Here is a 144,179-nt window from a genome sequence, read left to right as displayed (position 1 = left end):
AATTGACTGTAAGTGTACAAAAATATTTTTCAGGTGACACAGGTTTTTTAGTTACTTAAATTAAAAAAAAAGAATTACAACTCATCTGTATTAAGTTTAGTGAAATATTTATTTTATGCGAATCTAGTAATATAAGACAATAAAATACTTGATACTTTTTATTTATATTTTTTATTTATTTATGCAGGCCTTTTAGGTGGTAGGTACTACATTACAATATTACCAATAGTATTATACAGTGTGGCAAAGCCAAATGGAATAAATTCATTATTTCGTGAATGAGCGATTTTGGAAAAAGATCTCAAAACAGGTCGATTTTTATTTTTAAATTACGATTTTTTGGCATATATAATACCTACATATATCATACTAATGACGTCATCCATCTGGGCGTGATGACGTAATCGATTATTTTTTTAAATGGGAATAGGGGTCATGTGCTAGCTCATTTGAAAGGTTATTAAATTCTCTATTCAGTAATATCAATATTAACATAATTATGTATACAGTGTGTACAAAAAAAAATTCGAATTAAATTAATTAACACAAAAAGAAGAATGTATGTAATTTATTTAATTCACAATACATTTTACTGCTGTCAGAAAACATAAAAAATGTTTATTTGACAAATAAACACAGCTTTTCGCTTAAATTAAATGTTCACACTACCAAGAGGCAGGTGAGTGGCATCTTGAACATTGAATTTAAGTGAAAAGCTATGTTTATTTGTCAAATGAACATTCTTTCTGTTTACTGACAGTAGCAAAATGTATTTTGAATTAAATAAATTACATATACATTCTCATTTTTGTGTCAATTAATTTAATTAAAAAAAATTGGACCCCCTGTATATTATGTTAATATTTATATTACTGAATAGAGAATTTCATAACCGTTCAAATGAGCTACTATCATATACGAGTATATGCCAAAAAATTGTAATTTAAAAATAAAAACCGACCTGTTTCGGAATTTTTTTCCAAAAGCGCTTATTCACGAAATAATAAATTTATTCCATTTGGCTTGGCCACACTGTATGTACATATGAATATTGATATTTAAAAAAATGTTTTCATAAAATATGCTGCTTTTTCCTACTCCGATTATTTATGGATTAGTCTGGTCGTATTAGACTTTACTTTTTATTGTTATTTGTATTATTTATTATCACTACACTATACGAAATCCGGGTGTTATCAAACAATTCATCCACTATCTTGTCATAATACTTAATACAAATATGCCATCTTATTTGAAATTTATATTAAACTATCGTAATATATCTACCTATATAGTTTCTCAGCGATAAAACTATTTTCCTGGCTTCCTTTAAATCGGGTTATTTTAAAAAGACTGACATTATTCCAGGACGAACACTAAAATCATACATTATCATAGTTTTTTAAACAGAAATTAAGACAAACTGTGAAATAAACATTTTTAATTTCTCCTATTTGTTCATTAATCTAAGAAAAAAAATATCTCACTCTTCTTGTCTCCTAACGTTACTATGACAGAGTATGTAGCTATTATGTGAAAAGCATTTAGTAAATTTCTTATTATTTCTTATATTTGACTATTATAAGTAAAAAAAATTACTACGAATGTTATATTTTACATTCATTATTATGTTTTTGAGCTCGGCTCGGCTCGGCTCGAACTATTCGAGCCGAGCCGGCACGAGCCACGAGCTCAACCTGCAAGCTCGAAGTTCAAGCCGAGCTTCTATCTCGAGCTCGGCTCGAAATTTCGAGCCGAGCACAAGCTTTTCAAAAGCTCGGCTCGGCTCGGCTCGAGTCCATTTTGTAGATATTTAAAAATACTCTAGATTTTACGTTTTTGTAGATTTTTTATTAAAAAAATAAAAAAAAATAATTATATGTAATCTGGTTTTAGAAACATACACTAAAATATCAAATATGAAAATAGAAACGTAATTAAAGATTAAAATAAATCGTATGCTAGTACAATTCAAGTGAATTTAATAACTTTAAATTATTTTACGAAAATCATTTTACCATACTAATGAATGCATAAAGTAGTTACTAAATTAAATAAACAACCAAAATTTTAAATCTACCATAGGGCCGGCATTTCCAACTGCACTTAAGCCAAAGCTTACTTTAAGCCTGAGCTTAAGCTTAGATGCCTGTATTTCCACTTCAATTTGAGGCTTAAGCGTAGGCTTAAACCAAATAATTTTAAGCTAGCGCCGGAGTTGGTTTAAGCCTTTGCTTAAAATTTGTTTTCTGGTTTTTGAGGTTATTTCTATAGATTAATAATTATAGAGTTATTTTGAAAATCAACTTTTACGTAACAACGTTATTATTGGTTTATTAACGATTATTAAAATTCTTACTCCTTTTGGAAGGTGTAGGCACCTGAAAATTATATTTATTTCTACAATATTCATTTTACAAAAGTAAACTTACATTACAATTTGACATTTTAAGGAATATATTCAATAAACAAAATTACACAGACGGATCTATTGCTTATGCAAAATAACAATAAAAAATAAAACCCGAGAAAATATAGAAAATAAACTAACACAAAATTAAGTGAAGTAACTGACATTGATACAGATGACGTGACAAAATTAAAAGTCAACAGTAGTGAATTTTAACTCAGAACAGTTAATTCTGGCATTTTGACGTATTCAGAGGTACCAAACCAATTACTTTACAGTTGAGGATCAGTTTAGTTGAGGAACTGATGGAAATACGGCACCCAGCTTAAGTTTCTGTTAGTAGCTGAAAGTATGCTGTTGAAATACCGGCCCTTAGTAATTTTTCTACCACAGCAACTTTCCTGTACCAAATTAATTGTTAGTTATATTGTATTTACGAGTAAGATCAGTTAAACTTTTAATTTACCCTTTAAATTAATTTACTTATATCTTGAGGACATAATAATTATAAAGTATGCTTTGAAACAAATGAATGTTAAATGTATCAGCCAAATTATAGTTATAAATACAGTTATAAATAGTATTTACTGGTGTCACAAAAGCTGGTACCTAATACTTTTGTAGTTGACATTTTTGTAACAATTTTTTTATACAGTCAAACCCGCTTATTGGAATAGCCTTTGTGCCAAGTAAAAGTATTCCTATAACAGGGATATTCTAATAACCGATCATTGGTTGCTACTATAAATGTTTCTGGACCTCAAATTTCTATTCCTTAAACCGGGATATTCCTTTAAGAGGTATTCTAATAAGCGGGTTCGACTGTATTTTCAATTTTAATTTTTCAACCGAACAATTTTGGTGGATATGACATTTGTTTTGGGCGAAACAATTAGAAATTATTATCAGCTTTTGTGACACGAGTAGGTACATAGATACTATTTAGGTACTTCTTAATATACTTCTATAACGTTTGTTTCAAAGTATACTTTATACGTTCTCAAGTTGTAGGTAAATTAAAAAGTTATTAACTGATCTTACTCGTAAATACAATATAACTAACAATTAATTTGGTACAGGAAAGTTGCTGCGGTAGAACAATTACTAAGGTAGATTTAAAATTTGTTTGTTTATTTAATTTAGTAACTAATTTATGCATTCATTAGTATGGTAAAATATTTTTTGTAAAATAATTTAAATTTATTAAATTCAATTGAATTGTACTAGCATACGATTTATTTTAATCTTTAATTACGTTTTTATTTTCATATTTGATATTTTAGTGTATGTTTCTAAAACCAAATTATAATTATTTTTTTTGCAAAAATTTTTTTAATAAAAAATCCGCAATAACGTCAAATCTATAGTTTTCTTAAAATATCTACAAAACGAAACATGCTAGGTACATACAACCTTATATCAAAAAAAAGGTTGTAATATTTACTACAAAATTCAAAACTAATATACAGGGTGTCCCGTTTAAAAAAATGAGAAAATTTTGTATTTGAAAATAGTGATCACACTGTATATTTTACGGCTAAAAGTAAAAGATATTAAATTATTTAAGAATAACACTATATTATAAAAATTTTCACCTATCACTTAAATTTTTTTATGCTGGGAAACATAATCTACAACCCTATAAATATTACCATTTTTCTCAATAAAAATGTAAATATTTCGAAAATTATTAACTTTAGGCCTATAAGATCTTATACACATTTTTCATATTTTTAAATAATATATTCAAAAATAATTTAATATATAGGGTGTTCCATTAAAAAAAATAAAACTTTGGTTCATACCGTCATTCTCACTCACAATGTATAATCGAAAATAATTTTAGATTATAGACGTCTTTAATACACATTAGTATAAACATTTTTTTGTTTAACTCGTAGTTTAGCCGTAATCAAAGAAAACCAGAGGTTTGGCGCACCCTGTATATTTCGTTTTATTAATTTATTTCGTGACCAAAATGCACATACATATCTTTTCACGAGTCCTATTGGCAATTTCATTTTAATTCATTTACTGGCGGTTCTATTGGCGATTCTTATACGGGACGAGATTTGTCATCATTTTTGTTTTTTCATATTTTATTTTTAAACCGACTCTCTTTGCTACTTGCTGTAGTTGTTGTGACATAAGCTTGGTTTCTCATAAGTCATCTGTTATAAAAACAATGTCATCAGCACATCGAAGATGATTTAGTATCTTTCCTTCGCACTTAATACCCTCTGAGTCCCTCTTTAATCGTTGCCCATGACTGTTATGAATAGTTTTGGCGACAAAGTATATCTCTGCTGCACCCCTTCGCCAATTTTTATCTTCTCAGTCATGTAATGAAGGTTAACAGTTGTTGTCGCATTTTCGTACATATTTCATACGTGTGGTCTATTCTGCATTCTGATAGTGCTTATAAGATAGCGACTGTTTCCACCATGTCAAATGCTTTGTGGAAGTAAACAAAAATAAGAACAAGTGGTTTATTATATTCAATAGACTTTTCGATTTGAGTTTTAAGGCCCTGCAAAGGCTCCTTTGTTCCGTGGCCTGATCGAAATCCTGCTTTTCTTCTAATTGATAGAAATCGAGTTTTATTTTCAATCTGTTTGCCAGTATTCGAGTAAAGAGCTAATGGGTCTATAGTTCTCAAGATCTCGTTTTATGAAGGAGGATTGTAACCTGTAACCTAATTCTTCCATTTATTTCTGTTTACATACATACACAAAATAACATTTTGTACAAGATATTTATGAAGTAATTGGAAAAAATTAAAAAGAACAATTTTTATATTTTATAAATAACCTGTTTTTGTTTTTAGATGTTGTTTGTAAATTATTTAAAAAATATACCAGAGTATGGAAAATGTTTCTAATTCGTGTCCAAACAAGATGTAATCTACTATCAAACCATGAAAATATTCCTTAGAAAAATAATAACCGTTATTCTTGTTTGTAACCTACTAATAAAAAATAAATATGTGATAAGTGTTCTTGTTAAACTTGTCACTTATATTTGCAATTTATCACTAGCTTCTCTGTTGATTTGTAATATTGTTAAAGTGTCATCGGTATTTACAAAAAAAACCAATAAGATAAAAAATATTTATTGAAAGTGAACGTGGATATAATTAGTAATGTGTGTTAAGCAAATTGATATAAAGATATCTAGTGTAAAGTCTAACTTTGTAATTATTCCATTGTCTTATTTTTAAAACAAATAGGAAAATAATTTCAATTTTTATTAAAAAAAAATGGAACTTCAATCTTTACCATAACACACTTAACCGTTAACAATAAGGATACTTAGTAGGCTCACCATAATTATGAAACTCTTAACCGGGATTGGTGGATAGGGTAAAGTAGAAAAAAGAAGAATCAATCGATGACAACACGTTTCATTAATTAAATATCTATATATATTTATTGTTCCGTTCGTACTTTTCACTAGTATAAATTTTTTAAATAAAATGTTTTGTTATTTTTTCATAAAAATCATTGCCCAAAAGTTAACGAAAAACATAATTGGAAACCAAAAAATTTGGATTTATAATAAATGAAGAGAAACAAAGTATATGGTAATGGGAGAGATACAAAAAGAAAAAGAAAATAACATCCAATTACAAATAGATCGAGAACAAACACACTCGTTCAAAAGAGCCAAATAAATTAATTACCTGCGAAAAATAGATGAAAATGGTCATATGGAGCAGGAGATAAATGCAAGAATAGCTAAAGGAAATAAAAGGTATGGATCATTTCGAACATTAATGAAATCCAAATACGTCTCCAGAAAAACAAAAATCAGAATTAACAAGATAATTATCAGACCTACAGTAACATAGGCATGCGAAACATGGGTGCTGAAAAAGTCAAAAACAGACCGTTTAGCAAGCTGACAGAGGAAAATGCAAAGAGCAATATATGGAGGTGTGAAAATAGAAGGTCAGTGGAAAAGAAAAACCAATAACAAATTGGAAGAACTGTATAAAGAGCCAACGATAATGACGACAATCTAAGCACAGAAAACATAATATTTGGAACACATCGAAAGAATGAGGAAGAAAAGAATGCCAAAAATGGTACTCTCACGAATACCAATACAAAAGAGAAGGAAAGGCCAAGAAAAGACCAAGAAAAAAATGGACAATGTGTACGAAGTCCTGCAGAAAAGTAACATTGAGAGATGGAAAGAACTAGCATTGGGCAGAAGGAGATGCAGTGCCGGATTGACCATTAGGCGGACTAGGCGGCCGCAAGTTTCATGGGGCCGGTTCCCGTGAAATTACATTAATTAATATTGAATTATTTTAATAGTGCTGTATGAAAAAATATAAGATGATAGTAATATCAATACTATAGATAAAGATTTCCTAGAAAATTGGCGAGAAATTTTAAAATAGAGAAACAATAAAATTTCTTTCTTCCCAAAGATTTTTTTAGGGGTAGGGATGCAAATTTAAATAGTATAAATACAAAGGAAATTTTTTAAGCTGTTTAGTTTATTTTTCCGAGTTAGACTACTTCTTAGAAAACCACCTTAAAAAATTTGGTAATAACGAAAACGGCAATGTCAGCTACATTTCTCATAAAATGTGATTAATTTGTGTTCTTTTTAGAACAACAGCTGGTAAAATCGTTTTTTGAGAATTAAAAATTTCTCGTTAATTTTCGTAGTTGTTTGTACTCCTGATATTAACCATTCCGATCAGCTATATTATTTAAAGGTTTATCGACTTTATTAATATTAAAAAGCATACCGTGAATTATTTAGGAAATATGGTCTTGGAAAAAATAAATGATCTAAGATTAGACATTAAAAATTGCCTGGGTAAGTCATATGATAACGCGTCAAATATGTCAGGATATCCCCAACGGCATTTTATATTCCATGTTCAATGCAATCTTGCTTGGTTGATTATTTCGGTATGGTTCAAGAAATATTCGTGTTTTTTTCTACCCACCGATGGAACTTGACTTAATGACAAGTTGCTGCAAAATATCGGTTAAAAGATTGTAGATACTAGATGGTCAGCTAGATTTGATGCTGTATTTTAAAGTATTTTAAATAATAACCAAGAAATAGCAGGAACTCGAAGAGAAGCTTCCAATCTAGGTATATAGGAAAATTAATAAATATGGAATAGCTTTTATAAAAATTATGTGGCAGACAATTTTAGAATGTTGTAATGCTTATAGTAAAACCTTAGAAGATACAATTCTAAATTTATCAGATGCAGTTATTTTACTTACATCTTTAGTAAGTTTTATTTATGACGTTCGAAATAATCAGTTTGTAGCCATAGAGAATGCAGCAGATGAACTACTAAAAATTATTGCCAATCCAAATAAAGTTGATAGCAAAAGTGAAAGAAGTAAACAAAGACAATTGTTTTTTTTCGAGACTAACCAACGAAGTCATATTTAGTAGGAACAATAAGTTTAGAATTGAAATTTTTAATGTTGTTTGTGACTCCATTATACAAGATATAAGTCGCAGACTCGAGTCATATGAAATAATTAAAAACCGTTTTTTTCTAAAGATTCCTCAGAGTTCAATACCTCAATATCACAGTAAAAATGTTCTCAATGGCTATGAAGGCGACATTGGTCCCCATAGATTAGAAGAGGAAATATTGCATTCTAATATTATGCGATGATGTAAATAAAACCAATATTTGGGAACAATTTTAGATGGTTTAGGCATTAGAATCTACGTTTCCAAATGTTTTATGCTATTACAGATTTTTGGATCCCTACCAGTATCTAATGCTGAGGAATATATATGAGGGAGTATACGGGAGTATATGAGGAACTCCCGTTTTCGGCTTTGGATAGAATAAAAAATAGACATCGCGCAAAAGGGTAAGAAAAATTAGATGCCTTTTCTTTCCCATTGAAAGTGTGGCTTTGAAACATATTAATTGTGATAATGTAATTGATAAATTTTCAAATGAAAAAGCTTGAAAAAATTTTAGGCATATAGTTTTTGTTTTTGCTATCAATAATTAAATTATTATCGTCGATAATTCCTAGTATGTATTCTATTTATTTTTCGTTTCGTTTCTTATGTATTTAAGAAGTTTAAGAGAAATTATATTACAATAATTGTGTACTAGGTTAATATAGAATTTAGAGGGTTTAAAGTTTTAATTTTAAGATAGGATTTTATGTTAGTTCTGGTTATATTTAAAGTATTGGCAATATTTTACCTTTATTTAATATTTTACATTGTCGGAATTTGTTTTTGTAGTAGCTACTTCCCAAAACAACTAAAATATTTCCAAATTTGTTTTAATTTAAAGGGTCGCTATAAAGGGGCCTACTTCTTATAGCCGCCTAGGGCCCCATGATGCCTTAAACCGTCACTGAGGAGATGGAGGGAAGTGGTGAAGGCGTGTATAAAAAAACTGAAGTGAAATAAAATAAAATTTAGAAGAGTAAAATAAAATGTAATTAGAAGGCCTGTTGAGCCTGTTGAGCTGTTACAATCGTTGCACGTCACATTAAAGTTTAATTTACAGTACAGCAATGATTGTACGGTAGGCATGTTTACACATGCTCCTATACGGCGGCACCAGGGTGCTGAAATCTGTTAGCCTATGATACATACTATTACCATTGATTACGCTACAAACGTTCACTGATTTAGGCACCTATTAAATTATAAGCCATCTATTAAATTAGGGTGCGTAAATTTTTATTGAAATTAATATTTTAATAAATAATGCACATACTTGTTATCATTGTAAGCATTGTATTTATTTTTTAGATAACAACAAAATAACAAATATTATTTTATTGCTTAAAAAACAGGAATAGGAGTGTCGAAACTGCAATAAATCGAACATACTTAAGAATTTATTTTTTGACCCCAACCCTAGAAACAAATAAAACAATAATTATAAAAAAACGCCAATAAATAAGCATTATGTTGATTGTTGATTATGTGTGTTGATGATATTTTTGGATAGGTAGATCGCGAATATCTTTGCATTCTTTTGTTTTTCGATTCCTCTTTGGAGGGTCTTCAATACTGAGTTCTACGTGATTCGCAACGTAGTGCTCTTTGGCTGTTTTTTCTTCTAATAGAAGTTGGCTGTACAGATATTTTCCTCCCACTATACTAAATTTACAATTTACAATGTTTAAACTTTGGAAATCATGATTTGGGATTTACAATGTATATACATTTTAAATTATGATTTGGGAGTGCTCCTAGTAGCATTTAACGTGTCTTGGTTTATTTATTTCTACTGCATCTTGATTATAAATTTAGTATAGGTCAATTTTGTTTTGACAACAATGAACAAAAAAAAAGGAGTTAATAATAGCTCCATCTTTTTATTGAATATTTTTAGCGTTTTTCCATATACAGGGTGTTTCATTAACAATTGTCCTTATCGTAACTGGAGAATCCTTAGCACAAAATACGAAGATTTAACCCAAAACGCTTAAATAAAATATTACTCCTAACCGAGATACAGAGTGTTTTATTACAAATATTCTAAAATGATTTTAGCCCATTGTTCAAGCATCTTTTAATATTTTTTGTTCAAACTTGACACATAGTTTACACATGTTAGGGTACTTTAACTAGTCTTAAAAGATAGTTTTCCGCTGTTACCAGAGGCATGCTGTAGGAATATATACTTCATTTTCGCCCCTTTTTCCCCCTCTCACACTACGCCACTGTCGTACTAATCATTTCAGCATTTTTTTTATTCTTTGTTACTTTTTATATAAATATCATCCTTTTGTCTTATTGCGATAAAGTAAGTAGTTTTCAAGTTAATTGCGTTTAAAGATAATGGATTCCATGAGACTATGTACTTTAAGCTACATTCAATAAGATTATGTCTGTGTTTAAAATATGTACATAATCTTATTAAATCCATTACATTAAAACGCGAATAACTTGAAAACTACTTACTCTATCGCATTAGACAAAGGATAATATTTACGTAAAAAGTAACGAAGAATCAAATAACATGCTGAAATGATTATTACGACAGTGGCGTAGATTGTAAGGGGGAAAGGGGCGAAAAGGAAGTATATATCCCTAAAGCACGCCTCTGGTAACAGCGAAAAACTATCTTTTAAGACTAGTTAAAGTACCCTAGCATGTGTAAACTGTGTGTAGTTTGAACAAAAAATATTAAAAGGTGCTCTAACATTGGGCTAAAATCATTTTAGAACATTTGTAATAAAACACTCTGTATCTCGGTAAGGAAGAATATTTTATTTAAGTGTTTTGGGTTAAATCTTCGTATTTTGTGCTAAGGTTTCTCCAGTTACGATATGGATAATTGTTAATGAAACACCCTGTATTTGCTGGGATTATTTTTAACTATATTAAATATGGTTATGAACGAGTTTGTAATGCTCTCTAATTTCACAATTCCCTCATTACAGTTTTCATCGACAGAAGACGGCTGAATTTCCGTAAAAATCGTTCCTTCTTGAAGAAACAGTTCATCTGTGTGTTTCTGTAATGTGTGCAAAGTACTAGAGAGTTCATATTCTGAAAAAACGAATCGTCAATTTCTTTACCCTCACTTATTTTTGCGAAACAAATAAGATCTTCAAAAGATAGAATAGGGAGTTTTCTAAATAGAATACAAAATGCACCTCCTAGAACGCGGTCTCGCGCAAGTACGATAAAAGTACCGCTAAATTTTCTAGCATTTACCTTGATGTATCTATGGGTGCCTAATTTTACCAGGTTGGGTGCATTGAAATGTTCGTGAAAATGTCTAAATAGTTTAACCCATTTGTCAACATACTCAATTTGCATCGCCGTATATGTGCAAAGCTCGGTATGTCGGTTTTTACTTCTTCATTATGGCTTGAAGTTGTGGCTTGAACTCTCGGGTCAACTATTTACCTTTTTAAATAGTTCATAACTTTCATGGCAGTTTGCATGTTGCTTAAATTTTTAACACACTTTATTTATATGGCTGTTTTTATCTCTGATGCACATACATTTAATTTTCTTGCTCTGCTATTTCTTGAGTGTTGTTTCCTGTTTTTATGGTTATGTATTCATTACTTAGTCAGAGCAAAAGTAAAATCCAGAATATCTAGCCACAAATACAACAAAACAACAATGAACCCACAATGGAACATGGACGAAATGCAGAATACAGAGAAACATAAAAAATATATAGAACAACTTGAACAAACCTTGAACCCTGAAACAGTTTACCATGATATAGAAGAGCTGTGGGAAACGACTGCCGAAATAATAACCAAGACAGCCGACAAGATCTTTGGAAGGAGTAGGTAGAAGAGGGCAAAAACATGGTATGACGAGGAATGTTGGAAACAGCTGGAAAAAAGACAAACAGTAAGGAAGACATGGATACAACTACAAACAGACAAAAGTAAAAAGGAATACGAGGACTGCCGAAAAAAAAAACAAAAAATGATACGCACAAAGAAAAGAAACTATGAACAACAATAATATGAAGCTATGGAGAGAGACCGACCCAAACCAGGTTCCAGAGAATTCTTTAAAGCAATTTCCACTGAGAAAAGTGGACATAGAACCAATTCTCTCCCTACACTGAGAGACAATCAATGCCATATGATAATCGACGATAAAGAACTAACAGAAGAATGGAAAGGGTATTTCAGAGACCTTCTAAACATCATACAGGAAGAACAGCACAAAGAAGAGATCTATATCACAGCGGACATGCGCGTCGAAAATCTCTTTTTTGAAGATACCCAAAAGGCCTTAAATAATCTGAAAAATCACAAAGCGCCGGGTACGGACGAGATACCAGCAGAGTTTCTGAAATATGGTGGAGACGCACTACATCGCCAAATCCACCAGTTAATAACACAAAATATGGTTAGAAGAAAGGATACCAGTAAGATGGAAGGAAAACATCATAGTGCCCATCCACAAAAAAGGGGACAAAACAAAATGCTCGAATTATAGAGGAATTTCACTCCTAAACACGGCATATAAAATCCTCTCAAATGTCATTCTTATGTTATTGACACATGCTCCGTTTATTCTTGGGAATTGCTAGGAATTTATTGGAAGTATTTATTATTATTTTATTCCTAGACTAACCTCTTATGCTGAAAATGTCCTAGGAGAATATCAAGCCGGTTTTAGGGCAAACAGATCCACAATAGATCAACTATTCACGCTGAGACAGCTTCTAGAAAAGGGATGGGAGTATAACAGACCCATCCACAATCTCTTCATAGACTTTCGACAGACATATGATAGCGTAGAAAGAAGCCAAGTATGGAATGCCACGGCGGAGTTCTCAGTACCAAAGAAACTCATTTGGATGACTAAAGTCTGTATGGAGGGTGGAATACCAAAAGTACGTGTAAATAATAAACTGTCTGACAGCTTTGAAATCAACAGTGGACTCAAACAGGGTGATGCGTTATCTCCACTACTTTTTAACTTTATATTAGAGAAATCCATGAGGTCGGCCGAAATAAAAACAGACCTGCTATCGGTTCAAGGTCCCAAGTTATTACTAGCATACGCAGATGACATTGATCTCGTTGGAGACTCCATCCTATCCACAAAAGCCATTTTCAACAAGGTGGAAGGAGCACCAAGCGAAGTAGGGCTGATGATTAATGAAGAGAAGACGAAATATATGTGTATAAATAGAACGACACGAAGAGACAGGATAGGACAAAATGTGGCGGTCAACACCTTCAATTTCGAAACAGTACAACGTTTTAAGTATCTGGGGGCCGCAATCACAGCTGACAACGATGTTACTGAAGAAATAAAAGACAAAATCCAGTGGGCAAATCGCTGTCTATTCGCATTGGATAAGCTTATAAAATAAAAAAATCTTACAAGAAGTTTCAAGATCAAAATCTATAAATCCATCGTCAGACCTGTACTAACATATGGATGCGAAACGTGGACCATGACCAAATTAAACCAAGAGAAGCTCAGACGTTTTGAACGAAAAATAGTTACCTCACCACGATATTAACACAAACCAGTATAGGATCAGAACTAACATTGAATTAAAAGCACTCTACAATGACACCGATATTGTCTAAGAAATTAAATCACAGCGACTAAGATGGACAGGCCACGTGCACAGACTTCATAACGAGAGACTTGTAAGACTGGTATGGGAGGAGATTCCTACTGGCAAAAGATCACTTGGATGTCCCAGAATGCGATGGAGAGATAACATCCAAGCAGATCTCCGAAAAATGAACATTCCATTTGAGCCTAGGTTGATGAAAGACCGAACAAATTGGAAGTGAGTTGTACAGTCAGCCAGGACCCACCCAAGGGTTGTAGCGCTACGCGATGATGATGAGTGTAGCATAACTTTTCTGTTTCCACTAATTCTTAGGTCTCCCCTGACATCAAATGTTTGTTCCTTTGGATTTTACGCGATTTTCACTCTTTTTACACTAAATTTGTCCAGCTCTCTATTCCTTTCCATGTTTTATTTGTGTCTTTTAATATTCGCTTTTCCTAGTTGTATGTAGTTTGAGCTTTCAGTTTATTTTTAGCATCTTTTGATCTGATCCACAGTATGTTCCAAGCATAGCTTTTACTTTTATTACTAATGTTTTCCACCATGTTTTTCACAAAAGAGTATATCTATAAAAAACACAAGGAATGCATTTACGATGCATACCATGAATTAGGTTGCTAAATGATGTAGAAAGCGATATACGAGAGCGAAGATTATAATATTGGAAGATATCGTATGGGGTATTTTAGTGCCATTAGGCTTGGCAGGAGTCGCAATAATTTCCTTCTGTGACCTTCCCTTCTTCAACTTTATACAGGGTAGCGAGAAAGTATGGAACCGCTAGAACGATGTTTATAGATTTTGGTGGGTAAGGATCTTCTAATGCGGCCGATATTATAGTGGTAATTACAGTGTTGTTAAATCTTCCGTTTTTCTGGAAATATAATGAACTTTCTTATTTCAAATAGAACACCCTGTATATTTTTCGCGTTTTGACGTCCTTAAGAAATAGTGATTATTTTTAATGTTATATTCTCTATACCTAAATGCCATAATTTCGGAGTTATGGCTGCATTTATATAAAAAAATTTAAACAAATTATAAAAATCAAAATTTTCTGCCCGGGTAGACATTATTCTAGGTTCTTTGGATCATTGAGAACAAATAAGGTCTTTCGTAATTTTTCTCTAAAGTTAATCGTTTCCGAGTTTTAAACAATTTAAAACTGAAAAAATCGAAAAAAAAAACGATTTTATAGGTTCAAAAACACAAGTAAAAAATATTATTTTTGAAATCACGAAGTGCCTCAATTCAAAATAAAGCCTTATTTTATCAGATACCGATAAGTAATTTGGGCTTATTTTAGTTTAAAACACTGTTTTTTAGTTGTTAAAGCAGTCCGATCGCCCGTCCTCTCTTATGTGCTTCATTAAAAATTAAAAATAGAATGTTTTACAATAAAACGTGCCAAAAATTCTTATAGGGAGCTGATAGAAGAAGGTTTGAACTTGAATGTAGGTACTTCGCAATTTCAAAAGGTAATTTTTTACTTATGTTTTTAAACCTTGAAAATCGTCATTTTTTGAATTTTTTCAGTTTTAAATTGTTTGTAACTCGGAAACCATTAACTTTAGAGAAAAATTACGGAAGACCTTTTTTGTTCCCAATGACGAAAAGAACCTAAAACAATGTCTATCCGGGCCGAAAAAAATTGATTTTTATAATTTGTTTAATTTTTTTTAGTAAATGTAACAATAACTCCGAAATTATGGCATTTAGGTATAGAGAATATAACATGAAAAATAATCAGTATTTCTTAAGGATTTCAAAACGCAAAAAATATACAGGGTATTTCATTAGAAATAAGAGAGTTCATTAGATTTCCAGAACAGCGGAAAATATGACGAAAATGTAATTACCACTATGATATCGGCCGCATTAGAAGACCCTAAAGGTGGGTTTTCACTTGTCAGTTTCGCTGACGCAGTCTAACTGATTCAGTAATACTGAACAAATAATGAACATGAGAACACATTTTCATTTTAAATGATCAGTACATTCATACTTTCAGTTAAAGTGAAAAACAGTTTTCCTTTTTATCATTTTTGACTGATCACGATCCCATAATGAATAGAAACTGAAGCGTGAGAACATAAATTTTCGTGATTTGTTCAGTGTGGCAAGTTTTGAGGACAATTTTGGAGCAAGAATCTCTTGAAATTTGTCTTCGTTCTTAAGTTGTTTGTATATGAATCACAATCTTCCAAAGCTAATTTTTTCAATATAGTTTCACTAGCATCCCATATATTTCTGCGAAATATCCAGGACCTGACCAACCAACTACGACGTTTTCTTTTCTTTTGATTCACTAGAATGTTCTGTAATTCATTTACTAATTGTTGTAAACATACTTCACGAACACCTGGTCTCCATTTTTTTTAACCATTTTCATTAACACGATATAAAATGTTTGGACTAACTGCGTACTGAATGTAGCAAAACATGCAACGAGTTAATCCAAACGTCGCTTTTTATTTTTCATTATTAATGAACCAGTCAGTCTGCGTCAGCGAAACTTTGTGAAAAGTGAGAATCCGCCTTTACCCACCAAAACCTCTAAAAATCGTTTTAGCGGTTTCTGAGAAATTACCGTGATTCCATACTTTCTCGCTACCCTGTATGCATGGTCTAGTATTTAAAGGATGTAGAAACAATGTTAATATTAAATAGTTTATTAATAAAATAATATTAACAAAATTCAAGGTTCATATACAAAGTGATCAACTAACACATAAGCAATTTTCACAAATTTGTACAAAAAAATACAAAACATAACATTAAAATTATTTTTTATTCAATCTCAACTCCCAAAATAATCAGCTAGTATAATAACTTTAGCAAACTCTATAACTACAAAAAAAAGTAAAAATGTAGAAAATGACCAGCCATTTAGTTTTCTCTACTTACAATATGGCTTGATGTTTTAATGTGTATTAGAAATAAAGGAATTTTCTGTCGTCGAAAATTTAGAGGATTTTTAAAATTTTTTTCTGCAACCATATTAAATTTTTTTATGACAGTACATTCTGTCGTTTTTGCATCTGGGCATCAAAGTCGGTACCAAGATATAGTTAATATAGATTATAGTTACCAAGAATAGTTATAGTCTTTGCACTGACTATAATATTTATAATTAATAAAGCAAAATGAAATTGTGGCACACACAAACAAATCTTATTGAAAATAACATTCACAAATTGCAGTAATTAACATGATATTATATAAACAGTGGTAAGCTTAAAGTTCTTTTAGTAGGCTAGGTATACAAAATGGAACATATATTTTGTCGTGACAAATGTAAATTCTGAAAAGGTGTAAGCATTGTCCACATGTATTAGCAGTGGGAACCATTATTCTAAAAGAAAATTACAATGCTTATTATATCATTCTTTTCGTATCATTAAATTGTTCTAAGTAACTCCGCCATTTCCAGTCCCAAGCCAGGATGGCAAAGGAGGAGGGTAAACGGCTAGTGTAAGGTTTTTGCTGATAGAATCTCTGCCAAGTGGATGCTGCCAAAAAATGGCTAGCAATTTCCAAGAATTAACGAAGCATGTGTCAATAACATAAGATACGCGGACGACACGGTAGTATTCGACAATAGTTATGAAGCCCTCCAGGAGTTATTAAATAGAATTGCAGAAGTAAGTCCGATCTTTCACTAAACGTTAAAAACAATGATGATCTCTAAGAAGGAACAGCAATTTGGATGAATCAATTAAAATAGAGAAAGCAAGATCTGCATTTCAAAAATGGCTAAGCTATTCAAACGTCATGATTTATGAATACCCATAAAAATCAAGTTAGTATCATGTTATATATATTTCAGGTTGGGAGGGTGTGACAGATAGGATTATAGTAGCAAGGTTTAAAACAAGATTTCGCAACCTCTCAATAATAAATGTTTATGCTCCCACCAACGACAAAGAACAGGTAGTGAAAGAAGAATTTTACGAGCAACTGCAAGCTGTATATGATAGAATGGAGGCAAATAATAAAAGTGATATCTTAATAGTGATGGGGGATATGAACGCCAAAATAGGTGGAGAAAATGAGGGAAAAGAGTTTGTAATGGGTAGGGAAGGCTTAGGAGAAATAAATGAAAATGGTGAAATGTTTACTGACTTCTGTGCCCAAAACAACTTAATGATTGGCGGAAGTATCTTTCCACACAAGCGCATACACAAGATAACGTGCATTTGTCCAGGAGGTGAAGTACAAAACCAAATAGACCACATTACAATAAATAGACGATGGAGGAAATCACTACTGGATGTAAGATCTATGAGAGGGGCAGATGTAGGGTCCGATCATGTATTAGTGAGAGCGAAATTTACAGTTAAGCTGCGAGCAGCAGGAAAGAGAACGCCGAATAGAGAAAAATACAATGTCCACTGGATCAGAGATGGAAATGACGTACAGAATGAATTCAGAGAGCGAATGCAGAATAATTGGAGAACGGTCGGCGACATAGAGGAAGCCACTCTTGAGGAACTCTGGAACAAGTATAAAGAGACGATAAAGAAAACGGCAGTGGAAACAGTTGGCTACAAGAAAAACAGTAACAAACCCTGGATGACAAAAACAACATGGGACAAGATACAAGAACGTAAACAAATTAAAGTCAAGTTACTAGGAATGAAAAACGACGATGAGAAGCAACGATTAGAACAGAAATACTGGGGAAAAAATAAAGAAGTCAAAAGAAGCGCAAGAAATGACAAAAGATCATACCAAAACGAACTCATTAATGGAGCTGAAAATGCGGCAAGAGAAAACGACCTAAAAAAATTGTATGACATCACAAGAACCTTGACAAGAACAAGCCGAAATGGTACCACTAAAATAAAAGATAGAGATGGTGTCGTACTGAAAACAGAACAACAAATTCTTACTAGATGGATGGAATATTTCAAAGAAATGTATGAAGAACAGAATATAATAAACGAAATAGAAGAGGAACCTAACAGACAACCAATGAACATGAACACCAAAGAATTCACCCATGAAGAGATAAAAGATGCAATTAATCAATTAGAAAGAGGAAAAGCTGCCGGAATAGACAATATCCCTGCTGAGTTAATCAAAGCTGACATCGAAACGTCCACCTCTATACTGTACACACTTTTAATAAAATTTGGAGAACCGAAGAGCTACCCAGAGAATGGATGCAAGGCTTAACTGTAAAAATTCCTAAGAAGGGCGACACATCTAAATGTGAAAATTGGAGGCCGATCACCCTGCTATGCACAACAAGCAAAATAATGACCCGAATCATGCTTGAAAGAATGAAGAAGGAATTTGATAAAGTTATAAGGGAAAACCAAGCTGGATTCCGGGCACGAAGATCCTGCATTGACCACATTTGTACGATGAGAACGATTATAGAGCAATCATTAGAGTGGCAGAATAAGCTATATGTGAACTTTATACACTTCGAGAAAGCGTTTGATCGTGTAGATCGCAAAGCCTTATGGAAATTGCTAGAGAAATACGGAATGCCTCCCAAGTATATTAGAATTATAAAACTGTTCTACGAAGGGTCCACAGCACGCATAGTCCACGAAGGCAAGTTAACAGAACAAATAGATATTGGTACAGGAAGGAGTAAGGCAAGGCTGTGTGCTCTCTCCAACCTTATTCCTGATAGTAATCGACTGGATCATGTCTACGGCTACTAGTAATAAGACTGGAATAAGATGGAATGTTTTTAACCAACTTGAGGACTTGGAATTTGCAGATGACATATGCATTTTAACAGAAAAAAGACAACACATGCAACGCAAAACTGAAAAAGTAGCAGAGGCAGGGAAGAAGGTCGGACTTAACATAAACGTCAGAAAAACTAAGATAATGAAAATAAATACACCAAGAGAAATGGGAATATCACTGGGAGGCACGGGATTAGAAACGGTAGAGAAATTTAACTACTTGGGCAGTATTTTGAACAACAAAGGAGGGACGGTGGAGGACGTAAAACGGAGAATAGGAATAGCTCAAAACGCATTCAATATGCTAAGAAAAATATGGTCTTCACGTCAGATGACAAATAAAACCAAGATAAGATTATTCAACAGCAACGTGAAGACTGTGTTATTATACGGAGCAGAAACTTGGAAAGTGTCAAGAAAATGTATCGGACAGATGCAAGTGTTTATAAATAAATGCCTAAGGAAGATTCCTAACATTTACTGGCCAAACCGCATATCAAACCGAGAATTATGGACAAGAACTAACCAGGTACCTATATCTAAGACAATATGCAAAAGGAAATGGAGTCGGATGGGGCACACACTAAGAAGACCTGATACAGACAGCGAGGCAAGCCCTAGAATACACACCACATGGCAAGAGAAGACCAGGTAGACCCGTAGAAACGTGGAAAAGAAGTGTGGACAAAGAAATTAATGCTATTGGGAAAACCTGGGCAGAAATAAAGATTAGTGCAAAGGATAGGACAGAATGGAGGCAGACAGTTGACGCCCTATGCTCCGCATGGAGTGAAGAGGAATAAGTAAGTAAGTATATATTTCATATACTGTTCTACGGAGTTGAGTCGTGGACTGTCACAGACGGGTACTGCAAGAAAATTGAAGCTGTCAAAATATGGCTTTATCGTCGAATCCTGAAAATATCTTATTATACCGACCACGTCACTAATCAGGACGTTTTATTTAGAATACAAAAAGGAAAAGAGTTGTTAACCACAATAAAAATAGCCAAAATCGAACATCTTGGTCACATCATGAGGAACAGCTTAAGATATGGATTTGTGCAACTAATTTTACAGGGAAAAGTAGAAGAAAAACGTGGACCAGGAAGGCGAAGGATTTCCTGGCTGAATAATCTACGTACATGGTTCAACAAAAGAACCAAAAATCTTTTCACAGAGCAGTGTGAAAAGTAAAGATTGCCATGATGGTCGCCAATATTCGACACGGATAGGCTGTACAAGAAGAAGAATGCTCAAGTATATACTTGTAGATACTATTAGCAAATCCTGCCCACGAAGGGATGGGTTAAGGCAAGTATCCAGCGCCTTAAATCTGGACTATCTTGGTTAAGGTAAGGTAAAGGTAACCATAACAAAAATGTCCCTGGCCCTCCAGTTTAGGGAATTAACATGAAGCTAACTCCCTCATCTCGTACAAACCCACGGTTATGAAATCTCAAAACACAAAATCCGGACTGAATTCAAGACAACAACACAGGTACCGCACTAAGGACAATGACTAAAAGATTAGTAGGTACTTATAATGTAAGAACGCTGTATAGGATAGCGGGACTGAAGTTGCTTTAAGATCAACTCCTAAAACATTGAATAGACATTAAAGCCTTTTAAGATATGATGGACAGGAATCGATATTATGCATAAAATAGAACATGATAAATATCTATTACAGCTGCAACCTGTATTGACACGAGTTCGGAACCGCGTTTCTAGTATCAAGGAAAATATCATGTTATTAAATCATTTCATTTATTCATTTTAAAGCCATAAATGATCGGTTAGGTATGTATCCTCCGCATAAAAGGAACATCTTTCAACGTATGCCTGATCAAAGTGCAGGCGCTAACCAAGCAAAAAGACAAAGATATTAAAGATAAATTCTACGAAAACCTTGAAAGAGCATATGATAACTGTGCAAAACACGATTTTAAAAATAATCATTGGGAACATGAACGCCACGACAGGAAAATAACTATGCTACCAAGATTATATTGGTAAACACAGCCTTCACGATGTTACTAATGAGAATAGGTAAAGACTTATCAGTATGGCAGCTGCCAAAGACATGATTATGGGAAGAACATATTTTAATCATAAGATAATAATATCCATAAAGTAACTTGAATATCATCAAATGGATACACCACAAACCTAATTGACAGAAGGCACTTTATAAACCTAATGGACGTCAGAAGTTACACAGAAAGAAAGAGGACAAATAGAATATGGTAAATAATGAAACAACAAAGATAAATACTTCCAGACACATATAAAAAAATCCTAGAACAAACCTGAACAGTCGACCACTCAATTGGAACAACTGCAAGGGGGCTTTGAAATTAGTAGCTAAAATCACATTGGGAATATCCCGAATCCATGTAAGAAACGACCAAAAACTAACACAGCAAGGAAGAACTAGGACAACAAGAAATAGGTACAAAAATTTAAGGAGAGAGGAGAAACGCATACACCGAAAAAAGGAACGATAATCAGAAAACGACATACGAAAGCCAAATGAGTCAAGGAGAAATAAGAAAATTCAATCACCAAATAAACATTATTAGAAAAAACCTCTACCCTGGAATCAACCTCTGTAATGATAAGGATGGTAACTTGCTTACCAACAAAGAGGATATCCTGTTACGATGGGTAAGATATTTTCCAGAGTTCTGGAAGAGGAACTTACTAACAACAGAACTGGTGTACCTAAATGAAGAATTTTTGAATTCAGTAGGTAGAAGAGAAAATATCTATAAAAAAACTAAAAACAGCGAATCCTCCGGCAGCGATGGCTTATATCTTCATAAAATACTTTGACAAATTCCCGAAAATGCTTAATATAGATTTGTACCATATTTTTGTTAATTTTAAAACGAGATATGGCAGTGTCATAAATCTTTACAACGCCATGGATGAGTTAGGAATTCCAAAAAAACTGATGTGCATGATAAATGTGACAATGGCCAAGACGATGCTATCAGCAGTAATTGCCAACGTCTTTTAAGTCGGCCTGTAATAAAAGATCCTTTATTTTGACATATAAGCATGCGCAGTATTGCGTCTTTTATTTTTGTCCTTTAATAAAATACAAGGCCGCCTGTATTTAAGGAAAAACAGAGGACACCCTTCTTTTATAAAAGTTCCTTTATTTTGACATAACGTGTCACAAATGTGAAGAAAGGTCTAACTTCACTTGTATTTTGAATTTATCTTGTCACTTCTTTGGATTGATAATATTTATGTATTGTGGAGTTGATATTTGATTTTGATTAAACTTTCATCATTAAAGTTGTATGTTGGGTTTTACTTATTAAAAAGTAATATTCTCAGATATAGATTATTGATGTTTTGACCCCAAAGGAATATAAAAAAGAACATTTTATTGAAGCTTGAGTGATTACAAAAAGTTGTAAAAAGCAATATTATGTAAATAATTTTAAAGTGTTACTAATTACAATAATCAGACATAGACATAGAATATCATTAACTCATTTGAACTAATATATTTTACATTTTTGTATAGAAATAAATATTTATTATAGATATAAGAGGTAATTTTGATAAATTTTAATGAAGGTTAGGATTTGTTAAAATTCTAGATTCAAAATAGAGTTTTAATTCAACAGATATAATATAACAACAGGTTGACAAAATAAAACAAAGGTTCAAGTATTTATTTTTGAAAATTTAGTCTTTTATAGATTAGAATCTATAAAGTTTTTAATCACAAGTATTAATACACTTTCATTTTCATCCATCTTCTTCTTTTGGTTCCTATCCGTTTCGAATGTTGGAAATCATATTAGCAATCATAACCTTGCTAGCTGCGATTCGAAACAGTTCCAATGATATTCTCCCTCTACTGGGTCTTCGCTTACCTTTGACTGTACCTTGCAATATGAACTGCAGCAGGGAGTAACGGTGCTGATTTCTCATATGCGTCCCAGATACTGCAGTTTTATGCGTTTAATGGTAAACACAATCTCCAATTCTTTCTTCATTCCTCCTAGAACCTCCTTGTTCGTGATCCATTTCATGCCATCAGTATTTGTTAATTTAAACACTATAATTCTTCTATTATATTTTTGTCTATCGGGAAGTTTATCTGACAGGTTAGATATTAGAGGTCTTTTCATTTCCAGATAACTCATTATTGGGAAGTTTATATAACAGTATCCTTAGTATCTGTCTTTTCAGTTCCGGATAACTAGTTAACGGGAGTTTGTCTCTGTCAGATATCTATTAGTATCTAATCTGTCAGATAAACTTCCTGATAACTAGTTATCCAGAGGTGAACAAAGAGGGCCATAATGGATCGTAATGAACATATTTGAAACGATAAAAGATGAAGCACCAATAGCATGTATATATTTATAATTTATTATTTAAAACCTGCTAATAATCATAAAATACTTAAAATCAGTCACCAATATAATATTTATATTTATTTATACATTTATTAACAAACTGCAGTCCAATAAAAATAAAATTAGTTTAAGCTAGCTTTAAATGTCGAACAATATTTTTAAACAAACACACACAATTTAGTTGCATTAGATTAGCTCCTGGTTGAAAATGTACTGCCACAGCTTCTAATATATCAATATCAACAGCACACTCATTTACCAGTATTTCAACGTTTTCTCTATTATCTACTGCAATATTATGTAAAACTGAACAAGCTGATATTATTCTTTGAACAAAAGGTAACTTGCATCTCATTACATATTTTAAAATGGGAAATCTCTTCAAAATACCAAATGTCCTTTCAATAACAATTCTTGAAGGGATTTGTGATTGATTATAAAACACAACTTCTGTCTGAATATTCTGCAATTGTGTCATTAGGTAGTTGTAGTTGAGGACTAGATATCCACTATTCCCTAATAATATATTCTCCAGAAATTACCCATTTTATATACCCATAATGCAAAAGTATTTAAAAACTCCTAAAATAGTATTTCCAATTGCACTTCCATATTATTAACGATGAGTATTATGGGATATATTATGTTGTTCTCTAAATATCTTTAAATGACAAAATAATTAAATTTAACGTTTTACTCTTTTCAATTATCTTATTTTAATTTTTATGAACAAATGGAATTTTATAGGTTATTTTTATATTTACAAAAATATTTCATGTCATTTGTCAAAATAAAAGATTCTTTAACTGCGTTTGCAATACCACTCTTTTAGACCCGTCCTGTATTTGTCCTTTATTAAAGTATCCTGTAATAAAGGATCCTTTATTTGCTGGTGGCAATAACTCTCTAATAATTAAGAACGACTTTTCAGAACCCAACGTGTAGGGTGTTAAGGCAGGGAGATGCACTGACGTGTCAGATTTTTAATATAGCAAAATATTTGGATTGGTCATTGGTCTGTGAGAGCGGAATATGGAGGCGATTAATTTGAACTGCAGAATATCTACACGTATAGGTTAAGTGAAAAATATATCACCACTATAATTATTGGAAGATCGTAGAATGCTGAAAAGTCAAGGAAATGTTGACTTACAAGAAATAAGCATCATCAATAAAGAAATCTCTAAAGCCATCAGATGGGGTATTAGAAAATACAACAACGAGAAAATTATAAAAACAATAGAAGAAAATAAAACATGAAAGCATTGAGGAGAAAAATGGAAAATGGCAAAAAAGAAATCTTCCAGCTTAAAGACAAAAAATGGAAGCATTGTATCAGATAGACCAGACATATTACATATAGTGGAAAATTATTCCAGAGCTCATCGAATAACCAATACACAAGGTACATAATGTAGGATCGGAGGATATACCAGATATATCACAGGAGGAAATTCAACATGCCCTTAAAAATATGAAAAATAATAGAGCTTCGGGAGAAGATGGTGTAGTCATTGAAACAATTAAACTGATGTCACGACTCCAAACACTTTTTAACTTATGTCTGCATAATGAAAACATTCCAAATAAATGGAAGAATTCGGTTACAATCCTCCTTCACAAAAAAGGATATAAATTAGATCTTGAAAACTATAGGCCAATTAGCTTGCTAAACCACCTATACAAGCTCTTTACTCATATACTGGCGAACAAATTAGAAGCAAAACTCAATTTCTATCAGTCAGAAGAACATGTAGGATTTCGATCGGGACACGGAACAAACTACCATTTGAAATGCCTTAAAACTCTAGTCGAAAAGTCTATCGAGTATAATAGACCCCTTGCTCTTATCTTTGTCGACTTCCACAAAACATTTGACGGAGTGGAAACAATTGCTAACTTAAAAGCACTATCAGAATGCAGGAATATACCACAGGTAAGCAAATATTATTCGAAATATATACGAAAATGCGACAACAACCACTGTTAATCTCCATTGCTTGACTGATGATATAAAAATTGGCAGAGTAGTTTTGCAGGGAGATACCTTGTCCCAAAACTATTTATAACAGTCCATGAATTATTATAAACATCCATTTTCTCTAAACTATGGAAAAACAAAGATGATGACCAATCTCGTCCCCAATGAGCTAATAGAAATCGAGAAATCGCCCATAGAAATCGCCAAGATTAACGCGAAAAAAGCAAATACGCGAGAGTAGCTAGCTGCTAAGAAGAATAAGTTTAGGTTGAACGAAAAATGAGAGACGTATTTAAAACAAATAAACCAATCCATTTAAAAAGGAAAGCTTTGCGTTCTACCAGGCCTCACATACGGAGCAGAAACCTTAACTCTTACAAAAACATCAGCCGAAAAATTGAAAAGAACACAATGAAAGATGGAGAGATCAATGCTTGAAATAAGCTTAAGAAATAGAGTAAGAAAATGGACGACGAACCGGAGTGGAAGATATTATCGAACTTATTACAAGGCAAAAATGGAGATGGGCGGGATATGTTGCAAGAATGAAAGACGACAAGTGGACTAAAAATTGCTTGAATGCACACCATGGGCAGACAATCGTAGCCGAGGAAGACTCCTAACGCAATGAACCGACGACCTCAAAAGAATTGTGACCAATAATTGGATAGCAGAGCAGAAGAGATGGAAATATCTGGAGGAGGCCTATGTTCAACAATGGACAAATTAGGGCTGATTGATGATGATAATGATAATCAAGCGATAACAGCGTAACCGATGGGAGTGAGAAGACGGGGTAGACCAAAACTGAAGTGGATAGACGGTGTTGGAGAAATAAATTCCCAACATTAATATTTAGTAAAACTATATTTTGTTTCAATATTTTATTTAGTGGTTTGCGCCTTGTGTACACTTCACAAAGATGTTTCTATGTTTTTATGTTCTATAATTCAAAGTGTACACAAAGGCGCAATATTCAAAAAAAAAGTTCGTTGCCAAGGTGTTGTTATATAGAATAATAAGATAATAAAAAACGGGAAAGTAGGGCGTGTGTCCGATCCCACACAAAAATTACTTTAATACCAAAAGTTTGTGTTATTGTAATAAAATATTAGTTGTGAAAAGTGTCTTTAGTTATTCCTAGCTTCAGAAGTGTAAAACCAGTGTAAAATTATTTCCTTGGTGTTGCAAAAATCCAACATCAAGTTTGATCCAGTCGAGCCGGAAATAAAAAGAAGCTAGGAATTACTCAATTTCCAGAAGGTAAGAAACACACCTAATAAAAAAAAGAAGAAATTATTGAACAAAAAAGAAATTATTAGAAAAGAAATTACAAAAAAGAAAAATCATTAAAAAATTAATTTTGTAAAACGTCAAGCTCATACAATAGCGCCATCTATGTAAAAGAGGGCGAACGACCGACGTCGAATGGTTATCAAGCGATCGAGAGAAATAATCGATGTTTTATGAAATCGATCATATATGAAGTGACAGAAAACTGACATTGACAGTGAATACAAAATTAAATAAATTGACTGTTTGTGTTTTGGTTTGTAAATAATCGTCAACATTTTTGTTATTTTGATATTTAAAATAGTTTTTTTTACCTTTTAAGTTTTAGGTAGATTCATATAAAAAAAAAAAAAATGCCCGCTAAAAAGGATATTGAAATGCTAAAAACTAAAAAATCTCAAGAAATTCAGTCTATTAAAACTATTACAAGGTTTGTTGAAAAACATTTGGACAAAGAAATTTCTGAATTAATAATTAATCAATTACAAACTAGGAAAGACTTACTAATAGAAAATTTTAATAAACTTCAAGATCTTCATTGTGAAATTTTATGTTGTGAACAGGGGTATGCAGATTCCATTGATAATATTAGAGAGGAATACTTTGAAACATTAGCTAAAATTAATAGTCAACTCTCAAAAACAGTAATACAGAGCGTAAGTACTAATCCACAAGATGTAAATAATTCTTTTTATTCTTCAAATATTCCACGAATAGAAATTCCTTGTTATGACGGCAAAGATTTAACAAGTTATAGACCTTTTATAGATTTATTTCTAGCTGTTTTTGATAGAAATAAGTCACTGCAAAATGTTGAAAAACTTTTTCATTTAAAGAATCATTTGGAAGGAGAGGCAAGAAGCCTAATAAATGATCTACCTCTAACAAATGACTCTTATAATGATGCATTGAGAATGTTAGATAACCGTTATAACAATGAAACAATATTAATAAATTCTCACATTTATTCACTACTTGACATTCCCTCCATTCAAAAAGGAACTTCCACCGCCTTACGTGAGTTCATTAGTAAAGTGAGACAGCAGTTAGGTGCACTAAAAAACTTAAAGCAACCCGTAGAAAGTTGGGATATGATCCTTATTTGCATTTTAACTAAAAAACTAGATCACTATACTAATAGATCATTTCAAATTGATAGGGACAACTCAAAATTGCCAAATTTAAAAGATTTCTTATCTTATATTGAAAATAGGGCTACAGCTTTAGAAACTGTAACCACTCCAGATAAAAAATGTAGCACTAACAAAGAAAAGTATCAAAAAACTCACTTGGCTACAAGTAAAGTCAAATTAGAAACCAGGTGTAGCTTTTGTTCATCCTCAGGCCATAAAATTTATAATTGTTCCAGTTTCAAATCTGTTTCAGTAAATGATAGAGTGTCTTTTATAGACAGTCATAAGGCTTGTCGAATTTGTTTGAATAATCATCCTGGTAGGTGTAAAATGAGTTTCAGGTGTTCAGTTTGTCGAAAAGAACATAATTCTCTTCTGCATGTGGACAGACAAACTCCATTAGACAGCACTGGACAGGGTAACAGTGGTAATGCAGACGATAGGGTGACTACATTTGGTTCAATAAATGAAAACATTAATAATGTTCTGTTACCAACAGTGAAGGTAAAAATTAGAACAAAAAGGGGTGATTATATCACTGCCAGAGGTCTCCTGGATACAGGATCTCAAATATCATTAGTAACAAGTAGATTGGTAAGTAAATTAAACTTAAAAACATTTAATAATAATGTCAATATCTTAGGTATTTCTGAGAATATTACCAATGTGCAAAAGGCTGTAAATTTAAAAATTGAGTCATGTGTGTTTGATTATAGCACAAATATAAAATGTTCTGTGGTTGATAAAATTACTAGTGATATACCACAAACAAATTTCAATGTTTCAAATTTAAATATTCCTAAAAATATTAAATTGTCTGATGATGACTTCAATAAATCTGGCACAATTGATATATTGTTTGGGGCAAATATTTCATTTCATATTTTGCTCTCCGATAAAATACAAATAGACCAGATTATATTACAAAATACTCTATTTGGGTTCATAGTTAGTGGTTCTGCTCCATCACTACAAATTTGTAATTTTTCTGCTTTTCATTTAAGCATGAAAAATAATTTAGAAAATATTGTTTCTCAATTTTGGGAAACCGAGAAGGTTCCAGAAATTTTTCCGGAATATTCGACAGAGCAGGAAGCTTGTGAGATTAATTTTGAAAATTCTTTGCAAGTAATAAATAATAAATACCAAGTTAAATTATCATTAAAACAAAATCTACCTGATTTGGATTTAGGAGATTCATTTTCTGTAGCATTAAAACGCTTTGAAAATCTAGAAAAAAGATTTAAAGTCAATCCTGAGCTGTACTCTCAATACAAAAGTTTTATTGATGAATATTTAGCTCTAAAGCATGCAAAAATAGTAAGTCTTAGTACATATGACTTAAATAGTGGTTCTTTATACTTCATGGCTCACCATCCAGTGATACGTGAAGACAAAAAAACAACAAAATTAAGAGTAGTCTTTGATGGCAGCATGAAATCAAAAAAGAAAAAATGCATCAATGATTATCTCTATAATGGTGCTGTAGTTCAAAATGAGCTCTTCGATATTCTTGTTCTTTTTAGAAAATATAATTACGTCCTTTTGACAGATATTAAACAAATGTATAGAATGGTTTTGGTACATCCAGACCATTGCCAGTTACAAAATATTTTGTGGCGAGAGAAAAATGGCAGTTTACAATGTATTCAACTTCAAACTGTAACATATGGTTTAAGAAGTTCTTCCTTTTTAGCTACCAGATGTTTGGTAGAATTAGCCCGAACTGAAGGTAAACGCTATCCTTTGGCCTCTAAAGCTCTTCTTAATAACACCTACGTTGATGATATTTTGTGTGGGTGTGACACAATCGAAGAAACGATAAAACTAAAAAATGAACTTATCTCGCTGCTCAAATTAAGGTCCTTCGAGTTGCACAAATGGTGCTCAAATAATTTACAAATTTTAAATGATATTCCTAAAAATAAACAAAATTTTGATGAAATTAACATCAGCAAAAACGATTTAACGGTAAAGACTCTGGGATTGACTTATGATACAAAAACAGATAATTTTAAATTTAGTTGTCCAAAAGTTGATATAAATGAATGTGTAACTAAAAGACAGATTCTCAGTTTTGTTTCCAAATTTTATGATCCTTTGGGATTAGTGGGCCCAGTTTTAGTAGCTGCTAAGGTAATTATGCAAAAACTTTGGTTAAGTAAGGTCAAATGGGATGCTATAATTTCCAGTGAGTTACTTGACACTTGGAAAAATTTTGTTGAAAGCTTAATGAGCATGCCCACAGTGACTGTCCAAAGAAATTTAAACTTTACTGGTGCTCTTCATATTGAAATAGTTGGCTTTTGTGACTCCTCCTTGATTGCATATGGAGCTGTTATTTATGCGAGGACTATTTTTGAAAATAAAGTACATGTAAATTTGATTTGTTCCAAATCTAGGATTGTTCCTATAAACAAAAAACTAACTATGCCAAGACTTGAACTGAACAGTGCTTTGTTGCTTTCAAAACTATCTCACAAGGTTTTTGAACTGTTAAAAGATAAAGTCAGTAAGGTATTTTTATATTCAGATTCAAACATTGTCTTAGCTTGGATAAAATCCGAACCTTTGAAATTGAATCCCTATGTTGCCAATAGAATTATTAAAATTCAAGAAATGACATCCGAATTTAAATGGTTGTATATAAACACTAAGGAAAATCCAGCAGATTGTCTTTCTCGTGGACTTGAACCTCATGAAATTAATTCAAACAATCTTTGGTTTAATGGTCCTGAAATTCTTTCAAATATTGAATTCTTGCACTTTGAAATTCCATTTTCTACTCCAGACCATTTGCCTGAATATAAAGTTGTCACTTTAGCTAAGGTCAAACCAGAATCTTTCTTCATAAAATTCTCTAGCTTAACAAAACTTCAAAAAATAGTGGCTTATTGCCTACGATTTGTAAATAATATAAAAAATAAAAATAAAAAGATTACTGGAAGTTTAACAGTTGTAGAACTAGAAAATAGCCTTAAAACCATTATTAAGTATGAACAAAGTTTTCATTTTTCTGAGGAAATAAAATGTCTAACCAACAACACAGCAATTAAGTCTAATTTAAATTCTTTATATCCTTTCTTGGACTCTCAGGGACTGTTAAGAGTTGGTGGTAGACTGGAGAACTCAGATATTTCTTTTAATAAAAAACATCCTTTGATCGTTCCCAAAAACAATCATATCACTGATCTTTTGATTCACAGAGAGCACTTAAGACTTTTACATGCAGGTCCGAAACAAGTTTTAAGTTCATTAAATCAAAATTTTTGGATTATTAGTGCCACTAAAGAAATTAAAAGGATTTTGCACAAATGCGTAACCTGTTTTAAATGTAAGGCCAAGTGCAGTGAACAGTTAATGGGATCTCTTCCTGAACAAAGGGTACGTTCATCGAGGGTCTTTCAGAATGTTGGTATAGACTTCTGTGGTCCCTTCCAAATTAAACAGTCACGGATTAGAAAGTCTATAACGACAAAGGCATATATAGCATTGTTTGTTTGCTTTTCTGTGAAGGCAATTCATATGGAGTTACTCTCTGATCTAACAACAGATACTTTTTTAGCTTCATTAAAAAGATTCATTTCTAGAAGGGGTAAACCATCCAAGATCTTTTGTGACAATGGTGCCACATTCAAGGGAGCAAATAATCAACTTCAAAAACTTCTAAACGACAACATTAAGTTAAACAACTTTTGCCTTGATGATAAAATTGAATTTTGCTTCATCCCAAGTTATTCTCCAGTATTTGGGGGTCTATGGGAGGCCGGGGTGAAGAGTGCTAAATATCATATAAAAAGGGTGATGGGAAATAATATTTTAACATATGAGGAGTTTAATACTTTGATTACTCAAGTTGAAGGAATATTAAATTCAAGGCCTCTTATGGCAATTAATAATGATTCCTCTGACTTAGAATATTTGACCCCAGGTCATTTTCTAATAGGTGCTCCTTTGACAACTTTCCCTGAAACTAATTTAACTGAGATTCCTGAAAATAGATTAAAATTTTGGAGGTTGTGTGTTCAAATGCAGCAGCATTTTTGGCAAAGGTGGTACCAAGATTATCTAACACAACTTCAAAACAGACCTAAATGGAGAAAATCGTTGCCAAATTTACAAGAAGGCATGCTTGTGCTTGTAAAGGAGGACAATGTTTCTTCTTTTGGGTGGCCTATAGCAAGGATTAATAAAGTTATTCCTGGTAAAGACGGAAAGGTAAGAGTGGTGGAAGTAAAAACTAAAAAGGGAACATACTTACGTTCTGTCACAAAAATTGCTGTTCTTCCAATTAACGATGAACAAATTTAAATTATTTATTTTTTTTTTTTTTCAATTTATAATAATAAATAAAATTTAACTTTATAACTATTTCTATTTAAATTTAAAACTTTGTAAAAGTTTTATACTTATATAAGCAATAAATTCTTTAAAAAATGTGTAAAAAAAAGGGGTGGAATATATTGTTTTGGTATCAAAACCAAGGCCCCCCAGCATGTTGGAGAAATAAATTCCCAACATTAATATTTAGTAAAACTATATTTTGTTTCAATATTTTATTTAGTGGTTTGCGCCTTGTGTACACTTCACAAAGATGTTTCTATGTTTTTATGTTCTATAATTCAAAGTGTACACAAAGGCGCAATATTCAAAAAAAAAGTTCGTTGCCAAGGTGTTGTTATATAGAATAATAAGATAATAAAAAACGGGAAAGTAGGGCGTGTGTCCGATCCCACACAAAAATTACTTTAATACCAAAAGTTTGTGTTATTGTAATAAAATATTAGTTGTGAAAAGTGTCTTTAGTTATTCCTAGCTTCAGAAGTGTAAAACCAGTGTAAAATTATTTCCTTGGTGTTGCAAAAATCCAACAGACGGGATAACACAGGATTCTGAAAAGATCGCTGATCCCAACTGGAAAATCCAAGGAAGGGACAGAGCAGAAATATGACAATGTTGCAATTCTTCTAAGTTAAACAATTGGTTCCATTTAAAGAAGCTATTCCCATGAACAGAGCTGCGCCAAGACTTTCATGCGCTCCGGGGCAAGTAACTTTAGGCGCCCCTTTCCTCCTCCCTTTGTAAGTAGTTTTTTGCAACTTATTAAATCGTTATACGGTATTCGCTCCGTGCGTGATTCTGGTGGGGGTACCTTGAAAGGATGGCAGTGTAAGTAGTGGAGAAATATGACAACTATCTTTGTAATGTCATTGTCATTGTTTCTATAGGTAACAACTTTTATCAAATATGGTAAATAAATGTTACCTATTTATCATATGAGGGTAGACTAAATATAAGAAGACAGATGAGTTTGCAAGAAGCATAAATATAGCTCGAAGGCATGGACTATACAAGGGAGAAAGATAACATCCGAACAGAGGAAGAAGCCATCAAAGCAATACAAAAATTGAAAGAAAACAAAGATCCTGGATCAAATGGCATACCTTCTGAACTTTTAAAACAGCGCAAAAATCTGACCTATACTATAATTAGGCTAGTAGAACTGATGAGCCTAGTGTTGGTAGGTCTATCAAAATAAACAGGCTGCGGTGGTTAGACCACTTAGAGGGAGGTAATGGGATGGAGCCGGCGAAAATCAGAGCACGATTTAAGGACCAAGTGGAAGACGGCTTACGAGTATGGAAGCTGATTCTGGAACAGGTCAAGACCCACCATGGGTTGTAGCTTATTTTAGGTCGTGACCCACCATCATATCCTTAACGTCAAATTGTGAGATCCAAAAATGTCAGGTGGAGGTGGTGTCCGTCAGTCATGCACGGAGCGTATACCTACAAACTATTTATTTTTATATTAACCTACGAGTGGTGAGTTTTAAATTTTACAAGATAATAAGATATTACTAATATTTCTGTCTTAACAATTTTTTTTTCGTACGGCGCCGGGGGACACCGCCCCTCTTCACCCTTATAGACGGCGCGGCCCTGCCAATTAATACTAGGATACCCTTATATATGTACATTAAAGGCATTTCAAAATATTCTGATGCTAGTCTCATATTCACATGTCTACTTAGTGATTTATATTAGTTTTTTAAAATAAAAACATCTAACATCTTAATCTAAAATAAAATATTATGTAAAGTGTTATGGTAAATCCATCTTATCTGTTGGATTTCTAATTTCTTGGTAACTCTTACGGTGTTACTCCAGCAATAATACGGACTTTGAACCACTGCTTTATAAGGATTTGAGAAATATCGATAGTGGGTCCACTTGTCTGGTTTACATAACAATAAACATTGTTTTTAGCAATTGCGATAAAATAATCAGCATCCAGAGTGTAAATATTACTGATAAAACTTAAAACTTCCAATAAGTAGAAACGGGAACGAACTATGTCAATAAATTATAACGATTTTCACACTCTTAGTCGACCAGAATCTGGATCAAATCCAAATCTAGATTCGTCGGAGAATAAAACTGTAGCCCAGTCAGTTGCATCCTAGTTTCGATATTCTTGACACCACTCTTAATCTTGCAGCGCGATTGCGTCTAGAGATAGGTGGACATCTCAATGGCCTTTGACTATGGAGATTGACTTAGAAACGATTTCTTACAGTTTCATGGCCTATGGTTACCTGGTGTGCCCGCTTCAAGTCACTAACCAATTCAAGTAGTGTAATTCTTGGTAGTCTTCTAGAGGTTTGCACTAAAAATCGGCCTTAAGCTGCAGTTGTAGCGCTCTCAGATGACGTCAGTCTGCGTCGTAGATGACGTTCAGCTGAACTTCCGGTGTCATAAAAACGCCGCCATGAATTACTCGTAATACTTTGGCTATGCGCTCAGCTAGGTAAATTAGTTTTCCGCATGCCACATTGAAGAAGGCCTACTGCCCTATTTGTTTGATCCAAAGTTAACTGGCGTCGTTCAATGATAGAAACAGTATTTTCAATGCACTAAGTAAACAAGAACTTATAGCATGAACAATATCGAAACTAGCAGAATATTTACTGCAGTATAAAACCTATAGTTTCTTCCTCTCCTGTCAGTCACCTCCAGGCTGCATCACCTCCAGGGTGCAGGGTGTTTAGTCCAGGGCGCATCTGTTTTGAGATGGACGTTGAGAGGTGACTCATATTTTTTTGCAGAAATTGCTTGGAATTAATTTATATAATAATAATTGAGTGATCCTCCCACTCAAAAAGGTCCGGAACATTATTTAAATAATCAAAATGTAAAAAAATGAAGAAAAAATTCGATTTTTTCTTCGTTTTTTGATTATATCTTTAAAAGTATTCACTTACATGAAAAGTTGCATTAACATAAAAATTGCGTATTTAAATCTCCTATAATATATGATTGGTAAAAATTTTTAAAAATTGTCATCCTTGTTGCAAAATAGCAATAATTGCGAAAAAAAACATCAAAAAACAAGTATTCGCATTCTACGTTTTTCAACCATTTATGCTACACTTAGGCCCTTTATATTTTACCAAGAAAACTTTATTATATAGTAAAACAATGCTGTAAATTTCATTAAGATGGGTTCAATAGATTTTGATAAATCAATTTTGCAATCCAGCTTTCGCAAAAAAAATTAATTTTTTAAAAATGTTGCAGGACTGAAACTAAAACAGATAACAAGTTGAATTTTTTTTTACATATATAAGAGTACTGTACCATTCATTTTCAGTTTGTAAAATTAAAATCGATTAACTACCATGGCGTCAGGAATTTTTTTAAATAAACAATAATTTTTGGTGTTACGCGCAGGACATCGGTGTTTGATTCACACAAGTTGATTTCCATCAAAATTTCTTCCAATATTTATCTAATATATTATTTTCTTACTCTATATTTTGTTGTATTTTAATATTTTAATTCCATAAAAATCAAACTAATTTGATTATTGTTTGTGAAATATTGTTTAAAAAATTGCATATGTTTAAATATAATAAACTTTTATTATCTAAGTTAAAACATATGAACAAAGAACGTTTTTGCTAAAAAAGTGTTATTTCAAAGGACAGAGTATGCGTTTTTATTTTGCAATAAACAAATTTATTTATTTATATCGAAATTTACTAAAAATTAAAAAATTCATGAATCATCAAAGGTAATTGGGAAGGCCCAATAAGAGCAAAGGTATCCGATGTCCTGCACGTAGCACCAAAAATTAATGTTTATTTAAAAAATTCCTGACGCCGTGGTAGTCAACCGATTTTAATTTTGCAAATTGAAAATGAAAAGTATAGTACTCTTCTATATGAGAAAAAAATTCAACTTTATTATTAAGCTGTCTGCTTTATTTTCAGTCCTGCAACATTTTGAAAAAATGAATTTTTTTGCAAAACCTGGACTGCAAAATTTATTTTGCAAAATCTTTTTAATCGATTTTAATGACATTTACAGTATTGTTTTATTACATCATAAGTTTTTCTGAGTAAAATATGAATGTCCTAAGTGTAGCATTAATGGTTGAAAAATGTAAAATGCGAATACTTGTTTTTTTTATGGTTTTTTTTCGCAATTATTGCTATTTTGCAACAAGGGTGAAAATTTTTAAAATTCTTAACCAATCCTGTTTTGTAGAAAATTTAATTATGCAACTTTTATGTTAGTGCAAATTTTCTCGGAAATGAATACTTTTAAAGTTATAATCAAAAAACGAAGAAAAAAAAAATCGAATTTTTCCTTAATTTTTTGATATTTTGATTATTTAAACAATGTTCCGGACCTTTTTAAGTGGGAGGATAACTCAAATATTATTATATGAGTTATTTTCAAGCAATTTCTGCAAAAAAATATGAGTCACCTCTAAACATCCAAATGTATTAATATTTTTACAGATGCGCCCTGGTCTATTTGACGAATATTCGTTATCACATCACTCTTGCCTTTTTGTTTTACTCACACAGATTTAATTGAAATTAAACGACCACGTGAATTTATTTTTATTAATTTTATTGTGTTAAAAATATCCCTAGACTTTTTCGATGTGTGTATTTATCACTGCCGCTACAAGTGATTGACTTTATTAGCTGAAAGGCTTACAATTTGTTTTCTCTAACGTATACGATTCAAAGTGGCAGAAGCTGAAAGAGAAAGATAAAATATTCAGGGCGCCGCATATTTCTTTTAAAAGAAACTGAAGATATATGTTTTCATGCGGGTGAATTATTGATAAATAACGAAAAGGGAAAGATTGTATATACTTAAGTAAATGATGATTAAATCGATTATTTATTCTATGGAAAAATCATAAATATGATGGGTTAACCCTAGTCTATTTATATAAAAAGTATATTTTATCTATAGCATTTATATTTATGTATACTTTTTGGATCACACAAAGACTTTTAGAGAGCACACAAAATTTAAAAGAAAAAAATTGAAGAGCTATAATTTTTTTATTTAAAAAATACAGAACATACCTAAGTAAAAAATTATTATAACAAAATTAAATAAATTAACGATAACAATTTTAAGGTTGTCCCAGATATTTATTAGTTTCCTTGCATCTTAAAATTTGTGAAAAATGAAACATCCGAGAGCCATGGCACATCTTCAAGCATTTTACATTCTGCGGACCAGTTAGGGAACCTTAGAAAAGAAAAGTCTATTTTGTTTTTCAATTGTGAAACTCGTTTGAAGACATGTCCAGAATTAATCTATCTTACTTTCATTTAATACAAGCATACCAGAGGTACATTGCATAAAATTAAGGAGCTCTTAAATCACCACATCGAATAGTACACTTCCCCAGGAAATTCACGCACCACCTAAAAATGGGTAATTTTTGATGTCTCGAATTTCCTAAACCTGTTGTCCGATTTAAGTGATTTTTTAATATGTTATAGCCTTATTCTTTAATAATATCGCCGTAATAATATTATTGCTACATAGACAGGTAAATTGTCATTGTACATATACCAGGTGTACCAATCAAACTGTGTTTTTTCTTAAAGTTCACGTGACCTTGTGGAAAATTCAATCATTTATAAAATACTGAAATTAAAACTCAACTATAGCCTCATGTTTTCTTAACATTGTGTTTTTTAAATTCATTCGCTTATGTTGGATAATAAATAGTTAGGTACTTTAACAACTAGCCATTTTTTCGTCAATACAGGGTGTTTTTAAATAAGTATGGTAAACATTAAGGGATAATTATTCTGCATGAAAAAATAATGACAGTTTGTTTTATAAACGTATGTCCGCAAATGCTTCGTTTCCGAGATAGGGGGTGTTGAAATTTTTTTACACACTGACAATTTATTTATTGCTCTAAAACCGGTTAAGATATGCAAATGAAATATGGTGGGTTTTAAGAGGTAGTTATTATAGATATAGATAGTTACGGGTAATATGGCCCTTATGTGTGCCAATGACGAACATAAAAGTCTTAATTGTATGTCAAAAAATGCACAACTACCTCTTAAAATCCACCAAATTTTATTTTCATATCTCAAACGGTTTTAGAGCAATAAATAATTCGTCAGTTTGTAACAAAAATTTCAACACTTCTATCTAGTTAAGTACCTAACTTTTTTATTATTCAACATAAGCGAAGGAATTAACAAACATGATGTTAAGAAAACATTGTAGAAAACATAGGCTTTTAGTGGGTTTTAATTTTAGTGTTTTATAAATGTTAGCGTATTCCACAGGGTGACGCGAATTTTGAGAAAAAATCACAGTTTGATTGGTACAATTTACCTGTCTAGCAACAATATTATTACAGGGATATTGTTAAAGAATAAGGCTACACTATGTTAAAAAAATCACTTAAATCGGAGAAGAGGTTTAGGAAATTCGTGACATTAAAAATGACCAATTTTTACTAGGCGAGGAAATGGAGGAGTAAAAAGTGCAAAACCTACAAATTTTTTGTAATTCATATGGGTACATTTTATTTTAAATAAATTTTTATTTAAAAAAAGTCGAGTTGATCATTAGTTCGGCTGATTCTGTAGAGATAAAAATTGGTGTACCGTTTTTTAAAATATTTTTTCACCAAATTGTAAACTCCTAGATAATCCCATAATTTTTTTTAAATCGGAATTGTTTATTCCAAAACAAACTTTAACGGGTGACAACACATCTCTATTTTAATATTGCAAAATAATTTTTGATAAGATGTAATGTTTATTAAAATGAATCAAAAAAATAATATTATTGAAATTCGGTATCGCAAGTGGGACTGGACGTGGACGAATTAGAGATCACCGTGTTGAATTTATAATATCAAAAATATACTGATGATATATCATGATAAAACACAACACAGTGTATGGTAGTATGATATTTTAATGTTTATTATTAAGTAAAATATATAACTGATGGCCTTTTGAACTTACTGATTTAAAAATTTATTATCAGTAAATGTTCCTGTTTTAAAATTACAGCTTTGGAATATAAAATAATGGGAGCTTGAAAATATTTCCATAATAAAAACATTACATATTATTGAGTGTCCTTCTAAATGGAGTAAATCCGTACTTTGAACTATTTATACATATAAGAAAAGAATATGTATAGGATGTTCACAAAGTATCTTTATAAAAAACTGTAAATACTCAAACACTTTTTATGTCAATTAGATTATAAAAAATATAGGGTATTTATATATAATATGTGAAAAACCCAAATAAATTTTCCCAAAAACGATGCAAACAAGTACCGGGGTTAGGGATGCCAGTTGTTGACAAAATAACAGTTTTTGATTATACCGGTTTTTTACTTATAGTTGTAGTCCAGGCTGTACACTTGCCTCCGCTAGGTAAATTATTCCTTTTAATTTTAACAAAATTCATGGTTATAACAGCAATTCCAATAAGACGCAAATTAGAGCTGGAGGGTCAGATAATAGAGCAAGTGATGGAGTTTAAATATCTAAGCACCACACTATCTAGCTACGGAATGCTAGAAACAACAGAAGTGGAAGATAAACTGAATAAACCAAACAGAGCAGTTGCGCTGGTTGCCTGAATGAAACAGTATGGAGAAATATAAATATCGGAAAAGAAATGAAAGGAAGAATTTACAAAACAGTCATCAGACCAATGATCACAGCCATCAAGACCAAATCGATGGTAAGACACTATGGGATAGAGCTAGAAGTACAGATATACGACGGAGATGCAAGGTGGATAACATTAATAACTGGGCAAGAAACAGAAGAGTAGAGTGGAAGTCTATGATTTTATTTAGTTTGTAATATTTGAACTACGGGACGAAGCTCAAATAATAATTATTGAGATAGCACTTTTCCTCTTGAAAGCCAACTTCTGTATGTAGGAGCAAACTGTCGTGAATACCTTACATTTTGGAACACAAATACTGTAATAGTCTTGAATTCAAAGCTCTTGACTTAATAACATTTACTTCTTTTACATCGTCGTTCAGGACCTGCCTTAATTCATCAGGCATCTTTTTAGCTGGCAAAGCTTCTCTGTGTGTGCTATAGTTAATAAAGACACATTACGGTGCCACTGCTTTAATTATTGTTACAACACCTTCACGTTTTCCTGCTTTTCTGCACGTTTACCATCTGAACATACCCCTATGGACTTCAGCAAACCAAACCATGTTTTATGTTTTATAGGCACCTACTGAACTTGTAACGTAAAATACTATTTCCACCTACCTCTACCGAAAGTATACTTTTCCGGACCCGATTGTAGGGAGCAAAGTTGTACTTTTCCTCCCTAGGGAGGAAAAGTATTTTTTCTCCCTAGGAAGGAAAAGTAAAAGTGACGTCATGGTATTTCATTCATGAAATATAACTTATTGACGCCCTGTACAATATCTATTTTCTAGAATAGAATAGAAATATGCTTTATTGCCATGAAAAATTTTACAATTTTATCGACAAAGCGTATAAATAGTCAAAAAAAAACAAAACAGTAACAATCCAATTTACTAAAATTACATAAATCGTCAATATATTTAAATAATAATAATAATAATGAAGTTAAAACAGAAATAATCAATTGCAAAAATTTAAATAAATTGCAAATGCATAGTGTACCTAATAATTAATAAAAAAGGTTAAAAAGTTAAAAAGTTAAAAAGTTAAGCTGCTGCATATGACACCCAAATATAGATAAAAAAATAATAAAAATACTACTTGTGCAAAGGGTACTGTAATTTCTTAGTTATTGACTAAAAAAATCTTCTACTGAATAATATGGTCTTTCAGACAGGTAGGCTTTTGTCAGTTTACGGAATTTGTGGAAAGATGGTGCCGATTTTAGTTGTAGGGGGAGATGGTTGTACATTTTTTTTGCGGAATATAATATCGATTTCTTTACTAACTCCGAGGACGGGGTCGGCAAATAGACGTCAAACGTATAATTTCTCGTGAAGTAGTCATGATTAGGTCTTGCTGGAAAGACATGTAGATGTTTACGAATTAAGCAAACAGTTTCTAAAATATACAAAGATGGAAGGGTTAAAATTCCGTGATCTTTGAAATAACTTCTGCAATGTGTTGTTCTTCTGAGGCCAAACAGATATCTTATTGATCTTTTTTGTAATTTGAAAATAACATCGAATTGGGCAGCTGTACCAGAACCCCAAAGAGGAAGACCATAACGAAGATGTGACTCGAACAAAGAAAATATGTTATTTTGGAAGATGCTAAATTGAGTTCATTCGAAACAGATCTTATAGCATAGCAAGCTGAAGAGATTTTCTTCTGTAACAAATCGATATGGAGGGACCATTTAAGGTTGCTGTCTAAAAAAATACCAAGAAATTTTACAGAATCAACGGTACTGATCTGGCTGTTATTAAGAGGTAAGGGTTGAAGAGCTCCTTTATAAGACAATGCTACTGTTTTATCTACGTTAAACGAGAGTAAATTTGAGTCAGACCAGGTTTTTATTGTAAGTAGATCAGAAGTTATAGTAGCATGAAGAGTTGCAATATTTGAGTTGCTCCAAGTGATACTGGTATCATCAGCAAAAAGAAAGATTTTTCCATCGATTTTTAAATTAGTGATGTCATTAATAAAGATAAGGAAAAGTAGAGGACCCAATACTGAACCTTGAGGTACCCCACATACAATGTTTTTGAGACTAGAGTCTGTATCATTTGCTCTAACCAGTTTTTTCCTATCAACCAAGTAAGATTAGAACCAATCTAAAGAAATGCCTCGAATTCCGTAGAAATTTAGTTTTTTTATCAAAATGTTGTGATTTACACAATCAAAAGCTTTGGCGTAGTCACAAGAAACGGTGGCAGTGTGAAGATTATTGTTCAGTGCTTGATAAACCTCATATAGTACAGAAAACATGGCATCAGTGGTGCATTTATTATTTAAAAAGCCGAACTGATTTTGTGATAAAATGTTGTTTTCAACTAGAATAGACATAAGTCGGGCTTTTATGAGTCTCTCAATGATTTTGGAGAGTACCGGTAGTAGTGCAATAGGTCTATAATTGCAGGTATTAGATATTTCACCACCCTTATGAAGAGGAATAATGATGGCTGTCTTCAGGCACTCTGGAAATTTACCTTTCTCAAAAGAATCATTAATTAGTGAGATGAGGACTTCTAACACATTTTCTGGAAGATTAGAAAAAATTTTTATCGATAGACCATCAGTACTACAGGAAGATTTGCTTTTGATACTATTGATTGTTTGGATCAGTTCAGATTTATCGACTGGTTTTATAAAGAATGAATTCGAGACCTTTCTTGAATTAGGGAGATAGGAAATGGGATATTGTTGTGGCAAAATAGTTGATGCAATATTTTTACTCACATTAACAAAGTATTCATTTAGAAGAAAGAAAAAGACTATTCATTTAGATTTTCAGGGTCTGGAAGGGAAAATGTTTGAGCAGTGTGGGTTTTATTTCGAAGATCGTTTATTATGGACCAAGTTTCTTTTGCAACACTTTTGGAGCTTCCCAGACGGTTCTGGTAGTAGACTTTTTTAGCTGATTTTATAAGTTTAAGATAGGTTGCCCTGTACTTGGTGATATATTCAGTGATAGAGGCGTTGGTAGTAAATTTCTTGATATAGAGAAGAGAACGCATATTCTTGGAAGATATTCGGATACCTTTAGTAGTCCAGGGTTTGTGATGTTTTGGCTTAATTGCAATTAAAGGAAATGCTTTATTGAAGATACAGATAAGCTTATCTAAGAATTCACTGAAATTATTATCCACGTCCATGGCAGGAAAGCGCCACTCAGAGGTTAAGCATAAATTTTGGAATTTACGAAAGTTCCGGGTGGAAAAAATCCTACCTAAACGTCGGGTTTTCGAGGAGGGTTTGCTGGAGATATTAAACTTCGTATAAACTGCTTCATGGTCAGATAGTCCAGCATTAATAATTGTAGAGTGGACATCAAGGGGTGAGAAATCTGAGACTGTATAATCAATTATGGTAGATGAAGTTTTTGTAATCCTTGTAGGAGAATCAACGTGCATTGTTAGACCATACGATTCAAATATGTTGACCAAGGATATTTGTGTAGCACAAGCAGTAGCATAATCAATGTTAAAGTCCCCGCATAAAATTTTTCTACTTTTATGGGGCAGGTCATCGAAGAAATTTAGCAGGTTCTGAAAAAATAGTTCCACGGAAGAGGCAGGTGATCTATAAATGCAAATAATATAAAGATTAAGATTCTTATTGTAAACTAAGGAAAACTCAAAGGAGGCTTCACTTAACAAAAAGTCATTTACGAAAGTCGATCTATTACGTAAGTATCTATACATTTTAACGTTTATCTATAAAACACCCTGTTTTTTGCAGAATGGTAAAAAACAGTAAATTGTTATTTTGATTTAACAATGTTTACATTAATAATTTGACATATATTGGACAGTTGACAGTTATATTGTACCTACTTGTTAGTTTTAGTTCTAATAAATTTTGTTGGTTAGTTACATAAATAAATTAAATAAAAATGAAAAAATTACTTGTTATTTGAGGAAGATGGAAAAACCATATGTATAACATGGGAGTAAAGTGCCTTTTCCACCCTTGAATAAACTTCATTCTCGGGAGGAAAAGTAGCACTTTCCTCCCTTGTTATACAAATAGCTATTTAATTTTTTTTTGTATTATTTTATGCTGTGCTGATTTTGGCTGTGTTATTATTTACCACCACTGATACATGTACCACAGGTTGAGAACCGCTGCAGCCATTATCACATATTTATGTGTATGAGTAAGTGAGCCAACATAAGAAAAATTAGACAACTGATTGCACTGGCGCTAGCTATCGGAAAATATTTCAAGTTTGTCTAGTAACCATGGTAATATAATGTATGAATATTTCTCATCTAGTTACATGTAGCGTTTATTCGATAGATAGCGCAGGCTATGAAACTAAAAATTAAAAATATTATTGGCTTAAAATGCTCAATCTTTTTTTTCTTTTTTTATAAAAATAACTTAAAAAGAAAGAAACAAGAGAAGAAAGATTCAAAAATAAAAGAGCTAGAGACGAGCAAGTATAAAAAAATCATTACAGAAAAGGATATCCTGTAGAGATGCAAGGCAACTAACAAAAGGTTAAAAGGGAATGTTTTTGTAAAGATAAAAAATGAAATCCATTGACTGATAAATAAAGCATTCTAAGCAAGGGGAAAGAATATTCACATGAGCTACTAAACTATGCGAATGCAGTAGAGGTGGTAGATGTATCGGTAGTCCTCAGCTGTGAGAGAAATTCACGGATCTTTCGAAATGAAACTAAGTAATTTAAAAAAAATAATAAGACACCTGGTATTGATACAATAACAGCTGAATTATTAAAAAACGGAGGACCAGTACTATAGAAACAAATACATGGTTTAATAATCCAAACATGGGATGATGAAATAATCCATCGCTGAACACCTAGAAAAGGAAATAAGCAAGAATGCTCCAACTAGAGGAATTATGTTAATAAACATATCATACAAAGTGTTTTCTTCTCTCCTATATATAAGATACTGGCGCCCTTTGCAGAAAAGATCATTGCTGACTACCAGTGATAACATAAATATTCTGAGGCCATAAGAATGGCAAACGGCAGAAGGAAATGAAATGCAATTGTTGAACAGGCTAAAACCCACAGAGTGTTGTGGTGCTATGAAAAGAAGAAGTATTTTCAATTTACAGTTGCAGATTTAAATTTTGGGCCCCACTACGAGCAGAGCTAGAAGCTCCCTCACCACTGGTTAACAGAAGTTCAATATCATGGGGGAGTATGCTGTGTTTGTTGTATTCCGACTCTCAAATTTTAACTGTAGTTTTTTTTAGACTAGTAACTAAGAGGTAACTGGCACTGCATATTTTTTCCTATATGACAAACTTGTAAATAAATCTTCAGTTTAAACATTTTAACAAAAAGTTACAATTTTTTTAAACAGATTACAAACATGGTGGGAAATAAAAACATACTATGTAGTATGAAGTTTATTATATCAAGATACTTAAGACAAAAATGATCAGTAAACATATATTGACTATCTCATCTCTCTCAACTATCCTTACAGCCTGATCAAATAAAATAAAATCAAAATATATTTGATAGATACAGGTTGTAACACATATTATATCAAAGTTTATATGAAAACCAAAGATATTTTCAAAAAAATATTTGATTTATATAACGGGATAATTGTTTAAATATTGTAAAATGGGCCGTTTTTTCACACAATTTACTTTTTAACTACTGCGGTCATTCATGTTTCTATGAAGGTTTTTATGATTCTTTTTTTCCGTAAAGTTGAAAGAAAAAGTTTGTATGTTCCTTAAACAAATTTTTAATGGTAATTCAATACTATTTTGTTAAATTTTTAATATAAAAAATTTGTTTCAATACTGTTTGGAGGTTTTCTTCTGCGCCAATTTTTATTTATCACAATACATTATCTAGTGAAAAAAAATCTTTTGAACACAAAATTGTTTATACTAAATTAATAAATATTAATTGCAAAAAGGGTCATGCAGATGTTATTATGTTTATATGCTACACTAGATTAAAAAAATATAATATTGAAATTGGTCCATTATTACCGTAAATATTGAATTTTTTTTGGCGCAATTTATTTAAAATCTTGCGTTTAACTTTTGCACGCTTGGCATTACTTCCCCACCACTTTTCGGGCAAAAAGTTTTCATTTAAAGTCGCTACGAAAATTATTATTTTTTAAAATATTTTACAATTTTTAATATATGTATGAATGGCGTTGTTAAGTAATAGGGTTGATAGATGTACTCACGCAGTTTTAAATGTTAATAATGATAAATAAACAAATTATGAAATTTTAAATTTGGAAAAGCTATATTGGCAAAAAATGGTCCTAGAAAAACTTTTTCTTAAATGTGTTAAAAATTGTAAAAAAATATATCCAAACGGCATTTCAAAATTTTTAATCCCCGAGCTGTTATTAAAAAAACCAGTTATAAACAAATTAGAACAATTTTCAAACGCCATTTTGGAGGTGGGCTTAATTGAAATTTGGATTTCTCAATGCATTTGTCGAAAGTATTCATAAAAACAAAAAAATGAGACCTTACAAAAATGTATAGGTATCTGCTCTATCGCAACAACCACGTTTTTGCAATTGAAAAAATAATAAACATCTAATAAACAAATTAAAAATACAAATATCACAAACTACAAGTTATTTTGTACCCTGCTATGGCCATGCAGACCATTCTGCATGCTGACACCGTACACGTCAGATGGTAGGATTTCTTGACCTTACCATGATCAAATATTCGTTATATGTAATGTAATTTTTGTGTGAAAGTTCTTTGTGCTCGTATTTGGCGTTCTTAACTTTTCTGGCTACAAAAACCAACAGCAAAATTGAGCAATGTTTCCAACAGACAGATAAGGTTTTTTCCATCATTAAAAAAACTGCATAAGAAGTAGAAGTATTTTTATATCGTACTTGGGATCCATCTCTTTTATAGTGGCATTTTGAACTTTTTGACAATAGCTCTGAAGATGGCTTTATAAGCCGAAAGCGCTCAGCTAGGAATTATTTATTTTACACACTTAAAAAGTACACTTCTCCCTGTTTACCTTTGTTTATGTGCTTTTGGTCACCATTGTATTATTCTCTTTGCCCAATTCTCTTCGCTTTCTCTTGCCACATGTCCTGCCCATTTCCATTTAGATTTTGCGATAGCTTCGATACAATCTTTTACTTTGGTTCTTCTTCTTAGAACTTCGTTTCTCATATGATCTCTTGAGTTTACATTTGGGTATCATAAATCTGTCAATAGCTCTTTGTAGACGGAGAGCTAGAGCCGAAAAGTCATCGTCATAAGTAATATGGAGTTTTTCCTGTGAAATGTGTCCATTGTATATTGACAATTATGACCCCTTTCAGGCTGACACATGAGTGGATACAGGAAGTAGCAATAAGGGATGAAAGGGGAAAGTTAGTGCAGTCATTAAAGGTTTTCACCTCCTATTTTGTTAAACCTCCATCGATTTGCATGAAAATTGGTGACTAGTTAGAGCATACCTCAAAAAACAAAACTGATTTGGTGCCACTTGCACTTTTACTCTGGTGGTGAATACTACTCCTTCTCGCGGGTGAAAACTATTTTATTAAAAATAACCCCACAAATCGATAGACTAACAAATTTTAAGTAAAATTAGTTATATCATGTTATTAAAATAAATCAATACTTTTTGAGTTATTAAAGATCAAAGATTTGTCTATTTAAGAGCATATGCGTGAAGTTACGGATGATAAAAAGAACATGTTAATTAATTGGATGTTAGTAAAATATTATTTTTATATTATTTCGATATTTAATTGAATTTTTTTTTCATTATAAACTGAATATGTTCAGAAACTGGGGGTGTCCAATAATGGGTACATTTGACATATTCGAATACACTTTTGCTAAATTTATAATATCGAAATAATATAAAAATAATATTTTAGTAACATACAATTAATTAATATGTTCTTTTTATCATCTGTAACTTCACGCATGTGCTTTTAAACAGACAAATCTTTGATCTTTAGTAACTCAAAAAGTATTGATTTATTTTAATAACATGATATAACAAATTTTACTTATAATTTGTCCCTCTATCGATTTGTAGGGTTATTTTTAATAAAATCGTTTTCACCCCCGAGAAGGGGTGGTATACACCCTCAGGGTAAAAGTGCAAGTTGGCACCAAATCATTTTTATTTCCTGAGGTATGTTCTAACTAGTCACCAATTTTCATGCAAATCGATGGAGGTTTAACAAAATAGGAGGTGAAAACCTTTTAAGACTACACTAACTTTCCCCTTTCATCCCTTACTGCTACTTCGTGTATCCACTGAGGTGTCAGCCGGAAAGGGGTCATAAATATCAACATAAAATAGACACATTTCACATGCCAAACTCCATATTACTTATGACGATGATTTTTCGGCTCTAGCTCTTATACTATTGAGTTGTCATTGAGAGATTGGTTAGTAAGTGTCATGGTCTTCCTCCATAAGTCATGACAGGAAGGATACATGTGTCAAAATCGTTTCGTTTTAAATTAACAGGGATTTTTTTTATTACTACGCAGAAAGAAAAACTGCTTAATATCTTAGAAGAAACAAATACTTAAGACATAGAATCACGCAGTACACACATAGACCAGGGCGCATCTGTAAAAATATTAGTACGTTTGGACGTTGAGAGGTGACTCAATTTTTTTTGCAGAAATTGCTTGAAAATAACTCAAATAATAATATTTGAGTTATCCTCCCTCTCAAAAAGGTCCGGAACATTGTTTAAATAATCAAAATGTCAAAAAATGAAAAATTCGATTTTTTTCTTCGTTTTTGATTATAACTTTAAAAGTGTTCATTTCCTACAATAATTTCCTACAATATAGAATTGGTTAAAAATTTAAAAAATAATCACCCTTGTTGCAAAATAGCCATAATTGCCAAAAAACCATACAAAAACAAGTATTCGCATTTTACGTAATTCAACCATTTATGCTACACTTAGTACCTTCATATTTCACCCAGAGAAACTTTATAATACAGTAACACAATACTGTAAATTTAATTAAGATCGGTTTAATAGATTTTGCAAAATAAATTTTGCAATCCAGCTTTCGCAAAAAAAATTCATTTTTCCAAAATGTTACAGGACTGAAAATAAAGCACATAGTAAGTTGAATTTTTTTTGCTTATAGAAGTGTCTGTACCTTTCATTTGCAATTTGCAAAACTAAAATCGATTAACTACCACGGCGTCAGGATTTTTTTAAATAAACATTAGTTATTGGTGCTCCGCGCAGGACAGCGGATAGTTTGCTGTGATTGGGCATTCCAATGACCTTTGATAATGATTGATACATTTTAATTTTTATTACATTTCGATATAAATAAATAAATTTGTTTATTGCAAAATAAAAACACATACTCTACCCTTTGAAATAACACTTTTTTAGCAAAACTTTCTTTGTTTATATATTTTAACTTAGAGAATAAAAGTTTATTATTTTTAAACATATGCAATTGTTTAAACAATATTTCACAAACAATAATAAAATTAGTTTGATTTTTGTGGAATTATAATATTAAAGTACAACAAAATATAGAGTAAGAAAATAATATATTAGCCAAAGATTGGAAGAAATTTTGGTGGAAATCAACTTGTGTGAATCGTACACCGCTGTCCTGCGCGTATCACCAAAAATTATTGTTTATTTAAAAAAATTCCTGACGCCGTCGTAATTAATCGATTTTAATTTTGCAAATTGCAAAGGAAAGGTACAGTACACTTCTATAAGCAAAAAAAAATCACCTTACTATCTGCTTTATTTTCAGTCCTGCAACATTTTAAAAAAATGAATTTTTTTTGCGAAAGCTGGATTGCAAAATTTATTTTGCAAAATCTGTTCAACCGATCTTAATGAAATTTACAGCGTTGTTTTACTGTATCATAAAGTTGTTCTGTGTAAAATATGAAGGTAGTAAGTGTAGCATAAATGGTTGAAAGACGTAAAATGCGAATACCTGTTTTTGTATGTTTTTTTTTCGAAATTATTGCTATTTTGCAACAAGGGTGACTATTTTTTAAATTTTAAACTAATTCTATATTGTAGGAAATTTAATTACGCAACTTTTATGTCAGTACAACTTTTCTCAGAAATGAATAATTTTAAAGTTATAATCAAAAAACCAATAAAAAAATCGAATTTTTCCTTCATATTTTGACATTTTGATTATTTAAACAATGTTCCGGACCATTTTGAGTGGGAGGATAACTCAAATATTATTATTTGAGTTATTTTCAAGCAATTCCTGCAAAAAAATTTACTCTACGTCCATCTCAAAACAGATCCGTCCTGGACTAACAGGTTTATAAAACTAGTTAATAATACTGAATAATATAAAAAGCATTGTCTAATTTATCATTTTGGAAATAATACCTTGATGATAGCAATTTTGTCAGTTTTAGAGAGTTTTCAGCTTTCATTCCCTTAATGATGGGTTTCAATTTTTATTTTTTATTTGTGAAGCTATTTCGTTACTAATCTTACAATATACATTTTTAAATAACTATTTCCTAAGTCCCGCACTACATCATATGGTACTTGGCACTTTAATACTGAATAATAATTTCTAGTAGAAAAATATACCATCAAAAATAAATATAGTTTTATAACCACAACATGTATCTACTAACTACAAAAATAGTGTTATTGCTTACTATATACTACACAACTAAAAACGTGAAGTTAAAGCATCTGTGGAATTCAATAACATATTTATCTATTTAGATACGTACATATTATACAGTGCGCTCATAAAGCATGGAAACATAATGATATCCTGTGACACCCATAGTATATGTGACACCCTAAGTATATTAGATGGACCCACGATTTCAAATTTTATATTTTCAACGTTTCGAAATAGGTATAGTTTCTGAGATATGAGAATAATATGCTTATTTTTAAACGGGACCACACGTCTATTTTACAATACATATTTTGTTACAGTTTTTATTGCTGATGCAACATACAGGGTGGGGAATTAGTGTGACAAAGTCCAATTACTCGTTTGTCGTAAGAGATACGAAAAAAAGTTATTTAGATAAAAGTTGGGGCACTGATAGGACCATAATTTAAAAATATTTTCAAATGTACAGGGGCGTGCGTATTGACAGGGTGACACAAACTTATGTTTTTTTAAATAGAACACCCTGTATATTTTTACATTTTTGGATTATCCTCAATGTTTCCTTTCTTTAAATATATGGTTTTGTAATATTATACGAGGTAGTTTAAAAGATAATTACGTTTTTTTGTTAATTTCGTAGCAATATTTACACCATGTAAAATTGTAGTGATTTGACATCAAATTTTTATTTTATGTTCAAACGATTTTTAATATAGTCTACTATTGTTAAACATTAACAGTATAGCGAAATGTTAAATTTTAGTATACAGGGTTGGTCGAAACTCGGAATGAGTATTTTCTGCGTTTTCTTAAATAGAACACCCTGTATTTTAGTATTGTAATGAAATGGTATTTTATGGTACTTTTTATTTCTTAAGCTTTCCCTATACCTAAGTGCTTTAATTTGTAAGTTATTCGTGATTCTTTAAGCCGAACATTAATTGCAACAAAAATTACGTGAAATTTTATTAGGTGGCTGTGAAAATATCCAATCAATAATAATTTTTGGAAAAAAATATACATAATAATCTAGCCTGATCCTTAATTTATTAATATTGGATGAGATATCTAAATACATTCGTAGTTAAGGTTGTTGGTGCTTAAAATATTAATCAAACATACAAAATTCTCCCTAGTTGGGTATGACAAAAAATTTGCTTAATTATTTGACATTATACTATTTATATAGTTCCAGTTGATTTGTTACCATTATTAATATTATTTTTTCTAATAAGGAACTGATTAAAATGGCTTTGTGCTAGGAGAGTATAACAAAAATGAGCTACTTGCAATAAAAACTTATCACGAGCAATTCCCTGATAGACGAAAACCAAAAAGAGAAACTTTTGAAAGTGTACTAAAAAGGTTTCAATAGACTTGATACTTAAATTGTAAGAACGGTTGTACTAATATGCAGATCCTCAGTAATACTAAGGATTACATTTAATTCCTGTTTTCTTCACTTACAATAGTTTTTGTTCAATCAGATTTGTCATAATCTAAGTCTCCAATCCGTTGAAACCGTTCTAGTATATTTTAAAACGTTTCTCTTCTTAGTTGTCATCTATCAGTGAATTTCTGATGAAAAATTCTTATTCCTAGTAGCACATTTTTGTTATACTCCACTAGCACAAAAATATTATTAATAGGTTCCTCATTAGAAAAATTCATATTAGTAATGGTAACAAAGCATCTGGAACTATAAAAATAGTATAATATCAAATTTTTAAGGAAATTTAATGTCAGCCGACTAGGTAGAATATTGTATGTTTTTATTAATATTTTGCGCACCAACAATATTAACTACGAATTTATTTGGATATCTCATCCCATATTAGTAAATTAAGGATCAGGCTATATTATTATGTATTTTTTTTTCGAAAAATTATTTTTGATTGGATGTTTTCACGGCCACCTAATAAAATTTCACGTAATTTTTGTTGCAATTAATGTTTGGCTTAAAGAATCACGAATAACTTACAAATTAAACCACTTAGGTATAGGGAATGCTTAAGAAATATAAAAGTACCATAAAATACCATTTCATTACAATACTAAAATACAAGGTGTTCCATTTAAGAAAACGCAGAAAATACTCATTCCGAGTTTCGACCAACCCTGTATACTAAAATTTAACATTTCGCTATACTGTTAATGTTTAACAATAGTAGACTATATTAAAAATCGTTTGAACATAAAATAAAAATTTGATGTCAAATCACTACAATTCTACAGGGTGTAAATATTACTAAGAAATTAACAAAAAAACGTAATTATCTTTTAAACTAGCTGGTATAATATTACAAAACCATATATTTTAAGGAAGGAAACATTGAAGAGAATCCAAAAATGTAAAAATATACAGGGTGTTCCATTTAAAAAAACATAAGTTTGTGTCACCCTGCCAATGCGCACGCCCCTGTATATTTGAAAATATTTTTAAATTATGGTTCTATTTATGCTCCAACTTTTACCTAAATAACTTTTTTTCATATCTCTTACGACAAACGAGTAATTGGACTTTGTCACACTAATGCCCCACCCTGTATAATCTGTCCTTCTTCTTCTTCTTTTTCTTTTATATAGGCAGTACTGCCTGTTTTTCTTCAACGGTGCCTTTAATTCTGTCCCTAAATTGTCACTCCATCTTTTCCTTGGGTGTCATATACTTCTTCTGCCTAACGGTGACTTGTCCCTGCTATCCTTACTATCCTTGATTCAGACATCCTGCTTATGTGTTCCTTTCACTCTTCTTTTCTGTTCTTTACCTAGGTATTTATATTGTCTACCCCACATATGCGTCTGGTTTCCTCACTTCTTACTCTGTCCTGTAGTCCTTTTCCAGCAATCCTTCTTAAGATCTTCATTTCGTTGGTCTCCAGATGTCTTTGTGTTTTGCTTGTATTTGGGCTTGTTTCTGAGAAAGTAGTATAATTGCAGTTACGTTGACTTGTTCAGAGCTGCAATCTCAAAAGTGAAAATAGCTGTAATGATTACCAACCTCCTTAGAGGAGACGGTACCCAAAGAAGAAGAGGGGCTTGTTTCGACCGTGTAAGTCATAACTGGCCTAATAACTGACTTATATATTCGGGCCTTTGTTTCCACTCTTAAATGTTTGTTTTTCCAAATTCTGTCGTATAGGAATCCGGCCGTTTTACTGGCTTTAATTATTTGATCTTTTACCTCTTCTTCGATATTGTTGTCGGCTGATAGATTAATTCCCAGGTATTTGAAAGACATTACTTGTTGTATAATTTGATTGTCTAACTCCAATTTGCATCTTATTGGTTCTTGGGCTATTACTAAGCATTTTGTCTTTTGGGCTGATATTTTCATATTCATTTCTTTTGCGTTAATGCTGAACTCATGCAATAATCTTTGAAGGTAGTCTTCGCACTCTGCTACTAACACGGTGTTATCAGCGTAACAGAGTATTTTCATCTCTATATCGCCCATTTTGTACCCTCTTTTTTTCTTCACTTGTTTTATTATTGCATCCAACATTATGTTATATAGTAGAGGGCTTAGTGAATCTCCTTGCCTGATTCCTGTGTTTGCTTCTATAGGTTCTGTTTTTATTCCATTGACTTTCATTTCTGTTTTATTTCTTATATGTTTTCTATCAGTTTTATTATATCCAGTGGTAAATTTTTGTCATCTAGTAGGTGTATTACATCTTTTAATTGTATTCTATCAAACGCTTTCTCTAGGTCTATGAAACACAAAAGGCTGGCTTGTTATATTCTAATGATTTCTCCGCTATTTGCCTTATCACAAAAACTGCATCTTTAGCTATATGATCTTCCAGTTCTAAATCCTTGTTGTTCATCCGATATATACATGCACGTCATTATTTTCTCCATCAGTACTTTTGCCGTGAGTTTCAGTATCTTCGTCTTCAAGTGCCGTCTCCTAATCAGAGGTTGGATATCATCATCACTATCTTTACTCTATCCACCGCTGCTCTAAAGAGTTCTATAGGACTGCATCTAAACCAGTCCCTTAAATTCTTTAACCATGACACTCTCCTACTTCCTATACTCCTTCCGCCTCTTATCTTTCCCTGTATTATCAGTCTTAGCATTTCATATCGCGGTCCCCTCATTACGTGTCCCAGATATTGTAACTTTATTATTTTGTTTCAGTATAGTGCTCAGTAAATTTATCTCTCTATAGTTACGGGGGTCAGCCCTATCACCTTTCTTAAATAACGCTATCATTTGAGTGGTTCTCCATTCTTCTGGAATTATTATTTTACTTGTCAGGATATTCAGTTCTTTCTGAAGTCTCCTCCGTATTTTAAAAGTTCATTAGCTATTGCATCTTTCCCAGGTACTTTTCGATTTGTCATTTTTTTAAAGCGTTCGTTATATCTTCCTCTTTAATTTCTGTTTGCTCATATGATTCCAGTCCTGGTGTTTCCAGTTCTTCGTGATTAGCTGTTTGATACATGTTATTTAGGTAAGTTATCCATGTATTTGTATCATTATGTTTTATTTCTATCAATTCCTTCATCTCTACTCTTTGACCTCTTATCATTTTCCACATTTCCCTTTGCATTCCATAGAAGTCGTGCTCCGTCGAAAATGCTTCCCAATGTTCTGTTTTCTTCCTTCTTACTATTGAGTTTAATTTATTTCGTACTCTTTTATATTCATCATATGTTTGTCTCGTTCTTTTGGATTTGTATTCTAGGTAGATTTTCTTTTTTTCTTGGCATTTTATTTTTATTTATCCACAAGGAAGAAATTCCTGTAGCTGGCTGTACACCATTAATTACAAGTAAATTTAATGAAAAATTTTTTCTTGGTAAAAGGTATCTATATTTATTAAAAAAACACTTAAAAGGATCACAAATATCACAAAACGTTTTCACTCTGTAAAAAGAGCATCATCAGTGTTACCTAAAATAAGTATAACCATATTAATTAAGCCAAAAATTGAAAGTTAAAATGTTGACCAAGGTAAAAAAAAAACAAAGTTTGGTTATACTTACAAGAACATGCTAAGTCACCCAAAATACTAAGGTTAAAACCTTTTAAAAATAGACTAAATGTCTTACATAGATGGATACATAAAATCCAAAGGATGGATATAATCCCTATGAATATGGCCTTAGGGTAACATATGACTGCCACATGTGGTACGTGGGTTGCTAGGTAGTAATTAATTAGGTCATTACGTTGAAAGAGGTACAAGACAACTACTAAGGTGAGAGTTTGAAAGCATTTCTGTCTGATGTCAGAATCAAAACTATCAATGAAACTTATGAAATGTTATAAAGTTACACTAGCCACTAGATTTTAAAGATGTTCAATCGATGGTTCATATAATTATATTATACATAATTAATATTTTGTTACTATATCACACGAGGTGTCACAATAGCTTTATGTTTCCATACTTTACGTGCTCACTGTATATAAGCTGCCCAAAGTAGTCAACCACTTATTACTAATAGGGGATTTAATTATTTTTTTAACATTTTGGCATGTTAATACTGTAGTCTGTTTTACAAGTAGCCAAGTGATGTCAGTGGGGTATTTCAACCATTGGATAAAATGGGCGAAAGAGACACATTACATATATTATTCTCTATTTTAAAGTTTGTAAGAGTGTGATTGTAATTTTTTAGTCTTGAGAAAGAGATTGTATCCTAGGTAGGTATATATAATTCTATTACATCCTAAAGTAAACAAGAGATAACAATAGTTTTTTTTAAGATTTAAACGTTACAATTTCTAATACGCCAGGGAAATAAGGCAAAAATATACCACGTTCGGGACACCTGAGCAGCCAGGTTGCAAATGGATTTTTTGGGTACTATATACCTAATACATTATAAATACAAAAATGCCCGTAACGGTTCGGACGATAATTTAAGTTATTAACAAATAAGGGTCAAAAATGGCAGTTTTGTCGTTTAAATCGCTACAGGTAAAAGTAGGGTAACTATATATCTTATTTATAGTGTTCTTCTTTTAGCAGATGAGCAAAGGTTTAAAATGGCAATTTTTGAATTTTGGTCCGATCATGTGTTGCTTCGGAAATTGCAAAATAAGACTAATATTTCGAAAATAAAAAATGTGCTATAACTTTTGCGAAAATGACCTTAAGACTTTCATATTGCACGAAAAGTTGCACGAAAAATTGCTTTAAATCTTCAATATAATTTCAAAATTAAAGTCATTAAATTGTCTGGCCGAAAAATTTAAGCGAACCATTTAAGTTAGTTTTTTTTGTGCACTTTTTAAATATATAAACGGATTTTAAAAATTTCAATATAAAGGTGTTGTTTCAAGGTCATAAAGAATTTATAATTTTTTTTAGTTCGGGCCTAGATTTTTCTTGTGATTAGTAGTTGGATGGTTTGGGTTGTAAATGGGACATATGTGTACCCAATATCAAAAAAATATACAGGGTGGTTCTAAAGTTATGGGTCCAGAAAAAATGGGCAAAATCGATAAAACATCCTGTAACTCGGTTATAAAATTCGGTAATGCAATAAATGTGGTATATCTAGAACCGCCTCAGTGACTTCTATTCACCATTCAAGTATTTCCGTTTCCCAAAGAAACACCCTGTATAACATGTGGGTGTTTATATGTACATGTATAAACGTAATAAATGAAGGTACCCAGAAGCAACTATTCAAGATGTATTTATGCAAGAAAAAAGTCCGTCGAATATCTGAAGAATTTTACTGAAGATAAATTTTTCTTTAGACTTAACTTTTCTTTTTATTTATTAACTGCAGATATTATTATTTTCTTATGTGTCTTTAATAAGATGTAATAGAATATAACCTACGATTTAAATATTAATATTAAATACTTAGTAGTATTTTTAATAACAGTAGTAACAACAACGATTTGAATTTTTTTATAATATTAAATATAATATGTAGTCTCTTTCGATATAAGCAGAAGCAGTAAAAAATTATTGGTACATGAGAAATTTACAGGAAGTTTTTGAAAAGTATTTAAACTTTTTAAAGATTACACAGGCCAACGATGAAAAAACTTTTTTGATAAAATTACCTCTATCTCATGTATTTTAGTAGGGATGGCGGTTTTTGACAAAACACCGGTTTTCGGTTATACCGGTTTTTTTTGCTTACGGTTTAACCTAGCGGTTATAACCGGCCAAAAAAACCGGTTTTTAGAAAAACTGGTTTTCGGTTTTTTTAATCCAATAGATTACAAAGTTACATTTACAATACACTTTAGTTTGCGATACTCCATTCGACTCAATATCAATATGATCAAAATTAGTACTATCGAAAGAACATGTATTACTTTTAACACGTTTGTATATTTGTAGAATAGATACACTAACTAATTTAATATTTCCTGTACGAGTGTATCGTTTTGAAAACGTAGCGAAATTCTTGGAGATTCGTATTCGTAATCAGTAATTCGATATTCATAGTCAGAGCATTATTTTTGGTAATCAGAAAAAGTCATTCATCCACTTTCAATGTCAAGAGTTAAGTGTGAAAAATAGATGATGTTTGCGTCTAATTCAACCAGATCACTTCTTATGTAAATATTATGATTACAAATACCTTTTCAAGGAAATATAATAAAACTTAATAATTGTTTCTGGCTGATGTGAGATTGCACTTTCAGTTTGCTTCTGTATTTTATAAAATAAAATAAAATTTGAATTATGGTTTTGTTTGGAATAATTACGTGAGAATAATAATTATGATTGGGATCCAAAATAATACCTAACCTATTCCTAATCATCGTAAAAACCTAATAACCGGTTTTTACTTTAAAAAGAAAAAACCGGTTATAACCGGGACAAAAAAACAACCGGTAAAACCGGTTATTGCGAAGTAAAAAAACCGGTTTTAGGTTTAAACCGGTAGGTTTTTCCCATCCCAATTTTAGTGTGCTAAGTCCGAAAATCATATTAAAAATGCTGTATCACCCACCATTCTTTGGCTCAGTTTTTTAGGCAGGAAGGAGACTTGGTCTACTGTCATGATATTCATAGTCTAATGCAGCGGTTCTCAACCTTTTTTGCTCAGCGACGCACTAACGTACTCCTTACAGATTCGCGACACCCTTATATGTACAAATTTTTGCTAGTGGTAGGTAAGTACAGATGAATATATTAAGCATATTATTTTTTATTTCGTAAGAACATAACAAGCAAAAAACAAAACAGAAAGAATACATAAAATTAGTGTGAAATTTGACCCTGATGACTTTTGCAAAGTATATCTATCCAAGGACGAATTGTAGACAGACACACTCTCAGCTCGCTGTCCACATCAAGTAGTCGAGACCAGTAGCTAGATTTTATATTATTTATCGCAGAAAATGCAGATTCACATAAGTACGAGGTCGAAAACGGCAGTAAAAGGGATACTGCTAATTTTGAGTATTCATTCTTAACTGAAATCCAAAAAACATCCGGAGCTACTTCACTAAATTTTGATTTTAAAACTGTGTCAGAATACACTTCAATAAGTTGTTCCTTTTCAGAATAGGTTAATTCTGCCTTGTTTACGTTGTTCTCGTCAAGTGCAATCAACCATTCACAGTTAGTACTCAAGACAGAGGGAAAGTATTTAGTTATCCCTTCTTGCAACTTACATAAGTGCTCTTTCATGCTCTCCTTTAGTAGAGTCTGTTCTTCAGATTTCAAATTAATTAAAGTTATAGAGGTTTCGGGAAAAGTAGTCAAATCGTTTTTTTCTATAACCGAGTTCCAGAATGTCAGTTTTTTGGAGCAGGCACTTATTTTATCAGTTGATGATATTATGGTTTCCTTTCGTCCATGCATCGTTGCATTCAAAGAATTTAGCTTATTAAAAATGTCAGAAAGGTAAGCCAACTAAGCACACCAAAGAGGGTTTTTAAGATTTTTACAAAAGTCACTTTGGCCATCTTCTGTTTTAAAAAATTCGAGTAGTTCGTCTTTAAGTTCTAAAATTCTGTTTAGTATTTTTCCTATAACGTGGTATATACCTAATAGTTAAAAAATGGTTGAATGCATGATTGGTATATTATAACAAGTGAAAAATATAAAAAATATATCGTATTCGTAAATCTCGCGACACACCTGATAGGTTCTTGCGGCACACCAGTGTGTCGCGACACGGTGGTTGAGAACCGCTGGTCTTGTTCCGGAAACGCGTATTTAAAATCTAAATTAAATATTAACGCGCCATACATTGAACTTGTCGATTCGTTGTTCCATTTTTATTGGCCTGACGGGCGAGAAATTGTCCTCGTCTCGTCAACTCGCTAAAAAATTTATCGCCAGTACCCTGACTCAATTAGAGTTGTACACATATTATGTGTGGTTAAAAATTTGTAGACCATACGTAAAAATTGTATTTTGTTGTTTTGAATAAGTGTGTTTAATCATTTATTGTTTCTTAACTCCTTTATTTTATACAGGAGTAAATACAAAATTTCACGTAACTGTTCAGTTTGTAGTAGACTATATTGGAGTCTACTTATTTATTTGTGATTTTATTACCGCCAAATTCAGCAAAGAACTACCAGATTTGTGGTGTTTGCGCTAAGTTTGAGCCGTGGCCGTTCGAGACCAGCAGATTACTTCGACCAGCAGCAGTTCCTCGACTTGAAACCAGCCACCGGGAAGTGCAATAATGGGACTATGGTAGCTATACAGAACTTTTTGAGTAAACATTTTCAAATAAATTTACATTCATAGACATTTTGAATTTTGACTTCATATTCAGTACACGTTTAGATTGGTTCTTTGTTTTATTTAATTATTGTTTTATTTTGTAACCTTTTTTTGTCTAGGATAATTAAACCTTTACTTTCTCAACTCGCTTTATTAATTTAATCTTAGTTAAAGGATTAGATATAACCTTTTACCACCTCTTTATGGGGTGTGATTTTTGAACCAAAGCGTTGGTAACTAACATACAGTCCACAGAGGTCAGTGGGACCTTATTTAGTCATTAACAAATTGGGAATTTAACCCCCAGTTTGTCCATGGTCCTTCGAGCCGGATCTAAACGATAGAGTTTGAGAAATAGTACAGGTTTTATATCCAATTTTCAATTTATACTAATTTTATATTTTGGTTGATAAAAATGGATGAAGCAACGGCTCGTTCAAAGAAAAAGACGGGTAAATCGAATATTACTCGCGTAGAAACTTGGATTCGTGATCATTTAGATCAAATAAATAGTAAATTTGCAATAGCCGTGAAACTAGATATGCTAAAAGAAGCATTTCATAATTTTAATGACGGTTATAACTACTTAGAAGGCACATTGCCCGATGGAGGCAAATTAGAAACGCGAGAAGAGACGTGTTTTGACATTTTAAGCACGAAACTAGATTTATTGTCTAAAGATAGTTTAGATTTAGAGTCAGTTAGCACAAGCTCAACAAAAAATGTATCCCCAGTAGCCGTTAGACTTCCGGAGTTTTCAATCCAACCGTATTCAGGTAAAATAACGGAATGGGACTCGTTTTTTCAAATATTCGATATAACAATTTTAAAAAATGATTCATTATCAGATATTCAAAAACTGATGTATTTAAAATCATATGTTAGAGGTGAGCCGGCTAAATTAATATCAAATTTTCCGGTTGTTGCAAAAAATTTAAAGTTAGCTTTGGATACTCTAGTAGAGAGGTATGGAAATAAATATAATTTGACTAAAACATTATTTTTGGAACTACTTGATTTTAAACCGGTACCACAAAATGCAAATCACATACAACTTAGAGATTTATATATTCATGTGTCTAATAAACTTAAAGCTTTGGATAATTTAAATCTAACTGATAAGGATAAATTAGATTGGATACTTATATTGTTAGTAGAACAAAAACTTGATAGCGCTACGCTAAGGTCTTTGGAGTTTTCACGGGAACAAAAGGCAGAAGTTACCTTTGAGAAATTTTTAAATAAAATTCAGGAAAGAGCAACACATCTCGAAAATTTAGTACCGGTTAAGCATTCTGATGCATCTACATCGAATAAAAATAAGTCTGCAGCTCCCACTTATAATAGAATGAATAATAGAGTTTTATCTGCTACAGACAGTGGAAAAATATCGTGTAACTTCTGTTCATTACAGAATCATTTAATTTGCGACTGTAGAAAATTCAAAAAATTGTCGGTCTCTGATAGATTTAAATTTGTTAAAACAAATAAACTTTGTATTAATTGCCTTGAAGGCCAACATTACGTCACAGCCTGTCCCAGTAAAAAATCTTGCGTAGTGTGTCAAAAAAATCATGCGACATTATTACATTTTTCAAAGAGATCGTTGTCGCCTTGTTCCCAATTGCAAACAACGGAAATATTAAATTCTTCTCCGAGCCTCGCAAACGATAAAAATGTTAGTAATGGTAATAACGCGAGTATCGAATTTACGACTTTGACAATGTCTAATAAAAATTCGGTTGTCCTGTTGGGAACTATAAATGTTTTCTTATATTCAAAATATGGTCGTAAAATTTTGGTCAAAGCGTTAATTGATCCGGGTAGTCAATTATCTTTTATAACCGAAGAGCTTGCAAATAGATTAAAATATCCTACGCAGGAAAAGAATATGTCGATTTATGGTTTAGGAATTAGTTTAACGAGGTCACAAAAGACGGTCAATATCGTAATAAATTCGTCGGTAAATTCAGAAAAAATGAGAATGTCTTGTGGTATTTTGAGCAAAATAACAAATCCATTACCGCAGTTTGAAATTGATAGTAAAAAACTTTGCATTCCCTCTCATTTTGTTTTGGCAGATTCTCAATATTACGTGACGTCGGATATACATTTGTTGATTGGAGCAGATTATTGCTATAAAATATTGGTAGATGGTATGCACCACATGGGGGAAAACATGCCAACCCTTCAAAATTCAAGAATGGGATGGATTATAGCCGGTACAATACCAACTTCGTTTATAAAAAACCCTTCGAGTAAGAATTCACATGCACATCACGCATGTTTTGGAACTAAACAACTGGAGTCTATTCACACAAGTGAAGATGCATCACCATGCGTTTCATTGTGTATCTCTTCGAGAAATTCTGAGACTCTCGAGCACATTGTACAAAAATTTTGGTGCACTGAGGACGTTCCGAGAGAGAAGCCAAGTTTGAACTCCGATGAATTAATAGCGGAGAAAATATTTGTAGATAGCACAGTTGTACTTCCAGATGGAAGATATCAAGTAGATATGCCTTTTCGTACTCCTAACTCTTTTGGAAAGTTAGGAGATTCGCTGGCTATGGCTAAGAACCGTTTCTTTAATCTAGAAAAGAAGTTAGGTAAAAATAAATCTCATTTCGACGAGTATAAATCGGTTATTAACGAATATTTGCAACTAGATCACGCCAAAGTGATTCCCTTGAAAAAATATAATAAAAATTTTAATAAATATTTTTTGCCTCATTTCGCAGTCATACGCGAAGACAGTATTTCGACTAAAGTTAGAATTGTTTTCGATGCTAGTGGGAAAACCTCTACCGGTCTCTCACTAAACGATATAATGCTAAAGGGGTATCAGGTACAACCTAACTTGTACGATATCTTATTACGATTTCGCACTTTTAAATTTGTTTTAATAGGAGATATTGAAAAAATGTTTAGGCAAATAAAAGTTAATCCAAATCAAACATTTTTGTTAAATATTTTATGGAGAAATAACGTTAGTGAACAACTATCGTGTATAGAGATGCAAAGATTAACATTCGGCACGAATTGCGCGCCCTTTTTGGCTACTAGAATACTAAAAGATATCGCAAATAAAAATCAAGCGAATTATCCTTTTGTCTCGCACATTCTAACAGAACAAACGTATATGGATGACATTTTGGAGGGTTGTGATTCTGTTAGTGAATTGAATAAGCTAAATAATGACTTAAGTACAGTGCTTAATGGATCTGGATTTACATTGCACAAAATTGTTTCAAACTTTACTGAGTTGTTACAAAAGGATCAGAATGTTTCAAACAGTTTCGAATTACAGAACATAGATCTGTCAAAGGAACACTCTAATAAGGTACTTGGTTTAAGATATAATCCAGCTACTGATGTTTTGAGCTTTGTAGTACCGGAAATTGCGGAAAGTAAACCGATCACTAAGAGGAAGATTTTATCGTTGGTTGCTCAATGTTTTGATCCATTAGGTTTGTTGACACCATTTATCGTTAGAGGAAAAATTTTAATACAAAAGCTTTGGTTATTGAAAATTGGTTGGGATTCGGAAATCACAGAACCGCATTTGTTAAGGATTTGGGAAGAGTTTTGCTCGGACTTTATTCAGTTAAAAACAATAAGTATTCCTCGTTACGTTTTAACAAATTCAGATACTTGTAAAATAGAATTGCATGTGTTTTGTGACGCAAGTGAAGCGGCATATGCAGCAGTTGTATATATGAGAACGATTGACAGTAATGAATCAATCTCTTCGGTATTAATTACGTCAAAATCACGAGTCGCACCTTTGTTAAAAATGACGATTCCCAGATTAGAGTTGTGTGCAATAAGTTTGGGTACGCAGTTGGCTAGTTCCCTTATAGATATTTTTAAGGATCGTGTTAGGATTGACGAATGTCATATATGGTCGGATTCAGAGATAGCTTTATATTGGGTTAATTCAAGTTCGTCAAGGTGGAATGTTTTTGTGGCAAATCGGGTAGCAGCTATACAGTCAATAGGGAAAAGTTTTCTTTGGCATCATGTTAAATCTAATTGGAACCCAGCAGACCTGCCTAGTAGGGGTGTAGTAGTGAAAGAGCTGTTGGTCCCTTCGCATATGTGGTGGCGTGGTCCTCCATTTTTATCGTCATTAGAGATAAATTATGAACAATTCAGAATGAATTTTGATTTGGAGAATATTTCCGAAGAAAAGAAGGTCGTATTGTCTAATATTCAAGTAGAAAATAGCTTTTGGTTATTAGCTTCGGAAAGATATTCATCGCTTAAAAAGACTCAACGTATTTTTGCATACGTTTTACGATTTGTAAAAAACTGTAGGTTGTCGAAAACTGATCCAAATCGATTAACGGAGGTTTTAACTCCCAGAGAACTAGATAGTGCAACAAATCTTATAGTACGGGAGCTTCAACAACAATATTTTAGTAAAGAAATTTCTGACCTTAAAGTAAATAAAGTTTGTTCAAATAAAAATTTAGCTGCATTGACGCCCATGTACACTCTAGAGGACGGCTTCTTACGTGTGGGTGGACGATTGGAAAATGCTGACCTTCCATATGATCAGAAACATCCTATTTTGTTGCCAGCTCATAATCGTATTGTTTCGCTTATGTTGAAAGAAATGCATGTAAAATTAGGACATGCAGGTGCGCAAACCACTCTGTCAAACTTTCGCCTAAAATTCTGGCCTCTTAATGGTTTAAGAGAGGTTAAAACAGTGATACACCGCTGTATGATTTGTTTTCGTTTTAAGTGTCAACCAATGACCCAAATTATGGCAGACATTCCCAAAGATAGGGTAACTGTCTCTAGACCTTTTCGAAAGGTAAGCATTGACTATGGTGGATACTTTTTAATAAAAAGCTCTAACCTTAGAAAAGCACCAATTACAAAAGCTTATATAGCTATTTTTGTTTGTTTAGTCACTCACGCAGTCCACTTGGAATTGGTTTCAAGTCTGACTACTCAGGATTTTCTATTAGCCCTGAAACGTTTTATTTCCCGTAGGGGAAACCCTACCGTTATTTATAGTGATAATGCAACTAATTTCTTTGGAGCACGTAATCAGCTTAAGGAATTGCACGAATTTTTGATAAGTAAAGAACAGAATAGTAGTATAAAAGATTATTGTCTAGAGAATTTAATAGAATTTAAATTTTTGCCTCCAAATGCTCCACATTGGGGAGGTTTACATGAGAGTGGAATTAAAAGCGCTAAGTTTCACATTTATCGATTACTTGGTAAAAATGTTGTTACCTTTGAAGTGTTCTATACAATGGTCGTGCAAATTGAAGCCATTCTAAACTCACGACCCCTTACACAATTATCGAATGACCCAAACGACATGGCATGTCTCACTCCGGGACATTTTTTGATTGGCACAAGTTTAACTGCATACCCGGAGTTGGATGTTACTTTGGTCAACGAAAATAGATTGGATGTGTACCAAAAGATTTCGCAAGCACAACAATTGTTCTGGAACAGATGGGTTACTGATTATTTAAATCAGCTACAGCATAGACCAAAGTGGAGAACATGCACTAAAAATCTTGAGGTCAATGAATTGGTTCTTGTTAAAAATGAGGAAAATCCTCCATTACTTTGGCCTCTGGGCCGTATTGTTGAAACATATATGGGACGAGACCAAAAGGTTAGGTCCGTCAAGGTAAAAACTCGGACGGGAGAATATGTGAGACCAATCACCAAGATTTGTCGATTACCTTCTTCCGATTTGTAGTTCTACAGAATTTTGTACATATTTATATTTTATATATATTTTCTATCGTTTTAGTATAGTTTCGTTTTGTAGGTTTAACGCAATTCAATACATAATATAGTAAGGTATTCTATTTAGTATATTTTGTAAACCTTGAATCAAGTCTACACTTAACTGGACAGGGCCGGACTCGGAATAATTTTGGCGGCTTCTGGTGAGGCATATATGTTGAGTTGAATATTGTTTTCTCTGGACAAGCCAGCGGGGGGAGAATGTTCCGGAAACGCGTATTTAAAATCTAAATTAAATATTAACGCGCCATACATTGAACTTGTCGATTCGTTGTTCCATTTTTATTGGCCTGACGGGCGAGAAATTGTCCTCGTCTCGTCAACTCGCTAAAAAATTTATCGCCAGTACCCTGACTCAATTAGAGTTGTACACATATTATGTGTGGTTAAAAATTTGTAGACCATATGTAAAAATTGTATTTTGTTGTTTTGAATAAGTGTGTTTAATCATTTATTGTTTCTTAACTCCTTTATTTTATACAGGAGTAAATACAAAATTTCACGTAACTGTTCAGTTTGTAGTAGACTATATTGGAGTCTACTTATTTATTTGTGATTTTATTACCGCCAAATTCAGCAAAGAACTACCAGATTTGTGGTGTTTGCGCTAAGTTTGAGCCGTGGCCGTTCGAGACCAGCAGATTACTTCGACCAGCAGCAGTTCCTCGACTTGAAACCAGCCACCGGGAAGTGCAATAATGGGACTATGGTAGCTATACAGAACTTTTTGAGTAAACATTTTCAAATAAATTTACATTCATAGACATTTTGAATTTTGACTTCATATTCAGTACACGTTTAGATTGGTTCTTTTTTTTATTTAATTATTGTTTTATTTTGTAACCTTTTTTTGTCTAGGATAATTAAACCTTTACTTTCTCAACTCGCTTTATTAATTTAATCTTAGTTAAAGGATTAGATATAACCTTTTACCACCTCTTTATGGGGTGTGATTTTTGAACCAAAGCGTTGGTAACTAACATACAGTCCACAGAGGTCAGTGGGACCTTATTTAGTCATTAACAAATTGGGAATTTAACCCCCAGTTTGTCCAGGTCTAATGAATGAGTTTGTTATTGGGTATAATAAGGATGATTGGAGACTTTTTATAGACTCTTTAAAAAAAAGTTTAAAAGCTGTACTCTTACACAATGAGAACACTTACGCTTTACTTCCTCTTGCTCATTCAGTCCATATGAAAGAGACATATGAAAATCTTGACACAATTCTACAGAAAATCAGCTATTCAGCTCACAATTGGATGATCTATGGAGATTTAAAAGTGTTTTGCATGCTACTTGGCCAACAAAAGGGATTTAAACAGTTTTCACATTATATTTGTGAATGGGACTGTAGAGCAAGAGACAAACACTGGTCCATAAAACAATGGCCCATAAGAAATGTTTAAACACCACTTGTGAGAAGAATATTTTGTACAAAACTTTGGTAGATCCAAAAAAGATCCTCCAAATTGAAAAAAGGTGTTTTTGTTGGACCAGATATCCGTAAAATGATGTTCGACTCCACCTTTGAAATCAAGATGTCTACTAAGGAAAAAGAAGCTTGAATTGCATTCAAAAAAGTTGTAACCAAGTTTTTAGGTAGTGTGAAAAACGCTAACCTAACTACGAGCTTATATTAGCTAATTTATTAGATAAGTTAAAAGATTTGGGATGTCTAATGAGCCTCAAAATCCACTTTTTGCATAACCATCTTGATTTTTTCCCTGAAAATCTGGGTGATGTCAAAGCGAACGATTCCACCAGGATATCAATGTGATGGAGAAACGATACCAGGGATGTTGGAATACCAACATGATGGGTGATTCCTGTTGATCACTTTATTGGGAACAACAGAGTGTCTCGCATAGGAGAAAAAGCTACTTGAGAAATTTTACAGAAAAAAAAAACAATACAAAAGCCTTGACTCCTGCAATGATTGTATTAACCTATACTATTACAAGATAAGAATTAGATAAAAGGTATTACTCTAATAATAAATCATTTTAATGTATTTCAGTATTTTGTCTTTTTCAAATTATTATAATATAGAATAAACCAGTGTCATATTTAGACCGGGGCATTTAACCCCGGTATAGCCCCCCATTTAACACCAGAATAAATCGATTTTTAAATACAGCACCTAGACACTTGCAGTTTTTTGCATTATGTTCAGGATGATGTCAGAAAAAAAGTCTACCATTCAAAAATGGGTGGAAATGCATAATTTCACTCTAAAGTGCGTAAAATGCATCCAAAAGTGCATAAACATGTCAAAATCCGGTGCCGTCCAAAATCCCGACAGCCAAAATCCCGACGGCCAAAACACCGACACGCCAGAATCCCGACAGGCTAAAATCCCGACATGCAACAATCTTCGCATAAGTAAAAATTCCGACTTTTGTTTAATACTTTTAATACAAAATACTTTTGTTTAGTAACAAAAAATAAAAACAGATGGCCATAAACAAAAAAAAAACAAGAAATAAATGTAATTATATGTTAAAAAGAAACTTATCAAACCTGTCGGGATTCTGGCCTGTCGGCATTTTGGCCTGTCGGGATTCTGGCGTGTCGGGATTTTGGCCGTCGGGATTGTGGCTGCTGGGATTTTGGCTGTCGGGATTTTGGGGTAGACCCGTCAAAATCAGTATACTAAGAACAAAATTTTGTTATTTGGGGGGTTTTTGGGGTCTCTAAACACGAATATGCCATCAAAACTGACCTTCGGAGCACCTGGTGCCCAGTGTCACTACAAGGGGCGTCACCTTCTGGAGTTTCGACGCTTTTCGGCATTTAATTGATGCAAATGAATTTTACTGGAGGGTTTTTTTGAGGTCGCTAAACTCGCCAGGTGCTCCAGCCTTAGATATGGGGAACCTGGTGCCTAAGGCTGGCCATATTCCCGAGTTTCGAGAGTTTTCAGCTTTAAATTGATGCAAACGGATTACTCATGGCTTTTTGGGTTGCTGAACACGAATATGAAATGAGAACCGACCCCCTGAGTTCCTAGTGGCCAGAGTGACTGCTATGCACGTCATGTTTTTAGAAATTAGAGCCATTCCGACGCTAAATTGAGTTTTTTCTGAGTTGCTGTTCAAAGAGTGGGTTCAAATTGGTGGCTTTCCTTTTGTTATTTTTAGACTTTTTATTAAAATAACTATGTTGTGCTTTTCAATTTTTTAAATTATTTTTAAATATAAACTCAATTTATGTCTGACCATGTTTCTCTTTCATTTATTTTAAGATCGATTAACTGTATTCTATTTTGATAGTGTTATTCATCGTGGTCACTAGATACTCCAGAGTCTTTCATCTAAGTCATATTTGTGTACAGCAACCCCAAAAATACAATAGTAATCCGATTGCATCAATTTAGTACCGAAAACTCTCGAAACTCCAGAAGATGACGTGCCTTAGGCACCAGGTGCCCCGGTGTCTGTTTTGAGGGCATATTTGCATTCAGCTACCACAAAAACCCATGAGTAATCCGTCAGCATCAATTTAATGCTGAAAACTTTCGAAATTCCAGAAGATGACATGCCTTAGGCACCAGGTGCTCCGTGGGTCAAATCTGCTGACGTAGTCGCGTTCAGCAACCCCAAAAATCTATGAGTAATCCGTTTGCATTAATTTAGTACCGAAAACTCTCAAAACTCCAGAAGATGGCGTGCCTTAGGCACTAGGTAGGTACTCCGGTGTCTCTTCTGATGGGGTATTCGTGTTCAGCAACCAAAAAAACCTATGAGTAACCGGATGCAGCAATGCAGTACCGAAAACCCTTAAAACTCCAGAAGATGACTCTTTTCAAGTGACCCTTGGCACCAGGTGCACCGGGGGTCGGTTCTGATGTCACATTTATGTTTAGCGACCACAAAAATCCTTCCAGTAATCCATTTGCATGAATTAAATGCCGAAAACCTTCGAAACTCAGGAGATGACGTCACTTGCAGTGACCCTGAGCACCAGAGTTTCTGGAGGTCGGTTTAGATTGCGTATTCGTGTTTATCGACCTCAAAACCCCCGAGTAATCCATTTGCATCAATTTAATGCTGAAACCCCTTGAAACTTCAGCAGATGACGTGCTTTAGTAGTGACCCTGGGCACCAGGTACTCCGGACGTCAATTCTGATGGCATATTCGTGTTTAGCGACCCAAAAAAACCCATGAGTAATCCGTTTGCATAAATTTAATGCCACAAGCCCTCAAAAAATATTGACCTTGAGCACTAGGTGATCCGGGGGTCGGTTCTGATGGTGTATTTGTGTTCAGTGACCCCAAAAACCCCCGAATAACAAACTTTGGTCCTTGGTATACTGATTTTAACATGTTTACACACTTTTGGATGCATTTTATGCACTTCAAAGTGAAATTATGCATTTCCACCCATTTTTGAATAGTAGACTTTTTTCCTGACGTCATCCTGAACATAATCCAAAACAATGTAAGTCTTTAGGTGCTGTACTTAAAATTCGATTTATTTCGTCCTAATTGCCCTCGTCTAATTGTGGGAAAACTGTGGCTGATACGTAAAATCTAATTTCAGAGGATTCACATTTTGTAAGAAAAGTTTTATAAATCTTTTTTTTGTTGGCCTGTGTTATTCCTCATACATATTTTGGAAAATTCGTTCCTAATATACTATAAAATACAAAACTTTAGTAATCTCTAAACCTGTAAAAATTTGTATTGGTACGAAGGGAATTACAGATATATGTATAAATAATCACAATACAGTATCTAAAGTTTCTAAAGACCTAAGGAAATGTTCATCTCTGGAACACCACTGTATTAATTCATCTATTGTTATTACTCCGTCCTTGTTCGTGTCAATCATCTGGAAAAGAAAATTTATCCATCAACATTATATAATAAAAATCCAGAATATATTTTATGTTTGAGACATTTCAACTTATCACACAACAGCCGTAGAAACAATTATATTTCTGCACGACTCTAGGAACGCAAATCTACAATACAGCTAAATTATTTTTTTGACTCGGCCAGCATTATTATTGAATTTATTGAATAGCTCAAAGATCATGTTGCTGGTTTTAAGCTGGGATAAAGAAAAAAGTTTCATGAGCTGGTAACACTCAAGGCAAAAAAGGAAAACGTGCCCACCATACTGAAACCTTTCTCGAAATATGATTGACTTATACTAAATTTACAATCAAGATGCAGTAGAAATAAAGAAACCAAGACACGTTAAATGCTATTAGGAGCACCTCCGAATCATAGTTTATAATGTATGTACATTGTTAATCCCAAATCATTATTTTCAAAGTTTATACATTGTAAATTATGACTTGACACTGCTCCTAGTAGCATTTAACGTTTCTTGGTTTGTTTATTTCTACTGCATCTTGATTGTAACTTTAGTATAGTACCTAATATTTACTGAGAAGAGAAAGCTTATTGGACTGAGTGAGCTGGAATTATTTGAGGAGGAACTAGAAAGAACCAATGAAGTCAAGTATCTAGGGGTAACCCTTTATTTCAAGCTCAATTTGAGAACTCTCATTAACACTATAACCAACAGGACTCCTCTGGAACTGCAGACAAGTTGTAGGTAAAACCTGGCGGTTGAAAGCAAAGATCTCTTGGTTATACACATCAGTAATACGACCGACAGTTACTTATGAATCAGTACTTTGATGGAAAAAGCTGGCTTTGTAATCTTGTGTGACCTCTCTCACCACCCTACAAAGATAATCATAGACAAAATCTAAATATAACAAGAGCAATGAATACTAGCTTCCTATATTTTCTTCACCGGTATGTTGTCTTTCATTCTTTTCATCTGTCGCTACCAACTTAGTTGTTTTTCTTCAATATAATCAAGTACTGATTTCGTCTTAAGATCTGTCCCTATATCTGTGTTTCTTATTCTGTCTCTCATTGTCACTCTTCTAACTTTTCGTAAACACTTAATTTCTAGGGCTTTTGCTTACTCTTCAGTTTTCTAGTTAGTATCCATGATTCACAGCCGTATGTAAGCACTGGTCTATATAATATGGTTTTGAATACAGTTAGTTTGGTTTTCCTGGTACTGTCTTTCTTGATTAAGAAGCTATTTTTAATTGCATGAAATAATTTTGATGTTTTACTAATCCTTTCTTCAATATCTTTGTCCTGTCTTCGATTATTTTCAATTGCAACGCCTAATTACTGGAAATGTTTTACTTGTTCTATTTTCTCTTCATTAATTTGCATATTTATTACAACTGGTTCTTGCGATATTACCATGGTCTTCGTTTTATGTGTATTTATCTTCACACCATGTTTACAGAATGCATTATTCCACGTCTGCAGGTAATTTTGGAGGTCTTCTTCTTTTTCTGAAGTCACAGCTACATCATCTGCGAATGCACATTTTGAAAATCCTACATGCAATTTCTTTAGTTACGGTGTGCACTCTTTCATGATATCGTCCATAAAGATGTTGAAGAGGGTTGGGCTTATGACACCTCCTTGCCTTAGTCCTTCAGTTGTTTCAAATTCTGTTGATTTCATATTTTTATGTATTATGTAGTTCAAATTTCTCTTATACACACTTTTAATGATTTCAACTAGTTTATCGTCAACCCCTCTTCTTATCAAGCCGTCCCACACAGTTTGTCGTTTCACCGTCTCGAATGCCTTTTCCAGATCTATGAAGGCCATATATGCTTTGTTTTTAGACAGTAACGTTTTTTCAATTATTTGTTTTACCGTGAAAATATGGTCTTGTACTCCACGTCCCTTTCTAAAGCGGCTCTGCGCTTCATTTAAATAAGTTTCTGTAATGTTTCTCAGCTTTTGTTCTAGTATTGTTTCATATACTTTAGAGTGAAGAATATAATAGTGTAATTCCTCGATAGTTGTTACAATCTTTGGGGTCACCTTTCTTATATGTCATTTCTGTCTTATCCTTAAAACTGGTGAGGAACTGCAACGAGCTCTTCAACAACCTAGCAAAAGATAATACTTGTAAATTGTCTTTAATATGGATGCAAGGTCATGAAGGGGCGTATGGAAATTAACGAGCAGATATGTTGGAAAAAACAAGGCTCGAAAAAAACTTTTGTAGGTCTAGAACTATTCTGTGGCATAACTAAAGATGATACAAAAAAATGGGGTTCAGAAGTGGCTGATTAAGAAATCATGAAGAGAAACGGAGAGCCACTCAAGAGCAAATTAAGACTAAGAAAATAATAAAGAATATTGATAAAAAACTCTCGGATAATTTGATGAACCTGAATAAACGAGAGAAAAAAACGGCCATCGAAATGGAGACTGGCCATTTGTCGTTTAAGAAAACTAGGCCAGGGTAATAAGACAAAAATATACCCTGTTCGTGACACTTCAGCAGCCAGGATACTGAAGAGTTTTTTCGACAGGTAATACCTATAGGAACAAATTATAACTGTTTCCTGCGTAGGATCTGGCGGCCATGTTTATTTATAAACAATTAACTGTCAAAAAATGACATTTTCCCTTTTTTTTTTTAAATCTACTGAAAACAGTGAAACTTATGATTTTTTTAGTACAAGTATCTTCGAGATTATGGAAAAAGCTTTAAAATGACTTATTACAAAGTTTGATATACTCATTTATTGTTAATATAATTACAAAAAAAGGCCGGAATTGCAAACAATTTTCTCAATAACTGTTGTAAAAATTAGTGTATAGCTTGGAAATTTTTGTCAAATGAGGGTTCTTTGGTGCTTAATATGTGATAAAAATTTCAAAGCGATTCATTCAATTGTTTAAATTTTATTCAAATTGTTTATCCCAGAGAGCATTTTTTTGCAATAACATAAGTCAGAAAAAAATGACCTTAGAACCATTCCACAGGTGTTAAATGAAAGAGCATGGAGCTACATTTTCAACATGGCTTAAAAAAGTGAATAAAAAATGCATTTTTAGTAATAAATAATTATGCAAAAGTATCGTCAATTTTTCTTTATAAACTTTTTGAATAACTTTTTCCAAAAAAATTAACTTTTTTACCCTGTTTTAAGTGCACAAATACCAAGTAATGTTATCTATATCATAATTGATAAAAAATTATAATAAATATGTATACTTTCTTATATAATATAATAAAAAGTTTATAAGGAAAGATTTACGATACTTTTGCATAATTATTTATTACTAATAAATGCATTTTTTATTCACTTTTTTTAAACCAAGTTGAAAATATAGCTCATGCTCTTTCATTTGACACCTGTGGAATGGTTCTAACGTCATTTTAATCTGACTTATGTTATTGCAAAAAAAATGCTCTCTGGGATAAACAATTTGAATAAAATTTAAACAATTGAATGAATCGCTTTGAAATTTTTATCACATATTATGCACCAAAGAACCCTTATTTGGCAAAAATTTCAAAGCTGTACGCTAGTTTTTACAACAATTATTGCGAAAATAATTTTTTTATATTAATACAAAGTATATTAACAATAAATGAGTATGTCAAACTTTGTAATACGTCATTTTAAAGCTTTTACCATGATCTCGAAGATATTTGTACTAAAAAAACCATAAGTTTCCCTGTTTTCCATTGATTTGAAAAAAAGTGAAAAAAGCCATTTTTTGACACTTAATTGTTTATAAATAAAAATGGCTGCCAGATCCCACGCAGGAAATATGTAGTTACAATTTGCTCTTATAGGTATTACCTGTCGAAAAAACGCTTCAGTACCCTGGCTGTTCAAGTGTCATGGAAAAAACCTTATTACCCTGGACTAAACACATATACCAACTAGGTAATGCTAATAAACCATGGTGAAGAAAATGAGAAATGGTAGAAGAGACTGTCATACACATCATGACATTGCAGTATGCTAAGAAATGGTAAAAAATCGTTTGTAAAAATGAAAACGATTCTTTGCAATAAAGACCTTAGATTGGAACTGAGAGTAACAATCCTGAGATTCTACGTGCTTTTACTATACTTTACTAAAACTATTTATAGTGCAATAAAACTTACGTTAAATATTTTTTCTACGTGTTCCTTGGCAGAAGAATCTTCTACTGCTGGTTGTGTGGCTCTTCCAAGCATTTCGTAAATACTGGTAACTACATCAACCATTTCGTTTTTGCTAATGAGGCCATCTCCGTTTAAATCGTACAGATTAAAGACCCACTGGATTTTCTCGTTGACGGTACCTCTTGACACTTTCGACAAAATATTAAGAAAATCCTGCAAATGTAATTGCAAGATGTAGACAGATAATAGATAAATAAATTGTATATGGACAAAATACTACTGCAGCAGACCACACAAATATTTTTTTTATTTCATGCTTATAAGAACGCTCTGAGTATAGGTATACTTGATCAGTGTTTTAAATTGTCTTATTTTTTTTTAAATTTTTTGTTTAAAGAAAGCAGAAAATTATATACACAAGGCAGGTTATGTTATAATTGTTTCGAATTCCTTTTCGAATTTAATGAGAATCGATCAGTTAAATTTTTCCATTTTAGTTTAATTGTAGGTACATTTATACATGTTTTAACGTTTAAACAATAAAATCCTAATGGAATTACTTAAAACAAATAGTGTGTATCGAACACTACAGGAGATGAGAACTGATTTTATAGAACTATTACAACTTGTTTTATTTTGACAAGATTTTTGTGATACAGTCAACTCTCTCTTGAACGGACAGTAGTCGTTCCGCATAAAGTGTCCGTTTAAAGGAGGTGTCCGTTGAAGAGAAAAAGATATGTTAACATAAATTTTTTAAAAGTAAGTGCATGTATGTACTTATACAGGGTGTTAGTAAATAAGTATGAAAAATTTTAAGGGCTAATTCTACACGAAAAATTAATGCCAGTTTGCTCTATAATCATATGTCCGCAAATGCTTAGTTTCGGAGATACGGTGTTTGAGGAGGTAGTTATTTCGAATTTTATGACATACAAATAAGAATTTTGTATTTATCATTGGCGCGCCTACGGGCAACGGTCTGAATTATTTTAAAGAAAAAAATACTACGCCACTGAGATATTTCGAATTAGAAATTATTTTTAAATTCCACGTCTAGTTTATGATAAGAAACCTTTCTTGCCTTTTTTTCATATGATGCACAGTTTTTATGCAGAAAAATAAAACATCTTGGCGCATATTTTTCATTTCTTAATATGTACATCATTAAGAACTGTCCAATATAATAATACTAAACTAAAACAATAACAGAAAATATTACTAATACCATTTCAACTAGGTGCAAATCTGCAAGAAATGTTTAAAATGATCTCCTTTACAGGTAACAGAAGAATTTTATATTCATCATTGGCGCGCGTACGGGTAATGGTCTGAATTTTTTGAAGAAAAAAATAGTACGCCACTGAGATATGTCAAACTAAAAATCATTTTGAATTCCTCGTTCAATTGACGACAAAAAATCTTTCTTGTCTTTTTTTCATATGCGGCGCCGTTTTTATACAAAAAAATTAAACATCTTAACGTTTACAAAGTATTTGAACTAAGTTTCTATGCATAATTAGGGCTTACAATACCGGGATTCCGGGATCCCGAATACCGGGATCCCGGACGATTTTTGTCCGGTATTCGATACCGGTATTTAAAATAAAAATACCGGTATTTCGGTATTAGCTTAATTTATAAAAAGTGAATTGATGCACAATAAACTTAAACTCTAAAATATTTTTTGCTATTACAAGAAATTATTTTTGAAGATTAACAAACAATATCATTGTAAAAAATATTTATTAAACACGTTTATTACACATACAAGTCAAGTAAGTATAGCGCTTTCTAAAAGCGTTAATGTCGTTAATTTAAGGCGAAGGATTATATCAGTTTTACAACCAAATTATTAAATCTCGTCAACAAATGAGTTACATAAAAATTCTTAAATATTTAAAATTAGACTACTTTATTTTATAAAAGCTGTAAGATTTATTAATCAGAATGGTTTTTACATGTTCAGATCTATTTTTCATTTATTTTTTGTGTATTGTGGTGTATAAATTAGGCTCACTTATTTTCTGAATTATTTATAATAATTGAAAATATATAGCGGTCTAGATACATAGTAACCTGTATTAAATATACACATACTGTATGTCACAGTAAGTTAATCTTTGTAATTAATATATTTTAAAGTTAAATTAATTTACAAAGAGCAAATTTTATTAGTAAAAGTACTACCCTATTATATGCTGAATTCATCCTAGAATCAAATATATAGTTTTTCTATTTGCATATTTTTTTGTATCTATCTATTCCTACTCTCTATGTAATCTTATAAACAACAGTTACTCATTTCAAAACAAAATTTAATAGGTTTCATTATATTATTTAATAAAAAGTCGATATAACAAGGGAGGATAGTGTAAATATATTTTTTATTCATAATACCGGTTTTAATACCGGAATCCCGGTATTTGAAATTTTAAATACCAAATACCGGTATTGAGATTTTGGCTCGGTATTGTAAGCCCTATGCATAATATGGAAACTACCTCAAATACTTGGTAAGCGTTAAGATGTTTTATTCTTTTTTTGTATAAAAACGGCGCCTCGTATGAAAAAAAAGGAAACAAAGATTTTTGTCGTAAATTGAACGAGGAATTCAAAAATGATTTTTAGTTTGACATATCTCAGTGGCGTACTATTTTTTTCTTCAAAAAATTCAGACCATTACCCGTACGCGCGCCAATGATGAATATAAAATTGTTCTGTTATCTGTAAATGAGATCATTTTAAACATTTCTTGCAGCTTTGCACCTAGTTGAAATCTTATTAGTAATATTTTCTGTTATTGTTCTAGTTTAGTATTATTATATTGGATAGTTCTTGATGATGTATTAAGAAATGAAAAATACGCGCCAAGATGTTTTATTTTTTTGCATAAAAACGGTGCATCATATGAAAAAAAAAGGCAAGAAAAGTTTTTATCATAAATTAGACGTGAAATTTAAAAATAATTTTTAATTCGAAATATCTCAGTGGCGTACTATTTTTTTCTTTAAAAAAAAACTAACTACCTCCTAAAACTCACCAAATTCATTTTCATAGCTCAACTGGTCTTAGAGCAGTAAATAAATTGGCAGTTTGAAATAAAAATTTCAACACCCCGTATCTCCGAAACTAAGCATTTGCGGACATATGTTTATAGAGCAAACTGGTATTAATTTTTCATGTAGAATTAGCCCTTAAAATTTTTCATACTTATTTACTAACACCCTGTATATAAAAAGAGATACTAGTTTAATAGGTAAGTATTACATAACACAAGTTGTGGATGACGACGCAGCATTGTCTATGAACATTGATTATTAAACTTTTCGATTTTCCCTCTGCATTCTTCTATCAAAATATCATATTGGTACAAAATAGAATTGTGATCCTATCTTTAGAAGCCTTGCCTCCAATGCACCTTTCTCCTTTCAGGCTATAAGTTTTCTTGGGTAATGCTCTAAAAAATAATCCCGTCTCATCTGCATTAAAATGAGCAGTTTTTCCTTCCAGTTAAAAACTACTAATAAATCTACAGTAGCTGCTTCGCCACATACAGATTTGAAGGAATTATTCTGTTGTTTACAAAATTTCTCGTGTCACCAACAAAAAGCTTTCATACCAACGCTTTGAACGCTTGGTTCCCTTGCAATTTCTAATGCCTTTTCTTGAATAATTTTACCAGAAACAAGAATATTTTTAGACCGCACTTCACAAAACCAATCTGTCTAACTTATGCTTTTCTCAATAATGAACCACATCGACTTTTTCTTTCAAACTTAAAAAAATCTAAAACTAAACAAAAAAATTTATTATGAAATTTAATCCGAAAATAAAATTTTTAAGAAAACACTCATAAAAATAATACAACGACGTCTATTGGATATCAGACATTTCGGTTAAAATTCTTAAATCCTTGTTCCAGTCAAAACACAATTAACGATTTCCTGGTGTCGTATTTCTTTCACCGACCAACAACAACATTACATTTTTATTACTTACGTAGTGTTGATAACGTGAACAATATCAAATATCAGGTCGTGAACATCTGTATTGATTTGAAATAAAAAATGTATTATATAGATTCATATAGTTTTATATTGTAAAATATTTGTAAAAAAATGTTAATTTTTTTCATTTACTGTCCGCATTTACACATCATTTACTGGCCGCGTCCGTTGTTGAGAGTGTTCGTCGAAGGGAGTTAAAGGGTAGAGGTTCATATATGGCCGAATAATTTTTGTTTTAAAAATCGTCCGTATAGAGGAGGTGTCCGGCAAAGAGAGGTGTCCGTTAGGAGAGAGTTTACTGTATATAAAAACTTCCAATACAATCGTGAGCATTTTATAGCTGCAATATAATTTTTTGCTTAGCTATACGACTTGATCAAAAAGAATAAATTTGCAAGAATCTTCAAATTATTTTCTATCAAATATTATCAATCGGATAAACAACTTTTACCCTCAAATACATAGTCATATGATTCTAAAAAAATCGTTAAATGTACCGGGTGTCCCAATAAGAATGGCTTTCGGCCATATCTCAGGAACCGTTTATAGTACAGCTTTGAGAAAAAAATATTTATAAAAAAAGTTGCCTCCGGAAAAGCCTGGAAATTATTTTCATAATTATAGGTTCACCGCTAGAGGGCGTAATTGAATATCAAAAATTAAAAAATCAAAATTTTACAAAATTTGCCTAATGAAAGGCCACTGAAATCCGATCATCGTATTCTTCATAAAATTCTGCGCATATTTGGTTTCACAAGTTTAAGTCTACCTTTGCAAATAAGAGGTGGGGGGTGAGTGGGAACCTTGTTACGAAAAAAAATGGCTGTAAGTCCGGTTCTGCTAAATCGAATTTTGCAAACTTGGTCTTGTTTAAAACAGCTCTTTTTCGTCAATGTAAGAGTTATAACTTTGAAACAGTCTATTAAGTAATATGCCAGCTAGGAGGCGTTATTTAATTATTTTCAGAAATCTAGCTTTCTTTGGAAAATATTAAATACAAGTATGCATTTTTAATCCTGTATTACAAAATTAGATCAAATTAGCAACAGAATAGCGAAAACCGCATGTCGATACCTTTTTTCTGTCTCGAGATATCTTAAGAAACGTGTAAATTTTAAACCTAACCGTTACTGTCACCGGTGAACGAAGTTAAGGGAAGGTAGTGTGCTGTGGAAAAAACAAAGAAACATTTTCCAGATCTCAACGTATATAATTAATTAAAATAACAATAAGACACACAACACTATAAAATATAACAAAGAAATAAAAACAACTACTTAAATGTTCAAATTATTGCCCATCATTTTTGATTCAAGCATTTACTCTTTCAAGAGTAGATTGAACAGCAGTCTTAATTTCTGCTCTCGAAATGCTTTCAATGGGGTTTTTAATCCGTCATTCCGTCATCGTAATTAATGTTTTTAAACAGTTAAATCTGGTGATAGTCAGATAATTGGACCCTTTCTTTTCAACAATGCTGTTATTGGTGAACGCTATCTAATTTTTTTAAGGAATGAATTGCCTCTTCTTCTGGAAGATGTACCGCTAGCAGTTCGTAGGCCGTAGGTCCATGTTGTTTCAGCACGATGGTTGTCCCGCGCAATATTCCAGAGTAGTTAGTTAGAGATTTTTTAGATGAGTCATTCGCTGATAGATGGATAGGACGTGGAAACCTATTTTTTTGGCTAGCCAGATCACCAGATTTAACTGTTTTAGACTTTTATTTATGGGGGCGGATTAAAGACTTTGTTTTTGCCGCTAGACCCGCTACTCGAGAAAACATGATCCAGAGATTAGGAAACGCTATGCAAAGCATTGCGAGAGCAGAAATTGAGACTGCTGTTCAATATACTCTTAAAGAGTACATACTTGCATCGAAAATTATTGGCCATAATTTGAACATTCAAGCCGTCACTAATACTCCAGGGTAATAAGCTAGAAATAGACCATGTTCGGGACACTCAAAGATCCAGGTAGCTGACTACTTTTTTAGTTATTGTATACCTATAGGATGAAAACCTACCTGTTTCCTGCCTAGAGTTCGCGTCCGTTTTTTAACTATTAACAATTTAGTGCAAAAATCGCGATTTTTCGATTTTTTGCACCCCATTCAACAGCTAAATAGTTGACATAAAATTACAAAATTTAATTTTTTAGAACATAAAATACCTTCAAAATGCCGATATTTGAAAGTTAAAAAGTTAATTTGTTGCTCCGCAAACTGCAAAGTTTGAAAATCGTTATTTGTTAATAACTTTTACCAAAACTACCTTAGAACTTTAATGTTTCACCCAAAGTTGGGTATTGGGGTACTTAACAAACCCTCAAAATTTGAGACCGATCCATTAATTAGTTTAAGAGTTATTCTAATTGTTTATCCCAGAGACCTTTATATTGCAATAACATAAGACAGAAAATAATGAAGATAGGGCAATTCTGCGTATGCCAAATGAAAGTAAAAAACTGATACTATTAAAATGTACTAAAAAACGATACAAAAATTATCTAATATAGTCAAAACTCCTAATGCCAAATTTGTGAAATTTTGTAGTTTAAAAACATTTAGAGTAACTTTAAAAATATTGTCCGTAGAAAAAGTCGTTTTACATATTAGAAAAGCTGGTATTTTACACGAATTTCTAAAAATGCAGTTCAATTGGTGACTAGTCGGGGTAAGTGAAGGGGGAGCTGGGAGCCGACAAATGCACGAGTTCAAAAACTAAAAAAAGTAACTTAAAACTGCTATCATTTTTTATATCTCGGGATATATTGAATATATTTTCATCGTTCTTTTTTTAATTTGTAAGTAATTTTTCTGTACATTACAAAAATATGCAATTTGTCTAGACATTTATTCATTAATAAACATTCTACAGTAGGAAAAATGAAAGAATACCCATGAACGAACATATAAAACACGCTGTATTTTTCTGCCACCGTGTCGCACAAAAAATTGGCGAGCGCAAGTACATGTAATAAGTACATGTAATAATTATTATTACATGTACTTGCGCTGGGCAATTTTCTTTGTGACACGGTGACAGGAAAATACAGGGTGTTTTATATGTTCGTTCATGGGTATTCTTTCATTTTTCCGACTGTAATTTGTTTAAACAATTTTTGAAAAAATAATTTTTTCCCAAAAATCCATGATTTTAATCATACTATCCCTATTAATCATAGAAAAAGCTAAGGTATACTTTAATAAATTAATTATCTTCAATAAATAATTATCTAATTAAAATCATTTATTTATTAAAGTATACTTTAACTTTTTCTGTGATCATTAATGATACTATGATTAAAAAAATAGATTTTTGTAAAAAAATATTTTTGACTGTTTATTAATTAATAAATTTATAAACAAATTGCATATTTGTAATGTACGTAAAAATTACATACCAATTAAAAAAAGAAAGATCAAAATCCATTGAGTTGATCCGGAGATACAGCAAATTATATTCGTTTGAAATTGCTTCTTCGGTATTTTAACTCGCTGGATTTGTAGGTTCCTTTTAGTAATCGTTTGCACTACATTTTTGAAAAATCGTAGAGGGTGCTGTGAAGGTATAATGTTTGTGCAAATTTTTTAAGAAAAAATACAAATCCCATTCTTTAAAATGGCATGAATGAGATTTCTTAATTATTATAAACAAATTAGCTGTGAATTAAAAAAAAATATGGCTAATTTTGTCCCAAATGAGCCCAGGCTAATTTTTTTTTATTTGAAAATTCGTGTTAAAATATTATCTTTTCGAATATATAAAAATATTGTTTCTACGGACAACATTTTTAAGGTTATTCTAAATGTTTATAAACTACAAAATTTTAAAAATTTGGCATTAGGATTTTTGACTGGGTTAATTATTTTTTAATCTTTTTTTAATACATTTTGATACTATCACTCTTTTACTTTCATTTGGCATACTCAGAATTGCTCTATCTTCATTATTTTCTGTCTAATCTTATTGCAAAATAAAGGTCTCTGGGAAAAACAAATAGAATAACTCTTAAACTAATTAATGGATCGGTCTCAAATTTTGAGGGTTTGTTAAGTACCCCAATATCCAACTTTGGGTGAAACACTAAAGTTCTAAGGTAGTTTTAGTAAAAATTATTAACAAATATAACGATTTTCACTTATTTTTCAGTTTGCTTAGCAACAAATTAACTTTTTAACTTTCAAAAATCGGCATTTTGAAATCGGCATTTTGAAGGTTTTTCAATGTTCTAAAAAACTGAATTTTGTAATTTTATGTCAACCATTTTGTTTTTGAATGGAATGCAAAAAATCGAAAAATGGCGATTTTTGCAATAAATTGTTAATAATTACAAAACAGACGTGAACTCTAGGCAGGAAACAGGTAGGTTTCCTTCCTGTAGGTCTACAGTAACTAAAAAAGTAGTCAGTTACCTGGATCTTTAAGTGTCCCGAGAAAATCCTTATTACCCTTGACCAGTGGCAGTAACAGTTATGTTTAAAATTTACACGTTTGTTAAGATATCTCGATATAGAAAAAAGGTATCGACATGCTGTTTTCGCTATTATGTTGCTAAGTTGATCTAATTTTGTAATACCTGATTAAAAATGCATACTTGTATTTAATACTTTCCAAAGAAAACTAGATTTCTGAAAATAATTAAATAACGTCTCCTGCTGGCATATTACTTAATAGGCTGTTTCAAAATTATAACTCTTACAATGACGAAAAAGAGCTGTTTTCAACAAGATCAAGTTTGCAAAATTCGATTTAGCAGAACCGGACTTACAGCCATTTTTTCATAACAAGGTTCCCACTCACCCCCACCTCTTATTTGCAAAGGCCGACTTAAACTTGTAAAATAAAATATGCGCAGAATTTTATGAAGAATACGATGATATGATTTCCAGTGCCCTTTCGTTAGGCAAATTTTGTAAAATTTTGATTTTTTAATTTTTGATATTCAATTAACGGTGAACGGATATCACTCTAACGGTGAACCTACAATTATGAAAATAATTTCCAGGCTTTTCCAGAGGCAACTTTTGTCATAAATATTTTTTTCTCAAAGTTGTACTATAAACGGTTCCTGAGATATGGGCGAGAGTCATTCTTATTGTGACACCCGGTACAGTAGAACCTCTTTAAGTCGAAACTCGATAAGTCGAAAACATCCGAAAAACTTGAAAAAATGCCTTCAAGCCACAAAACCACTGTTACTAGAAATCTCAACCAAATATTAGTCTAAAAATAATCAGTGAGTCCCTGCAAGCGAATTTGGTACATATTTTTCTTCTTTAAATCAAAACTCACATTTTTTGGCGTCTCTCTTCAGACTAGTGATGTTGAGTTACTTTCGAGTATTCGTTACAAATCGTTACTTTTGTATAAAGTAATCATTTACAGTATTCGTTACTTTGATTACTATTATCACTTTTGTTACTTTTGTATTTGAGTACCGGTAATCATATCGAGAATCGTATTTCTCAGTAGGTAGGTATTTTGTATAAAGTAATCATTTACAGTATTCGTTACTTTGATTACTATGATTACTTTTGTTACTTTTGTATTTGAGTACCGGTAATCATATCGAGAATCGTATTTCTCAGTAGGTAGGTTTGTATACTTATTCCGATATAACAACGACCTTCACCAATATGTTTAAGGGATAAAAATGATTTGATTACTATGATTACTTTTGTTACTTTTGCATTTGAGTACCGGTAATCATATCGAGAATCGTATTTCTCAGTAGGTAGGTATTTTGTATAGGTATTCCGATATAATACCGACCTTTATGAAGTACGAAGTAATCAGAGTAATCAAAGTAATCAAAGCAGATACAATAGTCATCACTCGCTCTGTTACGATTGGTACGAAGTAACGAAGTAACGAAGTAATCAGAGTAATCAAAGTAACGATTTGCCTCTCTGTATAGTAATCGTTACTTTCGGTATTCATAAGTAACGAGTACTTTGTAACGAATAGTTACTTTTTCAACATCAGTACTTCAGACCCAGCAAATCTTGCAGCGGTCAAGTTCTCGCACTAACAGAACAATTGAAGAGGGCTTCGAAGAAAAACTTATAACAGGGGCTGCTTTCGTAGACCTGACAGCAACCTAAACTTACGTGCATAGAAATCGGCCCACTTAAAAATTTGGTCATTTTTGATGTCTCGTATTTCCTAAACCTGTTGGCCGATTTAAGTGATTTTTTGAACATGTGATAGCCTGGTTATTTAACAATACCGATGTAATAATATTGTTGCTAAACAGGTAAATTTTCAATATATACCGGGTGTACGAATCAAACTGTGCTTTTTCTCAAAGTTCGCATCACCGTGTGGAATATTCTAGCATCTTTGAAATACTGAAATTAAAACCCAACTATAGCCTTCAAGTTTTTATAACATTCTGTTTTTTTTTATACATTCGTTTATGTTGGATACTAAAAAAGTTAGGTACTTTAACAACTAGACTGTTCTTCATCAATACATGGTGTTTCTAAATAAGTGTGACAAACTTAAAGGGGCAATTCTGCATAAAAAATAATGACAGTTTGTTTTATAAACGTACCTATGTTTGCAAATGTTTCATTTCCGAGATACTGGATGTTGAATTTTTTCTTACAAACTGACGATTTATTTATTGCTCTTAAACTAGTTGAGATATGCAAATAAGATTTGGTATGTTTTAAGACTATTGCGGATTTTTTGACATAAAACTAAGAATTTTATATTCACCATTGGCGTGCATACGGATATAAACATTTTAGATATATTCCGTATGCACGCTAATAGTGAATTAGATATAATAAAACTATCTCTTAAAACCTACCAAATTTCATTTGCCTATCTCAACTGGTTTTAGAGCAATAAATAAATCGTCAGTTTGTAAGAAAAATTCAACATCCCGTATCTCGGAAACGAAACATTTGCAAACATACGTTTATCAAGCAAACTGTCATTATTTTTTCATGCAGAATTATTCCTTTAAGTTTGTCGCACTTATTTAGAAACACCGCGTATTGATGAAGAACATGTCTAGTTGTTAAAGTACACTAACTTTTTATTCTCCAACACAAACGAATAAATAAAAAACATAATGTTAAGAAAACGTGAAGCTATGGTTGTGTTTTAATTTCAGTATTTTATAAATGCTAGAATATTCCACAAGGTGATGTGAACTTTGCGAAAAAAACACAGTTTGATTCGTACACCCGGTATACAATGAAAATTTACCTGTTTAGCAACAATATTATTATATCGGTATTGTTAAAGAATCAGGCTATAACATATTTAAAAAATCACTTAAATCGGCCAACAGGTTTAGGAAATACGAGACATTAAAAATGACCAAACTTTTAAGTGGGCCGATTTCTATGCACGTAAGTTTATGACACAGTAAGGCATTGCTCCACAAATTGTACGATACTCTCAGCAGTGCCGGATTTAGGGTATTTGCGGCCCTAGGCCAAATTACCCCGAGTGGCCCCCGATAACTTCACGATTAGTAATTAAAGCATAAAGACTTAATAAAAATAATAATAATTAAAACGTTTATTTTAATTTTACTTTTTAAAATTCGTAATACAAATCATAATATAAATGAATAGAAATGCCTCTAATGTTCTATTTGAATACGGACATATCTTGTTGAAATGTATTTACTAATTAAATAATCTTGGTTTGCTTTGGCTAAAACCCCAAAACAGCTCTAACAATTTCTATACTTATAGAAATTTCGAAAAAGAAAATTTATAGAAAGAATATTTATAGAAGACTTTGAGATGTTGGTTTTTCGAAGGATGCTGAAGATGTCTTGGACAGATCACGTGACCAACAATGAGATGCTGAGAAGAATGGAGACTGAGAGAGAATTCCTAAATATTGTAAAAAACAGAAAAACTAGTTATCTAGGAAATAATGTACATAGGAGAAAGATACAACTTTTTACGACTCATAATGGAAGGGAAAGTGGAAGGAAGAAGAGGTTAAGGCAGAAGAAATTGCTCCTGGCTGAAGAACGTGAGAGACTGGACAGGCATGGACACTCATTCGATACTAAGAACCGTTCAAGATAGAGAACAATTTGCTGTAGTTATAGCCAACCTTCAGTAATGGAGAAGGCACCTTAAGAAGAAGATAGAAAATATATAATTCAAAATGTTAGCAAACAGCAATTATTTGTAAAATTATTAATATTGCTAATATGATTATATTATAAGTAATTAATATTGTAGTTAATTGTTAAAATTAAATACCATTTGTTTCATTAGCAGGGAAAAGTACAGATGACAACAAAAAATTAAAAAAGCTGAGTTGAAAAGACATTATAAGTAAAAGAACAAGCAAACTAATATGAACTGTACTAGGAATAGGCTACGGTACTGGAAAATAAAAATATTAATGCCTGGTTGCACCAACAAATCTTAAGCTTCAGCTAGCTTAACCCAGCTCAGCTTATAGAAAGGGCCGATATAAGTGTCACATACGTTGCACCATAATTTTCAATTCTTATCAATGCAATCCACATGACAATCCATTGTGACAAGCTGAAAATTGATCTAAGACTCAATGGTGTAACGCATATGTTTCGTTATTGCACGCCTTAAGCTTAAGATCTGTTGGTGCAACCAGGCATAAGAATACAACAAATAAACTTCTAGATCGTTCAATTCATTATTCATTATTCTCTTATAATAAATATCATATCTAAACTCTAAAAACTCACTTTTCTAGCTTTTTTGGCTGCAAAATCTTTAATCAAATTTTTAAAGTCTATATAATAATAGTCTCCCGTTTTATACCGCTCACGTGGCTTTGGGAGTATGCAGGGTAGTCTGCTGTATCTAGGGCCTACGGTATACAAGGAAGGTAACGGGGCCAGTGCTACGCTTCAACCGCCTATTATTACCTCTGGTTTTACCCAAGGTACTCATTTTATTGTCTGAGTCGACCTGGGGGCTTATAAACATTTTAAAAATGTCTAGTTGTTCTCCGGCGCGCGGCGCCGGCGGTAGTATTTAAACTCCGGCCTATAAGCACACGAGCCAAGCAAGCTACCGCTTAGCTACGCCGGCCCTTTTATTTTTAAAGTCTAAGGCTTGGAAAAGCTCAGCATTTGAAACAAAATTTACCGAACTAGACAATCTAGAATCTTCGTCGGAAGTCGAGTTACTTATTATTATTTGGAAGTTAAAAGTAGTTTTTGATTCTTTTCAACACGCTGAATGATCTTTCTCCAGATGTATTAGATGTCATCATGCATTGTAGAATGAGCAAAGCCGTGTCCATATTCGGAAATAATGTTGTTAACTGTTTTTCATGAATGATTTTCAGATACTCCAAAAGTGTATTTCTCGGAGGCTTGGTAATCTTGTTGTCATGAGGTTCTCTTTCTTTACCAAATATACCTTCAACAAAGCCTTTGAAGCGTACACACTCTTCTCCAAAGTCGCCATCTACGTCGATTCGATACTTTTTAGTCAAAATAGAAACGTTTAGCCCGATTTTTCATTGGAAATTGATGATAAGTTGTTAATTCATATTCTTCATTAAGACTGAAATAAATTTAGGACCTTTTATTCAATTCTGAATATAGCGTGTCAGTTACAACATTGAATCTTTAAGTTTTCTTTGTCATTAAAGTGGGGTTCAGTGGATTTATCTTCTTTGTCTTAGCCAGGGAGAGCTTTTCTTTTCGGGCGTCTTTTTATTTCAAGAATATAGGTTTCATTTTTAGACAACTCTTTTCCTCTTTTTTCATAGGAATCAAAGTTTTCTCTCAGACTCAATGCATACTCCTTTAGAGATTTGTATGTTGCAAGTCACATTTAAGTCTGTAGCTGTTAATGTTTTGCTACTCTTGTCAAAAAGTTGCAAAATACCGTACCACGTGTTTAGTGGAATAGCCGTTCTCTTATTTGAAAAATTGTTTACTGATTTCAATTCAATTAGTAAAATTTTTTTACCAAAAAAATTTTTTTTACTAAACGCTGCGGCCCCCTTTTGCTTGCGGCCCTAGGCCGTGGCCTAATCGGCCTAGTGGTAAATCCGGCACTGACTCTCAGTGACCACCATCTAGGTAAGGTCGTATATTCCTTAAAGCAAAACATACATTACATGTACTTGCGCTCGCCAATTTTTTGTGTGACACGGTGACAGGAAAATACAGCGTGTTTTATATGTTCGTTCATGGGTATTCTTTAATTTTTCCTACTATACGTTTTTTCGTCATTCTGAAGGGGGATTTATTCTTAAGGAGGAGTAGAGCTCAAAAGAACGGCCTCCCACAGAGAAGTATTTTAGCACCAATGTTTTTCAATGTAATATACACAAACTACCAACCCACGCCGACTGAAACCAAGCACTTCCTCTATACTGACGATCTTGCGATATGTGCTACAGGAAACAGTTTTGAAGAGGTGGAGGAGAAACTCGAAACTGTCTTAAAAACAATGACGGCGTACTACCTGCAGAATTGCGTGAGACCCAATCCTTGTAAAAGCAAAGTCTGCGCCTTTCATCTTCGCGCAAAGGAAGCCAAACGAAAACTCCAAATTTCATGGAATGGAATACATTTGAATACATACACCAAGCTATATAATTTGGAGTAATAGGCCAGGGCAATAAGGCAAACATATACCCTGTTCGTGACACTCGAGCAGCCAGGGTACTGAAGCGTTTTTTCGACAGGTAATACCTACGAGAACAAATTGTAACTTCCTGCGTAGGATCTGGCGACCATTTTTATTTATAAACAATTTAATGTCGAAAAACGGCATTTTTTCCGTTTTTTTTTTCAAATCAATGGAAAACAGTGTACCTTGTGGTTACATTAGTACAAACATCTTCGTGAGCATGGAAAAAGCTTTAAAATGACGTATTATACAGATTGATATACTTATTTATTGCTAATATAATTGAGAAAAAAGGTCTAAATTGCAAAAAAATTAATTTTGCAATAACTGTTGTAAAAATTAGTGTACAGTTTTGAAATTTTTGTCAATTGAGGGTTCTGTAGTGTGTAATATGTGACAGAAATGTCGAAGCGATTTATTCAATTGTTTATATTTTATTCAAATTGTTTATCCCAGAGACCTTTAATTTGCAATAAAATAAGTCAGAAAAACAGAATGTTAGAACCATTCTGCAGGTGTCAAATAAAAGAGCATAAGCTAAACTTTTAAACTTACTTAGAAAAGTTAATAAAAAGTGCATTTATTAGTAATAAATAATTATGCAAAAGTCTCGTTAATTTTTCCTTATAAACAATTTGAATCGCTTTTTTGTTATGGCCGGTACAAACATTTCTTTACATATTCTACAAGATGGTATTTTTTCACGAACTTAAAAAAAAATAATTTAGCCTAGGTCAATTAGGGCCAAAGTTAGCAACATTTTTTAAAAAATTTACAACTAATTTGTTTATAATAAATAAGGATCGAAAATAGCGCTTTTTCACTTTTAAAGGCACGAAGTATTCACAAAAAATTTTTGGCTCTATATGCTTTTCAAGGGAGTCGTCAATAAAGCTTCAGAAATGAAATATGTAAATCCATGCGACCTAAAATTGAAATATTAACTTTAAAATCCTACAGTTTTTTGTATCTTGGGAATCAACCAATGGATTTTAATGTTTTTTTAATGTGTATGTACTTTTAGCGTACTTTACAAGTATGGAGTCAGTTGATTCATAAATTATAATAACCAATTTAATTTATTTAAACAAAAAAAAAACAATTTATTTAATTTTTTACCGTGTTTTAGGTGCACAACTACCAAGTAATGTTATGTATATAATAATTGATAAAAAATGTTATGAATATATATAATATATACAGGGAGGGGCTAAATTATGGAAAAAATTAATTTTCTCTAAAATGGAGGATTGTGGAGAAATCCCGAAACAGGTCGATTTTTATTTTTAAATTACAATGTTTTGGCATATATTTCATATTAGTGACGTCATCCACCAGAGCGTGATGACGTAACCGATGATTTTTTTTAAAATAGGAATAGCGGTCGTGTGACACCCCATTTGAAAGGGTGTTCAATTCTCTATTCAGTAATATAAACATTAATATCAATATTTATACAGGGTGGCCAAAAAAATAATTTTTGAATTAAATTAATTGACGAAAAAAGAAGAATGTATACACTTTATTTATCTCAAAATACTTTCTATCGCTGTCAGAAAATTGAAAAAAATGTTTATTTGGCAAATAAATCGTCGCTCAAATTAAATGTTAAAACTGCAAAGAGGTTGTTTGTGATTTAATTTAAGCGAAAAGAAATGTTTATTTGTGAAATATTTTTTTTTTATTTACTGACAGCAGTACAATGTATTTTGAGTTAAATAAATTATATACATTCTTCTTTTTGCGTCAATTAATTTAATTCAAAAATTATTATTTTGGTCACTCTGTATAAATAAATATATTATTGTTTATATTACTGAATAGACAATTGAACACCCTTTCAAATGAGGTGCCACATGACCCCTATTCCCATTTAAAAAAATTATCGATTACGTCATCACGCTCAAATGGATGACGACACTAGTATAAAATATATGCCAAAAAAATTGTAATTTAAAAATAAAAATCGACCTGTTTCGGGATTTTTCTTCAAAGTCGTCGATTTTAGAGAAAATTAATTTATTCCATAATTTAGCCCCTCTTTGTATATGTATATATAATAAAAGAAAAATTTCTATAAAAGTGCGACTTTTACTCTATAAGTTTGCTTACAGTTGCAGTAATTTGAATTTTGTGATTCATTGTTTATCAAATCATTTTTATGTCTTAGATTTTATATTTATATGAATAAAAAATATAAAGTTTTTTTCAATTACAAATTTAAGAAGATTTTTTAAAATGTACCTATAGAGTAACTATTTATACGAATTTTCTATTAAAAAACATTCCATGTGAGAAGAACTCATTTGGAAAGTATGTACAACAGCTACTATTAAGTGGAGACATTTTTTACTTTTTTGTAAAAAGTACATGTAAACATCTATTTGTAAGCTAATTTTATGAAGTATCCGAATATTTCTTTTCTTGTAAGAGCCGTAAATAAAAACACTGCTTTGAAGGTTTATTTAATTAAAAATATCAAGCGCACTAAACTAAAAAAAGAAACAAAACAAAATTAACAACAAAACGTAACAATTCAATAGTGAGTATGTCCATCTCTTGCAGCAACGACTTCTCGCAATCTGTTTGGCATCGAATAAAGGTGTGTTAATATTGCCTGGGGAATAGTCCTATATTCCCCTACCAAGGCCATAACTGTACCAAATTTTCTGGAGGCCTGGGATAACGGCGAATAGTTCTTTTTAATTCATCCCATAAATGTCAACAGAATTGAGATCTGGTCTGCATGCGGGCGATTCTAATCTTATCAATCCAACCTCTATTTTATGAGTCAATCAGTGTTTTACTTACAAAAAATGATACAGCTCTTACAAGAAAATAGATATTCGGATAATTCAAAAAACAAAATTTTAGTGATGTCTCTGGGATAATATGACAGGACTATGACACAAAATGAGCCCTTCCGTTTTTCCACAGAATTTTTTAAAGTTAGTAGAAAATACAACGCTTTAATTCACCCATGTATAATGCCATGCAAACAATTTTTTTTTGTTACCGGAAAAATACGAAACGATATCAATATACAGCGTGTCTACTTGAGTTGGAAACATATGGGAAACTTTTTATTATTAATTTTACGAAAAAAAGTTATTCTTTATAAAAAGTTCTGCATGCCCCAAAAACCTAAGATTCAATTATCAGATATCAAATTTTCTCAATATTATACGAGGTATGTCAAAAAATATGAATTTCGGCTAAGGGTAAAGTACCTTTATTTCTCTCAATATCGAAAATTCTTATGATAAAAAGTTGTTTGGAATTAAAAACTTAGATGAAATATGCAATTACATGCTCTTATTGAAAAAAAAAATATTTTTCTCAAATTTATGGATACCCAACATCGTTTTTAATTATTACAAATATCATAACTCGTTTATTATTCATTTTACGAAAAAAAGTTATTCTTCATAAAAAACTTTGCATGGTCTAAAATCTAAGACACAACCATGATATATCAACTTTTATTAATTTTATACGAGGTGTGTCAAAAAATATGAAATTCGCTCAATATTATAGCACCTTTATATTTCACAGTATTTCAATTAGAAGGATGTAATTGCATATTGACACATAGTTTTTAATTCTAAACAACTTTTTTAATAACCGTTTTCAATATTGTGAAAAATAAAGGTACTTTACTCTTGAGTGAAATTCATATATTTTGACATTCCTCGTATAATATTGAGAAAATTTGATATCTGATAATTGAATCTTAGGTTTTGGGGCATGCAGAACTTTTTATAAAGAATAACTTTTTTTCGTAAAATTAATAATAAAAAATTTCCCATATGTTTCCAACTCAAGTAGACACGCTGTATGTATCTACAAATTGGTGCAAGAATCTTAAAAATCGGAGCACAAATAATAAAGTTATAAACTATTAAACTTAATCAAAAATTTTGGGTGGCCGAATTTTGTGCCGGTGAGTGTAGTAATAATATATTTATTACAATTTCTTATCAATTATTACATACATAACATTGTAGTTGTTCACCTAAAATACGATAAAAAAATTTTTTTTTGAAAAAATTTTTTTTTAAACAAATTAAATTGTTTATTAAATAATTTATAAATCAGCAGACTCCATATTTGTAAAGTACGCTAAAAGTACATACAAATTAAAAAAAAACATTAAAATCCATTGGTTGGTTCCCAAGTTACAAAAAATTGTAGGATTTTGAAGTTGATATTCAATTTTAGGTCGCACGGATTTTATGCTTCTACTTCGTCGGTAGTAAGCAGGTCGCGTTTGTACTTCATTTTTGAAGCTTTATTGACGACTCCCTTAAAGAGCAAATAAATCCAAAATTTTTTCTGAATACTTCGTGTCTTTTAAAATGGAAGATCGCTATTTCCGATTCTTATTTATCGTAAATAAATTAGCTGTGGATTTTTAAAAAAATGTTGCTAACTTTGGCCCTAATTGACCTAGGCTCACTTATTTTTTTCTAAGTTCGTATAAAAATGCCATCTTTTACAATGTGCAAAAAAAATGTTTGTACCGGCCATAACAAGAAACTTATTCAAATTGTTTATAAGGAAAAATTGACGAGACTTTTGCATAATTATTTATTAGTGATAAATGCACTCTTAATTAACATTTTTTAAACAGGTTTGAAAGTTTAGCTTATGCTCTTATATTTGACACCTGCAGAGTGGTTCTAACATTCTGTTTTTCTGACTTATGTTATTGCAAAAAAATCTCTCTGGGATAAACAATTTGAATAAAATATAAACAATTGAATGAATCGCTTCGAAATTTTTGTCACGTGTTATGCACTAATGAATCCTCATTTGACAAAAATTTTAAAGTTGTACACTAATTTTTACAATAGGTATTGCAAAATTAATTTTTTTGAAATTTAGACTTTTTTCTCAATTATATTAACAATAAATAAGTGTATCAAACTTTATAATACGTCATTTTAAATGTTTTTCCATGCTCTCAAAGATTTTTGTACTAATATAACCCCAAGGTACACTGTTTTCCATTGATTTGAAAAAAAAACGGAAAAAATGCCGTTTTTCGACATTAAATTGTTTATAAATAAAAATGGCCGCCAGATCCTAAGCAGGAAATAGTTACAATTTGTTCTCATAGGTATTACCTGTCGAAAAAACGCTTCAGTACCCTGGCTGCTCGAGTGTCATGGAAAAAAACCTTATTACCCTGGACTATAACGCTGGATTGGTTCCTAACCTACAGACAACGTTGCATAAAATCGAGATGGAAAGTAACAACTAAAAAGAGCATACTCAGAAAGCTAACGGGAAGTAAATGGGGGCATGTTCTGGCGTCTTAAGAACAATGGTACAGGCACTGTGGTTTTCAACTGCTGAATATGCGTGCCCCGTTTGGGGCAGATCTGCCCATATCAAACAAGTTGATACTGCGCTCAATGAGACATGAGGGATGGTAACTAAGTGCATGAAACCGACGTCACTTTCAAATCTATATAGCGAGAGCGCTCACCAACGTGGTAACCAAATGGCGTGGCAATGGCGTGCAAGTGGTTTGGTGTCCCAGTGACAGGTAGAATTGCTAAACCTGTATAAACATATGTAGTACCTTTCGATACGTGCGACTACATATATTTATTATTATTATTTATTTTGCTCAACAGGCCATGTAGGCCCTGGGCGTGAAAAACACAATTACATTTTTTTACTATACATATCTACAATATATAATATTAATTTGTCTATTAAAAAATACATCATATAAATATATACATATACAGTAGGCTGGATCGAAAAATCGAAGTTTCGAAAACTGTTTTGGAATAGTGCGCAAAAGTTGCCAATTGGTATTACAAACCTAATCTTTATTTGCGATTTTTCAAAAAAATTTTATCTTCTGCCCTCTACCGGAGGTTGAAAAGATAAAAAAATAAAAAATACTAACTTATGATTTAAATTGAAAAGTTAAGTAATAAGTACATGTTATTATTATAAAAATGATATCAAATTGAAATATTTTTGAAATATGTCATATCTATTCTTCTACCCACTCCCTACCCTCCCCCTTAATTTTGATTATCTATTATTTGTAGTCTTTTTTGGACTCAAATTTTGGCATATCTTTGCGCGAATCAATTTTTTCCTTGATAAAATTGTCTCTTTTTTGTGACCCAATAACCGATGAAGATGCTTCAGTTACGAGCTTCACGATTCTCTCTACAGATTGGGTGTGGCAGGGAAATATAGCGATGTCAATGATTTTCTCAGGAGATCCGGAAATAATATTTTTCAAATACTCTACTTTCAAACCTTGAAGCAATGGAGGGCACGTTATTTTATTGTTTTGTAAATCAATAAGATCAATATAGTCATCTGCGTCAAAATTAATTTGTGGAATAATAAAAGGTCGGATGTTAGATGAATCATTATTGGCCTTAGTTTTTGCATTGAGAATGCGACGAAGTGAAAGCTCTCTTATATACGGGCGGGTGTCATGCAGCAGGCATAGCACAAGATTTTGCGGATGTACAAAATAAGCATTTCTTTGAATTACGTAGCCTATAAAACTTTTCAAATTTTGCTCTAAATATCGACTACGCTTAATTATTTGTAAAACATGCTTTGCACCATTCACACATGATGAATTGCATTTGATCTGAAACCAAAAAGAAGCATAAACCATGACAATAAATTTGGTCAGTTCCTTTAATTCTGATGTTGGATTTTCAGTGCTAACATAAACACGTATAATGCGATTCGCCAACGTTAGCCATCGATAATGACTCAACTTTCCAGGGCTTTGGTTTAATAAATCCACAAAACATTCCCCTCTAGAAATTGCGACACAAATTTGAAACAAATATTTCTGATCGGCACTTAAGGCAATTAAATCTACTTCTGGTCACAGTCACAGTCTTCACAGTCAATAATGTCACAGTTTACAACCGGCATATTTTCGCAATGCACTATTTGATTTCCTATAGTCCTTGCAAAAGCTCTTGAACTTTAAGTTTGACCGTCAAGCTTTTGGAAAAGATGCCGTAAAGGCAATTCATTAGCGTGAAGCTGACAGATAAATCTTTGTAAAGGACGGCCCAACTTTAACTCTAGTTGAAAAATTATACCATTTTTTCTTTCCGCATTTACCACAGTTCCGTCATATCCTACTACCACTAGTTCTTCTATATTATACATTATACCTATAACTGTCTAAAAGTTCCCAATACTTTGATAAATGCTTAGAGCCGATCCAGAAAGGGGTAGGTACTGTGTGACTTAAAAATATGGAGCCTGTTTCTTGAACTAATGAAACGTGCTCTTCGAGTGCGGTTCTTCTGTGGTGCTTGCCTTCAATATTTTCGATAACGAAGGTTTTATCTTTCCTACCGTCAAAATATATGGCCTTCAAAGTTTCGGGAGAGTTTTGCATAAAACCTTTTCTTGATTGATCTCTTGCTCTTCTCAGTTTGTTTCTTGAAAGTCCAAAGTCGCAGCACCCCTCACCCCGAAGATGGGACTAATAGACTAAACAAACCAGGGCCGCCAGGACTTTGGCGGGCTTCTGTTAATAATGCCAACAAATTGTTTTTTTCGTTTTTAAAAAGCCTGTAGAGGACAGAAGATGTAATTTTATCCAAAAGTCGTAATAATATCTTCTTATTGTCGTTACTAAAGGTAAATTTTGGTGGGTATTCCAATTCAATTTGTCAATTTTTTTTATTTTGTGATTATTACTCAAACATTTTTTTTTTCGTTTTTCAAAGGCCGGTAGAGGGCAGAAGATGTAATTTTATCAAAAAGTTGTAATAACACTTTTTTATTGTCGTTACAAAAGGAAACTTTTGGTGGGTATTCCAAATCAATGTGTCAATTTTTTAAAAATATTGCGATAATCGATCCACCCTAATATACAGGGTGAGGCAGATAAAGGTCCTATTAGAAATATCTCGAGAACTCAAGCTAACAGAATAATGAAAATTGGTATACAAGGGTTTTGAGGTATAAACTATTTAATGAAAATATTTTGGTCTCTTTGCTACTTCCGGTTATACCGGAAGTTGATTGTAACTTCGTATTTTTAAATAGGACACCCTATATATTTTTACATTTTTGGATTCTCCTCGATTTCTTCATTCTTAAAATATAAGTTTTTGTAATATTATACAGAGTAGGTTAAAAGATAATTACGTTTTCTTATTAATTTCGTAGCAACATTCACATACTGTAGGATTGTAGTAGTTTGACACAATAAACTCTATTAATGTTCAAATGATTTTTAATATAGTCTACTATTGTTAAGAGTTATTAGTATAGTTAAAGTTTTCATTTTAGTATACAGGGTTGGCCGAAACTCGGAATGAGTATTTTCTGAGTTTTCTTAAATGGAACACCCTGTATTTTAGTATTGTAATGAAATGTTCTTTTATGGTACTTTTTAATTTATTAAGCATTCCCTATACCTAACTGCTTTAATTCGTGAGTTATTGGTGATTCAAGTCAAACATTAATTGCAACACAAAATAGGTGACATTGTATTAGGTTGGCCGTGAAAATATTCAATTACAAATAATTTTTTGGAAATAAATACATATTAATCTAGACTTATACTTAAAATTGTCAATAATGGTTGAACTATCAAAATAGCATCGAAGTTAAGATTGTTGGTGCGATTAACAATTAAGCGCAAATTAAAGCAGTTAGGTATAGGGAATGCTTAAGAATTAAAAAAGTACCATGGAATATCATTTCATTACAATACTAAAATATAGGGTGTTCCATTTAAGAAAACTCAGAAAATACTCATTCCGAGTTTCGACCCACCCTGTATACTAAAATTAAAAATTTAGCTACACTAATAATTGCTAACAAAAGTAGACTATATTAAAAATCCTTTGAACATAAATAGAGTTTATTATGTCAAACTACTACAATCTTACAGGCTGTGAATATTGCTACGAAATTAATAAGAAAACGTAATTATCTTTTAACTTACCCTGTATAATGTTGTAAAACCTTGTATTTTAAGAAAGAAGAAATCGAGGAGAATCCAAAAATGTAAAAATATACAGGGTGTTTCATTTAAAAAAACGAAGTTATAAGCAACTTCCGGTATAACCGGAAGTACCAAATCGATGAAAATATTTTCATTAAATAGATCAGGCTTCAAAACCCCCTTATTCCAATTTTCATAATTCAGTTGCCTTTAGTTCTCAAAATATTTCTAATAGGCCCTTTATCTGCCTCACCCTATATACAGGGTGTCCAGAAACTCTACCGACAAACGAAGACAGGAGATTTCTCAGATAATTTTAAGACAATTTAACCCAATTCGTCTAGTCCGAAAATGCTTCCTAAGGGAGCTAGAGCTCTTTGAAGATGGCCTCATGTAATTAGTTTTTCTTAAATACCTCCAGAACGTTTCTATTTAGAAAAACGAAAATTGGTATAGATATTTACTTTCAAGAAATGAATCGATTCCATCCGTTGTAAATTTCTAGTATCGGTCATAGGCATCCGTTTTGGGTAGGGCAACGGTTATTTTATCGCATAAATTTTTTGTCTTTAACTTTTAAGCATTTTTGATACGGAATTATTAAATTGTGAGGTATTCTAGTACTAAAACTTACTCTTACATCAAGTCGGTAGGATACACCGTTTTCTAGAAAAATCGATTTTAAAGTTTTTCGTTTTTGGAATTTGAAAAAAAATTGAAAATATTAAAAAAAAAAACGATGTATTTTACTAACTTAAAGCAAGAGTAACCTTTAGTACTTGAATACCTCATAATTTAATAATCTAGTGTCAAAGATGCTTAAAAAATAAAGACAAAAAAGTTATGCTCTAAAATAACTGTTGACCTACCAAAAACGAACGCCTATGACCGGTACTAGAAATTCGCAATTAATGAAATCGACTCATCTCTGTAATATAAATAAATGTACCAGTTTTCGTCTTTCTAACTAGGTTTTCTTTGAAAATTTTTTTTGAAATTCAAAGAACGAAAAATTTTCAAATTGATTTTTTTAGAAAACGGTGTATCCTATCGACTTAAAGTAAGAGTACCTTTTAGTACTAGAATTCCTCATAATTTAATAATTCAGAGTCAAAAATGCTTAAAAATTAAAGACAAAAAAGTTATGCGATAAAATAACCGTTACCCTACCCAAAACGGACGCCTATGATCGGTACTAAAAATTCGCAATGGATGGAGTAGATTTATCTCTAGAAGATAAATACGCTTACCAATTTTTGTTTTTCTAAACAAAAGCGTTCTGGAGGTATTTAAGAAAAACTCTTTACAAGACGCCATCTTCAAACAGCTCTAGCTCCCTTAGGATTCATTTTCGGACTCAGTGAATTGGGTTTTATTGTCTTAAAATTATCTGAAGAATTTTCTGTCTTCGTTTGTCGGTACAGTTTCTGGACACCCTGTATAGCTCTCATTTTACAATTCATGGCACATCGTTCTGTTACAATTTCTCTTGCGCTCTTCTTACCACTCCTCTCCATTCTCTTCTGTCTAATACCTTGTTTCTCCAGTTATCTATTTTTAATTCTCGTAAATCTGCTTGGACGCTGTCAAACCATCTTTTACGGGGTCTTCCTTTCCTTTTTTCCCTACTGGTTTCCTATTCAATATCATCCTGGTCATTCTATGGTTTTCCAATTTCTGCACATGTCCCAGCCATCTTATTCTATGCGCCTTTATTATTGCGGTGATTTTTGGTTTCGTATACAGCTCTTCCAACTCTTTATTTGTCCTTCTTTTCCATCCTATTTGTGTATTTATACCTCCGTAAATTGCTCTTTCCTCTCCCATCTTTCTAATCTTTCTTCATCTGCCTTTCTTAAAACCCATATAACTCCATATAAAACCGTAGCTCTAATCACTGTCTTATAAATTCTTTCTTTTGTTTTTCTTGAAACAAACTTAGACTTCATTAAGGATCTCAGCATTCCGTATTTCTGGTTGCCTTTTGTAATTCTGGATTTTATTTCTTTATCCTCAAGTCCATTTTCCATTACTTTCACACCAAGGTACGTGAACTCTTCCAATCTGTCAAAACTGTATATGTAATCTTTCTCCCCTGGTATTTTTATAAACTCTTCATTGTCTTGCTGCGTATCACCCATTATCATGTATTTAGTTTTCTACATATATTACTACATATATTTATACAGGTTTAACAATTCTACCCGCCACTGGGACACCACACCACTTGCATGTCATTGCCACGCCATTTGGTTGCCACGTTGGTGAGCGGGTAAGGCAGCGGGTTTTGTAGAACCCTCAACACGCAGAGGTGTTGCAGACCACATAGAGAAAATTAAACAGATCGCGGATGAGCGGCATGTCATATACAAAGATCGAACACCACGAAAGCGACTAAAATCCAGGAACAGCTTCCTTGGAACAGTTCAGGATGAACCGCCCGAGTATTTTCCTCTTCCCCAGGTTCAATGGTCCGGCTAATCTCTAGACTTTGAAATATGAAAAACTATGAATAGGATAAGAACGAGCCGAATACTGGGCCGAAATTATAGACTGACATGTCCGGATACGTTAAGTAAGTCAAGTAAAGTAAGTTTGGCACCTCCCTTGTTGTTCGACTTATAGAGGTTCTTCTGTATATAGATTTCCATTGGAGTTCGACTAAGCTACTTAGAGAAAGAGCTGCAGTAATATATCAATATTAACGACGAATATTCGGCTACTGTTCTTTAGGCAAACAACATTTCTTCTTTAAAACCTACTTATCGTATAATAATTGAATCTACACTACATGACTGTCATTTTTCAATGCCAAGTACTTCCTAACTTATCACATGCATTAAGCCAATTGGGTGCAGTAGCCATTAGGCAGTAGCTTCCTGGAAAACTCTTAACTTGCCATTTAACCCACCTTTTTTTCGTAACTGTCAATCCAAATAACGTACGTCACATGGATATATTTTTTTGTAAATTTGTCTACTAGTTTCAGCAACATTAACTGTTCCTGTTGTAGAAGTAAAAATCTTTCAGTTTTTTAGTTTTCTTGTTTTCAACTTTAAATGTTGAATGAGAATCCGTCGTTAGTGTTTCTGTATCTGTTGGGAGTTTTGGCTATATTTCTATCTATCTTTCTCCACTTCCTTTTACCCTATCAGGGTGTTGGATTTGGGTTAGCTATTTTAATTTCCATTCACAAATCTCTTCCATACTTTTCTATTCCTCGAGTGATTTTTGTTTAACTTGTCCCGCCTTTACTACTTGCTCTATCCATTTTTTTCTCGGTCTGCCTTTTAATCTTTTTACGATGTTCTTTACTTCGTGGACTTTTATTGTAAGTATGTTGGGTTGCATCCCAATTAAATGCACATACCAGTTCATTTGTCTCTTTGCTATTTTATTCATTACTGGTTCTTGGTTGACCATTCTCCTAATAGTCTCGTTGCTTAATCTATCCCATTTTGTTTTTCCAAATATCCATCTTGTGTGTATCATCTCCATTGCATTTATCCTCATCTTATGTTTCTCCAAAGTTGTCCAGTTTTCACGTGCATAGAGCAGTTAGTCGTATCCTTGTCTCTCGTTAATGCATAGTAAGTATAACTTGTTTGATTTCTTTGCTCTATTTGTTATTTTCCAGTATATTTTTCCATCGTTAGTAATTATACTTAACAGGTATTCGTAAGTTGTAACTATTTTCAGTTCTGAGTTTTTACATTTTATGTTTATTTCATTATCTTAATTATCTTCTTTGCCGTCGATTATCATTATCTTACTTTTTTCCTCGTTTATTTCCATTTTTAGTTCTTCAATTTGTTCTAACCCCATATCCATTAGTTTCTGCATTTTATTCTCGGAATCTGCTATTAGTACTATGCCGTCCGCATACATGGACTCTATTGTTAGCGGTTGTAATCTATGGTATCCTACTATTGTCTGTAGTTGGTTCTTACTCTTACTCTTGGTTATTACTCTAGTACTTATGTATTATCAATTCGTTCATAACTATTATATATTGGTTATATTTTAATAAATCAATTTTAGCTGCGCGGCCAGGAAGACGAACAGAAATCTAAAGGATCGATTTTTTTAAATTCTTGTTTCTATCCCTTGTCACTTAGCTTAATAGAATGAATAGTCAGAAGACAATGTCTTTCCAAATTCAAAGTATTGAAAACCACATTGATCTAAAATCTTTAAAGGAAATCAACTATTTTCAATGGGAAATAAGCTACAATTTTACAAAAAAAAAGATTTTATTAACGTTTCGAAGCCCAAATCGGGTTTCGTTGTCAAAATACAAAATACTACTATACAGGGTGGGGCATTAGTGTGACAAAGTCCAATTACTCGTTTGTCGTAAGAGATACGAAAAAAAATTATTTAGGTAAAAGTTGGGGCACACATAGTACCATAATCTAAAAATATTTTCAAATATACAGGGTCGTCCTTATTGACAGGGTGACACAAACTTATGTTTTTTTTTAATGGAACACCCTGTATATTTTTACATGTTTGGATTCTCCTCGATGTTTCCTTTCTTAAAATATATGGTTTTGTAATATTATACGAGGTAGTTTAAAAGTTAATTACGTTTTTTTGTTAATTTCGTAGCAAAATCTACACCCTGTAGAATTTTAGTGATTTGACATCAAATTTTTATATTATGTTCAAACGGTTTTTAGTATAGTCTACTACTGTTAATCATTAATAGTATACCTAAATGTTCAATTTTACTATACAGGGTGGGTCGAAACTCGGAATGAGTATTTTCTGAGTTTTCTTAAATGGAACACCCTGTATTTTAGTATTGTACTGAAATTATATTTTATGGTACTTTTTTATTTCTTAAGCATTCGCTATACCTAAGTGTTTTAGTTTGTAAGTTATTCGTCATTCTTTAAGCAAACATTAATTGCAACAAAAATTACGTAAAATTTCATTAGGTAGCCGTGAAAATATCCAATCAAAAGTAATTTTTCGAAAAAAAAATACATAATAATCTAGCCTGATCCTTAATTTATTAATATTGGATGAGATATCCAAATACATTCGTAGTTAAGGTTGTTGGTGCTTAAAATATGAATCAAACATACAACATTCTGCCTAGTTGGCTATGACACAAAATTTGCTTAAACATTTGACATTATACTATTTATATAGTTTCAGTTGATTTGATACCATTACTAATATTCATTTTTCTGATGAGAAACGGATTAAAATTGCTCTGTGCTAGGAGAGTATAACAAAAATGAGCTACTAGCAATAAACATTTATCATCAGCAGTTCCCTGATAGACGACAACCAAAAAGAGAAACTTTTGAAAGTATACTAAAACGGTTTCAACAGACTAGATACTTAGATTGTAAGAACGATTGTACTAATATGCAGATCCTCAGTGACACTAAGGATTACATATAATTGCTGTTTTCTTCACTCACAATAGTTTTTATTCGAGCAGATTTATCATAATCTAAGTGATCAGTCCGTTGAAACCGTTCTAGTATATTTTTAAACGTTTCTCTTCTTAGTTGTCGTCTATCAGGGAATTTCTAATGAAAAATTCTTATTGCTAGTAGCACATTTTTGTTATATTCCACTAGCACCAAAATCTTATTAGTCAGTTTCTCATAAGAAAAATACATATTAGTAATGGTAACAAAGCAACTGGATCTATAAAAATAGTATAATGTCAAATTTTTAAGGAAATTTATTGTCATAGCCGACAAGGTAGAACATTGTATGTTTTTATTAATATTTTGCACACCAACAAACTTAACCACGAATTTATTTGGATATTTCATCCAATAGTAATAAATTAAGGATCAGACTAGATTATGATGTATTTTCTTCTCCAAAACTTATTTCTGATTAAATATTTTCACAGCCACCTAATAAAATTTCACGTAATTTTTCTTACAATTAATGTGTGGCTTAAAGAATCACGAATAACTTACATATTAAAGCACTTAGGTATAGGGAATGCTTAAGAAATAAAAAAGTACCATAAAATATAATTTCATTACAATACTTAAATACAGGGCGTTCCATTTAAGAAAACTCAGAAAATACTCATTCCGAGTTTCGACCCACCCTGTATACTAAAATTAAACATTTCGCTATACTGTTAATGTTTAACAATAGTAGACTATATTAAAAATCGTTTGAACATAAAATAAAAATTTGATGTCCAATCACTAAAATTCTACAGGGTGTAGATTTTGCTACGAAATTAGCAAAAAAACGTAATTAACTTTTAAACTACCCCGTATAATATTACAAAACCATATATTTTAAGAAAGGAAACATCGAGGAGAATCCAAAAATGTAAAAATATACAGGGTGTTCCATTAAAAAAAAACATAAGTTTGTGTCACCCTGTCATTACGGACGACCCTATATATTTGAAAATATTTTTAAATTATGGTACTATGTGTGCCCCAACTTTTACCTAAATAACTTTTTTTCGTATCTCTTACGACAAACGAGTAATTTGACTTTGTCACACTAATGCCCCACCCTGTATACAGATGTGCCTGTAAGTTGTATCCATATGGAAAACTTTCTTATTATTAATTTTACGAAAAAAAGTTATTCCTTATAAAAAGCTCTGCATGGTCCAAAACCTAAGATTTAACCATCAAATATCAAATTTTTTGAATATTATACGAGGTATGTCAAAAAGTTTGAATTTCACTCAAGAGTAAAGTAGCTTTATTTTTCACAATATTGAAAATTGCTATTATGAAAAGTTGTTTGGAATTAAAAACTGTATTCTAGTATGCAATTACATCCTTCTAATTGAAGAATTTTTTTTTGAAAAATTATGGATAACTAACATTATTTTCAGTTATTTTAATTCAGATAACTCTTTTATTATTAATTTTACGAAAAAAAGTGATTCTTAATAAAAAGTTCTGCATGGTCTAAAATCTAAAATACAACCATCTCTTGTCAAATTTTATCAATTTTATAAGAGGTATGTCAAAAAATATGAATTTTGCTCAAGAGTAAAATACGTTTATTTTTCACAATATCGAAAATTGTTATTATGAAAAGTTATTTAGAATTAAAAACTATGTTTCAGTATGTAATTACATCCTTCTAATTAAAATATTCTGAACTATAAAGGTACTTTACTTTTGATCTAAATTTATCTTTTTTGACATACCTCGTATAAAATTGATAAAATTTGATATGAGATGGTTGTATTTTAAGTTTTAGACCATCCAGAACTTTTTATTAAGAATCACTTTTTTTCGTAAAATTAATAATAAAAGAGTTATCAGAATTAAAATAACTGAAAAAATAATGAGTTATCCATAATTTTTCAAAAAAAAAAATCTTCAATTAGAAGGATGTAATTGCATATTAGAATATAGTTTTTAATTCCAAACAACTTTTCATAATAGCAATTTCTAATATTACGAAAAATAAAGCTGCTTTACTCTTGAGTGAAATTCAAACTTTTTGACATACCTCGTACAATATTCAAAAAATTTGATATTTGATGGTTAAATCTTAGGTTTTGGACCATGCAGAGCTTTTTATAAAGAATAAATTTTTTTCGTAAAATTAATAATAAAAAAGTTTTCCATATGGATACAACTTACAGGGACATACTGTATATGTAGTAGTATTTTGTATTTTGACAACGAAACCCGATTTGGGCTTCGAAACGTTAATAAAATCATTTTTTTGGTAAAATTGTGGCTTATTTCCCATTAAAAATAGTTGATTATAAAAAATGCCACAAGGAAATAGCTTCAGAACAACTTTAAAGGAAAATTTCAAATATACTTGTAGATTTTCCTGACTCTAATAATCTGCAACAGCTGTGATAACCCTAAGGTAACAAATTTACTCTCGGTCTGGCATCTAACTCCTATTTATTACTAAACTGCTTAGGTAATTATTCTTGGCTCTTATCAAATAATTATTATATAATAGGCGCAGTCGTTAGTAGGCCAATCCAAGGGTTTGACTTTTAACCCGGCAACTCGTTTACGTTTATCTGCCGTAATTTTTATGAAATGTTTTTTACGTGTTTTTTAATCTTTCATATTTTAATTTAGGTTTATAAAATTAGAAGGTAATTTTTATACTTTTTGTATGTTACATATCAGTAGGTACACAAAATTTATTAACAAAAAATTTGCAAGAACATTATGTCTACAGTTCTCTAAATATCTACAAAACGAAACATGCTAGGTATATACAGGGTGTTTCAAAAAAAGGTAACCCCGTCTCTAGGGTAGGTAAAAAACTGAAAAATAATTGGGGTTTGCTTTGTAAAAAATTTTTGTAACGCCATCCGTTGCCAAGATACAGGGCGTTGAAGAAAAAAAAAATTACGCTTTTTTTACGATTTTGCCGAAACTACTGGCAACATTGTAATGAAATTTTATACTAATATGTTTTGGAAGCTGATACATGCCATGAATTTGTTTTTATATCTGATTCTCATAGAGGGCGCTAGTTACACGGATCTTACTAAGTATTAGTCAATATAACTTTTTTAAGAGTATAATTTTAATCAAAATTTCAAGTAAACTTAAACATCATTCAATTTTACACGAAAAAGGTACTCTTGGTAAAACTCGATACTGTGTACCGGTTTCGGAATATTTTGATTTGAAAATTATGAAGTAATAATTGATGCTGGTAGAAATGATAAAGTTCTAATAGGTATACCTCTATTTTCTCCAAGTGTGCCATGGAAATCTGACATTTATTGATTGTTATGACGATAAATCAACAATAATTAGAGTTTTTAAACCTTGTTTCAATTTTTCAATTTTCAAAAATGCGTAAAATTTTTTTTCTTCAACGCCCTGTATCTTGAAAACGGATGGCGTTACAATAATTTTTTACTAAGCAAACTCCAATTATTTTTCAGTTTTTTACCTACCCTAGAGACGGGGTTACCTTTTTTTGAAACACCCTGTATATGTATATATATATATATATATATATATATATATATATATACAGGGTGAGGCAGATACCTGGCCTATTAGAAATATCTCGAGAACTAAAGGCAACAGAATCATGAAAATTGGAATACAGGGGTTTTGAAGGATGATCTATTAAATGAAAATATTTTCATCTCTTTGCAACTTCCGGTTATACCGGAAGTTGCTTATAACTTCGTTTTTTAAATGGGACTTTTTTAAATGGGACACCCTGTAAATTTTTACATTTTTGGATTCTCTTCGATGTCTTCTTTCTTAAAATATGAGGATTTGTAATGTTATACAGGTTATTTTAAAAGATAATTACGTTTAATTTCGTAGCAATATTCACACCCTGTAGAATTGTATTAGTTTGACAACTAAAACTCTACTTACGTTCAAATGATTTTAAATATAGTCTACTATTGTAAAGAATCATTAGTATAGATAAATTTTTAATTTTAGTATACAGGGTTGGTCGAAACTCGGAATGAGTATTTTCTGAGTTTTCTTAAACGGAACACCCTGTATTTTAGTATTGTAATGAAATGATAATTTATGGTACTTTTTTATTTCTTAAGCATTCCCTATACCTAACTGCTTTAATTTGTGCTTAATTGTTAGTCGCACCAACAATCTTAACTACGTAGGTATTTTGATAGCTAAACCATTATTAGTAATTTTAAGGATCAGTCTGGATTAATATGTATTTATTTCTGAAAAATTATTTGTGATTGAATATTTTCACGGCCAACCTAATAAAATGTTACGTATTTTTTGTTGCAATTAATGTTTAGCTTGAATCACCAATAACTCACAAATTAAAGCAGTTAGGTATAGGGAATACTTATAAAATAAAAAAGTATTATGAAATATCATTTCATTACAATACTAAAATACAGGGTGTTCTATTTAAGAAAACTCAGAAAATATTCATTCCGAGTTTCGACCAACCCTGTATACTCAAATTTCAAAATTAGCTATACTAATAATTCTTAACAATAATAGACTGTATTAAAAATCACTTGAACGTAAGCAGAGTTTTTTATGTCAAACTATTACAATTCTAAAGGGTGTGAATATTGCTACGAAATTAATAAAAAAACGTAAATATCTTTTAAAATACCCTGTATAATATTACAAACTCTCATATTTTAAGAAAGAAGATATTGAGGAGAGTCCAAAGATGTAAAAATATACAGGGTGTCCCATTAAAAAAAACCAAGTTATAAGCAACTTCCGGTATAACCGGAAGTTGCAAAGAGATGAAAATATTTTCATTTAATAGATCATCCCTCAAAACCCCTTTATTTCAATTTTCATGATTCTGTTGCCTTTAGTTCTCGAGATATTTCTAATAGGCCAGTTATCTGCCTCACCCTTTATATATACAGGGTATAACAAAAATACAGGTCATAAATTAAATCTCATATTCTGGAACCAAAAATAGTTCGAATGAACCTAACTTACCTTAGTAAAAATATGCACATAAAAAAAGTTATAGCCCTTTGAAGTTACAAAATGAAAATCGAGTTTTTCGAATATATCGAAAACTATTACAGATTTTTTACTAAAAATGAATATGTGGCATTCTTATGGCAGGAGCATCTTAAAGAAAAATTATAGTGAAATTTGAGCTCCCCATAAAAATTTTATGGGGGTTTTGTTCCCTTAAACCCGCCCAAACTTTTCTGTACGTTCCAATTAAATTATTATTGTGGTGCCATTAGTTAAATTCAATATTTTTAAAGCTTTTTTGGCTCTTAGTATTTTTTCGATAAGGCAGTTTTTATCGAGTTGCGGCTTCTTTTTTAAGATGTTTACATAAAAATTTTATGGGGGTTTTGTTCCTTTAAACCCCCCAAATCTTTGTGTACGCTCCAATTAAACTATTACTGCGATACCATTAGTTAAACAAAATGTTTTTAAAACTTTTTTGTCTCTTTGTATTTTTTCGAAAAGGCAACTTTTATCGAGATATGGCTTCTTTTTTAATACGGTTCAAAATATACCTAAAAATGTAAATCATACATAAATTTTCATATTATTACCAAGTCTCCACAATCGTAGTTAACCATAATATACAAATATGTGGTGTATTTGACAAATATTCAAAATATCTCGATAAAAGCTGACTTTTGGAAAAAGTACTAAGAGCCAAAAAAGTTTTAAAAATATTGTGTTTAAGTAATGGTACTACAATAATAATTTAATTGGAGCGTACACAAAAGTTTGGGGGGGGGGGGGTTTAAAGGAACTAAACCCCCATAAAATTTTTATAGGGTGTCCAAATTTCACTATAATTTTTTCTTAAGATGCTACTGTCATAACAATGCCATATGTCTATTTTCAATAAAAAATCTTTAATAATTTTGGATATACTGGAAAAAATCGATTTTCATTTTGTAACTTCAAAGGGTTGTAGCCTTTTTTATATGCACATTTTTACTAAGGTAAGTTAGGTTCAGTCAAACTATTTTTGGTCCCAGAATATGTGATTAAATTTATGACCTGTATTTTCGTTACACCCTGTATATAGAGACTGTTTAGATTTAAATTAGATATACACCCATTAAACAGCAACACTGTGGGCTAGACGTAAACATTAGCAAGTGTATTATAGTTGCATTAATTGCCGACGGCCGAATATCAATTTTATCGGCTAAATAGAGATGGCTATTTCGTTTAGTTTTTTAATACAATCCTTTCTTGAATAATCGCCTAAATTATTCATTAATTTAATTAATAGGATTATTTTTTCACGAAATATCTATTCAGTGATTACAACACTATGCAATAAAAACTAATAATCGAGAAAAGAGAAAAAATGATAAAGTGATTTTAATAAATTACCTACTGTTACTATCGAAACGATGGATAAATTTTGAGCAACTTTAAAAAATTAAAATACAATAATTATGTACAACAGTAATGTTACCGATGTAACCGTTTCCTTCAGTTTCTTACATCTAATAAAACACTAAACGGTCTGTATAACCTCATAACAAAAGAAAGCTTGTAATATTTTCTACAAAATATAATACTAATAAACAGCGTGTTCCATTAAGAAAAAAGATACAATTTTATATTAGAGAATAGTGATGACACTGATGTCAAATATATAAAATTATTTAACAATGACAATAAACTAGAAAAAAATTGACATGCCATATACATTTTTATTATCATGAAAACATAATCCACAGTCCTTTAAATATTACCATTTTTCTCAATAAAAGTGTGAATATTTCGGAAATTATTAACTTAAGACCTATGAAACTTTTTGCAAACCCTTCATATTTTGAAATATATCCAAAAATGATGAATATACAGGGTGTTCCATTAAAAAAAATAAAATTTTGGTTTATTCCGTTGTGCTGAACTGACTGTATAATCGGAAATAATTTTAAATTTTAGACACTTGATGTACATCAGTTTCGTTGTAAACGTTTTTTCTATGTAGTACACTTATAGAATCCAATCCATTGGAAAAGTTGGACTAATCATTGTGATTTTTGTGTTTGGAGTTATAGTCCAGGGCGCATCTGTTTTGAGATGGACGTTGAGAGGTGACTCATATTTTTTTGCAGAAATTACTTGGAATTAACTTATATAATAATAATAGAGTTATTCTCCCACTCAAACAGGTCCGGAACATTGTTTAAATAATCAAAATGTCCAAAAATGAAGGAAAAATTGGATTTTTTTCTTGGTTTTTTTATTATAACTTAAAAAGTATTAACTTCCGAGAAAAGTTGCTCTGACATAAAAGTTGCGTAATTAAATATCCTACAATATAGGATTACTTAAATAATTTAAAAATTGTGTCCCTTGTTGCAAAATAGAAATAATTGCAAAAAAAAAAACCATAAAAAACAAGTATTCGCATTTTACGTTTTTCAACAATTCATGCTACACTCAGGACCTTCATATTTTATCCAGAAAAACTTTATGATATAGCAAAACAATATTGTAAATTTCATTAAAATCGGTTCAATAAATTTTGCAAAATAAATTTTCCTATCCAGCTTTCGCAAAAAAAAATTAATTTTTTCAAAATGTTGCAGAACTGAAAATAAAGAATATAGCAAGTTGAATTTTTTTTGCATATAGAAAAATACCGTACCTTTCATTTGCAATTTGTAAAATCAATTAACTCCCACGGCGTCGGGAATTTTTTTAAATAAACAAAAAATGTTTGGTGCTACGCGCAGGACAGCGGTATCCGATTCACACAAGTTGATTTCCACCAAAATTTATTCCAATCTTTATCTAATATATTATTTTCTTACTCTATATTTTGTTGTATTTTAATATTTTTATTCCACAAAAATCAACCTAATTTGATTATTGTTTGTGAAATATTGTTTAAATAATTACAAATGTTTAAAAATAATTAACTTTAATTCTAAGTTAAAATATATGAACAAAGAAAGTTTCTGCTAAAAAAATGTAATTTCAAAGGACCGAGTATGTGTTTTTATTTTGAAATAAACAAATTTATTTATTTATATCGAAATTTACTAAAAATTAAAATGTATCAATCATTATCAAAGGTCATTGGAATGCCCAATCAGAGCAAACCTATCTGCTGTCCTGCGCGTAGCACCAAAAATTAATGTTTATTAAAAAAAATCCTGACGCCGTGGTAGTTACTTGATTTTAATTCTAAAAATTGCAAATCAAAGGTACAGTATTCTTCTATATGAAAAAAAAATTCAACTTGTTGTCTGCTTTATTTTCAGTCCTGCAACATTTTGAAAAAATGAATTTTTTTGCGAAAGCTGAATTGCAAAATTTATTTTGCAGAATCTGTTAAACCGATCTTAATTAAATTTACAGTATTGTTTTAATATATCATGAAGTTTTTCAGGGTCAAATATAAAGTCCTAAGTGTAGCATAAATGGTTGAAAAACGTAAAATGCGAATACTTGTTTTCTTTATGGTTTTTTCGCAATTATTGCTATTTTGCAACAAGGGTGACAATTTTTAAAATTATTAGCTAATCCTATATTGTAGAGAAATTAATTACGCAACTTTTATGTTAGTGCAACTTTGCTAGGAAATGAGTACTTTTAAAGTTATAATCAAAAAACGAAGAAAAACATCGAATTTTTCCTTCATATTTTGACATTTTGATTATTTAAACAATGTTCCGGACCTTTTTGAGTGGGAGGATAACTCAATTATTATTATATGAGTTAATTCCAAGCAATTTCTGCAAAAAAATATGAAATAATAAAATAAGAAAATCTACGGTTTCGTTTTGATTAAAATCTGTCTTCCTCCATCTCCCGGTAGTACTATTTCTAGGTCTACCTGATTTCAAGGAGGCTCTGAGGAAGACAGATCTGCCGTAGATTCACGATATAAATTAAAACAATTAATATCGAAGTATGGATAGAACGCCCTCTAACGGGGAATAAGCGAAAAGAATTTCGACTCGATTCGAGTTCTTTGCTTAACCCAGTTATAACCATACCAACAGGCACCGCTAGGAAAACATTCCACTTTGCGGTTCAGAGACCCATATGAAACGAGTCTGTGTACTGTATACAGAGTATGGCATTAGTAAAATAATAAAATAAGAAAATTTACGATTTCGTTTTGATTAAAATCTGTCTTCCTCCATCCCCCGATAGTACTATTTCTAGGTCTACCTGTTTTCAAGGAGGCTCTGATTTTAATCAAAACGAAACCGTAGGTTTTCTTATTTTATTATTTTACTAATGCCATACTCTGTATAGACTACACAGACTCGTTTCATATGGGTCTCTGAACCGCAAAGTGGAATGTTTTCCTAACGGTGCCTGTTGGTATGGTTATTCTGGGTTAAGCAGAGAACTCGAATCGAGTCGAAATTCATTTCGCAAAAAAATATGAGTCACCTCTCAACATCCAAATGTACTAATATTTTTACAGGTGCGTCCTGGTATATTACTTAAAATCATTGTTTATGTTGTTCCAGTAGAAACTGGTAACCAACTTGGGTAAGAATTAAAGACACATTATAACGAAACTAAGAATATGAAGTTCTTACAAGAGTGAGACAGTATTTACAGAACATAATAGATATTGAAATAGGGGCCATTATGTAGAGCACATATTGTAATTTTATTATCCTTAAAGTTGTTGTTAATTTCTTTTAAATTTTAATTTTTATAATTCGTAAATAATAAATTTTTGTTCCGTTTTGTTTGAAATAAATAAACTTTTAATATGTTCGGAATATTCGAAATATGTACATGAAATATTCGAAATATATACATGAAATATTCGAAATTTCAATTAAAAAAATGCAGAGCAATTTATTATTTAATGAGACCAAATAATATCTAATAAAAATTTAATGTAGGAATTTATTGACATGAAAGTCAACTTTGTGTTGGTATGCATGTGTTATATAAATTATATATTGGTATGCGTGTATATGTAATACATGTATATATCGATACATCAGTATCAGACTGCACCAACTCAAAATTTTTCAATATTGAGATAAGTACGAGGAAATGGTTAAAATATGTTTATTTATCAGTTTCAAATTACACCATCTCAAAATTCCAACACCATCGTAAAAATTTTGACTTGTCAACATGCAGAATCGTATATTTTGTTTAGAATGTGGTAGTTTAATACCGCATCACTTTGAGTTAGTGCATAATGAAACTTGATCGGTAGAACTATTGTCAGCTACTAACTCAAAATGGTCTGTGAAAGCTGCTTGCACTGACCGTTGCTAAATTAAATGTTCGGAAAAGTTTAGTGATACAGAAAGAGAAAAACTGCTAAATAACTACTGGGGTCTTGGTGATGTAAATAGGCAGCAAGATTTTATAGTTAACAATATAATGCCAGTTAAGCCAAAATATCAATATAGTTGGTTCGCTAAACTCAGACACAACTGGCTAGTGATTTAAGTAGGTTTTTTTTGTTTTTGGCCAATTTTGCCAAAATTGACAAAATTACTAACTATTTAGTAATTATTATTAACTATTTAGTAATTATTTTTTGCCAATATTACCAAATTGGTAAAATTACTTACTAAAGTTACTAGCCAGTCGTGTCCAAGTTTAGCGAACCGACTATATAAGAAAGAAGGGAGTTTTAGGAGCGAAAATAGAGCTTATTACTTTGAGATGAGAAATGAAAAAATTAGAGTACTTATGTAAAGTTTTCTTTATAACACTTTGAACATTTCGAATAGGATAATAATGAAAAAGCATGCACAGCAATTAAAAAAAAAGCAGAGCTAGGGTTTGCACAGAATGACAATCGCGGAGGAAAAAAAAATGCTTGGCGACCAATGGTGCTTGATGATGAAAAAGAATTCGTGCGGTGCCACATCAAATCTTTTCCAGTAATTGACTCTCATTATTGCGGAGCAAGAAAAAACAAATCTGTAAACTTAGCCACCATGTACAGACTGTACCAAGAAAAATGTAGAGGAGAACTGAAAATTCCCGTAAAACTCCATTATTACACCAATATTTTTAACAGGGAATTTAATATTGCCTTTTTTCAGCCAAAAAAGACCAGTGTTGTAAAAAATATTACAACTTAAGTATGATGCACATATCAGAGAAAAAAATCGGATTCGGTTAGAAAAGGAATTGGATATCACGGATTCAAAGGAAGATAACAGTACTGTAGTTTGTTGCTTTCATCTCCAAGTTTTATTATCACTACATACCAAATGGAGATCGGAGTGATTTTCTTTTTACATGAGACGCTTATCATGTTACAACTTCATTATATTTGATATTTCTCACAAACATGGCTATAGTTTTTTGTGGCACGAACGTATCGCAAGCAGAGGTTTTAATGAAATAAGTATGTGTCTTTGACAGTATCTAACGAACCATGGACCTCAATATGAGCACATATTTTACTCCGATAATTGCCTGGGCGAAAACAAAAACAAATTTATTGCTTGCTTGTTTTTATATTGCTGTCAAAACTTATCAATAAAAAGCATAGCCCACAAATGCTTAGTAGTTGGACATACTCAAAATGAGGGTGATGCGATGCACGCCCTCACAGAAAAAAAAAAAGATACCTAAAAGGAAACCCGCTCTATATTTTATCGCAAATGCTACCAATAATAATTAGCCTGGCTAAAAAAACTTCCGATAAAAATATCGGAAAATAAATGAAAGACAGAATTTACAAAACAGTCATCCGGCCAATAATGACATACGCGTCAGAAACACGACCCGACCACAGAGAGGACAAAAAGATTGCTCGAAACAGCGGAGATGAAAACCCTTCGAAAAATCGATAGTAAGACTCTATGCGACAAGCTAGAAGTACAGATATACGACGGAGATGCAAGGTGGATAACATTCAATAACTAGGTAAGAAACGGAGGAATAGAATGGAATGACCACGTAAGCCAAATGACAACAAATATAGTAGTCAGGACAGCGAGAGACGGTTCTCCAATAGGAAGACGATCAGTGGGAAGACGATCAGTGGGAAGACCACGAAAATGATGGAACGACAACTTACTAGAGGCACATTGTAAAAACAGACAGAGTCATGTCTATACAAAAAGAAGAAGAAGAGAAGAAGAAAACTGGACGGCCTGGTACGCTACAGAAGAAATTGCCGAAGTGTATGCAATTTTTAATATAAATGAAGCCGGAGACAAAATAAAATGGAGCGAAATACAAATTCTAAGAGTTAAGAAAGACCAGCCACACAAAATAAGATAGTTATAATAATAAGACAATTTAAAATTATTCTGATTTTGTTATATTTTTTCATAACAAGGAAACAATAATGATTTTATAAGAAAATAAAAATAATTTTAATTGAATTCCATACAAATACCCTATACAAAATGCACTAACTGTTAAAAAAATCATGTGTCGACAGTTTCATAGTGCACCAACTCAAAAAAAAATCTGAATTCTTTAAAAAAAATTAAACAAAAATTATCATCTAAAAGAACCATAAAATAAACATCTAATTCCAAAATTTTGTTTTATTTGAAAAACAAATGGACCATTTACAACAGATTAAAAATATTTGCTCCCAGAGAAAATAAGTTAAAGTTGATTTGTGAAGAACTATGTTTTTTGAGTTGGTGCACTCTGATACTGATGTATCGATATATATATATATATATATATATATATATATATATATATATATATATATATATATATATATATATATATATATATATATATATATATATATATATGTTATAGTCAAAGCCCGAATTTCAGGCACTCCTAGGTTTGACTAGGCAATCCTCAGGTCTGACTGACGGTCTTAGTCAAAGTTCGAAATAAATTACAGTTTCGGCCTTTGACTAGTCAAACCTAGGAGAGACTAAGTTGTTCAGGCAAAGGTCGAAATTTAATTTTATGACTTTCGGGCTATCGGGCTTTGACTAGTCAAAGCCCGATCAGCTATTAATATGTCGTAATTTGTTAGATTATGTTTAATAAAACGTCATTTTTAATTTTATTGTTTATTATTTTTATATTGTTATTAACATAAAAGTAATTGTGTTTATTCTCACATGTTGAGGTATTATGGTATTTAGAGTTGCACAATATGTTAGACTTTTTACACTTATGTACATAATTTTGAAGAGCATTTCTTATTGCAGCAGCATTTTGCCTGGTCTTCCAAATTTAGAATCTTTTGTACTAATTCCTCTTAGAAACAGCTTAACATCTGGAACATCCTCTAAATTAAGAAAATTTTCTTTGCGTTCTCTTATTTGATTTCATGAAAAAAGTGTGGCTTTATCTTGTGTGATACCTAAAATATTTCGAGCATCTCTAAGGCTCTATCAAAGCTGGAGATATATGTATTGTTACAGTTTTTCCGATCGAAATTGGAGGAAACTTTTTCACTTAATTTTTTCATAGCATTGGCCTGGGCATGAAGACCTTCAGTCGCCTTTCCTATATTTATTTTATTCTTTTCTCTGTGTGCACAACGCATGCATATAACTTTTCTTTGGTTTGACCATATACTTGGTCAATGACGTGTAAATTACCTGTAGATAATAATCAAACTCCGTTCGCTTAACTCAGATACATTTTGACAGATTCACAGTAGGAAACGTACAACGCAAAATTTCTTATCTCACAATATTAACAGCTCAAATAAAGTTTCATTAAATAAAGAAGGATTATTGGAAATATTGGGAGTGTATACCAAACTCATACAATTATGTGGAATCTATTTCCTCAAAATATTTTTATTCTGTGTAAAAAATTTAATATTTTTAAATATTTAATATTTAATAATTTTCTCATTTGTTATGGTGTAAATAAATTCTAATTATTTAAAAAACTGTAGCAATACCTATCCCCAGCTTTGATAGAGCCAAAGGAGATGCTTGAAATATTTTGGGTAACATACAAGATAAAACAACTGCCGGTTTATATAGAGTTAGCACGAAATACGGAACAATAAACACACTTTTTTCAAAAAATGAAATAAGAGAATGCAAAGAGATTTTTTTTTAATTTCGAAGATGTTCCAGACTTTAAGCTGTCTCTAAAAGAAATTAGTATAAAGATTCTAAATTTGGAGAAAAAGGCTTTATAAAATCCTAGCGCAATAGGAAATGCTCTTCAAAATTATGTAAATGTAAAAGGTCTAACGCATTGTGCAACTCTAAATGTCATAATACTTCGACATTTGAGAATACACACAATTTTTTATTACGACAATATAAAAATAATAAACATTAAAATTCAAAAATGACGTTTTATTAAACCTAATCTAACAAATTACGACATTTAAATAGCTGATCGGGGTTTGACTAGTCAAACCCCGATTTCATAAAATTAAATTTCGACCTTTGCCTGACCAACTTAGTCTCTCCTAGGTTTGACTAGTCAAAGACCGAAACTGTAATTTATTTCGGGCTTTGACTAAGACCGTCAGTCAGACCTGAGGATTGCCTAGTCAAACCTAGGAGTGCCTGAAATTCGGGCTTTGACTATAACATATATATATATATATATATATATATATATATATATATATATATATATATATATATATATATATATATATATATATATATATATATACAGGGTAGCGAGAAAGTATGGAAACACGGTAATTTCTCGGAAACCGCTTGAACGATTGTTATAAATTTTGGTGTGTAAGGGTATTCTAATACGGCCGATATTATAGTGAAAATTACACTGTTGTCAAATCTTCCGTTTTTTTGGAAATCTAATGAACTTTCTTATTTTAAATGGTACATCCTATATATTTTTTGCGTTTTGAAGTGCTTAAGAAATACTGATTATTTTTTATGTTATATTCCCTATACCTAAATGCCATAATTTTGGAGTTAATAAAAAATTAACAAATTATACAAATTTATTTTTTTTTTGAACCGGGTAGATATTATTTTAGGTTCTTTGAGTTATTGGGAACAAAAGTGGTCTTTTGTAATTTTCCTCAAAAGTTAATCCTTTCCGAGTTATAAACATTTTAAAACTGGAAAAACTCGAAAAATGACGATTTTCTGGGTTCAAAAACATAAGTAAAAAATATTATTTTTAAAACTATGAATTGCCTAAATTCAATTTCAAACCTTATTTTATCAGATGCCTATAAGTGATTTGGTCTTATTTCATTCTAAAACATTATTTTTTAGTTGTTAATGATGCACGATAGCCCGTCCTCTCATATGAGCTTTATTAACAATTAAAAAAAAACAATGTTTTAGAATAAAATATGCCAAAAATTCTTATACGGATCTGATAGAAAAAGGTTTGAGCTTGAATTTAGGTACTTGGTAATTTTAAAAATGATTTTTTACTTGTGTTTTTGAACCTTGAAAATCGTCATTTTTCGATTATTTTTAGTAAATTGTTTATAACTCGGAAACGATTAACTTTTGAGGAAAATTACGAAAGACCTTTTTTGTTCCCAATAACTCAAAGAACCTAAAATAATGTCTACTTGGGCCGAAAAATTTTTTATAAATTGTTAATTTTTTTTTTAATAAATGTAGCAATAACTCCGAAATTATGGTATTTAGGTATAGGGAACATAACATGAAAAATAATCAGTATTTCTTAAGCATTTCAAAACGCAAAAATATACAGGGTGTTCCATTTAAAATAAGAAAGTTCATTAGATTTCCAGAAAAACAGAAGATTTGAAAACAATGTAATTACCACTATAATATGGGCCGCAGTAGGACACCCTTACCCACCAAAATTTCCGAGAAATTACCGTGTTTCCATACTTTCTCGCTATCCTGTATACATATACATTGTATATGTGTATGTATATCTATATGTATATGTAACTTCTTCTTTAAGTTCCATCTTCTATCGAAGGTTGGAAATCATCATGGCAATGCGGAATCTGTTGATTGCCGCTCTAAATAGCTCTGCACTACTGCATTCGAACCATTCCCGTAAGTTCTTAAGCCAGGATGTTCTTCGTCTTCCCACATTTCGCTTTCCTCGGATTTTGCCTTGCATAATAAGTTGCAATAATGAGTATTTTTGCCCTCTCATCACATGTCCCAAGTACTGAAGTTTTCGTCTTTTGATAGTTAGTATTATTTCCGGTTGATTTCCTATCCTTCTAGTTACTTCCACGTTCGACATTCTTTGAATCCATGATATTCGTAGGATTCTTCTGTAACACCAAAATTCAAAAGCGGCCAACTTATTCAAATGGACCTGTTTCAATGTCCACGCTTCCAAGCCATAAAGAAGAGTAGAGAACACGTAACATCGAACCATCCTTAGGCGTAGTTCTAAGCTTATATCCCGATAACAAAGAAACTTTTTAAGTTTAATGAATGATGCACGTGCTATTTCAATACGTGTCTTAATTTCTTTGGTTTGGTCTACATTTGATGTTATCCATGTTCCTAAGTATTTGTAGTTATCCACACCCTCAATTACAGTATCTTCAATAGTTAATTGGATATTTGCGTGTGCTGATTTAGCTATGATCATGCATTTAGTTTTCTTTAAATTCATCTTCAGTCCTTACTCATGACAGCGTTCATTAAGGCCTTGCATTACGTTCTGTAAATCATTGTTGTTATCCGTTATTATTACTGTATCGTCTGAAAAACGTAAGTTGTTCAAAACTTCTCCATTGATAGATATACCTTCTATTGAATCTGAGAGCTCTTTTTGAAATACCACTTCACTGTAGACATTGAAAAGTAGTGGAGACAGCACGCAACTCTGACGGACTCCTCTTTGTATTTTGATATCTTGGGTGTCCTGGCTGTCAACTCTTACCTTGGCAGTTTGATTCCAATATATTTATGTTAGATATAATTTTCATATCACGACTGTCAATATTTTTGCTTTTTAATATATCTACAAGCTTTTATATATGTATATATATATTATATATATGTAAAATGTATATGTATATTATATTTTGGATATAAAGACTTAGCATCAAAGGTCAAACGCCTTACTCTTTGTGTCTGCTACGACCCGATGGTAATCTGGCCTAAAACCGCGACCCTTGTCGGATCCACAGGTGTAAAGTTAAACTCTGACATTATAATAGTTTGAAGCCCAACACGGTTTTGAGTTATCTGAAATAATTAATTAGAAGTTGTGTTATACACTGCCGTGGTATTAACCATGCTGAGGGTAAGGGATCACTTTAAGCGGGGATCAATAAGATCCGTTTTCATTTTTTACCTATCCGGATTATACGGCACAAAAAGGTCTCGGAAAAACTTTCTGGAGATTATATACAAGCTACACTATTAGCAGCAACGACGTTAATTATAAAAAACTTAATTACTTAAAAAAACGGAATTTTTTTACATGCCGTCGGAGATTTAAGAGGTAAAGCCCTAATTAAACAAAGGAAAAGAAAACGAATACAAATTTAAGGATATAAAAAGGGCATTTGTAATTTATAAATATGTTGTATATGTAGACATATACATATAAATACATAAATATATGTTGTATATATATACATACACCCTTATTAAATAAATAAGACAAATTTTAAGCAGTAATTCTTAATGAAAAAATAATGACAGTTTGCTCTACTAACGTATGTCCGCAAATGCTTCGTTTCCGAGATACGGGTTGTTGAAATTTTTATTTCAAACTGCAAATTTATTTTTTGTCGGTTGAGCTATATAAATCAAATTTGGTGGATTTTAAGAGGTAGTTATTGCGCATTTTTTGACATATAATTAAGAATTTTATATTCATCATTGGTGCGCCTACGGGCAACGCCCTAAATTTTTTTTAAAGAAAAAAATAGTACGCCACTGAGATATTTCCAATTAAGAATTATTTTTAAATTCCATGTTTAATGTGGTTCTGAAGCTATTTCCTTGTGGCATTTTTATGATTAACTATTTAGATGGGAAATAAGCCACAATTAAATTAAAAAAATAATTTTATAAATTTTATAAATAACTAAATAGTTTATCAATGTTTAATTTATGATAAAAAACCTTTCTTGCTTTTTTTTATACGGTGTACCGTTTTTATGCAAAAACATAAAACATCTTGGCGCGTATTTTTCATTTCTTAATACATTATCAAGAACTATCGAATATAATAATACTAAACTAGAATAATAAGAGAAAATATTAGTAATACGATTTTAACTAGGTGCATAGCTACCACAAATGTTCAAAATGACATCCTTTACTAGTGACAGAAGAATTTTATATTCATCATTGACGCGTCTACGGGTAATGGTCTGAATTTTTTTAAAGAAAAATATAGTACGGCACTGTAATATGTTAAATTAAAAATCATTTTTGAATTCCTTGTTCAATTTGCGACAAACAATCTTTCTTGCCATTTTTTCATATGAGGCACTGTTTTTATACAAAAATGTAAAACATCTTAACGTTTACAAAGTCTTTGAAATAAGTTTCTATGCATAGAAACTACCTCGAATGCTTTGTAGGCGTTAAGACGTTTTATTTTTTGTATAAAAATGGTGCGTCATATGAAAAATAGGCGAGATATATTTTTTGTCAAAAATTATAGAGGAATTCAAAAATGATTTTTAATTTGTCATATCCCAGAGGCATACTGCTTTTTTCTTAAAAAAAATCAGACCAGTACGCGCGCCAATGATGAATATAAAATTCTTCTGTCACCTCTAAAGGAGGTTAATTTGAACATTTTTTTTTATTTACAAACTCGCATCAGCCTGTAAGGCTATTAGCGAAAATGATAGTTTTGGTAACAATAATAATAACTATAGAATACTACAATTAAATTTTATATAAACAGTCTATTGCTTTTAAGTATTGAAGGATCACTTTGGAACCGCACTTTGAGAATAGTATTTTCAAATCGTCCGGGATTCCGAATTGAACTCTTTCCGCACTGTGTAACGGGCACTCCACTAGAAGGTGTTTTATTGTCAGAGGGGTCTCACAAGCATAACACTCCTGTTGAGGATCTCGTGTCATCAAATGACCATGCGTGAGGCGGCTATGACCAAGCCGCAATCGCGAGATGATCACTTGGGAAAATCGATTTGTGGAATTATCAGACCATCGTTGAAATGTTGGTTTTATCTCAAATAACTGCTTCTGGTTTTCATGCCATCTGCTATTCCATATATCAACTATTTTGCTTTGGAAATATGATTTGAGATCTGACGCTGGAGTTGTTGGATAGATCTCTATAGTTGAGTCCTCTAAGGCTTCTCGAGCATGTTTATCTGCCAGTTCATTTCCAGCGATTCCAATATGAGATGGAACTCACAGGAAAGCAACATTTTTGTGATTTAGTTTGTGCAATTCTTGTCTTATGAGTTTGGCCACTTTATTAGGTTTTAAGATGGGAATAGTTATAGAGGATTTCCATAATCTGGGAAATTCATGTTTAGTCCATATACGATTGTATATTTTTAATAAAATTTCTAAAGCTTCTTCAGGTAGGTGTTTCAGAAAAGAAGCTGGAATGTCATCCGGACCTGGAGATGTGTCCTTTAAAGAATCTAACATCTCTCTTATTTCTCTGATTGTGATAAATACATTTATAGGTTCATTATTGTTTACTATGTTGATAGGAATACTTTCTTTTTGTTCTTTATATGTTAGGAAATCTTTATCATAAATAGATTTTGAGGATGTTAACTGGAATGTTTCGGCTATTTTTTCTACGATTTCTGCATGGTCTGTTGTAGATGATTTACTGTCTAATTCTAATTTGAACATTTCTTGTAGATTTGCACCTAGTTAAAATCTTACTAGTAATATTTCCTGTTATTGTTCTAGTTTAGTATTATTATATTGGATAGTTCTTGCTATGTAAATAATTGATGGATTCGACCGTTACTTGATGGAAGTTCATTTTATCTAACAATAAAACACTGAAAACGTTTGTTTTCAAGTATAGAAGTATAGAAAACAAACGTTTTCAGTGTTTTATTCTTGCTATGTATTAAGAAATGACAAATACGCGCCAAAATGTTTTATTTTTTTGCATAAAAACGATGCACCACATGAAAAAATGACAAGAAAAATATCTCAGTGGCGTAATATTTGTTTCTTTTAAAAAATTCAGACCATTACCCTAGACGCGCCAATGATAATTATAAATATTGTTAATTGTATGTCAAAAAATGCAAAATAACTACCTCTTGAAACCGACCAAATTTCATTTTCATAGCTTAACCGGTCTTAGAGTAAAAAATAAATTGGCAGTTTGAAATAAAAAATTCAACACACCGTATCTCGGAAAGGAAGCATTTGTGGAAAACGTTTATCGTGCAAACTGTCATTATTTTTTCATGTAGAATTACGCCTTAAAGTTTGTCATACTTATTTAATAACACCCTGTATATATCGAATTCTACAGATAATATCCACTTTTTTTAAGCCAAAAACATTGATTTTGAAATTTGAGGGCACAATATTGGGCCCAATTTTTTTTATTTCTTAAATAAAGCTGAAGAACAAATAAACGAGGGCGATCATGTCTTTTTTGGGATATTTCAAAAATCGAATGAGCGAAATAATATTAATTTTGGAGCGTAAAAATGTCGCGACTTGAAATCACTATAGAATCTGTTAAAAAGCATTCACAAAACTTTTCAAAAAATAAAAATAAAGCCCCTTGTGTATAATTTCAAAATATTTCTTCTGTTTTTCTCTTTATTCTTAATCTACAGAGTGAATTTTAAGTAGTTATGGAATGTCTCAATTATCTCGGAAACGGTTCGCACGATTTTTATAGATTTTGGTGCGTAGAGTCTTGCGATGTGGCCGATATTATGGTAGTATTTACATTGTTGTCAGATTTTTCGTTTTTATGGAAATCTGCCTTTGAAGAGTTGCCTTAAATGCCATGATATTCGGAGTTATTGCTACATTTACATTATTTTCTCCGAGTTAACATAATGCATTTAGATTTTTAGATGAATAAACTCGTTTAATTTGAATAATCTTCAATAATTCATATCCTCCTAATACCAGAATAAGGTCTACTGTTAATAAATTAGTAAAAACTTTAACAAAACTGGTGATGAAAGCAGATGTAAACAAATTCATGTTAGAGATATGTTAATATTTGAGAACCTAGTAGAAAAATTAGCAATTTTATAAAATCAGGAAAGACGATTACAACAGATTTTCAAAATATTATCCGTTTACTTCAATACAAGAAGCCATGCGATTTTTAAAATTTTGCAATACGTCTTGCAATAACCCTGACTGCTCAATTCTTCTTATTTATCTCTGTGCTAATCCTATCTTTTAAGTCTTGAATAGTGGTGGGCGGAGGGAAAACCTCCGAGTAATCTGTTTGTATCAATTTAGTGCCGAAAACCCACGAAACTCCAGAAAATGACGTGCCTCAGCATGACCTTGGGCACCAGGTGCTCCGAGGGTCGCTTCTGTTGATGTATTTGTGTTCAGACTTCCCAAAAACCCCTGAGTAATCTATTTACCGAGTAATCTGTATACTTTGGTCAGGCCATGTAGTTGGGGTGTTCACATTGTTAAAATGGCGTGCACCCTATACTCCATGCTATGGCATGCTGGACGAGCCATACAGTCTGTAGTCAACACCCCGAAGTATGAGCGGGAATAAGAGGTGTATCAATACTCATACGCTTATGAAACGCACCTGGCGGATCGTAAGGGCCTTCACATTTTGCTCTTTTTCAACTTGTCTTGAGTGAAATGTCTTTAATCTTTCCTATCAGCCTTGTGTTTTCTTCCGACCCCGAATGGCGATTCAGTTTATGAAGGCAGACGGGTCACTATATTTCTTTCTACTACATACTCTTCACCGAAAGATTGCCGGTATAAGCAATCCCCACTTACTGACCAACGGCTTCGGGCGGATGAGTTGGTAAGTGGTAGGGCACCCTTTTGTCCTGAAGTTGTGAAATCTGCCCCGAAGGCGGATGAACCAAATATTTGGTCAACGGTATAAGGATGGGTAGGACGGTATATAAAACTACAGTATCTTGGACATGTGATGCGGGGCGAGAAGTATGGCACCCTGCGACTCATAATGCAAGGAAAGATAGATGGCAGATGAAGCATCGGAAGAAGACGAATTTTATGGCTGAAGAACCTGAGAGAATAGTTTGGATGCAGCTCAAAACAACTATTTAGAGCTACTGCCTCAAAAATTAAAATAGCTATGATGATTGCCAACCTCCGTAGCGGAGATGGCACCTGAAGAAGATAAGGATGGGGAAGCACAAGTAGGGCAAACACCCCATTAATGATCCAGAGCAGTCAATCAATCATGGTAATGCTCAACACTAAAATAAATTCCCGAGTAAGTCCTCCGCTCAGGTCTCCGGGGAGGACAGTTTTGAGTTCACCACAAGATAATAAATTGAAGTGGAGAAAGAATATCAAGATCTGTACATGGAATGTCAAAACTTTATATAAAGCAGGAAAAATCCACAATGCAATAGAAGAGATGAAGAGAATACATATTGAAATCATGGGAATAGCAGAAATTAGATGGCCAGATTCTGGGGAAATACAAGTGGAAAATCACAAGGTATACTACTTGGGAAAAAGTGATGGATCACATGAATATGGAGTCGGATTTATCGTATCAGCCAAAATTGCCAAATGCGTTACTAACTTTACGCCAATATCAGAGAGCGTGATGTTACTACAAGTACAAACCAACCCCGTCAATATAAATATTATCCAAGTTTATCCTCTCACGGCAGACAAAGAAGAGGAAGAAGCTATTGAGTTTTATGAGAACATCAACAGAATTATACAGAAAATTCCACGACAGGAAGTTCTTATAATCATGGGAGACTTTAATGCCAAGATTGGAGCTGGAGATAAGACGCAGTTCATCGGCGCACATGGGCTTGAAGTCAGAAACGACAGAGGAGACTTCCTAAAAAAATTCGCAGAAGACTCAGAACTCGTTGTCACCAACACATTTTTCTAATTACCACCTCGAAAGCTGTATACATGGAAATCCCCTCAAGACAATCCCGGGAGAATTAATAGAAATCAAATAGATTACATTTTAGTAAACATAAGATTCCGAAACAGCTTTACATCTGTTAAGACTTATCCTGGAGCAGACTTAGAGACGGACCACGTTCCACTGGTGGGAATATTTCGCGTCAAACTCAAAATAGTACAGAAAAAGAAATCACAATCATACGATCTACGTATGCTAAAAGACCCTGACACGAAAATGAGGGTCCAAGCCACGTTAAACGAGCAAGTGACTGCAATTAGAGACGAATCGAACGAAGAACAAATGATCAAACAGACGACCGAAATAGTTCAAAATGTAAAGGATAAACACTTAAAGGCAGATAAATTAACCAAGAAGAAATCATGGATGACAGATGAGATCCTGAAACTAATGGACGAAAGAAGAAATGCCAAAAATGACCCCGACACATATAAAACAATCAACATATCAATAAGAAGGAAAATTAGAGAAGCGAAAGAAAAAGAAGCATTGGAGAGATGCCAAGAAATTGAGACTCTACAGCCAAAGTACGATAGTCACAATGTACATACATAGGAAAGGTAAAGAACTCACAGGTGGACTAAGACGGAGACAGAGAGGAAATCTAAATGATTCTGACGGAAACATCATCTTAGACAAACAGAGTAAAATTAGAACGTGGAAAGAGTATCTAGAAAAACTATTTGAAGACCAAAGAGATAACACCTTTGAGTTAGAAGAAGAGGTAAATGATGGACCAAGAATATTACAACAGGAAGTTTATTCTGCCGTAACACAGCTAATGTCGGATTTATACTCAGCTATTGCCACTGCTGCTGCCGCTGACGGAAATATTGCCCGAAATACGATATTGACGCGAGTGAGGTGTTCACATCAGTTCCTCGCCAATGTCCTTACAACTCATTACCGAACGACTCACAAGAATGGAATGTGACGACAGCATCGTCTTGCTCCCTTACTCACTTGTGGCTTTGCCGGCGGCAAGTGAGAGAGAGAGAGTAGCTGAATGTGAATACTCACTCGTATTCGCGCTGCCTCTCCTTTGACTTCCTCCACAAAAACCGACTTTTTGGGCATTGTCGTGCAATGGCAGTAGCATGAGTATGAGCAGCGCGAGTGAGCTATTTACACATTCACGCTGCCCACTTCCCTGTCCAATTCCCTGTCGAACAAGACCACAACAGAACTGAGTATAAAGATAAATAATCGCAAAGATATTCAACAACATATACAACTCTGGAGAAATACCAACAGAATGGCTCAAGTCTGAGTTTATTGCACTTCCAAAAAAACCAGCAGCCAGAAAATGCGAAGAATACCGTACGATAAGCCTGACGAGTCATCTCCTAAAATTGTTCCTAAAGGTAATCCATGCGAGAATTTACAAGCTATGTGAATGTCAAATTTCGCCCAACCAATTCGGGTTCATAAATGCTGTTGGTACGAGAGAGGCTTTGTTTTCAATACAAGTCTTATTCCAGAGATGCAGAGACGTCAATTGCGACGTATACGCATGTCTGGTTGATTACGAGAAGGCGTTTGATCGAGTACAACGCGCCAAGATGATACAAATACAAGAAGCAGGAATTAACAACCAAGATCTGAAAATAATTAGAAACCTTTACTGGAATCAGACTGCAAACCTCAGAGTTGACGGTGAACACACCGAATATGTGAAAATCATGCGTGGAGTGAGGCAGGGCTGCATTTTGTCCCCCCTAATTTTCAATATTTCCTCTGAAAGAATATTTATCGAAGCTTTGAACGAAACTGAAAAAGGTATTCTACTAAACGGGTACCGGCTAAATAACATCAGGTATGCAGATGACACCATAGTATTTGCGGACAACCTAGAAGACCTACAAGTCCTCATGAACAAAATCACGTATTATAATCAACAATATGGACTCAATATAAACGTAAAGAAAACAAACCTTATGATCGTCAGCAAGAAAAAGATAACAGAAGGTCAACTCTATATCAACCAAACCCCTGTAGAAAGAGTGAGGCACTACAACAACGTCGGCACCATAATAAATGAAGAATGGACCAACAACCAAGAGACAAGAGCGCGCATCGGAAAAGCTAGATCAATCTTCAACCGTATGGACGCGTTTTTCAAGAGCCACAACTTTTTTCTTGGTATAAAAGTAAGAATGTTGAGATGTTACGTCTTATCTGTCCTTTTTTATGGTATTGAATCATGGACCTTGAACGAGGATATGTGCCGAAAGTTGGAAGCATTTGAGATGTGGCTATATCGGAGAATTCTTAAAATTCCATGGACTGATCGGGTCACAAATGAGGAGGTCCTTAAAAAAATGGAGAAGAATATGACGTAATGACCACCATTAAATCTCGAAAGTTAGAATACTTTGGACACATTATGCAAAATGAATCCAGATATGCTCTCCTACAAGCCATTCTGCAAGGAAAAATATTTATAAAGCGAGGTCCAGGAAGAAGAAGAACATCCTGGTTAAAGAACCTCAGAACGTTCAACACAACATCTGTGCAACACAACATTTGCTGCAGATAAGGTGAAGATTGCCATGATGATCGCCAACATTCGTCACGGATAGGTACATCAAGAAGAAGAATCTATTTACATCAATTTAGTGTCGAAAACCCACGAAACTCCAGAAAATGGCGTGCCTCAGCAGTGATCTTTTGCACCAGGTGCTCCGAGGGTCGCTTCTATTGATGTATTTGTGTTCAGACATCCCAAAAACCCCCGAGTAATCTGTTTGCATGAATTTAGTGCCAAAAACCCACGAAACTCCAGATGACGTGTCTTAACAGTAACCCTGGGAACCAGGTGCTTCGGGGGTCGGTTCTGATTTGGTATTCGTGTTCAGTGACCCCAAAAACCTCCTGAATAACAAAATCTGGACCTTAATATACTTATTTTGATGTTTTTATTTTTTATTTTGGATGCATTTTATGCAATTTAAAATGCAATTTTTGAACTTTTAGGCGAGTCAGTTCAGTTTCGATTCACAAAAACAAGAAGTAGTGTACTCATGGTTCTTAAAGCTAACATTAAAAATATATCAAACGGCTTATACCATTGCTTATACAAGAATTGACGAATATATTATGAGAAGGGGATAAGCGTCTTTGGACAACAGACCATGGATTTTAAGAAAACCAAATCTCGCTGCAACCGATTTCTTCGATTCATTGATTTTTTTATTTCTTGTCTATATGTCGAATTTAAATTTTTTATTTTATTTGACTTCTTGAGTTTTAAAACCAACAATATTTATTTATTTTACAATCGATACGTATGCACGTTTTTGTTTATTTTTATACTCCAAAGATTTGAAATTTCATAAGCACGGATGTTACTTATCTATACAATTGATCTAAACTTTATTGTCCTATCTGAGTTCCATTTGTTAGCTATTTTTGAGAATCACAAATCACATTGATTAACACAAGTCGTCTCCTCTGATGAAGTGGTAATATGCACAGTTACACAGCGAGGGTTGTTTACACATATACCGAGTGTATTGGCGAGTATACGATTAAAGGGTGGGAGGTCGAAGACTCGGCCTAGTAAATAGAACAAGATCCGAGTGACTGTCTCTCCATATGACTGGGTCGAGTGCTCGGCCAAGTACTCGGTAGTATGTTTATACCAAACGAGCACTCCGCCGAGAACACTGTCTCGCTACAAACTCGTTATGTGTAATCAAGGCTTAAGCATTCACATTCAACTACTCACTCTCTCACTTGCCGCTGGCAAAGCGGCAAGTGAGTCACATTCGTGACTCACATTCGTGACTCAAGTGTCGTCACATTCCATTCATGTGAGTTGTTCGGTAATGAGTTGTGAGGACATTGGCGAGGAACTGATGTGAATACCTCACTCTCGTCGATATCGTATCTCGGGCAATATTTCCGTCAGCGGCAGCAGCAGTGGCAATAGCTGAGTATAAATCCGGCATAACAGTTGTTCAAAATACATACTCTCTGCATTGTCGGCTTATGTCCGTATTCTCCGCAAGAAATACAAACTTTTTTATTATGTAGCATACTTTATTATATTCACTTGTATAATCTAATTTCGGGTTAAATTAAAATAAAAAATATTTTTAAACGACATAGAGGCCACAAAAATTACCATTCTGTCAAACTAGCACATCATTTATAGGAATTTTTTCATGTTACAATATTTTTTGACAAGGGTATAGGTACAAAATCTACGTGAAGCTTATGCTATAAGTTTTATTATTCACCGCTGCTTACAAAGCCAAAGAAAACTCAAAAGTTTTTCAACTTCGCTGAGGTTGAAATGCTAATAGATATTTATTTCCATCTAAACATGTTCGAACAAAATTGGCGAAAAGGTGGGCGCTTGAATATAAAATTCGCAGAATACGCGAGTCGTCTTTTAGCATACCGATCGAATTGTTCAGCATAGCTTTAATAGTCCAATCAAATAAAATTACAATACATGTAAATTAAAATGTAATTCCGTACAGGTTGGGACAAATTTTATATCAAATTTTAGGTGAAATCAAAAGATATTTTTAAGAAAGTATTTTTAAATAATAAATGTACCACTTATGCCATGTTTTTTCTACTACATTAGGTTTATCAAGCACTGAACAATAATCTTCACACTGCCACCTTTTTTTTGTTACTCTGTCAAAGTTCTTGATTGTGTAAATCACGATATTTTGATAACAAAACTAAATTTCTACAGAATTCGAGGTATTTCTTTGAATTGGTTCCAATCTTACTTGGATAATAGGTAACAACTGGGTAGAGCAAATGATACAGACTCTAGTTTCAAAAACATTATATGTGGGGTACCTCAATGTTCAGTATTGGGTCCTATACTTTTCCTTATCTTTATTAATGACATCACTAGTTTAAAAATCGATGGAAAAACCTTTTTTTGCTGATGATACAAGTATCACTTGGAGCAACTCAAATATTGCAACTCTTCATGCTACTATAACTTCTGATCTACTTACAATAAAAACCGGATCCGGCTCTAATTTATTCTCGTTAAACGCAGATAAAACAGTGGCATTATCTTATAAAGGAGCTCGTCAATCATTACCTCTGAATAACAACCATATCAGTACCGTTGATTCTGTAAAATTTCTTGGTATTTTTTTAAACAGCAACCTTAAATGGTCCCTTCATATCGATTTGTTAAGGAAGAAACTATCTTTAGCTTGCTATGCTATAAGATCTGTTTCGAAGGAAATCAATTTACCATCTTCCAAAATAACAAATTTTTTTTTGTTCGAGTCGCATTTTCGATATTGTCTTTCTTTTTGGAGTTCTGGTACAGCTGCCCAATCCGATGTTATTTTCAAATTACAAAAAAGAGCATTAAGATGTCTGTTTGGCCTCAGAATAACAACACATTGCAAAAGCTACTTCAAACATCATGCGATTTTAACACTTACTTCTTTATATATTTTAGAAACTGTTTGCTTAATTAGTAAACATCTACATGTCTTTCCAGCAAGACCTAATCATAATTATTCCACCATAAATTCTACCTTTGACATCTATTTACTGATCCCTTCCTCTGAGTTAGTAAAAGATCTATATTATATTTCGCAAAAAACTATACAACCATCTCCCTCTATAACTTAAATCTGCAACAGCTTTCCCCAAATTCCGTAAAATGACAAAAGCCTCAGTGCACAGATTCTAAAATTTGTTATTTCATTATTTCGAATAATTTCTCTCTCATACACCGACTATAATACTGCGCATAGACGCAAAATATAAATTTTGATTTCTTACTGCATTTGTCGAAAATGTACATCAAAATAAAAAAAATTGACCTTATAAGAGTGTATTCTCTATTTAATAAGCAAATTAAATTAAATCTCTCATAAACTATGGAATATTTTTTAACTATTTCTCTTTTAATAGTGGTAATATAACGCAACTTTTCTTGCAAAATAAAATATTTGTATTATAGTGCTTATTTAAAATTCAAATAATATATTTTTTGCAAATTTGTTCTTCAACCTTTATTTATAACTATTTAAATAAATAAAACATAAAATTTAATTTAGTAATAGACCAGGGCACATCTGTAAAAATATTAGTACATCTGGACGTTGAGAGGTGACTCAAATTTTTTTGCAGAAATGGCTTGAAAATAACTCAAATAAATAATAATATTTAAGTTATCCTCCCTCTCAAAAAGGTCCGGAACATTGTTTAAATAATCAAAATGTCAAAAAATTAAGGAAAAATTTGATTTTTTTCTTCGTTTTTTGATTATAACTTTAAAAGTATTCATTTCCGAGAAAAGTTGTACCGAGATAAAAGTTGTATAATTAAATTTCCTACAATATAGAATTGGTTAAAAATTTAAAAAATACTCACCCTTGTTGCAAAATAGCAATAATTGCGAAAAAATATACAAAAACAAGTACTCGCATTTTACGTTTTTCAACCATTTATGCTTCACTTAGGACCTTGATGTTTCACCCTGAAAAACTTTATGATACAGTAAAACAACACTGTAAATTTCATTAAGATCGGTTCAATAGATTTTGCAAAATAAATTTTGCAATTCAGCTTTCGCAAAAAAAATTCATTTTTTCAAAATGTTACAGGACTGAAAATAAAGCAGATAGCAAGTTGAAATTTTTTTGCTTATAGAAGTGTACTGTACCTTTGATTTGCAATTTGCAAAATTAAAATCTATTAACTACCACGGCCGTCAGGATTTTTTTTAAATAAAAATTAATGGATGCCTCAGAAGTCAAACGGTGTAAGTCTATTCTCCTTAAAAATGACTTATTGAAGTTTAACACACATTATTATATATAATAATATTATTTCCTTGTTTGTATTTATGAATATGTTACCCATATTATCATAAATAAAGATGGTTTATTGGTTTTTAATAATTACTTATATTTCTGCAATTACATTCAGAAATATCTTAGTATCTCATTTTAAACACTTATTGACTTACACCGTTTGACTTCTGAGGCATCGTGCTACGTGCAGGACAGCGGATAGTTTGCTCTGTTTGGGCATTCCAATGACCTTTGATAATGATTGATACATTTTAATTTTTATTACATTTCGATATAAATAAATAAATTTGTTTATTGCAAAATAAAACACATACTCTATCCTTTGAAATAACACTTTTTTTAACAAAAACTTTCTTTGTCCATATATTTTAACTTAGAGAATAAAAGTTTATTATTCTTAAACATATGCAATTTTTTAAACAATATTTCACAAACAATAATAAAATTAGTTTGATTTTTGTGGAATTAAAATATTAAAATACAACAAAATATAGAGTAAGAAAATAATGTATTAGATAAAGATTGGAAGAAATTTTGGTGGAAATCAACTTGTGTGAATCAAACACCGCTGTCCTGCGCGTAGCACCAAAAATTAATGTTTATTTAAAAAATTTCCTGACGCCGTGGTAGTTAATCGATTTTAATTTTGCAAATTGCAAATGAAAGGTACAGTACACTTCTATAAGCAAAAAAATTCAACTTGCTATCTCCTTTATTTTCAGTCCTGCAACATTTTAAAGAAATGAATTTTTTGCAAAAGCTGGATTTCAAAATTTATTTTGCAAAATCTATTAAACCGATCTTAATGAAATTTACAGTGTTCTTTTACTATATCATAAAGATTTTCTGGGTAAAATATGAAGGTCCAAAGTGTAGCAAAAATGGTTGAAAAACGTAAAATGCAAATACTTGTTTTTGTATGATCTTTTCGCAATTATTGCTATTTTGCAACAAAGGTGAATATTTTATAAATTTTTGTCCAATTCTATATTGTACGAAATTTAATTACGCAACTTTTATGTCAGTACAGCTTTTCTCAGAAAAGAATAGTTTTAAAGTTATAATCAAAAAACCAATAAAAAAGTTGAATTTTTCCTTCATATTTTGACATTTTGATTATTTAAACAATGTTCCGGACCATTTTGACTGGGAGGATAACTCAAATATTATTATTTGGGTTATTTTCAAGCAATTTCTGCAAAAAAATTTGAGTCACCTCTCAACATCCATCTCAAAGCAGATGCGCCCTGGACTATAAGTCTTAAATACAAGCTTTGTTCTTTAGCTTTACAGAAAATAATCGCAAAAACCTTCAAAAAATCATGAATTACCGCAGCAGTTAAAATAGTAAATTGTGTGCAAAAATGACCAATTTTTAATTATTTAAATAATGATCCCCTTAGATGAATCGTATACTTTCTTGAAAGTATCTTTTGTTTTAACCCAAACTTTGATAGGAAAATTTATTCCAACCTGTACGGAATTACATTTTGATTGTAATTTATTTTACTGGGCTATAAACCAATCGACACGGGTTCTTTTGAGCTATTTTCAAATACTTAAGAGGTATGTAAAAAACCTACCATGTAAAAATATTTTTAATGGGTAATTAATGTAAGTACGGGTGGAAGTAAAGTTCAAGCATGCTTTAATACATTAGTAGTTAATGTACAGAATCGACGTTGCATGTAATGATTTTCCGAAAATAGTTCTTGTAGACAAGGGCGGATCTATTTTGAGGTGAATCTGCGAAGTGGCATTCTGATTTTTGCATAAAAACTTGTAGATCAGGGCTCATCTGTAAAAATATTAGTACATTTGGATGTTGTGAGGTGACTCATATTTTTTTACAGAAATTGCTTGAAAATAGCTCATATAATAATATTTGAGTTATCCTCCCCCTCAAAAAGGTCCGGAACATTGTTTAAATAATCAAAATGTCAAAATATGAAGGAAAAATTTAAGTTTTTTTGATTATAACTTTAAAAGTATTCATTTCCGAGAAAAGTTGCACAAACATAAAAGTTGAGTAATTAAATTTCCCATAATATAGGATTAGTTAAAAATTTTAAAAATTGTCAACCTTGTTGCAAAATAGCAATAATTACGAAAAAACCATAAAAAACAAGTACAGTAAAATCTCGATATAACGGACTAAATGGGGGGACGGGGTGTCCGTTAATGCCGAAAGTCCGTTATATAAAAATAGGTTTAAAATAAATCAAATAACTTTTTTTTTTCTACAACCGTGTTAAAAATTCAATTTCTAGCACTCCATAGGAGCGTTAAAAATGCTACTTTAAAGCACATTTCATTTATTAACATTAATATTAATAGTACAACTTGCGCAATTTGAAAAAGGTGGTTTAACAGGTTTTTTAAAATTTAATTTAAACTTCGTTTGTGGAAAAAACAAGTTTATGTAACGGTATAATATTTTCGCTGAGAATTTTTAATTTTAAGACATTCTCCTCGAATATAGACAACCAGTTCTACCTTTTACAGGTCATAGAATTCAATGTTTCAGCAATTAACAAAAATATTGTATTTTATAAATTTCTAACGTTTGTAGAAAAAATATTGTATGATATACGTGTTAAAAAGTACATTTTTAAGGCACGCATGTGAATTGCAGAATTCGCTTCGCTCATTCTGCAAACTTTCACATGCGTGCCTTAAAATTGTAGGTACTTTTAACACATATCATAAATAACTATTTTCTACAACCGTGTTCAAAATGCAATTTTTAGCACTTCGTGCTTTAAAAAATTTTAAGGCACTGTAGTTCGTATTGACCGTATATGCAATTTTGATGTAATGTCAAAAAAATATAAAATTGGAATATCAGTCAAGTTCAAGTAAAAGTTTTTGTAGATATTGTCCTGTAATTACGTTTGTAGAAAAAATATTGTACGATATGCGTGTTAAAAAGTACATTTGTAAGGCACTCATGTGAATTGCAGAACTCGTTATCGCTCATTCTGCAAACTTTCACATGCGTGCCTTAAACGTGTACTTTTAACACTTATATCATAAATAACTATTAAGTTGTATTTGCACTTTTGAAGTTTGTTGTTTTTTTATAATTAGAAATGTGTCCGCACGATGCTATAATAAAAATTGTATTGAAATTCTTTGCAAAATATAGAGACCTTTTGAATTTTTTTCACATTTGACCGGATTTATTTATATAATAATTTACCTTTTATTTGCAATTTGCAAAATTAAAATCGGTTAATTACCACGGTGTTAAATTTTTTTTTTAAATAAACATTATTTTTTGGTGCTACGCGCAGGACAGCGGATACGTTTGCTTTGATTGGGCATTCCAATGACCTTTAACAATGATTGATGAATTTTAATTTTTAGTACAATTCGATATAAATAAATAAATTTGTTTATTGCAAAATAAAAACACATACTCTGTCCTTTGAAATTACACTTTTTTAACAAAAACTTTCTTTATTCATATATTTGAACTTAGAGAATAAAAGGTATTTTTTATTATATTTATTATTATTATTAATATTATTTTTAAACATATGCAATTGTTTAAACAATATTTCACAAACAATAATCAAATTAGTTTGATTTTTGTGGAATTAAAATATTAAAATACAACAAAATTTAGAGAAAGAAAATAATATATTAGATAAAGATTGGAAGAAATTTTGGTGGAAATCAACTTGTGTGAATGGAACACCGCTGTACTGGGCGTAGCACCAAAAATTAATGTTTATTTAAAAAAATTCCTGATACCGTAGTAGTTAACCCATTTTACTTTTGCAAATTGCAAATGAAAGGTACAGTATTCTTCTATATGTAAAAAAATTAAACTTGCTATCTGTTTTATTTTAAGTCCTGCAACATTTTGAAAAAAAAAATAATTTTTTTTGCGAAAGCTGGATTGCAAAATTTATTCTGCAAAATCTATTAAACCGGTCTTAACAAAATTTACAGTATTGCTTTATTATGTCATAGAGTTTTTCTGGTTAAAATATAAAGGTCCTAAGTGTAGCATAAATGGTTGAAAAACGTAAAATGCGAATACTTGTTTTTTATGGTTTTTTCACAATTATTGCTTTTTTGCAACATGGGTGACAATTTTTTAAATTTTTAGCCACCCCTATATCGTAGGAAATTTAATTGCTCATTTTTTATGTCAGTGCAAATTTTCTCGGAAGTGAATACTTTTAAAGTTATAATCAAAAAACGAAGAAAAAAATCGAATTTTTCCTTAATATTTTGACATTTTGATTATTTAAACAATGTTCCGGACCTTTTTGAGTGGGAGGATAACTTCATTATTATTATGTGAGTTAATTCCAAGTAATTTCTGCAAAAAAATATGAGTCACCTCTCAACGTCCATCTCAAAACAGATGCGCCCTGGACTATTGTGCGAATCTACAAGGAAAAAGAATATCCTGTAATTGGCTGTATACCATTAACCACAAAAAATAGTTAAATCCTTTATAAAAGGTACATTTAATTTAAAAAATCCCTTTCGAGCCACATCACAAAACGTTTTCGAAATAACAGGAAGTGATGCTAACAGGTTTTACATGCTTGAGTCACCAAAATATAGGGGTCAAAACCCTTTAAATGTTGTTCAATTGTAGAAAATTTACATTTTTATGTATCTGAAATTAAGTGTGATGTTTAAGGTTCCTAGATTTTACATCAGGCGACACAGTACGGGAGTTACTAGTCCTGAGGGCAAAACCTCACATTACGGACTCTAAATAGCCGTAATATTTACAGAATATCAAAATTATTTGGGCGGCCTTAGAAATTTTTTAGAATTTCAAAGAATTTTTTTGCTTATGAAGATGTAGAATATCTTGGTAGCTAAAAATTTTCTTTATGATATTTATAACATATTATATTATAATAATAAAAACGATCGGTATTGTGTGAATATTACCAAAAAGACTTGGTTGAAGAAAATTGAATTTTAAAATTCAAAATCGATTTACGTAAAAAAATTTATTTTCTCGGCTTCCAATGGAGCAATTTTTTCTTTTTTTTTTTTTTTAATCCGATGTAACTCGAATAGAGAAACTTAAATAACGCATTACCAAATCCCAGAGATGCTTTAATTTTGTTACAAATAAATTAATTTATTTATAACAAAATAAAACTACATATATTTTTCCTATGTTGTAGACTTATTTTTAGAAAAAAACTTACCAAACGTGTACCTTTTAACGCTCTAATTACAAATATTCTCAGTTGAAAGCTGTAGAATTATTTAAAACATCTTTTCTAAAACAAGTTAAATTTTTTTTAATACTTTTTTTATGATTTATTAATACAGATTAACTTCACAACCACATAATTTTTATTAAAAACTTTTAAAATGTCATCAAAATAGATTGCAAAACGTTTTCATTCTAAATCAGATCATCTTCAGTGCACTCTGCTTAGTAGATGAAACTAGCACACTATTAAAACTGTGTAACATCGACACTAAAGCACAAAAAAGAGGGCTTAAAATAAACGAAACAAAAACTAAGTACACATGACTATCAAAAGAACACCTGAGATTGAAAATAATTTAACAATAGACAATTATACTATTGAACGTGTGGATGCCTTCACATATCTGGACACAGAAATCAATCAGAAGAATTCCGTAAGTAGCGAAATTATTGCACGCATTTCCAGTGGAAATCGTACATACTATGCTAATAAAAGATTGATCAACTATTTTTAATGGGAATAAGCCACAATTTTCAAAAAAAAAAATGATTTTATTAACGTTTCGAAGCCCAAATCGGGTTTCGTTGTCAAAATACAAAATACTACTAAAATAAACAAAAATGTTGTTGCTAAGTAAAAAAATTCTTCTAATAATTTATTTAATCTGACTCATTCATATTGTCAATTCAGACATATGTTACACATTTTAAAATAGAAGACTTTAAAATGATATCTCCAATATTTATGAGTTGCGTTCCTGGGACGACTTTACTAAAAGATAGTTCATTCGATTACATGAAATCAATCCCAACTCAAGAATATCCGACAACCAAATGCAACGATGACGGTAAAATACTCGTGTTAGAGATTTCATAGTAAATCGCGAGGGAAATCCAGGAAAAAACCTCGTGATACTATCCAGACATCGTAAGTATTTAGTCTTACATTTAATTTACCTTAAAAAAACTAATACCAAATTCTGACTTTAATAGGTTTAAATTATAAATAATATTAATAATACATAGATATACAATAAGTAATACTAAAATATAAAATTTGTACTCGATATGTTATTGACATACTAATCGTGGTATTTTATTTCTATTGACTTCCTCTTTCAGTCTGCATTCTACCGAGGAATTTGCGACACAATTGGTTTCATTTAGCATAATTAGAGCCGTTTCTTTGATTTTTCTATTTTTACTATCTGATTCTTTCAGGACTATACTTGAATCTCTCCACTGAACTCTATGTTCATTATCCCATGCGTGTTGACATATTTGAGATCTATCATATTCTCTATTTTTAATATAAGACTGATGTTCACTTATTCTAACGTTTAATGGTCTTGATGTTTCACCTAAATAAAATTGTTCGCATTCACAAGGTATTTTATAAATGCAATTATTTGTTCTTTCTTGTTCATTGTTAGGTTTAGTTTTAGATAGAATAGATCTCAATGTGTTTGTTGTTTTGAATGTTGTTGAAATTATTAAAAAATTAAAAAAGGATTGATGACATCGAAACTATTAGACAAAAGAACCAAAATGACTATCTACAGAACTTTGATTAGACCCGTAGTAACCTATGGTTGTGAAACCTGGGTAATGACGAAAAAAGGTGAAGCCCAACTCAGGACATTCGAGAGAAAGATACTGAAAAATGTATATGGCTCGGTGCAAGAGGAAAACGGCACATGGAGAATCAGGAGAAACGACGAGGTTAACGAACTGAATGAAGGGTATGATATTGTAACATTTGTGAAAAGTCAAAGACTGTCATGGCTGGGACATGTTCAGCGACAAGAAGACATGAAAACGACAAAGAAGATGTTACAGTGGAAGCCGGTAGGAAGGCGGAAAAAAGGAAGGCCCAGGACGAGATGGTTGGATGACGTCGAAGACGACCTGAAAACCATGAATACGTATAAGACTATGGAGGAGAAGGGCCCAAGAGAGATCTAAATGGAAGGAAGAACATAGCCAGACAGGCAAAGACCCATCCAGGGTTATGATGCCAAGAAGAAGAAGAAGAAGAAAATCGAGATATATGATTTACATAATATGATTGTATGAAATATAGCGACTCCAAGTCGAGGTTAATGGATTATATTTAATGCTTAAAGGGCAACATGGTTCTCTGCTCGAATAGAACGCGTGGTTCTTGCCAGTTAAATGGACACAGACCAACTCCCATGGGATTTTCCCATTGATTTTGTACATAATTTAATGTTATGAGATTTAATTTATAGAACTAAATTAAAAATTATTATTTATTTCATATTATACGTAAAAGTATAGAATACTTATGTATATAAAAATATATAGAAAAGTATGAAAATTTTTATCTCGAAGTTAAAAATTACTCCCCAAATTTTCATCATGTAGTTCTAAATAAATTTCATCAAAGTTAATATCATTATCAGTATTTTCTTTTTCGAGATTAATAATATTGCTTTGAGAATTTTTGCAAGTTTGCCCGTGGCAGCTAGAGCAGTAATGGGTACACTTCAAACCGTATTTACTTAATGTACCTATTCAAAACAAAATTGAGGATAGTTTCTACTTCGTCTACTTCGGGACTTCGTAAAAGGAGTAGCAGAAAAGGACCAAAAGGGACACGGTAAAAACTGAATAAAATCTGTCTTTGAAAATGGACAGGCAACATAATATAATCAAAAGAGTCCGTTTAACATAAAGTACATTTCACACTAAATTAGAATTTTGTCTATGATTTAAATTATAAACCGAGATATAGCATTTTAGATTGAATTTCTAAAAACACCCCTTATATTACTGTGGATTTCGCGTTACAGATTTTCCCAGACAATTTTCATCGGACGAGGACGAAATTTTATTCATGTCATTTCCTGTTTTTCCTGAAAAATGATCACGGGATCTACATAGCCGTAAAAATGAATATTGCCCCGGAAATAACTAAATATTTTGGAAGATTTTATTTGCACTGGATTTAACCAATATGCAAAGTTGTAACAATAAATGTATCTATATATTAAAAATAATAATTATTTTGTAAATAAGATAAATACATTAACCTATTTAAATGAATAATCCGTCGTAACATTTTAAGAGTTTTATTATTTTATTAACCGCATCAACCACTGAAGGTTACTAGAGGAAAGACAAATTACAATAATTATTAAAATATAAAATTACAAAGTAAATTTCAATGTTGGTTGTCATGTTAATAATCAGTTAAAGTTCTATATTATTAATATGTTCGTTAGAAAAAAGATCCACAAGGCAACATGGAGATCAAATGATGGAAAAACAAATAATCAAATAGATCACGTATTTATTGATGGGACATTCTAGCAGCATAATAAGCGTAAGAACTATGAGAGGGCCAGATAGCGACACAGACCATCTTCTCGTAAAGTCCAAGTTCAGAACAAGAGTTTCAACACAAACAATAGATAAACACACAAAAATCGAAAGACGGAATGTGGCGAAGCTGAAAGAAGAAAATTACCAAAAACAGTACCAAGTAGAATTAAGAAATAGGTTTCAGGTTTTGAAAATAAATGAAAATGAAAGTGAAGATGTAGATCAGCGATGAAGCTCCATAAAAACAACTATTACAGAAGCCGGAGAGAAATCTATCGGAAGAACGAAAAAAACAAATACGAAAAAATGGTTCGACGAGGAATGTGAAAGAATACTAAAAGAAACAAACAAAAGAAGAATTGATTATCGGTCGAACCCATCAGAAGAAAAACGTATACGATTCCACAGAGAGAGCCGCAGCTAGAAGAACACTTAGGCAAAAAAAAGAGACATAATCTGCAACAACAAATTGAAAAGGTAGAAGGACAACACAGGCGCAATCAAAGTAAAAATTTCTACAGAGAGGTAAGACAACATAGAGACAACAAGAGAGGCTCGTATATAAGGACACTCAACTTCGTGAGAGATAAAAATGGAGAAATGCTGGCTGCCGAAATCAAAATAATAGAAAGATGGGCTGAATATTTTGAAGAGCTCCTGAATATCCAAAATTTCACTAATGTAATTATTGATTTTTCTTTCGGATATTCGCGTAGAGTAGTTAGGATTATTTAGGTTAGTTAGAGCTAAAACATGTAACTTGTAACTGGCTGAATCACTAATGTGTATTAATTAGTTTTGATGGGAAATAAGCCACAATTTTACTAAAAAAATGATTTTATTAACGCTTCGACGTCCAAATCGGGTGTGGTTGTCAAAATACAAAAAATAATAATGAATTAAACAAAAATGTTGTTCCTTAGTAAAAAAAAATTCTTCTAATAATTTATTTAATCTGACTCATTTATATCGGCAATTCAGACATATTATATTATACATTTTAAAGTAGACGACATTAAAATGATATTGCCAATATTTATGAGTTGCATTCCTGGAACGACTTTATTGAAAGATAGTTCATTCGATTACATGAAATCAACCCCAACTCAAGAATATCCGTCACAAAAAAATCATAACATGTGATCTGTCTTTAAAAAGACAACCACATGCAATGGTGACAGTAAAATTAAATTTCATCGCCTAAGATGGGCTGTTTATGTCCATAGACTCCCTAATACCCGCCTTAAAAAATAATCTGGGAGGAAGCCCCAACTGGAAGAAGGCCCTTAGGACGTCCACGAAGGTGATTGAGAGATAACATATGGTCAGATTTAAGAACAATGGACCTACCCACTGACCCAATTATCATGGAAGACCGTTCGAGATTGAAGAGAGTATGCGGGTATGCACCCTCGGGAAACATCTTATGGGTAGTTGGGGGTAGTTACCCCCTACCAATAGGGGTTGCTGAATTAAACAATATGTATAACTGCTTATTTATTACCAACTATAAAGACCACAGTAAATAGTTGATGTGCTTGCGGTAAAACCATCTGCTAGAGCATCTGGATTAAGAATGTTCTTTTTAATAATACGAATGAATTAGAATGAATCACCATACCTTCGTGTTTATATAAACAAACTTATAACATCTAGTTTGTTTATATTGTCGACTCAGCGTGGCCATGACATACGAAAATATGAATTAGTTGACTATGCAATATCGTCGACTGGTGCTTCTAACAAAACTAGGTGACCCAGTA

General features: G+C 31.9%; 2 protein-coding genes across 2 annotated transcripts; one reads left to right on the top strand and one right to left on the bottom strand.

Annotated features, from left to right (window-relative positions):
- Positions 1–60,691: 60,691 nt before the first annotated feature.
- LOC126893135 (uncharacterized) lies at positions 60,692–66,674 on the top strand. Its single transcript, XM_050663085.1, has 3 exons — positions 60,692–61,670; positions 61,791–62,804; positions 66,547–66,674. The coding sequence occupies exons 1-3, from the start codon at positions 60,692–60,694 to the stop codon at positions 66,672–66,674; spliced, it is 2,121 nt and encodes a 706-aa protein (XP_050519042.1).
- A 3,903-nt stretch (positions 66,675–70,577) lies between these two features.
- Positions 70,578–123,791, bottom strand: LOC114345065 (Kv channel-interacting protein 2-like). The gene is made up of 3 exons (XM_050663084.1): positions 123,633–123,791; positions 75,040–75,315; positions 70,578–70,899 (listed from the first exon to the last, which is right to left on the bottom strand). Exons 1-3 carry the CDS (start codon positions 123,789–123,791, stop codon positions 70,789–70,791), a joined length of 546 nt encoding a protein of 181 aa, XP_050519041.1. The 3' UTR covers positions 70,578–70,788.
- Between the last annotated feature and the right edge of the window lie 20,388 nt (positions 123,792–144,179).

This window comes from Diabrotica virgifera, chromosome 10 (genome assembly GCF_917563875.1).
Source record: "Diabrotica virgifera virgifera chromosome 10, PGI_DIABVI_V3a".
NCBI classification, from domain to species: Eukaryota; Metazoa; Arthropoda; class Insecta; order Coleoptera; family Chrysomelidae; genus Diabrotica; species Diabrotica virgifera.
The sequence above is the reverse complement of the archived record's forward strand: the minus strand, read 5'-3'. Positions and strand labels throughout refer to the sequence as shown.

What these genes read in the sequence shown, in the direction of transcription:
- LOC114345065 (XM_050663084.1), bottom strand. Translation starts at nt 123,791, where the DNA reads ATGTTCAAATTAGAATTAGACAGTAAATCATCTACAACAGACCATGCA. An exon ending in AAAGTATTCCTATCAACATA is followed by an intron (nt 75,316 to 123,632) that starts GTAAACAATAAT and finishes CTGCTGCAGTAG; the next exon opens with TATTTTGTCCATATACAATT. An exon ending in ACGTAGAAAAAATATTTAAC is followed by an intron (nt 70,900 to 75,039) that starts GTAAGTTTTATT and finishes TTTCTTTTCCAG; the next exon opens with ATGATTGACACGAACAAGGA.
- LOC126893135 (XM_050663085.1), top strand. Translation starts at nt 60,692, where the DNA reads ATGGATGAAGCAACGGCTCGTTCAAAGAAAAAGACGGGTAAATCGAAT. An exon ending in AGACAGTGGAAAAATATCGT is followed by an intron (nt 61,671 to 61,790) that starts GTAACTTCTGTT and finishes ATTGCCTTGAAG; the next exon opens with GCCAACATTACGTCACAGCC. An exon ending in TCAAGTAGATATGCCTTTTC is followed by an intron (nt 62,805 to 66,546) that starts GTACTCCTAACT and finishes TATTTTATACAG; the next exon opens with GAGTAAATACAAAATTTCAC.